Source organism: Neoarius graeffei, chromosome 27 (genome assembly GCF_027579695.1).
Source record: "Neoarius graeffei isolate fNeoGra1 chromosome 27, fNeoGra1.pri, whole genome shotgun sequence".
Classification (NCBI taxonomy): Eukaryota; Metazoa; Chordata; class Actinopteri; order Siluriformes; family Ariidae; genus Neoarius; species Neoarius graeffei.
The window spans coordinates 14610154-14753984 of NC_083595.1; the positions used below are offsets into that span (position 1 = coordinate 14610154).

General features: G+C 41.1%; 1 protein-coding gene across 1 annotated transcript; it reads left to right on the forward strand.

Moving 5' to 3' along the window:
- Positions 1-26408: 26408 nt before the first annotated feature.
- ptpn4b (protein tyrosine phosphatase non-receptor type 4b) lies at positions 26409-99701 on the forward strand. Its single transcript, XM_060911943.1, has 27 exons — positions 26409-26805; positions 38267-38421; positions 44221-44328; positions 48240-48282; positions 49429-49507; positions 49604-49648; positions 52509-52561; positions 55379-55499; positions 55799-55886; positions 57726-57814; positions 58965-59028; positions 63184-63356; positions 67882-67950; positions 77454-77588; positions 78794-78946; positions 86381-86540; positions 86683-86763; positions 86856-86912; positions 87013-87169; positions 88143-88315; positions 89513-89603; positions 89707-89768; positions 89924-90070; positions 92326-92454; positions 92687-92835; positions 96398-96533; positions 99000-99701. Exons 2-27 carry the CDS (start codon positions 38284-38286, stop codon positions 99102-99104), a joined length of 2805 nt encoding a protein of 934 aa, XP_060767926.1. The 5' UTR covers positions 26409-26805; positions 38267-38283; the 3' UTR covers positions 99105-99701.
- The last annotated feature ends 44130 nt before the right edge of the window (positions 99702-143831 follow it).

A 143831-nucleotide genomic window follows, 5' to 3' on the forward strand; every position in this document is an offset into this window, starting at 1 on the left:
TCGCATTTTAAATGTCAAATGCGACCCATATATGTATTTATTTATATCATATTATCCATGATATCGTTGATATCCAGTATCAGTCTTGCACTGGAGAGCCAAGATAAAGATCAATAAAAAAAATTAATATTTACTGTGTGTTGAACAAGAGACTTTGTCACAGAGCAGCTGAACAGTAATCCAGATGTGCATTTTGAGTCAGATCCCTACATGACAATGGCTAGGAACCACCTCCAGCCCCGAGATGATATGAGGAAGAAAAAAAAAAAAAAAAACATGAGGAACCAGACTCAAAAGGAAACCCACCCTGTCCTGGGTGACACCAGATAGTAGGATTATGAATCCTTACATTGTACAGTTTTGTTTTGTTTTGTTTTGTTTAAAGCCACTTTACTAAGAAGGATGTTCTGCATTGTGAATAAAAATCCTGAGATGAGCACATGACAGTTTCTATGAATACAGCTGCAGTCCTTGGTTACAAATCCACAGTATCGAGATGAGATTATTCACTGAAGCAATGGTGAGACTTGGGTGTACCCTGTTCTTGGGAAATGCAAATGTTTAGGAACCATCCACAGCAGAATAGTGAATCTGTGCATATACTGTAAATGGTACACATTTGACTTGATGTTTGTTCCTCAAATGCCCAAGTTCAAATGTATTTAGAGGCTGAAAGATTGTCCCAATCCCAGACGTGAACCACTGATGGATTTTTGAGCACAGTCCTTAACCCTCAGCTTCTTGGCTGTGGTTTGGATTAGACTGGATTCTGTTACATTTGTAGTTTGCTTTGGATAAAACCACATGCCAAATGAATAAGGCCAAGGAGTTCTGAACATACAATTAACTCTCAGAAATAAAGGTATCAAACTGTACTTTTGGATCCCTGGAGCTGGGTCCAATGGTACCCTCAAGAGCACATCTTTTATACCTTTAGTATGTATCTTTTACTTGGGAAGGTGCATGTGATGTACATTTAATTAACTTTTAAAATACATTGGTCCTTAAAGTCCAAAAATTATTTTCAATGAATATTATATTCTTTTTTTTTCTTGGTGAAAGATACTGTACATACTAAAGGTCCAAAACATGTGCCTTAGATGGTACCGTGGCAGCAACAAGAGAAAATGATACTTAGGTGCCTTTATTTCTAAGATATTTCTTACTCTGTTTCTAATAATGGCATTTAAATAGTTAGGTCTTGTCAATAATTTCCCTGGAAGCATAATTTCCAAATGATTTCCGAACCAGTGTAATTTAAGCCTGATGCTGTCTTATAAACTTATTGTCAGTTCATCATGTTCCTTAATCTTTTTTTTTTTTTTTTTGTAAATGGAATTTACTGGAATCACCGTCTGTTTTAATGACCTGCTTTGAAATATCACTGAACAACTAAAGAACATGTCCCCTTCTCAGGTTGCCTAGTAACAAGCAGATTTCTCCCAGAATCCTCTTACAGCCCTGCATGGGCTGTAGCCTAAACAGCCCCTCCTCTCTCTGTATAAGTGCACTACATGGGGTTATGCAATAATGGCTATGTGTACACTATGTGTAGTGCACTGTGTCCAATGGAGCTATTTGGGATACAGCCAAAGAAATGGCGTAAACTGATTATATCATGGAGGCCTATTGTGCTCTGGTACTCTGCTTTTGGTAAAAATGGACATAGAATATCTCAGTTGAGACAGATTAAAGTAATTAGTTATTTTCTTAATCAACAAATTAAAATATGCGGTCTCAAGGTACTGCGTTTATAAACACTGTAGCCAGCAGATGGTGGTGTTGCTGCTAAAATGAACTACGGGGCTGTTATATTATTTAATTTATTCTTTATTATTCAGTATTTGACTATCATGATTTTTTGTGCTAATATTCCTCAAACAAACAAAGGAATAAATAAATAAATAAATAAATAGTCAAGTAGTAGCTAATAGTTGCAATGTTGCATGTTGTCCTCATGGCCACATGGGTTCCCTCTGGGTTCTCAGGCTTCCTTCTAATGCCAATAAACGTGTGAGTTTATAATGCTCTGCAATGATGTGGCGTCCCATTGAGAGTGTATTCCCACCTTGGGAGAAAGTCAACCACAACAAAAAAATACAGTCTGCTCCAAAAGTATTGGAACGGCAAGGTCAATTCCTTTGTTTTTTTGTACACTGAAGACATTTGGGTTTCAGATCAAAAGATGAATATGAGACAAAAGTTCAGAATTCCAGCTTTTATTTCATGGTATTTACATCTAGATGTGTTAAACAACTCAGGACAGAGCACCTTTTCTTTGAACCCACCCACTTTTCAAGTGAGCAAAAGTATTGGAACATGTGACTGATGGGTGTTTCTAGTTGCTCAGGTGTTGCCTTTTAGATTGATTGCTGAAACTTTAAATAGTTCTTGTTTTTGGCTTTGGGTTTCACCTGTGAAAACTGTATTTGCTGCTAAGCAAACATGAAGACCAGAGAGCTGTCAATGGGAGAAAAGCAAACCATTTTGAAGCTGAGAGAAGAGGGAAAATCGATCAGAGCTATTGTACAAACATTGGGCATAGCTAGTACAACAATTTGGAATGTACTGAAAAAGAAAGAAACTACTGGTGTACTGAGCAACAAACATCGAACAGATCGGCCAAGGGTAACAACAGCAGTTGATGACAGAAACATTGTGAGAGCTGTGAAGAAACACCCAAAGACAACAGTCAGTGACATCACTGCCAAACTCCACAGGGCAGGGGTGAAGGTATCACAATCCACTGTTCGAAGAAGACTTCGAGAGAAGAAATATAGAGGCTATACCACAAGATGCAAACCACTCATCAGCAAAAAGAATCAGAAGGCTAGATTGGATTTTGCAAAGAAGTACAGAGATCAGCCACAAAAGTTTTGGGACAAAGTTTTATGGACTGATGAGACCAAGATTAAACTCTACCAAAGTGATGGAAAGGCCAAAGTATGGAGAAAGAAAGGATCTGCTTATGATCCAAAACATACAAGCTCATCTGTGAAGCATGGTGGAGGTAATGTCATGGCTTGGGCTTGTATGGCTGCTTCTGGAACGGGCTCACTAGTCTTTATTGATGATGTAACTCATGATGGTAGCAGCAGAATGAATTCTGAAGTCTACAAAACCATTTTGTCTGGCAATTTACAGAAAAATGCATCCAAACTAATTGGGAGAAGCTTCATCATGCAACAAGACAATGACCCAAAACACACTGCCAACACAACAAAGGACTTCATCAGGGGGAAAAAGTGGAAGGTCTTGGACTGGCCAAGTCAATCACCGTACCTTAACCCAACAGAGCATGCATTTTTCCTCCTGAAGAGGGGACTGAAGGGAGAAACCCCCAGAAACAAACAACAACTGAAAGAGGCTGCAGTAAAGGCCTGGAACAGCATTTCAAATGAAGAATGCAACAGCCTGGTGAAGTCAATGGGTCGCAGGCTCAATGCAGTTATTGCAAGTAAGGGTTATGCCACCAAATATTAAGTTATTCACTTTAAGTTAATTTAATAATGTCTGTTCCAATACTTTTGCTCACTTGAAAGTGGGTGGGTTCAAAGAAAAGGTGCTCTGTCCTGAGTTGTTTAACACATCTAGATGTAAATACCATGAAATAAAAGCTGGAATTCTGAACTTTTGTCTCGTTCATCTTTTGATCTGAAACCCAAATGTCTTCAGTGTACAAAAAAAAACAAAGGAATTGACCTTGCCGTTCCAATACTTTTGGAGGGGACTGTATAATATAGTTCAATTAAAGATTTCCTCAATTGCTTAGCTGTTTCCTGGCCCATTAGTGCTATTCTTAAATCTTTAAACGCAGTTCCCACAACAATGAAAGCATTTCTCATCACATGCAAAAGAACTGAAAACACTTCAAACATCAGCTTGCCAACATGTGTCACAAGCATACAAAATCACTAGATGTCTCTCATCAGACGAATAGTACCATTTGATTATTACTCAATCAGGTATTTCTCGCAATACTGGACAGACAATGCATATCTTCTGACAATAGAAACATCAATACAGTACTGTACAAAAGTCTTACTGTAGGCACATGTAAAGAAATGCTGTAGACCAAAAATGGCTTTAAAATAATGAAATGAAATGTTTCAATATTTAAAAAACCACTATAAACAGCAGTAAGCTATAATAAACGCGACAAAGTCACTATTTGGTGTGAGACGACACTTTGCTTTAAAATGAAAGTAATCTCAGGTACAATGAGTGCAATTTTATAAGGAAATGAGCTGTAGGTTTTACTGAGCATCTTGCAGAACCAGCCACAGTTCTTCTAGACACTTTGACTGTCACACTTGCTTCTTAATGTTGCACCAAAACCCAGTAGCCTTCATTACATTATCTTTTTTAACCTGAAAAGTGGTCTCTTATGGAATATGCTGCTCAGATACAAATTTTTTTTTTTTTACTCATCTCTCATCTCATTATCTCTAGCCGCTTTATCCTGTTCTACAGGGTCGCAGGCAAGCTGGAGCCTATCCCAGCTGACTACGGGTGAAAGGCCGGGTACACCCTGGACAAGTCTCCAGGTCATCACAGGGCTGACACATAGACACAGACAACCATTCACACCTATGGTCAATTTAGAGTCACCAATTAACCTAACCTGCATGTCTTTGGACTGTGGGGGAAACTGGAGCACCTGGAGGAAACCCACGCAGACATGGGGAGAACATGCAAATTCCACACAGAAAGGCCCTCACTGGCCACAGGGCTCGAACCCTGACCTTCTTGCTGTGAGGTGACAGCGCTAACCACTACACCACCATGCCGCCCCAACATAGAAGTCATAAAATAAAAAAATCTATAACAAAGTTTGAATGAAAAAAAAATAGGATGCCTCAGACTTTTGCACAGTACTGTATGTCTTGCACAATATAGAGAAGAAAAAGGGGGCCTATTCCAGGATTCCAAAAAGTGCTAAATAAAAGGAGAAAAAAACTCATGCTTGATTTCAGTAATGAAACAAAACTGACACATTGTCAGAAAACAAAAATCTCTCTGCATACACTGATAGTCTGTAACAAATTAATGTGATAATTCCAGTCAATAGGATTAGAATGAAAATCCAGAAGGCAGGAAATGGAAAGAGCAGAATTGTTCTTTTCATGGGTAACGTTGTGCAGTCGATGCATTTCGGCAAATGAAAAATTAAATTAGTGTCCCACTTTCCAGCTGAGGACAAGGCGGGTACATTTAGCTCTAGCAGTCACTGAGAAGATAAATAAGCACATAAATCAATTGCCATAAACTGCATAAAAAACATAGATCGTTATTCATTTCCTGTTCATTCTCCATGACTTTTCCTCCCATTCACAGCCTGCACTCAACCACACCCTGCTGCTGCACATACCCCATTGCCCAACTCAGACTGGGGAGCCGTCTTTGTGAGAGAGGAAACCCACAAGAGCCACCTGCGACCCTGTGGGCAAGTGTGCTATCTCTACGTAATGCATGTTCACTACATTGGGCTTGGTGCCACCCCTTCATTTCAATACTATTTTTTTCAAGTTCAAATGGGTTGGATGAAACAAGACTGTGTTTGGCCAACAGATATGCTATAGGCTGTAGCAGCACTTTGATATTTTTAACACAACATACAATCACTACACAACATTGAAGTGATGTGTTAAGTTTAATACAGAGCTTTCATACTGTAAAATATGAAAAGATTTGGATTGGGAGTCCAGCTCACTGCTTCTGCTGTTTGGATGTTGAGTTGTGAAATGGCGATATTTCCAAGTCCCTATCCATGCAGAACAAAAAGTTCATGGGGTAGAGTTGGACCTGCTTCAGCGCTCCTCAAACCTGGGCAGAGATGAGCCAAAAGTCCAGGGAGTGGAGTATGTTTCAGACTGGATAATCACGTTTAATGTGGTGTTTCCTTTTATCCACCATTGTATGAGTTACAGGTTAGGGTTAGAGATTAAGGTTGGATTTTCAAAAGGAGCTGAATCTGATTTTGGTTCTACACTGAGGATTATCTTGATATTTCCACAGGTTTCAGTTGTGTAATTTGCAGATCATTATCATGCTGTTTTCTTTAAATCATTAAAAGTGAAGTTACCTGATAAATTGGGCCAAGGATGCTCATCTAACTCCACTGTCTGCTGACTAAGCACTTGTCACATAAAATGTAGACTTTTTTTATTTTGATTAGGTATCAAAACTTATTGTATGTAACATTTGCACATACAGCATTTTAACTGGCAGACAGTCTTCTGAGAGTTGGCCTCGTGGTTAACATGTCCGTCTTTCGACCAGGAGATTGTGAGTTCTACTTGCGATTGGGTCATACCAAAGACCATCATAAAAATGGTACCTACTGCCATTTGGTGAGGTATGCTGCAATACAGATGTGAGTAGGGAGTCAAACTCTTGCGGTTACCAGAGGACGAGCCCCCCACTGTAACCCTAGCTATGTAATAAGCAAGAAGCCAAGGGCTATGGAAACAGATATCTGTCCAGTGTGCCTTCAGGATCTGGTTAATACTTAGATGGGAGATTGCCTGGGAATACCAGGTGTTGGTGACTTTGACTTCTGAGGTTAAAAGTTCTGAGGTTATTAACCCTTTGATGCAAAACATATGCACACCCCTTCTAATGCACAACATGGGTCAAAAATGACCCGCATTCATTTTCCAGGTTATTTCATGCTGACTGAGTTTTTCTTTGCTCTATCTTTTGAAATCAATTTATTTTATGATTGAATATTCCAAGTATTCTTTAAATATCTTGTTTTTAATTACCACAAATCATTAATTTAATTTTTTCTTTCCTACTTTATTAACAAAAATACTTTTCATATTACTACACATGGGTCATCCAAGTGTGATTTAAAATTAAATGTCTTAATACTATAATAATAATTTGTTTCAAGTAATTACTTTAGCAGTGAATGGGGCCAGTTATTTATTTATTAACTATGTAGTTAGCTAAGCCAACTACAATAAAATTAGCTAACTAAAGTAGAATATGTCAACAGCTAGGTAGCTAATAGTAATTACTTGTAACTTTCTGACAAGTAATCTACTCACTCTCAAGGTAACCTAAACATAATCAATTTTTTTCTAAGGTAATGTTAGAACAATTGAAAAACATTACTTACATGTATTAGATTGGCAAAGGGCGCTGTGCTGAGCTGTGAAATGTCTGACACAAGCACAATTCACAGTTCCCACCAAACGCTGGAGTAAATGCATGCGGGTCGTTTCTGACCCATGTGTGTAAACTTGATGTAGAATTACAAAAGCTGTGCTTGTTCATAACTTAAGAAAGGAAAAATAAAAATGATGATTTGTGCTAAACAAAAACAAGATATTTACTGCATATTTGGAAAAGTAAATGACAAAATGAATTTATTTCAAAAGTATATCATAGAAACACTCAGCCATACATGAAATAACCTGGAAAATGAATGCAGGTCGTTTTTGACCCATGTTGTGCATTAGAAGGGTAGTGATACAAAAAGGGTTTTTATTCAAAAAGTAAGAAAGGAAAAAATAAAATAAGGATGTATGATGATCAAAAACAAGTTAATTGAGGAACACCTTGAATACTGAATGATGGAATTAATTTATTGCTGAGATATAGAAGATAAAAACTCAGCCGGGTCACTTTTGACCCATGTTTTGCATCAAAGGGTTAAGTATTAAAAAGTAAATATTTAAACTGATGAAACAAAGTTAATTTCAGATTTTTATGTGGCTTATCTAAATCTGTATCTAAATATCTGTAAGTTTGCAATATGACAGAGATTACAACATGAAAGAGAACTCGACTTGCTGCCATGCCAATTATCTACGCTACTGGCATCAATGCTAGTCTAACCTAGCATAAGCATAGAAAACAGGCTAACTTACTTAAATATATCCAGGTAATGGCAGCAAATTCGTTAAACCTACCTCAACATGTTCAAATTACATGGAGTTCATCATGGAGGCAAAGAAAAAGGAGATGCATTATCTTCTACAAATCTTTCATCGTAAAGTCCCATACTGGCGTCTGGTGGATTAATGCCAGTGTGTCTGGTCTGCTTGCTTCATTTTGCTGACCTGGAAGTAAGCTGGAAGTAAGCCGCTCTCAGTGAAGCTAGTCATTGGTTAGCCCACTGTGGCAGCGGGGGCATGACCAAGCGGCAGTTTGTGAATGGAGGGCAGGGTCAGGAAAGGTAAGTGGCCAAGTCATTATACCTGCTGTCAATTAGTGTGTGGGTGTGTGTGTGCATTTTGTTTGTTGCAGGGACGGAGCATAAAAGGAGGGGGAGAGCAGAGAAGAGCTGTCTCCCGACCACAACGCATGTGTGACTGATAGTGTGACTGAGTAAGGCTGAAAAGCTAAAATAAGTACAATAAAGAGGTTGTGTGTGACCATCAACTCTCGCCTGCCATGGTTCTGTGCTCCACCCACATCAGGAACTACTACAGTGGTGCCGAAACCTGGGACGCACAGAAGGCAACCACCCCATGGAGTCCTCCCCATTCAAAGAGCTCATCTTTGCCCTTGCTACCGCCCAGCAGAACCAGCATCAAGTGCTGATCGCCCTCTGAAAGGAACAGGAGCAACGCTTTGAAGCCTTGATGCTGGCCCAGCAGGAAGATCGCCAGGCGTTCCAGCATCTGCTCACATCAGCAGGAGTATCAACCATCACCGCAGCCGGCACCCTCACAAAGATGGGCCTGCAGGACGATCCGGAAGCATTCCTCGCCCTCTTCAAACAGGAAGCCGAGGCATGGGGGTGGCCGGTGGAGCAGTGCCCGTCACGCCTCCTCCCACTCCTGACTGGCAAGGCGCAGCTCGCAGTGCAGCAGCTCCCTGCTGACAGCCAACTGGGGTATGCTGACCTGAAGAAAGCCATCCTGCAGCGGGTTGGCCGCTCCCTGGAACAACATTGCCAGCGCTTCCGGACACTGGCATTGGAGGAGGTCAGCTGGCCGTTTGCATTTGGCCAGCAGCTCCAGGATGCCTGCCGGTGGTGGCTGAGGGCAGAAGATCATGACGCCAACAAGATCATTGATCTGGTGGCACTGGAACAGTTCATCTCTCGACTCCCGGAAGGAATGGCGGAATGGGTCCAGTGTCATCGCCCGGCATCGCTGGACTGAGCCACCGAGCTGGCGGAGGACCATCTGGAGGCAGCTCCGATGGCAGGCAGACGAGGCATCTCCCCTCGCTTCTCTTCTCTCTCCTCTCCCCCGTCTCCCTTTCCCCTCCCCACCCTGTTCCCCTACCACGGAGACGGCTGCCGGCTCCCCCCCAGCTGGTCCGTTGCACCCGTGGTGTCCTCCCATCTTCCTCTTCCGTCTCTGTGTTGTCTCCTCCTCAGGTGAGTGACTCCCATAACGCCGGTGCAGAGGGAAGGCCTGGGCCGGTGTGCTGGCCCGGCGGGGAGTCAGAGCATCTCCAGAGTCGGAGTTTCGCAAGGGAGGTCGGAGTTGTGATCCGGATCCCCGATGCACCAGAAACAGCCCCTGATTGGGCCGGGACGTATCGCATATCAGTAAGTGTTCAAGGGGATACATATCATGTGTTGGTGGATTCTGGCTGTAACCAGACCTCAATTCACTAACGCCTGGTGCAAGGTGAGGCATTGGAGAGATCACAAACAGTGAAGGTGTTATGTGTGCACGGGGATGTTCACCATTACCTTCTAGTGTCTGTCTGTATTCTATTCTGGGGCCAAACGCATAGAATTAAGGTGGCGGTTAACCCTCATCTCACCCACTCGTTAATTTTGGGAACTGATTGGCCAGGGTTTAAAGAATTGATGGAACACATAATGTGAGATGGGTCCTGCATAAATACGTCACGGGAAGCTCCTGGTGTAGTATTGACTGGGGAAGCTGTCGCAGAGCCATCTACCATCAGCACCGTGTCAGAGCAATACGAGGAGTGAGGAGCACCACGCCCCTCCTCCCTCTCTCGGGGATTCCCTTGGGGATTTCCTGTTAGAGCAGTCATGAAACGAGACTCTGCGGCATGCGTTTGACCAAGTCAGAGTAATTGATGGTCAAACTCTACAGCCGAGCGTGACACCAGCCTTCCCTTATTTCGCTATTATTAAGGATAGGTTGTACTGAGTGACACAGGACACTCAAATGGGAGAACAGTTAACTCAATTATTAATCCCAAAGAGCCGCAGGGTACTTGTATTCCATGCGGCTCACTTTAATCCCATGGCTGGACACTTGGGGCAGGACAAAACTCTAGCCCGAATAATGGCCCGGTTCTATTGGCCAGGGATTCACGGGGACATCCGTCAGTGGTGTGCGGCTTGCCGTGAATGCCAATTAGTAAATCCCGTAGCCACTCCAAAAGTGCCTTTGCACCCTCTTCCTCTAATCGAGACCCCATTTGAGCGAATTGGGATGGATCTCGTCGGGCCATTAGATCGGTCAGCACGGGGATATCGCTTTATTTTAGTTCTGGTGGACTATGCAATGCGATATCCGGAAGCAGTGCCTCGCCGCAATATCTCAGCACGCAGTATTGCGGAAGTGCTCTTCCGCTTTATCTCCCGGGTCGGGATTCCGAAAGAAATCCTGACAGACCAAGGCACTTCGTTTATGTCACGCACACTGCGTGAACTGTATGGGTTACTGGGGATTAAGTCTATCTGCACCAGTGTCTATCACCCACAAACGGATGGCTTAGTAGAGCGATTTAACCAAACACTCAAGAACATAATCCGGAAATTTGTAACTGACGATGCACATAACTGGGATAAGTGGCTTGAGCCCCTCTTATTCGCAGTATGAGAGGTCCCGCAAGTCTCCATGGGGTTTTCTCCATTTTAATTATTATATGGGTGTAAGCCGCGTGGCATTCTGGATATGCTACATGAAAATTGGGAGGAGGGACCTTCGCCGAGATAAAAATGAAATCCAGTATGTTCTTGACCTGCGTGCAAAACTCCACACCTTCACGCACTTAACCCAGGAGAATTTGCGGCAGGCACAAGAACGTCAGAGCCAGCTGTATGACAGAGGCATGCACCTTAGAGAGTTCACGCTGGGAGATAAAGTGCTCGTATTATTGCCCGCGTCGAGTTCTAAATTAATCACCAAGTAGCAAGTGCCCTTCGAGGTCACATGGTGAATCGGGGATGTTGACTATGAAGTGAGGCGAACAGATGGGGTGGAGCATTGCAAGTTTATCACCTCAACCTTTTAAAATGCTGGAATGAGGGGGGCCCCGTGGCGTTGGCGTTGGTAGTCCCAGAGAAGGCTGATCTGGGGCCAGAGGTAAAAAGGATGACATCTCAAACCACACTGGTCCCTTGTGGAGACCACATCTCACCGACCCAACTCACGGAGGTAGCCAAGTTGCAAAAGGAATTTTCCGACGTGTTCTCGCCCCTTCCCGGTCGTACCCACCCCATAGAACGCCACATTGAAATGCCCCCGGGGGTGGTAGTGTGTAGCCGCCCTTACCGCTTGCCTGAACACAAGAAAAAGGTGGTTCAGGATGAACTCAAGGCCATGCTTGAAATGGGCATAATTGAGGAGTCCCACAGTGACTGGAGCAGCCCAGTGGTCCTGGTTCCCAAGACTGACAGGTCGGTCCGGTTCTGTGCGGACTATAGAAAAGTCAATGCAGTGTCTAAATTCGATGCATACCCAATGCCTCGCATTGATGAGTTGCTTGATCGGTTAGGTGCTGCTCGCTTTTATTCGACACTGGATCTAACAAAGGGATATTGGCAGATCCCCTTGACTCCTCTATCCTGAGAGAAAACGGCCTTTTCCACACTGTTTGGATTACACCAATTTGTGACACTCCCTTTTGGGTTATTTGGGGCGCCCGCTATGTTCCAGCGGCTTATGGACAGGGTCCTCCACCCTCACGCTGCCTACGCGGCCACATATCTAGACAATATAATAATCTACAGCCATGACTGGCTGCGGCACTTGGAACACCTGAGGGCCATTCTAAAGTTGCTGAGGCATGCTGGCCTTACAGCTAACCCAAAAAAGTATGCAATTGGGCAGGTGGAAGTACGGTATCTGGGGTTCCACTTGGGTCATGGGCAAGTGCGTCCCCAAATTAACAAGACTGCAGCGATTGTGGCCTGCCCGAGGCCCAAGACCAAAAAAGAGGTGAGACGGTTCCTGGGGCTGGCTGGCTATTATCATAGGTTTATACCTAATTATTCGGACATCACCAGCCCACTAACCGATCTCACTAAAAAGGGGGCTCCAGATCCGGTCCAGTGGATGGAGCAGTGCCAACAGGCTTTCTCTGTGGTAAAAGCTGCACTGTGTGCGGGGGCACTTTTGCACTCCCCTGACTTCTCTCTCCCTTTTATTTTGCAGACTGACACATTGGACAGAGGACTGGGGGCCGTTTTGTCCCAGAGGGTGGAGGGTGAGGAGCGCCCTGTGCTGTACATCAGCCAGAAACTCTCAATGCCTGAAAGCAGGTACAGCACCATCGAAAAAGAGTGTCTTGCCATCAAGCGGGTAGTCCTCGCCCTCTGATACTACCTGCTGGGGCGCCCATTCACTCTCTGTTCGGACCACGCACCCCTCCAGTGGCTCCACCACATGAAGAATGCCAATGTGTGGATCACCCATTGGTATCTCGCCCTCCAGCCATTTAAGTTCGAGGTGGTCCACAGGCCGGGGGTGTAGGTGGTGGTGGTGGACTTCGTGTCCCGTCGGGGGGGAAGCCAGGTTCAGGCCGGACGGCTCCCCAGCCTGAGTCGGGCGGTGGGGGTATGTGGCAGCGGGGGCGTGGCCAAGCGACAGTTTGTGAATGGAGGGCGGGGTTGGGGAAGGTAAGCGGCCAAGTCATTACACCTGCTGTCAATTAGTGTGTGTGTGTGTGTGTGTGTTTTGTTTTGTTTGTTGCAGGGATGGAGCATAAAAGGAGGGGGAGAGCAGAGAAGAGCTGGCTCCCAACCACAACGCATGTGTGCGTGTAGTGTGTGACAGTGTGAGTGATAGAGTGAGTGAAAGTGTGACTGAGTAAGGCTGAAAGCTAAAATAAGTACAATAAAGAGGTTGTGTGTGACCATCAACTCTCGCCTGCTGTGCTTCTGTGCTCCACCCACATCAGGAACTACTACACCCACTTAAGGAGCACTTCTGTGCAAGGTAGAAAGCGCTGCTCTGGTAATTTGCCCCTGTGACAGCACACTGCTCCCAAATTTGGTGAGGGAGGTGTCCATGGTAACCACATCTCTCTGATAGGGCACTGCTCTCAAGTACCCTTTTATGAGAAAGACCTCACATCTTCAGGGCCCATGAGAATCTTCTTGATCAGACCAGGAGTTCAGCTGCAGGCTGATGGCCTATTCCTGACAGCCCCTCTTTCTGGTAGGCCCGCCATGAGACCATTGCCATGGCTGCTTGCTGTGAACAATGTCTAATAACTTTAGCCTGTGAAAAAGTCCTTGTATGATGAGGTCTTGAGCACTGAGAGGATTGGACATCAACCAGAGAAATGGATCATGTACTCCTGTTACAAGGTCATCAGGATCCACTGGCCTGGTGTAGTCACTACCCAGTAGTGAATGTTTTTTGGCCCAGAGGCATCACACCAACTGTCCTGCTCTTCATTGTCATGATCCATGGAATTCTTTCAAGGTGGATGGGCACCATTTGGAACCTGAATTCAATCCATGGTGGGCCAGAAGGGCATTGTTTTCAGGGCTCTCAAGTCTCAGGCATTGAGTGTGACAGTCACGCTTTTCGGTCTTTTGTCACGCACTCCCGCCACACATTGTATTTCTCACGCTGAATTATATTCATTATTTTTATATTATATTTACATTATTTTATTTATATTATATTTATATTATATTTATATTATAAATTATAATATAAATTTCTCTGGCGCGCCGCTATCGCTATGGAAACGGCAGGAAGCAAGCACGTCCCCCATGAGTCGAGCCTGCCACTTACCAGCCAATCAAAAAAAGGGAAGGGGCTACACAATAATCAATCAGAAGCACTATTGTATCTGGGTTGATAACACAACAATCAATGCAAAAAGCATTGTTATCCCGGGAATTGTTCACGTGATTCTGCTACAACCATCTTCTGAAAGTTTTGTTCAGTGGACACCATGAGGATGAGCTCCAAGCATCACAGAGACCAGAGTAAGTCATATCCTGTTTTAATGTTACAACAAATTCACAACTTGTTTGACACAAGAAATGACAACTTGCCTGCTGTTAGAGAATGTTGCCCAGATAATTAGCATGGACCTGCGTGTGGGTGCGATGCGAGTGCAGGGGTAGAGCAGCCAGGAATAGATGCAGTTTAGGGATGATATCGAGATGCATCAGTTTTAATATGTCTGTGCTTCGATAAAATCTGATACATGTAATAGTTAGATGTTGTCTGCCTTTATTTGGAAATTTGAAACACACAATTATTTAATATCTTGGACCACTCCTCGCGTGTTACCTTCTGGTACAGCGCAGATGCTGATCAGTAGCCAGTGGATGGGGGGGGGGGGGGTTTACAGGTTTTACAAGAGGTGAGCCAAGTATTGTCTCATCTCATCTCATCATCTCTAGCCGCTTTATCCTTCTACAGGGAGACAGGCAAGCTGGAGCCTATCCCAGCTGACTACGGGCGAAAGGCGGGGTACACCCTGGACAAGTCGCCAGGTCATCACAGGGCTGACACATAGACACACTCACATTCACACCTACGGTCAATTTAGAGTCACCAGTTAACCTAACCTGCATGTCTTTGGACTGTGGGGGAAACCAGAGCACCCGGAGGAAACCCATGCGGACACGGGGAGAACATGCAAACTCCACACAGAAAGGCCCTTGCCGGCCACGGGGCTCGAACCCGGACCTTCTTGCTGTGAGGCGACAGCGCTAACCACTACACCACCGTGCCGCCCGCCAAGTATTGTAACTTTTTAAATGATCCCCTGGCAAACAGGTCCACTTATTCACAGGCAATAACAGACGCTGGTCAGTAATAATAAGGCGACTCACTTTAGATTTTTCGGATCACGGATCCGCCGACGGCAGTTAAATACTACTGCTAGAAAAATAAAAAGTCTGTGTGTATTTTTATTTTTATTTTAACCGCTGAAACGTACAAAAAGAAATGTAAAAAAAAAGTCACATTTTTCTTGTAACAGCATTGTATCCCTGGTACTAGGTCAAATTTCTTTAAGTAAAAAGTATTAGAATCGCAAATACAAACGACAATGTGTGTTGTATATATCCACTTCAGCCGAGTCCGAAAACGAAACTATTTACGACATTGAGTATTCACTTGAATGTTTTTATGGTATTTACAACCGCTTTACAACAGTGTCAACCTCATGCTGACCATGGCTGACGCTGACAGCATGGATTCCAAGCTATCGCCTCAACTGTACGTAAGCATAAAGTGTGATAAAGAAAAGTCTTTTCACTGTCTCACTAACCAAAATGTGGGCGATTTCGTCTCTCAAGCGTTGAAAGTAAACAATGAAAAGATCAAAACGATCTTTGGTTCTCAGAAAGAAGGTGGTGATGTAACGAGCGTGATGCCGAATATGCCTGCCATAACGTTAGTTCGCGATTTTGGCTGCAAGTATCTGACTGTGGAATTAGAAGAGGAATTAGAAGAGGATGGTGCCGCAGAGAGTCCTATCGAATCAAGTAGCACGAACGTATCAGCCTTCGATGTGCTCATGAGAGCTCAACAGTCATATGACCACATACCTTCAGAGAAGTAAGTACTGGAATGCTAGTCCGTGTTATAAACTTATACACAAGAACACACACACACACATACACACACACACAGATATATATGTATATATATATGTGTGTGTGTGTGTGTGTGTGTGTGTGTGTGTGTGTGTAAAGTGTGTCTCTTGAATTTAAATTATTTTATCATCTTAATCCGATATTGAAATTTTGCCATGCAAAAAAAAAATTGGCCAAGGACACTTATTTTTATTTTTATTTCGACCGACATCATCAAAAATATGTTGAAAAAATCCGTGAACCTAAAGATAAAAAAATGGGTGGCCTAACAGTGACACTAACGTGTGTTTTAAAGCATTAAAGCCCCAGGACCCAACATCCTTTGACACTGAGGAGTTTTGGGGAAGAATGTCCTCAAAAAAGAACAAAGTAAGACATTTTTTGCATACAACATGACTTGCTCATTATTAACATAAAAGGAAAACATTTAAGTAATAGAGGCCCTTGGTTCCTTTTTCAAAGGTGACTGGCTTGAACCAATTTGGGAGGCTATCAAAGATCAGAACCTTGGTTTTGGTGCTTCCTCATTCAAATGCTGATGCCGAGAAGGTATTTTCAATGGTCAGTCTGAACAAAACCTCAACCCGAAACAGCTTGTCTCTGGACGGGACATTGGCCTCTATCATGACCCTGAAAATGGCTGGACTTGAGCCGAACTGTTTTAAGTGGGAGCCACCAACACAAATGATGAAGGACTCCAAAAAGGCAACACTTACAATAAACACCACCAGTCATAATCTCTCTCTCTCTCTCTCTCTCTCTCTCTCACACACACACACACACACACACACACACACATACACTTATTCAATACACGGAAATTGAATAAAGACTTTGTATTTGGTTGAATTGTCAGTGGCATGTGCTATCCTTTCTTCTGCAAGTCTGAGCAGTTATTAATAACAACACCACTAATAATTGTATTATTAATGAAAGACCCCCATTCCTGTGACCCGTCCAACTGGCCCCAAAGGGGGGGGGGGGGGGGGGGGGGGAGATGTCACTCTTGCCTGCATTCAAAACTTGAGAGCCCTGGTTTTCATTGTTCCTCAGAATCAGGGTGTAGGTCTGCTAGTTGTGCTCAATGACTTAGCATTGGCCTAGCTTGTATTCAGAATAGGGAGCATGGAGATTCGCACATGCCCCAGCCATGTTAACACTAATGCCGCTTTTCCACTACAAACGCGGCTGAGCCGTGCCGTGCCGAGTCAAGCTGAGTCGAGCTGAGTGGGGCTGTTGGAGTTGCATTTCGACTACAACCGCGCTGAACCGTGCTGGCTGGAAGTGGGTGGACACATTGGGTGGAGTTAGCGAAAGTGGGTGGACGTCACGTGATGTCGTTAAGCAGCGCAAACAGTGATATCAGTGACAGTGGCGGAACAAGTCAGAGCCGGGCCGGGGGCGGGGCAAATGACCGGGCCCTTTATTAAAGCTTATCATAACATCATTTTAGGCTACAAAATGTCTGCAACTGCGGTGTTTACCAATTTCAACACTACCGGGTGCAACTATGTTATTTAGTACATCAAGTCCTTCAAACGAACATGTAACTCAGAAACAAAAAACATTAGGATACTGTACATGGCTCATAATAAAACATCAATAGCCTATACTGCGCGCATTATTTGAAGGGCATACGAATGAGCGCTCAGAGGTTGCAACGGTGACAGGAAGAGTCAGAAATAAAAGGAGGGCGGTGCAAACCTCACTGAATGCACTGTGTTTACCAATTTCAACACTACGGGGTGCAACTATGTTATTTTGTACATTAAGTCCTTCAAACGAACATGTAACTCAGAAACAAAAAACATTAGGCGACATACTGTACATGGGTCATAATAAAACATCAATAGCCTACTGCGCGCATTATTTGAAGGGCATACGACGAGCCTTGCGCTCCGCGAACTCGTCCACGATGCTCTATGTCACTGATTCAGTGAGCTTTTAAGCGGTAGTCTCACGACCCGAATAGTAAACAATAAACATGGAGGACATGGAGTCGTTAGTGTTGCTGGTCTTGGTGCTGTGGCTTGTTGTCACCGACAACGCGGACAGATACTGGCAAGAGCGTATAGATGAGGCGAGGCGCATAAGGCTTCAGAAATTCTCGTAATTCGTAATTCTTCTCCTTCCGGGTTTGCGGTGTTTACAGATCCCAGCGCGCTCGCGGGGCGTGTGTGGGCATGTGAGGATACGCCTCCTCACCAATCAGTGCACAGGGGAGTGTCTGCTCACGCCCCCAACCTCACTCGGCACGGCTTGGCTCGCTTCAGCCCCACTCCAAAACGGTGCGAGTTTTAGGGGCTAAGCAGGGCTGAAACGAGCTGAGTCGTGCTGGTTTTTGGTAGTCGAAACGCGAGCCGTGTCAGGCTGAAGTGAGCTGAAGCGAGCTGAAGTGAGCTGAAAAAGGGTAGTGGAAAAGGGCCATAATAGCTCCAATAGCATGGGCCAGTGTGAGCTGCTTGCAAGACAGCAACAAAGACAGCGTAACTGTTGCAGAAACAGTGGACTGTAAGCTGACCATTTAAGCTAGTAGAAGCATCTAGCTAGTAGTAGTTATCAGTTACCAGCCAATGCTCCAACAGAGAAAGGAATGGGAAAAGAGGCAGATGAGAAACTGAAGAGAGAAAAATGGAGTTTATGATATCTTTGGAAGACTGCAAAACTGTAGCTTTAACTGAAGTCACAAGCTGCACAGAATATTTCCAAACTCTACAATCATTATAGCACTGGCAAGTAGAGAAAAGGAAAAGAGGCAATAATATGATGGGTAGTTCCTCCCAAAAAAATATCACATCACTATCAATTTATGACTCGGTCGGAAGGCCTCAGCATGGTCCATCACACACAAAAATATGTCCAAGTGTTCAACACTGCTCCAGTTTAGGAGAGGTGCAAAAAGAACCTTAGTTAAAGTTCTAGGCTTTTGCATAGGGCCAAACAAAATAATATATGTGTTTCCTGGGTTTTCAAAATAGGGTAGGTAGGTAGGGAAAAAAAATTGTTTATCCCAAAAGTTTATGACAAATTTTCTAGGGTAGGTAGGAAAAAGTGAGAAGTTTCCTTTGAAAACTTTTTTTGCAAAATATTCCTTAAATGTTTGCAACTGATCCCAGAATGTCAGAACTGTGTGATTTGTTGTAGGAAACAATGTTGTAGTTACTCTATAGTTCTTCATTTGGAAATATTTTTAATTGTTGTGAATATCTTTTGCATTGCAATAGGCTGATTTGACAAGCAAACATTTCTGTCCACTGTGTCGCTTTTTGTTCCGAGGCGAACCTCCATTTTATAGGCACCCGGAAGAATCGATGAAATATACTGCGCATGTGCAAGCAGTCATTTACATCCAACCCTTCAAGGCATGAACACAAGGGTGGCCAGTTTTTCTACTTAAAAATCTAAGATAATCATCATTGTAACACTAGCAAGAATACGCAGCATTGTTCAGCTATGTATTCAATTGCATCTAACGGTGACCCCTGTCTAGAAATTTGGCTTTGCTGCGACCTTCGGTGTCCGAGTTATAAACGTTTAAAGGTGGGCTGGAGCCATGGATCAAATCAAAACTTAAGTTGCTGAGCAGCGCTTGCACGGTGGCGAATGACTGGCCGAGGCACCGTCCTACCAGGCCGTGCCCATGCTGGTTTGAAAGGGCTGGGGTAGAGGGAGGTTGTCAATTTACTCATGACGGGCCTCATGTCTTTCAGCAAATACCGAGTAGTTTATATGACATGCCCTAGCAGTTCTTGTTTGACTCACCAGGTGGCTGCCAAGCAGGTAGGGTCGGGCGCGAGAAATAGTTTGTTTATCGTGGTCATAAACAGTTGAAGGATCGCAGTGTTTTTTCAGGGTCGGTCGGGTAACCGGAAACACATATTATTTTGTTTGGCCTAGGCATAATTAAAATCAGTAATATATTTTCAGGGATTCCTTTATTTGACATTGTTTCTATTAGACTTTTTTTTGGCCTTTAAACACACAATGCAGTTTAACATACTTGTACATACATACCTCTAGATGCGCATTTTCTGAGGTTTCAGTGGACACCTGAAACCTCAGAAAATGCACCATGTTTCTGACATGACTAGCTGGAAAGTTGCAAAGCTACAAGATACTTTATTTCACCATCACCAGTTTTAACGAGGATCAAGGGATTAAAGCAGTAATGAGCATGATGTTAACAGGTCAGATTAACCATGTCATGATGATGTCACGAGTAACAAATCTGGAAGTTGTGGACTGGATCAGAGGGCTGGACGTCTGGAAAACTCAAAATGGAGACAACACAGCATTTAGAAAACAGACACAACATAACATGCTAATAAATCTACAGTATTATTTTCCGATTATTACAATTTTGAACTGATTACAAACTTACAACCAGATCACATGTAAATAAAACACCAAGATTTCATGTGTGGTCATGATATCAAATGCATTTTAAGTCTAAAAATAACCTGATTAGGTTAGGAATAAAACACAACATGGCTGCACAAATTGCTGTGGTGCAAGAGGAATAACACACTTTGTGATTAGATTAGATTAGATTAGATTAGATTAGATTAGATTAGATTAGATTAGATTAGATTAGATTAGATTAGATTAGATTAGATTAGATTAGATTAGATTAGATTAGATTAGATTAGACTTTATTGATCCCTTTGGGAGGGTTCCCTCAGGGAAATTAAGATTCCAGCAGCATCATTACAGATAAACAGAGAAAAGAAATAGAGGAAAACTTCTAGATAAATTAAAATAAATTAAGTATTTACATATACAAATATAAAAAGAATAAGATATGGGGAAGAGAGGAAGGGGAGGGGGAAAGAGGGAAAAAAAGAAGGGGGGCGGCGGCGGGAGAGATATTGCACATTATATTGCACATTGTCCGGTATTGCTTATTGTTAGGCTAGGCTACTGCTCCTTCCCGTCCTCTGTCCTCCTGTTACCCCTCCTCCCCCCCAGAGAGGAGTTGTACAGTCTGATGGCATGAGGGACAAAGGAGTTTTTGAGTCTGTTTGTCCTGCACTTGGGAAGGAGCATTCTGTCACTGAACAGGCTCCTCTGGTTGCTGATGATGGTGTGCAGAGGGTGACTGGCATCATCCATGACGTTCAACAGTTTGTCCATAGACCTCTTCTCTGCCACCGTCACCAGAGAGTCCAGCTTCATGCCGACCACAGAGCCGGCCCGCCTGATCAGTTTGTCCAGCCTGGATGTGTCGTTCTTGGATGTGCTACCCCCCCAGCACACCACAATGTAAAACAGGACACTGGCGACCACAGACTGATAGAACATCCACAGGAGTTTCCTGCAGATGTTAAAGGACTGCAGCCTCCTCTATATAGTATAATATAGCCTGCTCTGTCCCTTCCTGTATAAGTGTTTGGTGTTGCAAGTCCAGTCCAGCTTGCTGTCCAGCCACAGCCCGAGGTACTTGTAGGAATCCACAGCCTCCATCTCGACTCCCTCGATCAGAACTGGTCGTGACCTTAGTCTGGACCTCCCAAAGTCAATGACCAGCTCTTTGGTCTTCAAGGTGTTGAGCTGCAGATGGTTCCTGTTGCACCACACAGCATCCTCACCAGGCTCCTATACTCCTCCTCTCTGTCGTCACTGATACACCCAACAATGGCTGTGTCATCGGCAAACTTCTGAATGTGACAGAGCTCCGAGTTGTAGCAGAAGTCCGCGGTGTACAGGGTGAAGAGAAGAGGGCCCAGCACCATGCCCTGGGGTGCTCCGGTGCTGCTAATCACAGCGTCAGACGTGATGTCCTTCAGCCTGACATACTGCGGGCTGTCAGTGAGGTAGCTGGAGATCCAGGTGACCAGGCAGGGGTCCACTCACATCCTGTTCAGTTTGTCCTGAAGCAAAAGGGGCTGGATGGTGCTGAAGGCACTCGAGAAGTCCAAGAAGAGGATCCTCACTGTGCCATTTCCCTTATCCAGATGCGAGTGGGCTCGGTGTAGCAGGTAGAGGATGGCATCTTCCACACCGACACCTGCCCGGTACACAAACTGCAGACAGTCCTGGGCATGTTGTGCCTGGGGTCTGAGGAGGCTGAAAAAGAGCTGCTCCAACGTCTTCATCAGATGTGCAGTGAGTGCCACCGGTCGGAAGTCGTTCAGCTTGCTGGGCCGATTCTTTTTGGGAACTGGAACGATACATGATGTCTTCCAGAGGGTTGGCACTCTCCCCAGCTGCAGGCTGAGGTTGAAGATGCATAGGAGTGGTTCACCCAGTTCAGCAGTGCAGGTCTTCAGTAGTTGAGGACACACCTTGTCTGGGCCTGCTGCTTTCCTGGGGTGAAGCTTCCTCAGTTGACCTCTGACCTGGTCTGCAGTAATGCATGTGCTGTTTTAGGAAAATAACCCATCCAAGGGTGGTGTTATGCTGTTACCATCTACAGTTAGGTCCATATATATTTGGACACTGACACAAATTTTGTTTTTTTACCTGTTTACTGAAACCTATTCAAGTTATAGTTATATAATGGATATGGACATAAAGTCCAGACTTTCAGCTTTCATTTGAGGGTATCCACATTAAAATTGGATGAAGGGTTTAGGAGTTTCAGCTCCTTAACATGTGCCACCCCGTTTTTAAAGGGACCAAAAGTAATTGGACAATTGACTCAAAGGCTATTTCATGGGCAGGTGTGGGCAATTCCTTCGTTATGTCATTCTCAATTAAGCAGATAAAAGGCCTGGAGTTGATTTGAGGTGTGGTGCTTGCATTTGGAAGATTTTGCTGTGAAGAAAACATGCGGTCAAAGGAGCTCTCCATGCAGGTGAAACAAGCCATCCTTAAGCTGCAAAAACAGAAAAAACCCATCTGAGAAATTGCTACAATATTAGGAGTGGCAAAATCTACAGTTTGGTACATCCTGAGAAAGAAAGAAAGCACTGGTGAACTCATCAATCCAAAAAGACCTGGACGTCCACAGAAGACAACAGTGGTGGATGATCGCAGAATAATTTCCATGGTGAAGAGAAACCCCTTCACAACAGCCAACCAAGTGAACAACACTCTCCAGGAGGTAGGTGTATCAATATCCAAATCTACCATAAAGAGAAGACTGTATGAAAGTAAATACAGAGGGTTCACTGCACGGTGCAAGCCACTCATAAGCCTCAAGAATAAAAAGGCTAGATTGGACTTTGCTAAAAAAGCCAGCACAGTTCTGGAAGAACATTCTTTGGACAGATGAAACCAAGATCAACCTCTACCAGAATGATGGCAAGAAAAAAGTATGGCGAAGGCGTGGTACAGCTCATGATCCAAAGCATACCACATCATCTGTAAAACACAGTGGAGGCAGTGTGATGGCTTGGGCATGCATGGCTGCCAGTGGCACTGGGTCATTAGTGTTTATTGATGATGTGACACAGGACAGAAGCAGCCGGATGAATTCTGAGGTATTCAGAGACATACAGTGTGCTCAAATCCAGCCAAATGCAGCCAAACTGATTGGTCGGCGTTTCATAATACAGATGGACAATGGCCCAAAACATAAAGCCAAAGCAACCCAGGAGTTTATTAAAGCAAAGAAGTGGAATATTCTTGAATGGCCATGTCAGTCACCTGATCTCAACCCAATTGAGCATGCATTTCACTTGTTAAAGACTAAACTTCAGACAGAAAGGCCCACAAACAGACAGCAACTGAAAACCGCTGCAGTAAAGGCCTGGCAGAGCATTAAAAAGGAGGAAACACAGCGTCTGGTGATGTCCATGAGTTCAAGACTTCAGGCAGTCCTTGCCAACAAAGGGTTTTCAACCAAGTATTAGAAATGAACATTTTATTTACAATTATTTAATTTGTCCAATTACTTTTGAGCCCCTGAAATGAAGGGATTGTGTTTAAAAAAATGCTTTAGTTCCTCACATTTTTTTGCAATCATTTTGTTCAACCCACTGAATTAAAGGTGAAAGTCTGAACTTCAACTGCATCTAAATTGTTTTGTTCAAAATTCATTGTGGTAATGTACAGAACCAAAATTAGAAAAATGTTGTCTCTGTCCAAATATTTATGGACCTACTGTATATGTTTGAGAAAGACAGAGACTAGGTACAAGCCCTCATACTACTGTAGTACACAGTATTTCAACATGGTTATTAGGGAAATCACCTGTGACCCTGTAGAACAGGACAAGCGGCTACAGATAATGGATGGATGGACATTAGGGAAATCTGTGGTGTACCTTAAAGGTGCACTATGTAGGATTTAGGGGGATCTACTAGCACAAAGGGGAAGTCATGGCCTAATGGTTAGAGAAACAGCTTTGGGACCAAAAGGTTGCTGGTTTGATTCCCCAGACTAGCAGGATTGACTTGGGTGCCCTTGAGCAAGGCACCTAACCCCCAACCGCTCCGGCAAGAGTGGTGGCGTACCTTGTGTCTGATTAGCCAAAGAAAAACTGATGATGTGATCATCAGTTCGGGCATTGAACCCGACCAACTGAACTAGCAAAATGGAATATAGTATTCATAATTAGGTGTTAATTAGTATATAATCACCTGTAACTATGAATAGGTTTGTTTTTGTAAGCTTAGAATGAACCCTTCATAGGGAGCGGGTCTTCTTCCACTGAGCCTGCCATGTTGCCCCACCATGTTTCTACAGTAGCCCAGAAGGGACAAACCAAACACTGGCTCTAGGGAATACATTTCGCATTCCATTTTTTTTTACAAGTGGCAACTTGAATTTAGTGCCAGAAGGAGGAGGAAGAATAAGAAGAATATCTCATCTCATTATCTCTAGCCGCTTTACCCTGTTCTACAGGGTCACAGGCAAGCTGGAGCCTATCCCAGCTGACTACGGGCGAAAGGCGGGGTACACCCTGGACAAGTCGCCAGGTCATCACAGGGCTGACACATAGACACAGACAATCATTCACACTCACACCTATGGTCAATTTAGAGTCACCAGTTAACCTAACCTGCATGTCTTTGGACGGTGGGGGAAACCGGAGCACCTGGAGGAAACCCACGGGAACATGGGGAGAACATGCAAACTCCACACAGAAAGACCCTCGCCAGCCACGGGGCTCGAACCCGGACCTTCTTGCTGTGAGGTGACAGTGCTAACCACTACACCACCGTGCCGACCCAGAAGAAGAATATGATGATGATAATGATGATGATGATGATGAAAGAAGAGTAAATGTCAGTGAGGTTATTTTCCTTTATATTCTTGCTTGTGTAATTGTTTTAGTGGTTCCAGTTAAATAATATTCTCCTCCCATTTTTAAGTAAAGTTTTATTCCTGCACATGTACTGTAAGTCTACACATAAAGCCCAGGCAAATCACCCACCAACCACATACACTGCAACCCTAAAATAACGAACTCCTTGGGGGACATCCAAATAGTTTGTTTTATATGAAAGTTCATAGTAAAAGAGTGTGTTATAGCGGGATTGCAGTGTACCAGGATTTTAGTTTTCCAAAGAAAACCGTAAAAGGTTCAAAAGTGTTCATGACACTAGCATTGATTGATTTATTAAGTTTTATATCACATCAGAAACACACCTCAAATGATTGAAATGTTAATTAGCCTAACATCAGTTAAGATAAACAAAAATGTGGCCGTCCATGCGCTGGTATGGCTCTGCAGATGTTATTACACCTGATGGTTATAATACACGGCACGGTGGTGTAGTAGTTAGCATTATCGCCTCACAGCAAGAAGGTCCTGCGTTTGAGCCCAGTGGTCGACGAGGGCCTTTCTGTGTGGAGTTTGCATATTGTCCCCATGTCTGCATGAGTTTGCTCCGGTTTCCCCCACAGTCCAAAGACATGCAGGTTAGGCTAATTGGTGACTCTAAATTGACCGTAGGTGTGAATGTGAATGTGAATGGTTGTTTGTCTCTGTGTGTCAGCCCTGCGATGATCTGGCGACTCGTCCAGGGTGTACCCCGCCTTTCACCCATCATCAGCTGGGATAGGCTCCAGCTTGCCTGCGACCCTGTAGAACAGGATAAGTGGTGACAGATAATGGATGGATGGATGGATGGATGGATGGATGGAAAGTGGGTGATGCAGAGATGGGTATTTGGTTGGTTGCAATCTACAAACTCACCACTAGATGCCACTAAATCCCACATAGTGTACCTTTAAAACAATGAGCCTCTTTAGAGTGTGCGTTATCAAGTGTGTGAGTGAGTGCCCGCGCTTAAAACCCCCTTAGTCGTGATAAAATCAGTGTAACACACGCCCTTCAGAGGCATATCTCTTTTGTAAAACTTCCACAAGAACTACACAAGTGCTCAAAACACAAGTGATAAATAATGCACAATTCTTCCACCACACAATGTAGTCCGTTAACAGAACGCTTTGGTTGCTAAGAAACAACGAGCATGAACACAGGAACCTCTTCACTGTAACGCATTTGGTGACTGTGATGCGGTTACAGGTACGCGCGAATCGAATGCTGCTCAGCCAATCAGATTTTAGAATGGAAACTCATATATATATATATATATATATATATATATATATATATATATATATGGTTGAATACCTGTGTCATGTGTCTTATAACAATAATAAAAATATTATTATTATTTAATAAGTAATTTATTTATTTTGACTGTGTAGAAGCCCCGCCCCCGCTTCAAGCCCCGCCTGCTCCGCTGTCAACGTGTGGGGGCGCGCGCGCGCGGGGCGTTTGCGCCATGTTAGCGGTGCTGCAGCTCAGCTGCTGATACAGCCATGCATGCGTCCGTACGCCGGCCAGAGGGTGCGGGTGAGAAAGTGCACATGAGCATAACGGGGCAAGGAGTGACAAACATGTCGGCGTGAATTCCTGTAAAGAAGAGAAGAGAAGAGACGCAGGAGGGATTATTTCTGTCTTTCGCTGTGCGCACGCGCGCGCTCGTGCGTGCGTGCGCGAAGGCTGCTGGCCCTCTTTTAGGAGAGCAAATGGGGCTTTTTCAGTTTTGCAGCGGATGAACGGCGCCTCGTCCTTCTCTCTGCTCCCGGCTTCTTTCTTTCATTACAGCTACATCATCATCATCATCATCTGGACTCTCTCGGACCTGTATATGACGGTGAGCGCTGCTTTGCATGAATCAGATTCTCGGGTTGTTCTGAATGAATGCAGTTTTTCAGTCATGTTGCATGAATCAGGCTCTCGGATTGCACTGCACAACCGGTGCAGCTTCATTTCTTCCACAGTCATTCGGCTGCAAGATGCACCTGCAAAATATCTCTCTCTCTCTCTCTCTCTCTCTCAGCCTACTTTCTTGTCTTTCTGCATGATGCATGCCACATTACATCATCTGAAATGATTCTTACCCCAGTCCTGTCTTACTGGCCAACAGCATATTTACCCAGTCTGTATGGACATTATGTAACACTGTACCTTCTTGCATGCCAACACATCCAACAGGACATATGTAAATATCCCCAAGGTGGAAATATCCTTATATGGGCTCCTAGAGATCATTAGTGTCCAGTTGGACTTGGATGAACACTGTAGGTGGATTATTGGACCTGCACGCCTCTTTCAGCTGAATGGATGACATCACCTCGCTCAGCTCCTCTGTCTAGGTGCGCACTCTTCTGCAGCACCTGCCCTGTTCATCTTCTCATTTGGGAAGACTAGAGTCCAAAGCGGAGATGTAAACATGTATATTAATTAATATGTTTGTCTGCGTTTGAGCAAACTGATGTTTCAGCTGAAAGATTGTACCGTTATTTGGCTCTCGGTTGCTGTAGGGCAGGCAGGAAGTAAGCAGTGTTGCTTTGAGCTACCTATTGTTAAAAAGGTAGGTGTGTGTGTATGCGCGCAGAGACCTGCTTTGATGGAAAAGTCCATGATGGGTATCCACTATTCTGGATAAAGGGATCGTTGATGACACAAATGTTCCAGATGGAATGAGTGTGACTGTGACCATCATATGTTTTTTTGTTTGTTTGGTTTTCAAATCTTGGGTGTGTCCTTTCTCTGTTCCATTCAGAGAAAACCTAGTAACGGGAATAAGGAGGGGTTAGAGGACTCCTGGTACAGTCATTTGGAGTGTGTACCCATCCTGGGTCCCTAAGGATTGCAGGATCTGTGTGTGGCTTCTTATGGCACCATGGGGATTTTTTTACACACACACACACGGAGTGAGCTTATAATCTAACAGTGGCTTGATTACTACCTGTCACAAATTAGCATTAGACACACAGGGTTGTGTTACGATTTTAATCTGTCCTCAGTCATCGCTGTGCATCATGTTCTTTATGAATCAATATCAGCACTGGCTCAGGTGAGGGACGTTTCCAAACATGTCAACTCGAACACTTGAAATCGTTGGAAAGTTCATGGTCCATTAAAGACCCAGAATTTGCAAATGCAGCTTATATAATAAGTCTTTGAAATCCATTTTATATTCCAATACTTATGGCTCGAGAGAAACTAACATCTTGTCCAAGTTCCAGTAGGGCAGAAATCCAAGATGGCAGCATATCAATAGTCAGAGATTTGACAGCATTTGCTTTGAAATTGTTTTGGGGGGTTTTAAGCAAATTAAAAGCAGAAATATAAAAGTATAAATATGTATTCATGCTGTCCTGGTTTCCTTTTATCCTCTTATACAAGCAGTCATTAAATGAATGTGGTATTAGCAAGCTTTCATTAGGCATGTCACAATAATGACATGTTTACAATAATTGCCTCACCTTTTTGTCATGGGTTTCAGCATTTCAGTACAAAACTCCATGTTTACTTGTATCTATTATTGCAGTCATTCTGTTTGTTCTGTTCATATGGTGTGTATAGCTAATTTCTCAATCTTTTTTCAATAAGCATGTCTTTTGGATGGAAGAGCAGGCTGATTAGCGAGCTTCATAACCAATGCTACTTTCAATGGTTTCAATGCTACTTCTTTCTGGCCTTTATATTTCCTTGTAATACTTCTTTACACCTTTTAATGTAGAGACAATGATTTTCCACTTTGTAATTCAGGGTCTTTCGGTTTCAGTTTTACTAAATTCCATTTCAGTGCTGGTTTCAGGTTTTTCTGTATGACACACAAATTTTAAGGACTTAGGACTGCTTTAAAACACTGTATGTGTGGTAGATATAAAACAAAGAAATATACTTGTAAATTACATTTTGATTTATGTTTATAAAGTTTAATACATGCTGAATTCATAAAATAAAAAAATACAATAAAATAACCCTGTTTACAGTGTTTCACAATAAACGGTTTCACCTTACCGGTCTTCTGTAGAGGAATATCTGTGACTGTACACATTTTTACAAAATCGAGCACAAATTGTTCCTGTAGGCCTTTCGATTCAGTTCCCCAAACATACGATGTTTTAAGTGTCACCTGTCTTGGTCCATAACGGGCATCCGTACCACTGCTAGTGCTAGGCCTTGTCTTGAACTTAGATTCTTTGGATCGTTTGTGTTTCTGACTTAGAACACTAATAGTATAAGTTTAAGTAGTCATTACTTAGTAGTGCAATTGTTTTTCTGTCCTGTTTATTCACACTTGCATGTTTAGAGTAGCAAAGAGAATCTGACTCGGAGAGGCTCAAGTGGTCTTTTATCGTGTCAAAGCTCACATAATCTATTGAATGTTGACAATATTTGCAAAATAAAATACCGTTGTCTTCATATAGTTCATTGGGAAATTGACTCACTCTTGATAATGCATTTACCCGTACTGTCATTACAGGTGCTGATTGTTTCACACGTTTAAATGCTGGTCCAGTCGCCATTTTTGTTCACTTCAGCACAGCAACATAAATACCAGTCTCTGTATGAGAGCAGCGAAGCTATTGGCTAGGACACCCAGCTCACATACCAAACAGCCAATAAGCACACGATTTTTGCACACTATGGGCGAGCCTCAGAAATCCCCCAACAAAGTCAAAGGTGAAGTCTGACACCGTAATGGCTTATTTGATACAAAATATTTAGTTTTAATTTGTGCAAATAAACTTTTTGGACATTCTCTTTAAAATACTGGATTCCCTGTTTTCCAGCCGTTTACCACGATCGTGGAAAACCGTTGTCTCTACTTTAATGACTGATGGGATAAAAGGAAACCACAGATAGGAGTATTGAAAGGGGTAGAGATGGTATTGAATGTGCAGTGGGGGTATTGAAGGAGGTAGAGATGGTGTTGAATGTGAAGTGGGGGCATTGAAGGGGGTAGTGATGTGCTGAATGTGTAGTGGGGGCATTGAAGGGAGTAGAGATGGTATTGAATGTGCAGTAGGGGTATTGAAAGAGGTAGAGATGGTGTTGAATGTGCAGTAGGGGTATTGAAGGAGGTAGAGATGGTGTTGAATGTGCAGTGGGGGTATTGAAGGGGGTAGAGATGGTGTTGAATGTGCAGTGGGGGTATTGAAGGGAGTAGAGATGGTATTTAATGTGCAGTGGGGGTATTGAAGGGAGTAGAGATGGTATTGAATGTGCAGTAGGGGTATTGAAGGGGTAGAGATGGTGTTGAATGTGCAGTGGGGGTATTGAAGGGAGTAGATATGGTATTGAATGTGCAGTGGGGGTATTGAAGGAAGTAGAGATGGTATTGAATGTGCAGTGGGGGTATTGAATAGGGCTGGGTATCACCAGATACCTCACGATACGATAATATGGCGATATTTTGCCCACGATAACGATAATATCACGGTACAGCGATTCTGCGATAATCGATATATTGCAAGAAATTTCAACCACATCACGATCTGTGTCACTGAAGAAAATCAGAATTTATTGACCACTGTAAAATTACATTTCACATACATAACTACACACTCTTGCCAGACATATATTTGTCTCTATTCCACTGCTGGCAAAACCAAGAGTTGCTTCACTACAATATACAGAAAATTCCCATTTCTGCGCTAGTATTATCAACTTTTCTGTAAGCATGGACACATCAGTGCTGCTTAACAAGCAGAATCAAATTGTTTTATGAAAACTTAAAACTTGCACTGCAGACTGCACATGCATTTCAGTGCTAACACTAATATCAATTTGTTCTTTGTAAACTTGAGAACATACCTGAGAACATTTAACTTGTGCTTATTTTGCAGGAACAACACACTGTCTGAAACACATTGAAAAGTGCAGTGGGCATCTTAATTTAATTGGAGCGAAACAGGTTTTGCAAAGTGCATTCTCTTTGTCCGGCTCACTGGTTTTTTTTTTTTTTTTCTCCTTTCCTTTGGAATCCAAAGTGCCTCCAAACATCTGCCTTAAAGTTCGGCGGCGTCTCTAGGTTTATGTTAACAGCCATGCTTGCCTGTTTTTTTTTCCTCACTGCAACCGCCGGGGAAAAAAGAGAAGACGAAGAGTGCCTTGCAGTGAGGTAGCGGCACAGCGAAACCTCGCGGAGCGGAGGTGCGGAAGTCGTACTGGATTTACAACCCGTCTGAAACATGATTTTATTATTTGAAAAAATATCTATATTCAAATTTTGAGTATCGATATTGAATCGGAAGACAAAGTATCGCGATATATCGCCGTATCGATATTTTTGCACACCCCTAGTATTGAAGGGGGTAGAGCTGGTATTGAATGTGTAGTGGGGGTATTGAAGGGGGTAGAGATGGTGTTGAATGTGCAGAGGGGTATTGAAGGGAGTAGAGATGGTATTGAATGTGCAGTAGGGGTATTGAAGGAGGTAGAGATGATGTTGAATGCGTAGTGGGGGGTATTGGAGGGAGTAGAGATGGTATTGAATGTGCAGTGGGGGTATTGAAGGAGGTAGAGACGTTGAATGTGTAGTGGGGGGTATTGGAGGGGGTAGAGATGGTATTGAATTTGTAGTGGGGGTATTGAAGGGGGTAGAGATGGTATTGAACGTGTAATGGGGTATTGAAGGAGGTAGAGATGGTATTGAATTTGTAGTGGGGGTACTGAAGGGGGTAGAGACGGTATTGAATTTATAGTGGGGGTATTGGAGGGGGTAGAAATGGTATTGAATGTGCAGTGGGGTAGTTTCAACCAATATGAAAGAAAAACACAGCCTTCTTAACCTGATAAATGCCTCCTATAGTCTGTACTACTCCCAAACACGGCATGCTTAGATTTAAAAAAAAAAAAAAAGAAAGAAAGAAATGCTGCGTGACATCCTAATCTGTTATTCCCCAGTCCGAACTGCCATTTTCGACCTCGGCACATTCGACAAATGAAGTGGGAAAATTGACGCTGCTGAGTTCACAGGAAGTCATGTATATTTTCTTTCTCAAACAGTGAACTGTACACTGTTTTTTAGATTTATCAAAATAATGTCTGTATGTTGATTAATCTAAAGTTAATACTTGTGTGTGTACAGTATAACTCAGTTAAAGGTAGTAAGTTTCAGTTTGTAAACGGGGAAGGGATTTGGATTTTAGAAGAATACCCTACAAAAGACATGGTCCTCAATTACTCTGTGGAGAAAGAAGGGTTCAAAAAGCTTTTTTTTATTTTTTTTTAAATGTCTATTTCTTTTAAATGTTCTTTATAGAACTATTTGCTGTAGATGGTGTTGTTACTATTTTTGCACTTCTACATTTTGCAAAGTCCATTCTAATAAATGAAAAACTTGGAAAACTGTGCAGTTTATTTATACTCGTAACTGAGAATACCCCCCCCCACACACACACACACACAAAATAATAAAAAATAAATAAATAAAATTCACCCAGCCCTAGTGATGGTATTTAGTGGTAGTGAGGGTGTTGCAGGGGTAGTGAAAGTTATTTGAAGTGTCCATGTTAATAATATTGTGGATGACTTTGTAGTTTTGATTTGAACCATTGCTTCCATGGCATAACCTTGGAAATGAGACCACCTCCAGTATCACTCCAATACTTCAAAATGGTGCCATGTCAGTGCTGGGCAGCAATGTCATTAACCAAAATTGCAGCCCAACTAGTGGGTTTTTTTTTTTTTTGGTCTAATTTCGAGGATGAAATACCATGAGATAAAGCACGAGTCTTGGTAGAGCCATTGTTGGGATCTGTGACTCGAGATAACTGACCTTCCTTGTGTCCTGGAACCATTCTCCGAGTGCGTTTAATGAAAAACTAATGCTGACTTGTTGGTGCTGTGTTCACAGCTTTGAAAGAGTCTCAGGTAAGTTATTTGCGACCAGGTTGAGAACAAGCTGCTGACCCTGGCTGACCTTTACTCACTGTATGCGTGCTGAGAATGCATCAGATCTACATTCCCAGAAGGAGACGTGTGCGCAAAACTAACTTCTTGCTTTTTCTTGATGATTCTTGGAAGGTTTCTTGAAGCTTTCCTGAGAGAGGGGTTTCATAAGGTGTTTTTTTTTTTCTCCTTCAAAGGATTATACTTGTAATCCTCTTTAAACTGTAAACACTGAGGTTCTGTCAAAAACGTTTAAGCTTTAAACATTTTCCCAGAAGAACAAGACAAAGATCCCATTCGGGTTTTAGATTCTGCCTTCACCAGACACAGACCTAAATAGACACTTCCTTTTTTTTTCTGGTTATAGGTACATTTTAACATTGTTGAACGGCTACGAAACGTTAATTCCTATGGTCAGTTATCTTCTAAGTTCTAACAGCTATAAACAGTTCTTAAGGTTCCTGACGCAGAAAAATTCCAGGTTCTTGGCCAATATTTTCTCAAATTTCTCTCATCTCTGGTAATGAAATGGACACTGACTGACAATGTCTCCCATCACTGCTATAGACCCTTCTTTTCTGGGTTACAACTTAGTCCTGAGGATTGCTGTGCATACAAATGAGGGCTTCTGAGATTGTAGAATGCTTGGAGATGGAGTAACTGGGCTTCAGTGTCTCAATTAATCTTTTAAATGCCTCGCATTTCATTACGATAATGTGCATCACTATGGGTTGTGTAATTTTATCTGTAAAGTCTTGCTTTCTTTTGTCTGTGATTGACTTCACAGACTCGATCACACTGTGTTGGTTTTAAAGCTGATGGTTAGCATTTCTGAAGATGTTCCCATAATATAATGGTTGTTGTTAAACCCAAATGGCTTTTTGTTTTGATGCAGAAATGTTGATCGCATTTGGAAACTCTTCACTTGCCCTGCATGAGAGGATTAGTTAAGTGATCATGCCTCCATTCTTCATAAGTCACATAATTAGTTGATTAAGATCAGCCTGTGTGCAATAAAAGTGTCACATGATGTCTGTATAAATCAACCTGTTCTGGAAGGACCCTGACTCTGCAACACTACTAAGCAAGCAACATGAAAACCAAGGAGCCTCCAAACATGTCAGAGACAAAGTTGTGAAGAAGTATAGATCAGGGTTGGGTTATTTAAAAAATATCCCAAACTTTGAATATCCCATGGAGCACCATTAAATCCATTATAGCAAAAAGGAAAGAATATGGCAGCACTGCAAATCTGACGAGGCCGCCCACCAAAACTCAGACCGTGCAAGGAGGGCATTAATCAGAGATGCAAGAAAGACACCAAATAATAACACTGAAGGAGCTGCAAAGATCCACAGCGGAGATGGGAGTATCTGTCCAGAGGACCACTTTAAGCCGTACACTCCACAGAGTGGGGCTTTATGGAAGAGTGACCAGAAAAAAGCAATTGCTTAAGAAAACGCGTTTGGAGTTTACCCAACAGCATGTGGCAGACTCCCCAAACACATGGAAGAAGATTCTCTGGTCAGATGAGACTAAAATTGATCTTTTTTGCCCATCATGGGAAATGCCATGTGTGGTGCAAACCCAACACTCTGAGAACACCATTCCTGCAGTGAAGCATGGTGGTGGCAGCGTCATGCTGTGGGGATATTTTTCATCTGCAGGGACAGGAAAGCTGGTCAGGACTGAAGGAATGATGCATGGCATTTCTGGAGGAAAACCTCTTTGAGTCAGCCAGAGGTTTGAGACTGGGATGAAGGTTCACATTCCAGCAGGACAATGACCCTAAATATACTGCTGAAGCTACACTGGAGTGGTTTAAAGGAAAACATTTAAATGTTTTAGAATGGCCTAATCAAAGTCCAGACCTCAGTCTAATTGAGAACCTGTGGCATAACTTGAAGATTGCTGTACACCAACACAACCCATCTAACTTGGAGTTGGAGCAGTTTTGCCTTGAGGAATGGGTAAAAATGCCAGTTGCTAGATGTGCTAAGCTAATAGAGACATACCCCAAGAGACTGGCAGCTGTAATTGCAGCAAAAGGTGGTTCTACAAAGTATTGACTTTTTTTGGGGGGGTGAATACCTATGCACACTCCAGATTTCTGGGTTGTTGTTTTTTTTCATCTTAATTATTGTTTGTCACAATAAAATAACAAGTTTCACCTTTAAAGTTGTAGGCATGCTGTGTAAATCAAATGGTGCTAAAACCCCCAAAATCCATTTTAATTCCATCTTGTAATGCAACAAAACAGGACAAACACCAAGGGGGATGAATACTTTTGTAAGACACTATAGATCAATTATAATTTATCGTTTTAAGTGTAGTTTTAATGTTGGTGACTCATAAAATAATACACCCAGATATAATGTTCTTTAAATTGGCTTTAGATCCATATCAGCCCTGGTCAGGATAAAGCAATTATTACACATGAATTAATAAAGCAAATGTATTATGTTTAGAACGGGTGGCTGGTCGTAAAAACGGTGCCCTAAAAATTTTAACAAATACAGATAGTGATAGCCTTTTGCTGCTTTTCTACATCGCTAATGTTAATAGAAAATAAACAGTCCAGTGGATAACCTTACTATAGCACAAATGGCTCACTGTTTTATGGAAATGTGCATACCCACATATGATTCAGTGTTGAAAATAATGAAAATGAGTGTTTTCAGAGAACCCGAGCGTTTCTGTGCACTGTGAGAATGTGTAGGATTGCACTCCAGCATGATGTCACGGCAAAAGCTCATCTCGGTTTCGCCCTACGGTGATAGTCTCAGCCTTGTCAAAATGAATAGCAGAAATACAGTATGCAGCCTGTATACATGTCTTACCTCCAAATGCTCTCTAGAACAACGAGGGAACACTGTTACAGTCAATCAACAATGAGGCTGAGATGAAAGCAGAGCACCCAGACATTGATTATTTCTCTCCACAAGTCCCCAAGTGTTGGATTCATCTTATATTACGACAATATGCCAAAATTTTCAATTTTTAAATTATTAAAGGTGACCTATTGTACCCCTTTTCCACAAGTTGACACAGTTCCCTGAGGTCTTTAATGAAATGTCCGTGATATGCTTTGGTCAAAATACCGCAAGGATAAATCACCACAGTTCCCTTCTCACGCTGTCTAAACAGCCTTGTTCAAAATGGCAGATTTAAGGAACGGCCTGTTCCTTTAAATGATAACGCTCACCCCACCCCCTTTCCCGCCAACCAGGATAATTCTAATGGGCTCCGCTTGTGACATAGAAAGAGGAGCCAAATCTAAATGGCACGTGTTTTCTGAAATGGGCAGCTCAAAAGACACTGACCGGGTTGTCATATTTCAGAATTTCTGGGCTGGTAGGCTCTCCAGATACCCAAATGTATGTGCACAAGCACTGCAAGTGAGTTTTCCATAATATGTTCCCTTTAAAGAATGACACATTATACTACTTAAACATTTATAGGTATGTGTAATGTCATGAAATATCCACTAAACAAGTTGGTTCCTGTTATCACTTGCATTATTTTTAGCCTCTCTTTTTCTTCTCTTGAAGTTAGACCTGAAAGCACAATGTCCTCTGTCTTACAGTCTTAACCCTCTGGGGTCGAGAGCTTCGCTGGTGAAGCTTGGCAGGTTTAGAATGAGTAGGTCATATATTTAGATAAATGTCTTCGAGTTTTTTGTCATACAAGCATGATAAACATATTGACAGAAACGTTATACTTTACACTTTCCTATGTGCTCACTGCCAAATAATATTATAGTTTTTAAATGACCTACATTTGAGATGAAACATAAAACTTGTCACCTTCCTCAGTTACACCGGACTCGGTGCACTGAGAACCCACTTCCGCATTCATAAAAGACTGTTCCTGTGGTAATGGCATGATGATCACTTTCACTCTTTTGCCAAGATTTACATTCTCTTAAATAGTACTTTCATAAACTACCATTATTTGTTTTTTTTTTTTGTTTACAGTATTTACATTTCAGGTAAATACAGGAAAAGTTCCTTTCATTTGTAACTTAATTTCACTTATTTTTAACTGCTGTTTATTGCACTTTTTAACATAATCAAAATGATTCCTAACATTTTGTGACGTAACATTTGCATTATGTATATTTCGTAAAATCAAAACTTTGTTAAATGTATCTATTATTTTCAGTTGTATATATTTCATAATATTAATCTTCAGAGTTGCTGAATCTCATTTGTTATCTTTGTTGTATATAGTAAAGATGTATTCTGTGTAATAGGACTTGATTGCAGCAATTTGTAGTTTGTTTTTTTTGTCTTAAGTACACTAGAAAATATAATTTAAGGTTTCTGCTTTTATTGCAGGAATCTGTAGAAGATTTTATTGATAATTAGAGTGATTTGTAAAGTTCTGGTTAATGAATAAGAAATTTAATTCTTTCAGAAAAACACTCCCAAACTTCCCAATCCTGGCTAAGCCCCGATTTCAAGACGCATTGAATAGAGTCAAATACCAGAATAAATACCAGATAAATGAAGCTGTTGTGTGAAAAAAGCATTACCTTACCCATTGTGACTTGACCTGATGGGATTAAGAGTTGGCAGCGGGAGGGGTTTTCACTCTTCTCATTGAATGGAATGGAATTTTTTACTCTTCTCATTGAATACCCCTTCCACTGCCAACCCTTTATCCTCAAACAATAGGACATAATTTTTTTTGATGGCCAGTTAATTGTCCAAATCAATGTAGCAGATTTAAGTTTTTGTGCTTGATACATTCCTAAGACTGAACAGAATCACCTTAAGTGACCAAAACGGTTCGTCACAATGGGGAAGGTCATGTTTTTTCACACATTCCAACACAGTTCTAAAACTGCTTTTTTTAACAGCATCTTCATTTGTTATTTTTTTTTAAAGTACAATCATGACATACATACTACATAGATATTATTGTAGCTGAACTTGTGCTTAATACAAAAAAGTCATATTAATTTGAAAATACTGCTTAGATTTGTTGAAATTGACGACAAAATCCGAGTATGCCAAAATCATTAGAGTTTCCTGTGGTGGAAATCTGACTGTTGCAAAGGGCTGAGACTGGAGACTACTTCCATAAATTGTAAATAAAGGTCTTCTTACTGAAAACCTCACCATATCAATTATTAGAAATAAAAAAAAAACACTTTTTTTTTTCTTTGTTTTTTAATCTGTTGCTTATTAGGCTTAGATTGTGTAAACCTCTACATGTGAATGCGCTGTTACTATGGAAACAATGATGTATTAAAAGGAGTGCATTAATGCAAACCTGAGTTCTGCACTATTGTCAGAGGTGATGTTCTGGAAAATGAATCAACACCTTCTGACCAATTAGATTAGAGAATTCAACAGCATTGTGGCGTAAACACTACTATTAACTAGCCTATTTTCTTTTTTGTACGTCTTTCACAGACGGTGTGGGGACAGTAATGACCGCACGCTTCCGGTTGCCTGCTGGCCGAAGCTCCGATGTGGGAGAGTCTGAAGTGGCACGAGGCAGACCAAGCTCACAGGTGGTGTGTAACGTTTTGCTGCTGGACAACACGGTGCAAGAATTCAGAGCTAATGTAAGTTTAAAAAAACACACACACAGCAATATGAACTTTTTCTACCATGTAGACCCCTCCGAAATATTGGAATGGCAAGACCCTTTGTTTTTGTGATACACTGAAGACATTTGGGTTTGAGCTCAGAAGATGAATGAGATGAGGGATCAGAATATCAGCTTTCATTTCCTTATATTTACATCTAGATGTGGTGAACAATGTAGAACATGGGCCCTGTGGTGGCAGACCACTCAATTCTGAGGTGAACAGACAGTTTTAAAGTAAATTACAGTGAATATTTGGCTCTGTATCACTTGCTTGCAATGACTGCATCAAGCCAGATACACACTGCCATCACCAAACTGTTGCATTCTTCTTTTGTGATGCTTTTCCAGGCTTCCAGGCCACAGCTTCTTTTAGTAGTTGTTTGTTTTTTGTTTTGGGGGGGGGGGTCTCCTTTCAGTCTCCTCTTTAGGAGTTGAATTGGGTTAAAGTGTGGGGATTGACTTGGCCCATCTAAAACCTTCCACTTTTTTAAAGTCCTTTGCTGTGTTGGCAGTGCATTTTGGGTCATTGTCTTTCTGCATTATGAACTTCCTCCCAATAAGACTGGATTAGTGAGCCAGTTCCAGAAGCAACCATGCAAGCCCAAGCCATGACACGATCTCCACTGTGATTGGCCAGTGAGCTTGTATGTTTTGAACCATGAGTGGGTCCTTTCTTTTGCCACAGTTTGGCCTTTCCATCAGGTTAACCTTGGTTTCAGAGCTTGTGGATTATCTCTGTATTTCTTTGTGTTTTCCAATCTGGTCTTTGGAGTCTTCTTTCCAATGATGCATTGAATCTGGTCTTCTGTCCTCTCAAAGGCTTTTTTGAACAGTGGATTGTGATGCCTTCAGCCATGCTCTGTGGAGGTTGTTGGTGCTGTCACTGACTGACTATTGTTTTGTTTTGGGATTTTCTTCACAGCTCTGACAGTGTTTCTGGCATCAACTGTTGTTTTCCTTGGCTGACCTGTTCGATGTCTGGTTGTTAGTGCACCAGTGTTTTTTCTTTTTCAGGACATTCCAAGTTGTTGTATTGACAATGCCCAATGCGTGTGCAGTGGCTCTGATTGACTTGACTTTCCTTCTTTTCTCAGCTTCACAATGGCTTGCTTTTCTCCCATAGACATCTCTCTGGTCTACATGTTGGCCTATTCTATTTAACAACAAATGCAGCCTTCACAGGAAACAGGGCTCAAACCAAGAGTAGACATTCAGAGCTGTTAATTGTTTCAACAATCAATCTAACCTGGGTGACAAGAAATATGTCCGTCATGTTCCAATATTTTTGAACACCTGAAAAAATGTGCAGGCTCAAACTAAAGTTGCCATTTTCCATGTTTAACACATCTAGCTGTAAATATAAGGGAATGAAAGCTGAAATTCTGATGTCTCGTTTCATATTTCTTTTGATCTGAAGCCCAAATGTCTTCAGTGTATAGCTTGCTGTTCCAGTACTTTCAGAGGGAACTGTGCAAGGACAGACAAATAGAAATGCACTGGCTAGCCCATAAATCAAGTGAAGATAAAATGTGTTGCCCAGCCTCATGTTTTGTTTGCCTGAAAATTGAATAGGCTGAAAGAAGACATAGCGAAGATAATGTAATAACGTATGGCAAGATAGTTAGCTAGTTACAGAGGTCTCAAACGTAACCAGTCAGCGGTGGCAAATCACCGTCTGTAGTAGGATGGACGTCGTCTGTTTTCACTGAGTAACACAAATTTTTGTTTACGTATCTATACAAGGGGTGGCACGGTGGTGTAGTGGTTAGCGCTGTCGCCTCACAGCGAGAAGGTCCGGGTTCGAGCCCCGTGGCCGGCGAGGGCCTTTCTGTGCGGAGTTTGCATGTTCTCTCCGTGTCCGCGTGGGTTTCCTCCGGGTGCTCCGGTTTCCCCCACAATCCAAAGACATGCAGGTTAGGTTAACTGGTGACTCTAAATTGACCGTAGGTGTGAATGTGAGTGTGAATGGTTGTCTGTGTCTATGTGTCAGCCCTGTGATGACCTGGCGACTTGTCCAGGGTGTACCCTGCCTTTCGCCCGTAGTCAGCTGGGATAGGCTCCAGCTTGCCTGCGACCCTGTAGAACAGGATAAAGCGGCTAGAGATAATGAGATGAGATGAGATATCTATACAAAACTGAGCAGCGTGCGATGTGAAACTAAGTTTTATTCAACTATATAATGGCCAAATACTAACACGTCTGTAGGAAATGGAGGCAGCCATTATGCTGCCGTGTGCTGTAACCAAGATGTAATCTGACTGGCTGATGAGGTGTTGACAATGTTTCGTGTGCTGTGACTGAGCCGTGCTACCACATGGCTAGAAATGGCAACTAAGAAGTGGAGCGGCACGTTAGATGTCTGGTTTTCATAAAGTCCTTGACCACATGGGTAACTCTGTAATTTTAGCCATCACTATGATTACTGAGAGAAATACGTATGTGTACGGGTCCAGGTATAAATGCTGGTCGGATTAATATTAAATTATAAATATCAATCACTATCCCATTATTGTATATGGCCTCTTTTGGGTCAAACCCGCCCACTCGGCATGCTTGGTGCATTGACATTGTTTACATTTTGACTTGCGATGGAATGCAGTGTATCCTTGTAGGGGAGTCGCATATCGAGACTTGACATCTGTCATGCAGTTAATGTTAACAGTAATTGTTAAAATTATAAATATGAGTTTATACTTATTTTTGTACGGTTGCTGTTGCAAGAACTGTCACTCATTGTCAGATGAATATAGATTCACTTATTGTAACTTTTATATAGTGCAGTGCCAAATGAAAATACTGTGATGATAAATTAATTCTTTTTTTTTTTTTCAAAATATCTGAAAAATCTTTTGAACTCTGAATTTCCTTAATATAAAGGGGATATCACATGCTTTTTATTGATGTATATTTTACACACACACACACACACACACACACACACACACACACACACACACACACACACACACAGTCAAGCTGGAAGGTCTGCACACCCCTTTCACCTTCTCCACGTTTTATTACATTATAGACTTATTCTGCAATAGATTGAGTTAAATTTTTGTCACAAAATTCTACACAAAATAGCCCATAATGACAAAGTGAAAATAGGTTTTTAGACATTTGTGCTAATTTATTAAAAATCAAAATGTAAAATATCATATGTACACAAGTGTGCACACCCTTTGATATGACACCCAAAAAGTGAGCTGAGGTGCATTTTGTTTCCACTGATACTGCTTGAGATGTTTCTCCAACTTAATTGGAGTCCACCTGTGGTAAATTCAATTGATTGGACATGATTGGGGATTGCCAACACCTGCTTATATAAGGTCCCACAGTTGATGGCGCATGTCAGAGCAAACTCCAAGCCATAGGGTCAAAGGAATTATCTACAGACCTCAGAAACAGGATTGTGTCAAGGCATAGATCTGGAGAAGGGTACAGAAAAATTGCTACAGCTTTCAGGTCCCAAAGAGCACAGTGGCCACTATCATTCGTAAATGGAAAAAGTTTGGAACCACCAAGAATCTTCCTAGACCTGGCCGCCCAGCCAAACTGAGCGATCGGGGAAGACGGGCCTTGGCCACTGAGGTGAGCAGGAACCCGAGGGTCACTCTGACAGAGCTCCAGTGTATCCTTGTGGAGATGGGAGAACCTTTCAGAAGATCAAACATCCAGGCAGCACTCCACAAATCAGGCCTTTATGGTAGAGTGGCCAGATGGAAGCCACTCCTTAGTAAAAGGCACATGACAGCCCGCTTGGAGTTTGCCAAAAGGTACCTAGAGGACTCTCAAACCATGAGAAACAAGATTCTCTGGTCTGATGAAACCAAAATTGAGCTTTTTGGCCTGAATACCAACTGTCACGTCTGGAGGAAACCAGGCACCGCTCATCACCTGGCTAATGCCATCCCTACGGTGAAGCATGGCGGTGGCAGCATCATGATGTCGAGATGTTTTTTAGCAGCGGGAATGGGGCAACTAGTCATGATCGAGGGAAAGATGAATGCAGCTATGTAAGTACACCGAGATCCTTGAAAAAAACCTGCTCCAGAGTGCTCTGGACCTCAGACTGGGGTGAAGGTTTACCTTCCAACATGACAACGACCCAAAGCACACAGCCAAGAGAACAAAGGAGTGGCTTCGGTGAAAGTCTGTCCTTGAGTGGCCCAGCCAGAGCCCAGACCTGAATCCAATTGAACATCTGTGGAAGGAGCTGAAAATGGCTGTGTACTGATGCTCCCCATCCAACCTGACAGATCTTGCAAGGATATGCCAAGAGGAATGTCCAGAAACAAGTGTGCCAAGCTTGTAGCTTCTTTACCAAGACGCCTCAAAGCTGGAGTTTGCTGCCAAAGGTGCATCAACCAAGTATTAGGCTAAGGGTGTGTACAGATATTTGAAACTTGGTATACTTGTTAACAAGGTGATGTAGACGTGCTTTTTGATACTAAGAAATGTGAGAAATTTTTTTTAATTTTTAGCTCACCTGGACCAAAGGTCCGGTGGGCTTATACCATGGGCTGCTGAAGTCCGTGTAAAGAGGTAGGGTTGGTTTCCTGCAGCAGAACTTGAAAAATGTGATGACTAATATCTTAAGTTGGTATATAGGGCGGGGGATATAGAGGACTCTGTCTTCTTGTTTGAATTCATCTGAAGTGAATAGACTCGTGCAAAAGGTAACAAAGTGGTTCCTTTCAAAGAAAAGAAGGATAAAGGGGAAGATGGAACATGTAAAAACCTGAATTAAGTTCAGTACCTGATATCACTACACACTGTTCTAGAAGCTTTAGGATTTGATCAATACTAAGATTGTTCAGAAATTGAGTAATGAATCAAAGAAATTTGATGATACAAAACTTGTATATTTTTGATGTTTACAAAATCAGGTTCTTGTAATGGTTACTTGATTTTGTACACATCAAAAATATATAATTTTTTAAAATATATTTTCCATTTTTCTCGCCTATTGTTTCACAGTGAAGGGCTTCAGCCTTTTTAACTGTACCTGCCTATTCTCTGCATCGTATCCTTTTATTCCCCAAAACTTTGAGACCACTGTGCGTTAATACAGACTACAGAGAGAAACTAATTAAAAATACTAAATTCTTAAACACAGTCATGATAAATTTGATCAGACTAAACTGAGGGTTTTTTTTTTTTTTTTTTTTAAATCTGAAATAGCATTTATAACCTGATTTATAACTTGTATATTGTAATACATGTCATGTGTTGTCAAAATGTCTTTGGGCATTGTGAATTTTTATTTATTTATTTATTCATGTCATCTTGCCCACCCCTGCTATGATGTGGTCATATCAAATAATCTTGCTCAGGTCAGCTAAAGGAAACGAGACGATTATGCAGCGATTGAGAAACGTGTTTTAGTGATCTCACCACTGATGCCTTACATGCCAGTGTTGAAATGATCCCTTTTGAGTTGTTATTTAATATGACTCATTCCATCATCATTATGGCTACACACATTGAGCAGACTTATTTTTTTTAAACACCCTGTTAAATTGCGTCCTAGTAGCAAATGGAGAAGGATCCCTAACCCTGCACCCCCCCCCCCCCCCCCCCCCCCCCCATCCCCCAGTTGTGGTCGACGAGCCAAAGTACAGACATTAACATACATTTGCATAAATTAATGTAGATTAGTATGCATTGTAGTGTTTTTGTATCTCGCCACTCATCTCAGAGTTTTGCGTCATTAGAGCTTAAACTCTCAGCAGCTACAAGTGACTAAAAATGATGCTTTTTCTCTTTGTAGAAGCAGGAACAGGGTCAGGTCTTACTGGATGCAGTCTTTAAACATTTGGAACTGACAGAGCAAGACTATTTTGGACTTCAGATCACTGATGACTCCTCGGACAGCCAGGCAAGCTGTATAAAATGCGCGCGCGCACACACACACACACACACACACACACACACGGACATGATGTTCTCAGTGAAGCTTCCCCAAGGTTCTTCTCTCTAACTAAACACGCACAGAAGCATGGATAAATGGATTGGCAAAGGGATAAACGGACCCACATGAATATTTCATACCTTCCCCTGGTAAAATTTGAGTGGATGGATGTACAGATGTGCATACACACAAACACGCAAACCTCAGGCAGTTGCTGTGGTGGACACGCTGCCGTTCCTAAGTGCCAGTTTGGTAAAATTCTGTGTACTTTTTAACACCAAGCTAATAATAATAATGAATTATCACTTGGATCCTGTCCCACATGGCACACTTGCAGTGTCAGCCTTTGTTTATGCATACTATAGGTTTGGACTTTGAGTGGGTGCACGTCTTCCCATGAGAAAATAAAAGCTGCTTTCTCACTCAGTAAGCATACAATGAAAAGCGGATTAATTGATAAATGAAAGAATGGGTGGATGAAGGAATAGGAGGGATAGATGAGTTGATGGATGGAGAGATGCACTAGCACACACATACCCTTTTTCCACCAAATCAGTTCCAGGGCTGGTTCGGGGCCAGTGCTGGTGCTGGTTCACAACTTGTTCAACTTGCGAGCCAGCTGAGAACCAGTTTGCTTTTCCATAGCTCACGGTGCTAAGGGAAGCCATGTCAGTTACGTCGCTATATACGTCAGTTACGTCGCTGTATATGTCAGTTATGTCGCTATGTTTGCATAAACCTTGGCGCGAATATCGAAGCAAAAACAACATGGAAGAAGCAGCAGCAACAACAACAATAATAATAATAATGGATGACTTCACGTTTGTACAGCTGCTGCTTCTTGTCGCTTAAAAATGGCGATCTTATTATTGTTGTTGGTCTTAACAACTCCGCCCCCCTGCTGACGTAAACGGTTCTTTCCTCTGGCCCAGCAGAGAGTTGATGTTATCCTGGAACCGGTTTTTCTGGCCCCAGAGCCAGTTCTTTGTCAGTGGAAACAGAAAACCCGGTTCCAAACTAAGCACTGGCCCCGAACCAGCCCTGGAACTGCTTTGGTGGAAAAGGGGCAAGACAGGGATAATTTGTAATCATTGTTCATTTGAAGAATTCCTTCCCAGCGTAAAATGCACGCAAACTAGGTGTGTAACGATGTCGTGGGATGATAAATCACGATACAAATGTATAATTATTTGAATTGATGAAATAGAAAATGAATTGTGATTATTATCAGGCTGCATAATCTTAGTTTTTCCTAGATTTAATTGTCTTTGTTAGATAGCAGAAGGTGTCTATATTGTATGTTCGTAACGTATAATAGCGGGAATGCACGACTTCACTGTAGGTGGAAGTAACACAGTTCTAATGCAGCAAAAACTCACAAAACAACAGATGTACAGTGCCTTGCAAAAGTATTCCCCCCCTTGGCTTTTTATCTATTTTGTTACATTACAACCTGTTTTGTTTGTTTTGTTTTATTTATTTTTAATCTGAATTTTATGTAATGGATCTGCACAAAATAGTTCAAGTTGAAGTGAAATGAGAAAAAAAACCTGAAAATTGGCGTGTGCATATATTCACCCCCTTTGCTATGAAGCCCCTAAAAAGTTCTGGTGCAACCAATTACCTTCAGAAGTCACGTAATTGGTGAAATAAATCCACCTAAGTGTCACATGAGATATAGATAGATAGATAGATAGATAGATAGATAGATAGATAGATAGATAGATAGATAGATAGATAGATAGATTGATTGATTGATTGATTGATTGATTATACCTTTTCTGAAAGGCCCCAGAGGCTGCAACACCACTAAGCAAGAGGCACCATTAACCAAACAACACCATGAAGACTAAGAAGCTCTCCAAACAAGTCAGGGACAAAGTTGTTGAGAAATACAAGTCAGGGTTGGGTTATAAAAAATATCCAAATATTTGATGATCCCCCTGGAGCACCATCAGATCAATCATCATCAAATGGAAAGAACATGGTACCACAACAAACCTGCCAAGAAAGGGCTGCCCACCACAATTCATGGACCGGGTTGGGTTATAAAAAATATCCAAATATTTGATGATCCCCTGGAGCACCATCAGATCAATCATCATCAAATGGAAAGAATATGGTACCACAACAAACCTGCCAAGAAAGGGCTGCCCACCACAATTCATGGACCAGGCAAGGAGGGCATTAATCAGAGAGGCAGCACAGAGACCAAAGGTAACCCTGAAGGAGCTGCAGAGTTCCACAGCAGAGACTGAAGTATCTGTCCATAGGACCACAATAAGCCGTACACTCCGTAGAGCTGGGCTTTATGGAAGAGTGGCCAGAAAAAGTCATTGCTTAAGAAAACACATTTGGAGTTTGCCCAACAGCATGTGGCAGACTCCCCAAACACATGGAAGAAGATTCTCTGGTTAAATGAGACTAAAATTGAACTTTTTGGCCATCATAAGAAATGCCATGTGTGGTGCAAACCCCACATCCTGAGGACACCATTCCTATAGTGAAGCATGGTGGTGGCAGCATCATGCTGTGGGGATATTTTTCATCTGCAGTGACAGGAAAGCTGGTCAGGACTGAAGGAAAGATGGATAGCACTAAATACGGGCAATTCTGGAGGAAAACCTGTTTGAGTCAGCCAGAGGTTTAAGACTGGGATGAAGGTTCACATTCTGGCAGGACAATGACCCTAAACATACTGCTAAAGCTACACTGGAGTGGTTTAAAGGGAAACATTTAAATGTCTTGAAATAGCCTAGTCAAAGCCCAGACCTCAATCCAATTCAGAATCTGTGGTCAGACTTGAAGATTGCTGTTCACCAGCGGAACCCATCTAACTTGAAGGCACTGGAGCAGTTTTGCCTTGAGGAATGGGAAAAAATCCCAGTGGCTAGATGTGGCAAGCTCATAGAGACTTGTCCAAAGCGACTTGCAGCTATAATTGCCGCAAAAGGTGGCTCTACAAAGTACTGATATTTGGGGGGGGGTGAATGGTTCTGCACATTGAAGTTTTCTGTTATTTTGTCCTATTTGTTGTTTGCTTCACAATAAAAAAATAATAAATAAATAAAATAAATCACATCTTCAAAGTTGTAGGCATGTTCTGTAAAGGAAATTATGCAAACCCCCAAATAATCAATTTTAATTCCAGGTTGTGAGGCAACAAAACCCGAAAAATGCCAAGGGGGGGAATACTTTTGCAAGGCACTGTAAAATGGGAAAGAGCTGTTGTGTGATTGACTGTACACATAGATTTAACAAGAAATCAGAGCTCTGTTTTTACAGACTGCTGAAAGATAAAAAGAGAGGCAAATAAAGGAAGTACAAATATTTTTATAAAAGTTTATTAAGAAGAGGCCTATTTGTTAACCTTTTATTAACAATGAAAAAGGAGTATTTTAGTTATTCTTAGAGCTAAATTTAAAATTCTAAGACAATTCGATGAATAAACTTTTTAGAATTAACTACATAATCCCAAATAGGTTACACATGTAAACGTGTTCTTGGTGCCTGTTCTTATTACAAAATAAGTATTAGAGACATGGATGGATTAAAGGACAGAGAGACACACACACACACACACACACACACACACACACACACACACACACACAGACCTGAGCGGTTGAGTCTCGGGTCACGTCACACTCCAGTGGTTTGTAATTGATACAACAGCATTAACAGCACAGCGGAAGCGAAAGAACACCAGATGCATAATTCATAGATTCTTATGAATGTTATTTCAAAGTGCTGAATGTTTTACTTTGTATTTCACACACTGCTTGACTGAAGAAAACATTAATTTAAGCTGTTATGGGATCTCAAAAGTGCCCACTGAAATTGACAACACTATCGTTCCTTTGTTGTATTATTTATAGAGGTGGCTGGATCCGAGCAAACCAATAAGGAAGCAGTTGAAAAGTAGGTGAAATAAGTTATTTTAATTCTTAAAATCCTTTACAGTGGATATAAAAAGTCACACATACCTGCAGGTTTTTGTGACATATAAAAGATTAAATCAGGATAAATCGTGTCGGATCTTTTACCACCTTAAACGTGAGCAACCAACAGTGTTCAGGTAAAAAACAAACATTTTAAGGAAAAGAAAATGAAAAAACAGACCATAACCATCCTTTTATAATGCGTCATGTGACAGAATTAACCTATCCCTTTCAAATGTAATTATCTGAAGCCTGTTATCAATTAAATTATTCTGATCAACCCTAAATAAAGATCAGCCGTTACTCCAGGGTTTTCTGAACATCATCTTGGTTTCATCAGACTGCTGAAGTTCTCAAAGAGCTTGCAGAGCATGTACAGGATCTCATTGCCAAAAGGTATCAAAAAATCATTTCCAAAACATTAGATGTGCCACGAAACAGCAAGAACAGGGTGTCTCTCCAAAATAAATGAAAGGACAAGACGAAAACTTATCAGCGGGCATGCCAAGAGACTGCCAAGCACTGGTCACTCCCTGCCTGTGACAACATGCTCTTGTATTCTTCACATGTCTTGGCAGGCTATGGGGTAGGGTGGCTAGGCAGAATGTCCTTTCCAAAAAAAAAAATCTCCTAAATCACCCAAAATCATGTGGCAAGATGGGTTCAGAAACAAGTCAGCTTATCACTCAAAGAACATCATACTCCTGGTGAAGCATGGTAATGGTAGCATCATGCTATATAGCTGCTTCTATTCAACTGGGACTGGGACACTAGTCGAGATAGAGGGAATTCTGGACCTCTCTGAAATATTTCACCTCCCAGCACGATAACAACCCAAAGTACAAATCCAATATCCACAATTTAATGGATCTGGAACATTTTTGCAAGGAAGAGTAGAACGGTCAAGAACAGCCAAGTCGTGATTGATAGAGTTGGTAAAATCTTACCCAAAAAGGTGCTTTTCCAAAGTAGTAGTTAATGAGTGTGCCCACTTATTCGACCAGGTTATTGTAAGTCCCCTACCCTCCAGTTTTAACAGTGACATGTAGACTTTTTATATCCACTGTATGTTTTTAAGTTGTATGTTTCCCCAGAGTAAATGTCTGACCACTGTTTGTTTTTTCAGGGGTCACTCCAAATAATCTGAGTTTTAGGGTGAAGTTTTTTGTAAGTGATCCAAGCAAACTTCAAGAAGAGTACACAAGGTGCCACTTTTAATTAAAAACCTGTCAAGTAAAAACTCTGTGTTAAACAGCATGGTAAGCATGCTTTAAAACGTACGTATCTTCACTTATTTTCAGGTACCTGTACTTTTTGCAGTTGAAGCAGGACATCCAGAGTGGGAAGTAAGTACAATTGTGCACGAGCTACAACTTAATAGCATGTGGACACAGACAGACTGATGCAAGTAATAGTATAGTGTCACGTAAAAATATACCACCATGGCCACTTGTCCATTGTAGTAGCCAGTTATCCAATCAGGTGGATTAAAAGCTTTAGGTTCACGTTGGACATCAGAATGGAAGGAAAAATGTGATCTCAGTGGATCTGACAATGGCATGGATCCTGGTGCCGGAAAGACCGGTTGGAGTATTTTGGAAATTGCTGATCTCGTGGGATTTTCACACATGACGGTCTCTAGAGCATCTCAAAAAACATCCAGTGAATAGCAGTTCTGTGGCCGGAAACGTCTTGCTGCTGATAAAGGTCAGAGGAGCATGGCTAGACTGGATTGAGCTGACAGGAGGGCTATGGTAACTCAAATAAGCACTCTGTACAGCCATAGTGAGCAGAAAAGCATCTCGGGCTGGGATCACACTGAACAGCGGTGGTACTGGCTGAAGCAGCAGATTTTCTATTGTTTGCTGTGGATCCAGCGGAACGGTGAACGCTGCTAGCGATAAGCTAGTGACCTCAGAGCAGAGCATTGGTTCAACACAATGCTCATCAATGTCAGTTTTGTGCATCCTAGGAATGTCATAAGTTTCTTATAGGGACGGGACCTCTGAAATTAGTATTTTATCCTCCGCTGGCCCAAAGGGGGATTATGTCGTAGTGATATCCGTCCGTCCCGGGAAGGGTACTCACCTTGTGAAATCAACTCCTCTCACAATTTTTGGAGGAATTTCATGAAACTTGGCAGGATTCTTTGTTATATGTCATTAATATGCATATTGTAATTTCATTAAATTTGTCCACGTTTTACCAGAGTTACAGCCCTTGATTACACAATTATACTTTGACAATTTCATCAGTGTGTGTTTTCCTTCTGAAATCAGCTCCTCTCACGATTTTTGAAGGAATTTCACGAAACTTGGTAAAAGGCATTGTTATATGTCGGTAATACACACATTGTAATTTTGTTCAATTCAGTCACATTTTACCAGAGTTGTGGCCCTTGCTTAACAACCTTGTACTTTCACAGTTTCATGACAGTGTGCTTGCCTTCTGACATCAACTCCTCTCACAATTTTTGGACGAATTTCTCGAAGCTTGGCAAAAGGCCTTATGTGACAGTAATACGCATATTGCGATTTAATTTCGTTTGTGAAAATTTTCCCAGAGTTTTGACCCTTGATTAAATAATTTGTACTTTGACAATTTCATGAGGGTGAATGTTCTTCTGAAATCAACTTCCTCTCACAATTTGTGGAGGAATTTCACGAAACTTGACAAAAGGCTTTGTTATATGACAGTTATATGCATATTGAAATTTCGTTTAATTTGGGCAAATTTTCCAGAGTTATGCCCTTGATTATTAACAACCTTGTACTTTGGCAATTTCATCAAGGTGTGCTTGCTTTCTGAAATCAATTTCCCTCACAATTTTTATCCCCCACTGGCGAAAAGGCCCAAAGGGGGATTATGTCATGGCGATATCCATCCATCCCAGGAAGGGTACTCTCCTTCTGAAATCAGCTCCTCCTCTCACAATTTTTGGAGGAATTTTATGAAATTTGACGGGATTCTTTGTTATATGTCGGTAATCCGCATAGTGCAATTTCGTTCAATTCAATCGCATTTTACCAGAGTTATGGCAGAGTTGCCAGCGGGGGATATTGTGCTCTCCGAGTACTCTTGTCGTGAATGCAGTATCTCATGGACCCAAACTGAATGAGCTTTTCTGTCTGTTAGTCAGTTCTTTATGGTATTGTATTGTATTACATTCTGCCACCGCTGCCTCGTCCTCCAAAGTGTGATCCCTGGTTAAAGCTTGAAGTGCACGAGCTACAACAGCAGAACAACACATGTAGTTCAGTTTCTGAGGATGTGAAGCTACAATGTGCACAACTTCACCAGACAGTTGAAGTTTGGAAATGCATTACCTGGTCTTTTTCACATCATCTTTCAATAATTCATTGATTTCATTTATTCCTTTTGCTGCAACCTTGGAATAAAAGTTTGTGTACTTGCATCTGGATTCACAGAGTTCCTAATAATGAAAGCTGGGGCTTTATTTGATCAGAAATCAATAAAATCCTCATTTTTGCATGAAAACATCTCATATAATGACTTTAGCAGTAATTTTAGTACAGAATATGGCATAGAAAGCAAGAATAATCCCATATTCAGTACTGTGCAAAAGTCTAAGGCAAGGCAAGTGAAGATATGCTGAAGACCAAATATGGCTTAAAAATAATGAAATTAAATGTTTCAACGTAAAAAAAAAATACTATAAACAGTAATCAGTAAGCCATAATAAATGAAACAAAGTCAACGTTTGGTGTGAGACGAGCCTTTGCTTTAAAAAAAATAGTAATCTCAGGTACAGTGAGTGCAGTTTTATAAGGAAATGAGCTATAGGTTTTACCGAGCATCTTACAGAACCAACCACCGTTCTTCTGGACACTTTGACTGTCACACTCGCTTCTTAATTTTGCACCAAAACCCAGTAGCCTTCATTGTTTTCTTTTTTTAGTCTGAAAAGTGCTCTCTTATGGAATATGCTGCTCCGATACATTTATTTTTGTGCTGGAAAACGAACGTTTGGAACTCTAAAATGTTTTTGTACCGACTCGATAATGTAGACGTCATAAAATAGAAATCTATAACAAAATTTGTATGAAAAAAAGGGTGCCGAAGACTTTTGCACAAGACTGTAGCGGAGACTGACTGACTAAAGGAAAAGTTTTAAGAGACAAATTTAGTTTGTATTTGTTGTAAATTGGGAATGTGATGTAACGCGTGTTGTCTTGATCCTTTAAGGTTGCCGTGTCCCCAGAATGCAGCAGCAGTTTTGGCCTCTTATGCTGTTCAGGGTGAGTATTTCTGTTATCCGAGGAGTTTTAACACTTATTTAGAATGAATTAAACTAAAATTCATTAGTACCCTTTTTTTTTTTTTTTTTGCTTCAGCCATAAACTATGCCCTTAGGAAAAGGTGCAATAAGTACTGTGTATTTGCTCTTTTCGTAATGAACTCAGGACACTGTGGATGTGTTTTAAGTGTTAAATGTTTTAAACAAGTGAAATAATGAATGAATGATTTCAGATTCTTGTGAATGAATGAATGAATGTAAATTTGCTAAATAGATTTGAGGTTTTGTGACATACCGTAAAATACCAAATAATAGCCGAGTTCCAATTAACCGCCGAGTTCCCTTTAACGGCCGGGTGTACGCGTGTGTTGTGACAAATAAAGGCCGGTTCCGAATACTCGCCGGGGTCTAAAAAAAAAAAAGCGTCCGAACGTTCTATCTAGAATCTTGAGGCCCAGCACTTTTCTGGTTTTCTGGTGTTTAAACGATTTTGCACTGCATAGTTTTCTACCGAAACAATATGAATGAATGAATGAATGAATGAATGAATGAATGAAATTATTTCTATAATACTGTTTACAACATTTTGTTACGTGATAATAAACATGCCATTTCAATGTTATAATCTTGGTCTACCGTAATATTTCTTGAGGAATGCAACTCCGTAACTTTTGACAGATGTCTTAGCCACCCCTTTGGGTATACCCAACGAAAGCCAGCGTGTGTGGTGACATTGAGGACTGCGGGTTTCCAAGGTTGGACTGCTGCTTCTGTTAAACGACCTAAATTGCCGAATGCATGCGTCAAAGCACACACTGAGTTTTATTAAAGACCTTATACCTTTTCACTTGCCCTTACCCATTCGGATCTGGAAGACGCTTTACAAAAAAGGTGAGAGCGTTCTAACATGCATTTCAGTCTGCTCGCGGCCAATCTAATCCAAGGGGCCTTTTCAACAAGTAATCTGTCATGCAAGTTGGGCAGAAGCACGCGTCAGGCAGGCAACATGTAGGCCTACAAGTCAGTAACCTATTCAACTAACTTTCATCCGAACTTTAAGTTTTCTACGGGGTCGAGCCACCGTACCAACTCACTCGGGGAATAGGCTCATATCGGCCAAATAGGGAGACGTCTTGGAGAGAAACGTGATGCAAGATGACAGTATGTAGCCACTGCAGGTCACTTATTTTTCAGCATAAGAAAAAACCCTTTGGTTTGACACTTCGCACCCTAATTATGTTGCTTCAACGTCGCGCCCTCCATGCAATTTCAGATTGACAGACATCGCGAAGCGCAAAGGGTGGAGGCTGCATGGGTGAGGGTGATAGCAAGTGACCATAACTTTGCAGAGTAATTAAATCACAGTGCTGCGCACAGACAATGGTGTGGTTTCTTGATTATTTTGTAAAGCATGCGCTTAACTAGTCATTAACAGGAAAAGGTGTGTGATTTATCCTTTATCCACCCCGACTGTGCCATGCGAAGATGCATTCTGCGTCTTCAAAATTCCCCGAAGTCGGCACCGTGCTATCTGTAATCTAACTCTAAACAAACTGTAAGTTATACTGGTTAAAAGTAGGCCTATCTGAGAATGATTTTTTTCCCTGTTTTGAGGTAGATTTTGGGGAAGGTATTTGTGAAGAAGGAATTAATCGCCTGTTCCAAATAGCCGCCTAGTCTCTAATATGCGCCGGGTCTCTTACGTGATTGAGACAAATAATCGCCCGGGCTATTATTTGGTATTTTACGGTATCTAAATGTATGCACCATTCATTAATTGAAAGTTTATTGGCATAAATGGATGTAATTAAACTCTTCGACAATAAGAATATCAGTAATTATCTGCCAGGAATTAATGGTTAAAGGTAGACTGCCTTTCAAATTTTTCAAGTGTAGGTCATAAAAATAATTTTCCCCGACACCCAATTATTTTCGTTCAGTGGACGGAAAGCTACTGAATTCGAATCACAGGTTTCCAATTTTACTCATTTTTTAAAAATGGAACAGTTAATGAATTTAGAGCCACGTGGCCCTAAATTCTCCACTATTTTCTTACTTCGCCATGACCCAATTCAAGATACTACATCATGCATCACGTGGTGGGCTTTCCCTGTTCGTGCAAGGCGTTGTGGGATAGAAATTTGAAACAGGAAAGAAAAATGGAGGACGTGAGTGTGCGAATGAAACGTGCAAGACTGACTACAGTAACGGAATGTGAGAAGAAAAGACGTTATGTTGCGAAGGAAAGGAAACGCAGGACCAAACTAATAAATATCGATGGTCAGCGAGCACCTCTGTGTGATCAGCTGTTCGTTTAGCGACAGAATGATGTAACTGTCAGTGCACGGTCAAAGGTAAGCGTGCACATGTGCACACGGACTTCCTCTATCTGCTTGACTGCGCGAAGCAAGCGATTTCATGCACATTATTTGCTCAGGAATCCCTTCAAATTAAATAACTTCCCAGCCATGGAATGGCCTGATATTTTGTGAGATATTACAGAAATAAACATCTATCACAATGACCAAATTTCAGAGCGAGCTAAATTTCACCGATTTTATGAAATCAAAAGGCCGTCTTGCTTTTAATGCCATGTTTTAGAAAAGTTGATTGTTATGAATGACAACTCGGATATTGGTTGGAGCTACGAATCTTAACATCTGGCTTTGGCTTTTAGCCCAGCGTTACACTTTTATGTGACCGTGAGCAAATTGGAAGACTCACAGTTTGAGACTTGAAGAGGGCAAAGGAGCCATTGTGCTCTCCGGCTTTTTCACACACGCACACACTCGGTCACAATGTGCGCTCTGTGTTGCAGCCGAGTTGGGGGACTACAGCCAATCAGAGCAATCATCAGACTACCTTTCCGAGTACAGCTTCATCCCAAATCCGCCTGAGGATTTCGAGAAGGAGGTTGCCAAATTGCACCAGCAGCACACGTAAGCAGAGAGAAACAGTCTGTACGACTACAGCTGTCTGGAAATCCTCTGTATATACAGTAATTATGTAAAAGACAACGTGATTGGACTAAGTGGGGGAAAGAAAGGAAGCAGCTGAGTATACACACACACACACACACACACACAGACACACACACACTAGCTAGCTAGCTAGAACAAGGCAGCTCATTGTTCCAAACTTTGAGATTGAGTCTCCTTACAGACTGCTGTTGCACAAATGATCTCTCTCTCTCTCTCTCTCTCTCTCTCTCTCGCTTTCTTTTTTTTTCCCCCCTCAGTGGACTCACTCCTGCTCAGTCAGAGTTTAACTACTTGAATTCTGCCAGTTCTTTAGAGCTGTATGGAGTGGAACTGCACTATGCTCGAGTGAGTAACTCTCCCTTCCTGCCTGCTTTCCCCTCTACTTTTTATTATACCCCCCCGGGGGGGGGTTTATACTGGTTTGCCTCTGTCTGTCCATATTTCCGTCCGTCCAAAACACCCTTTTTCTCAGCAACCACAAATCCTAGCCACTTGGTACCAAACTTCAGCTTGGGGTTCTATACCGTGTATACCATTTTCAGGTCTGTCGCACATCGACTTCCTGTTTATCGACTGAATGTATTTATGAAACATATAGGGTGGATTTTGACACTATTTCAAGAAGCAAAATGCTATTTCAAAATGACAGTTTACCAGGATGCTATTTGAAATACCTGGGGAGAGACACTGCTCTTTACTTGCTTGTTTCAGGGTTCATTATTTGTTGAAGTCAACATTCATAATAAGTGTCCTGTTCCTTCGATTGCTTCCATTCTGATATAAGCGAGAGCGGGGGGGGATACGTAAGTGAGCAGTAGCTCACAGTTGATCTTGTTTTCATCCTTTTACCGAGGCCTGTTTTTCTTTCTGGACTGAAGGCTGTCTTCACATCTCATCAAAAAATAAATAATAATAATAAGTCATCAGAATTGTACAGCACAGCATGGAAATAAGGTGCAAAGTTCTGAGAACTGCATTGGTTCACTTTGAGAACTGCATGGGAATTTCTTAACGATTCGCACTGAATATTAACTCCTTTCGTAATCTTCACTACATCATTATTTAAAGAAAAATGATTCAAAGGGTAGTACGCTAGTGATTTTACATCTAATGAGATAAACACGGTCCTTACTAGTGCCCCTGGTCCTCTTGAAAATGGTGCCGTGGCGTTCACAAAACAGCAAATGGATGAATCTAGTGCTTCCCACTTTTTTTGAACCTGTGCACACACAAGTGACATGGCATTCATATGATCCGCACTTTGGAAAGGAATTCTTAGAACTGGGTCCCAAGCGTGAACGCATCCCGATGAAATAGAGTTTTCGAACGAATCCCAAATGGCTTCTTATTCCCCATATACACCGATCAGCCATAACATTATGATCACTGACAGGTGAAGTGAGTAACAGAGTTAATGCTGACACCTCTCTGTTTTAGCCAGCATTAACTTTTTCAGCAGTTTGTGCTACAGTAGCTCTTCTGTGGGATTGGACCAGATGGTCTAGCCTTCGTGCCCCATGCGAATCGATGAGCCTTCGACACCCATGTTGCCGGTTCACCGGTTGTCCTTCCTTGGAGCACTTTTGGTAGATGCTAACCACTGCATACCGGGAACACCCCACAAGATGTGCCGTTTTGGAGATGCTCAGACCTAGTCGTCTCGCCATCACAATTTGTCAAAGTCGTTCAGGTCCTTATGCTTGCCCATTTTTTCCTACTTCCAGAACTGACTGTTCTCTTGCTGCTTAATATATCCCACCCCTTGACAGGTGCCATTGTAATGAGTTAATGGCTGATCAGTGCATATTCAATACATAGGGTGTAACAGAAAATAAACTGTAAGGCTTTTTAAGGCAGGCCAAAGGAAATCATCGAAATCGAATCAGTTTGCTAACTTTGAGTAGTATTTTTTTTGAGCAAACACCCCAAGTTAAAGACATCATCCATCCTTCCATCCGTTATCTATACCACTTGTCATCCAATCCCAGCTGACTTCAGGCGAGAGGCAGGGGACACCCCGGGCAGGTTGCTAATCTATCACAGGGCAAGAAATGCATGCTTTATTTAAAATATATATAAAATAATTTAAAAAATAATAATTTGTGAGATATTTAGTAAAAATTCCAAATAGCGATGATGGAACCAGGCTGTCTTTCGTGACACAAACCACTTTATATATGACAGGACCAGAGCAACACTGAGGTCTACGTTGGAGTGATGGCTGCTGGGATCTGCGTTTATAAAAACAGGGTACGGGTCAACCACTTCCCATGGTGAGTACCTCTCCAATTTAGCACAACACTGACAAATGATACATATTACTTATACATTATAAATCTAGTCATGTACACAAGCACATACACTCACTGACCACTTTATTAGGAACACCCATCCGCCTGCTGTTTTATGCAGTTCTCTAATCAGTCAATCCCTTAACAGCAGCACAGTGCATCAGATCATGCAGATACAAATCAAGAGCTTCAGTTCATGTTCACTTCAAACATCAGAATGGGGAAACTTGTGAACTCAGTGTGACTTTCGCTGTAGCATGGGTTTGCTTTGAGCCAGATGGACTGGTTTGAGTATTTCAGAAACTGCTGATCTCCCGGGGTTTTCACACACAACCGTTTCTAGAGCTTACACAGAATGGTGCGAAAACCGAAAAACATTGAGTGAGTGAGTGAGTGAGTGACAGTTCTGTGGGTGGAAACAAACACCTTACTGATGAGAGGTCGGAGGAAAATGGTCAGATTGGTTCGAGCTGCCAGGAAGGTTATAGTAACTCTTTACAACCGTGGTGAGCAGAAAAGCATCTCAGCATGCAACAGCAAAAGACCACGTTAGGTTCCGCTCCTGCAGCCAAGAACGGGAATCTTAGACTCAAGAACAAGTTCCTATTAAAGTGGCCAGTGAGTGTATACTGACTAGTGGTTGATGGTGCTAAGGGCTAATGTATATTTCGTTATATCATTTTACCATAGTATGTACTCATGGTTGTGAATTGTGTGTGTGTGTGTGTGTGTACGATGGAGACTGAATGTAGATTCCAATCAGTCATTTTGCATAACAGTTTGTATGTATTAAAGATATGATACCACTATGTGTGCATGGCAGCTTGGGAAAACGTTTCATTGTGCAATTGTGACATTTCTTACTGCTCCAGTTCTGACTATAAACTACAGACTGAAATGTCGCTCTTTTGCCTGGAGCTCAACCACATGTAAAGTTGTTGCTTTGAAATATTTCATTCCAAATCTACAGAAAAGCAACTGCTATTTATTGGTTTCATTTGCATTGAGCTTAATATAAAATGTTAAGTATTAAAATATAATAAATGTCTATCTTCTTTTAGAGACCGTGGTCTGTGTAGAGGTAATTATTTTTGTTCTGTTTCCTGTTTCCTCTCTCATTCTCATTTCTCAGGGTGAAAATTGTCAAAATATCTTTCAAATCAAGACAGTTCTTTATCCAACTCCGAAAAGAATCGGTAAGTAGTTTTCCCACGTGGAATGGAATATAAACTGTTCGTTTGTTACCTCGCCCGCAACGGAGTAAGTGTGGTGAAGTATTGTAATCACTGTGGTTTGTTTATTTGTTTGTTTGTTTGTGTGTCTGTTAACAATCTAGCGTCTAGACAGTTGCACTGATTGACTTCAGATTTTCAGGGTAGGTGGGTAATGGTCTGTAGATTACCTGATTAAATTTTGGGGTAATCGGGTCAAGGCCACCGGAAAGGTCAACCTTTCGGTCAAAATTACATATTTTCCATTATAACTCAAAAACGGTTGCAAATAGACAGATGTTACTATTATGAGCATATAGGAACTCCCATATAGCCTTTCATCTGGCACCATGATCTTTGACTTTGAGTGACCTTGAAAGGTCAAACTCAAGGTCATGGATTTTCAGAGGGCTGTAACTTGAAAACGGTTGATGGTAGACAGATATTTACCACTATCAACTTATAGGAAGTGCCATATGGGCTTTCACTTAGCGCCATGATCTTTGACCTTGTGTGACCTTGAAAGGTCAAACTGAAGGTCTTGGGTTTTCAAAGGGCTATAACTTTAAAATGGTTCATGATAGCCAGATGTTTACCGTTATCAACATATAAGAAGTTCCATATGGACTTTCAGTTGCCGCCATGACCTTTGACCTTAAATGACTTTGAAATGTCAAACTCAAGGTCATGGATTTTCATAGGACTATAACCTGACGGCTGATGATTGAGAAATATCACCATTATCAACATATAGGTATAAAGTAAGTGCTGCCGGGCGAGGTTTGTTTTGCCTGGCAACACTTGTTTTATACAGGTTCCACACATCCTACTTAATAATGCCAGACTTTTATGTTTATGACCAAGATAATTTATAATTCGTAGCGACCTTTGCATATATGAATCATAAAATCAGAATCATGTTTATTGGCCAAGTATGTTCTCTCACAAGGAATTTGGTTCTGGCAGTTGGTGTCTCTCTAGTGATACATGTATGTGTAATATAAGAAAAATGTATATATGTATATGTAATGTACAATTATGGACAATATAGACATTACACAATGTAACAATATGCAATCTACAGTAACTATTATAACTGATATACAATATACATAATCTACAATACCTATGTTATACACAATGTCTGAAATATCTGTATTATACACTATATTATGCATAAAATATCTATAATATCAATCATATAAAAAAAATCTATAAGTAACCGTTATTCCACGAAATCGAGTCGTATGACCTTTTAGCTGAGTCAGCTATCAGCCATGTACGACAAGATTGAGTGGAATAACTGTTTTATTCTCTCCACATTCACTGGCTTTTGAGAAAGAGCACACATTTATTTTTTGTAAATTCGATAAATAAAAACTTGATAAAAAAAATGTCTGACAAAATCGTTTCCACTTAGAATGCAAACAAACCGGCGAAATGACAGTAGCAATTTGTGAAAAATGCTATAATAATTATTGAAAAATTTTAAAAAAGATACGTTCTTACCATCAAATACTTTCATTTTGTATTTTGTTGCATTTTTTTTGGGGGGGGAGGGGTTGTTTTCGAGTAGAGTTTTTATTTCATCCTCGGTCCGCCATTTTGTTTTTCTCTACTCACGATATATGAGCTGATAGCCTAGTAGTAGAGTAGCCAATCAGAGCGCGATTGCTCATATCCAGTGACTGTGGATAAAATAATATACCGTATACATTATAAATATGTATGCTATTGACAATATAAAGAGTACCCACTGTATACAGACAATATGCAGGATATTTACAGACAAGACACAAAATACTAAAAATATACACAGCAGTCAGAGTGCAGTGAGGTCATGCAAACAGGAGTATACAGGAAGTAAAAGTGGTATAATGGCAAGGATGGTTCAGGTCAGATATTTATGATATTGACAGTACAGGGAAAGAAGCTGCTCTTATGTCTGATGGTTCTGGTTCGCAGTGCTCTATAGTGCCTGCTGGAGGGGAGGAGTCGGAAAAGGTTCTGACAAGGGTGTGAGGAGTCCTTAATGATTTTCTCTGCCCGCTTCCTGGTTTCTGAAATGTACAAATCCTGGAGGCAGGGCAGGGGGGCACCGATGATCCTTTCTGCTGACCTTACTGTTCGCTGCAGTCTGTTCCTGTCCTGTTTTGTGGCTGCACCGAACCAGACTGTGATGGATGTGCACATGGCGGAATCAAGAGGATTATAGATTTACACACTCGGGAATGCCTTTTGGCGCCATTTCTGAACAACTGAAGATTCCAAGATCATCAGTTCATACAATTGTACACAAGTACAAGTTATTTGGATATGTAGCCACTTTGCCAAGCCAATTTGCTGGAAGAAGACCCAAATTGTCTCCTTCAGCTGAGAGGAAATTGGTTCAAGCAGGTCAGGAACCGACAAGGCACAGGCCTGCCATGAACTGGAAGCTGCTGGAACACAAGTGTCACTGTCTACAGTCAAGCGAGTTTTACATCATCATGGACTGAGAGGCTGCTGTTCAACACAAAGAAGCCCCTGCTCTAAAATCACCACCTTCAAGCTCAACTAAAGTTTGCAGCTGCCCACATGGACAAAGAAAAAGCCTTCTGTAAGAAAGTTTTATGATCAGACGAGACTTGAAGATTGAGTTGTTTGTACCTCTGGTCATTGTGGCCAGAGGAACACTGTACCAACTGTTAAGCATCAGCATGGTGGTGGTAGCATCAGGCTCTGGGGCTGTTTTGCTGCCAGTGGATTGCACAAGGTGGATAGAATAATGAAGGAGGACTACCTGAGAATTCTTTAGCATAGTCCATAGTCTCAAACCATCACTTGAACACAACTGAGTGTTCCAACAGCACAGTGACCCCAAACACACATCAAAGCTGGTTGTGGGCTGGATGAAGTCCTGACCTCGATGCTGTCAAAAATATTTGGACTGCGCTTTAAAAGTTGGGCCTGTGCTAGGAACAATACGAATCTAATTTAATCAAACTCTACCAGTTCTGCCACTAGTCGGGCTGTCAAGGTGAGAAATTGTTCATTTTGTGATCGAAGCATGAAATTTGGCACACTAGCTCAAGTTGATGTATATAGTAATTCTAGATATGGGGGCATTTCAAATTCGGCTTCTAAACCCTGGAATATGCATGTGCAAAATCGACCCAACGTGAAAACGAGGCTAAACGAATTTTCTTTTATTTTCAAGGTATTTTTATCAGATTGCTTACAAAAAATGACACATTGATTGATTTGAATGTCTACCTCACAAATAGAGAATTTCTTGTTCTCAAAGGTATCACATGATTAGTCACATGACATAGGGATTACAGTATTAAGTAAATCAAAAGGCTGCCAGAAGAGCATTTTTGCAGTTCAAAGTTTTAGCTGTTAATATGGATTCATATGATCATGTGATATCAAAATATTGGAAAAAAAAAAAAACTCTCGCCATTACTGATTACAATCCCTGCCACAGAAGCTTAAAGAAAATTCGTTGAGCCTTGTTTTCACGTTGGGTCGATTTTGCACATGCGTATTCCAGGGTTTAGAAGCCGAATTTGAAAATCCCCCATATAGTGTGCCAAATTCCATGCTTCTATCACAAAACGAACAATTCCATGTTTTTTGTTTTTTTGTTTGCTCAACAGCCAGACTACAAGAAAGTTGGCCAAATATCTAACCGGAATTCTGCCAGAAGCTAGCTTGTTGGTTAAGGTGAAACTTGCCAAGGCACATTTAGCCAAATATTAGGTGTGGTGTATATAAATTTCGACACGTACAATACTGGTCCTTCAGGTTCAGTTATGTTGTGTAACTTGTGTTTAATGGTATTCTGTATTCACGTAAAAGATGCATCACTAACATGGAAGTCGAAGCTCGAGGAGCTGATTCTTTTGAGTAGGGTGTACAGATTGAACAAAAGTCAGCTCAGAATTTTATCACAAAATAAATATTTCGCACCACAGATGATCACATGGATTACAAATATTTATATACAAGTTGTTCAGAATGAATTCTGTTCCCCCCCCCCCCCCCCCTTTTTTTTGTCTCCTCAGCATCAGTTCACCCAAGATTATCATTTTATCCATCCAGCTGAGTTTGGAATGTATTAATCCCTGCGTTTCTCTATTTTTTTCACTTCCTCAGAGTAAGGGCAGGGAGTCTCTGCTGGCCTTTAGCATGGCAAACTACAGAGCGTGTAAGAACGTGTGGAAGGCCTGTGTGGAGCACCACACGTTTTTCCGACTGGAGCAGCCTTTACCACCCCAAAAGAACTTCTTCACACACTACTTCACTCTCGGCTCCAAGTTCCGTTACTGGTAAGAGATGAACTTTTCTAATTTCATCATCACAGTACTGTATATAGAAGATTAGTGAATACACAAAGACAGAATGAGATGAAATCATGTCAAACTTCATGATTCTTAAGAAAATGCCCCTGTTCACCATTGTTTGAAACAACCAGAGCTTTAATAAACCTGTCTTGAAGAGGACACGAGAGAGTTTTGCCCCGATGCTCCTCTTTTTTTGGTTAGAAAGGCAAAAATGTCTTGATCTCCATCGTTGGAAATTTGCAGAAGATGGTAGAATTAAGGAATCATGAAATCTCAGAATCTTCAATTAGACACCGCTTTTGCTGTTGACAAGCTACTTGAAAGGCATGCCAGAAGACTACAGAAAGGAATGTAGTCTTTTCTTCGAACCACAAACATGCATGCATGAATGGATGGAAACTGCAGAATAAGCAGATGGTGTTTGCAAGCCACGACTTGAACTTTGACTAGAACCAGGTTCTGTGAATAGATAAGACAAAATGATTGTGCAGAAATCCCTAATCCCTCCAGTTAAATAAGGTGGAGGATTTGTGATATTGCAGGGATCTTTTACCCCAAAGGCCTTGAGACCTAACCTTGTTAGGATACATGGCATCGTGAACTCCATCCCTGTGTCCGAAATCACTCCCTACTCACTATATAGGGCACTATATAGTGAGGTCGCCATTTTGTAGTGCCGTCCGAATGTATAGTGAGAATTGTTACATCCTATATAGTGCACTCGAAGTATCCCACAATGCATTACAAAAAGTAGTGTACAACTGATGGTCACTAACCAAGCAATATATCCCATCATGTATTGCGGTCGTGCTGAAAGACATCAAATCAAAAGCCTCAAATTTGATTTAATAAAAGGCAGCGGCAAAGAAGAAAGTATTCAGCCTTGATTTAAAAGACCTGAAAGATGCAGGTACTTTGTATTTACAGGTAGTCGTCGACTTACGACCTATGCGACTTACGACCGATCGACTTTACGACCGTCTGGTTATGACTGGCAAGTGTTTCCCAGCTGAGCTAGCTGTACGACAGTTTCCGTCCCAGCTCCCAGCAGCGCCTCTCGCCGCGTACAACAGTTTCCGCCCCAGCTCCAGGCACATACACAGTCTCTCTCGCGCTCCCTCGCGCACTCAGTCATACAGTTTCCGCCCCAGCTTCTGGTTTATGAAACGAGCAAATGCTTCCGCCAGCCTGAGCACTGCAACAGCTGATGATGACGTAGACGACCCACAGCCAAGCACCAGTGATGCCAGCGGTCACTAAATTTTGTATTTTGCTATGTTTTACATTTGTATTTTGGTATGTTTCAAACTAAAATGTTTTCTATTTTTCACACCTGTATTTCGTATTTTTTGTTTTGCGCATATTAAACGAATTGTACTGTACGCAGTGTAGTATGCAGTGTTTGACTTAAATAATGAGCCAAGGTAATGAAATAAGAAAATGTTGATAAAATAAGACTTTAAGATGATTACAATATCATTACACATCACGATATACTTGCGTTCATTTAACATAGGCCGACTCACGACCAGATCAGTTTACGACCAGTCAGTCGTAACCAAACGCAGTCGTAAGTCGACGCCTACCTGTATTAACGTGGGAAATACGCTTAGTATAATATGGATTTATCACAAAAATACATGCATGTATTTATTATTTTGAAAACCCACCAGCCGACTGATCTGGCACGTTTTAATTGTGCGACAGTAATGACATAAATAATTTTATGTCGTAAAATTTCATTTCATCACAGAGTTCACTATATAGTCCTCTATATAGTAATTCCCTATATAGCGAGTAGGGAGTAGTGAACAAGTGAGTGATTTCGGACACAAGGCGTGAAATACCAGGAGAAAATCTCTTTGCCTTTGCTAGGAATTTGCAGCTGGGTCATGGGGCATGGCAAGGTAATGATCCAAATCCATATAAAGTGGTTTATTGACAACAGAATAAAGCTTTTGACATGCCCATCTCCGTCTCCTGACCCTAAACCACGAGAGTCCGCAAGACAGGACCTAGGACCCCAGAAGATGTCCTGTATTGAGACGTGGTCTCAGATTTAATCACTCTTTATTCTCCAGTGTCATCAATTTATTAAAAGATAAGACTCAGTGCTGTTACTTTAGTGCAGGGGAGGTTATACAAAGTACTAAAAATGCTGCATTGCCAGTATTACAATAGTCATATACTTTTGTTAAAAATTGTATTTGATTAGATGAAAAATATGGTCAGATTAAGCCAATTAACCAAAAACTCATTTTAATTTTTTTTTTTTTAATTTTTTTATTTAGACCCACTGGGGTGCCAATAATTCTGGAGCTGACGGTGTTTTTGTTCCCACAGCCTTGGAAAAATCCTTAGTTGAGTTTGAGTCAGTGGTGAATCAGTTCACATTAAGATTGTTTTGAAGTTTTTTGCATTCTTGTCACGCAATACGGACAGACCAATGGGGGAAATGGTGTATGACCAGTTCATTCCAGTCCGTCAGATCTGTTCCGTACATGGACCATCTGCACAGTTTGAGGGTTTTTCCCCTCCTTTAACACGCCTTTTCATCAGTTCAAGCAGGTGGGCTGGACGTTTACGACGCCCATAAACTCTGACTTCATCAAACATTCCAAACTTCACTACAAATTCAGTTTAATGCTATCTAAAGCTCAGGTATTGTTGGAAGTGTTATTCCTTTTTATGGTATGCGACAAAGGTATTGATAAATGATAATGAAATTGCATTGAATAATGATTATACACACACACACACACCTCTTAATCAGCTGTCAGTTATCACTCTCTGTATAACAACCACTTTATTTAATTATACGCTGTATAATCACACTATATAATCACCCATTAGTCATACAATGATACGGTATATCATGTGATGAGTAATTGCGATAAAATTTATGACCATTTTTCATTTCATCAATTTGAATAAATTGCGATTATTACCTCGCCCGGGACGGAGTCCACCAGGGGGTAAGGTATTGTTTTCAGTGGATTTTTTTTGTTAGCAACATTATGGCGGGAAAATGGCTGGATCAATCTTCATGAAACTTTCCAGATAGATGGGCATTGTTCTCAAATAGAACCTCCAACATTTTGAGGGTCATCCGGTCAAGGTCACTAAAAAGGTCAAAATCGTTTTTGGTGCAAATGGTGTCCCTATGTCCCAAATCACTCCCTAATCACTACATAGTGGACTATATAGTCAGGTTGCCATTTTGTACTGCTGTCTGAATGTATTACACCCTATATAGTGCACTCAAACTACCTCACAATGCGTCACGAAAAGTAGTGCCGCGACAAAGAAGAAAAAAAAACAGCCGTGGGAAAGAAGTTTTATCGTTTAATCAATAAGCTCACTATACAGTCCTCTATATAGTAATTTCCTACATAGTGAGTAGGGTGTAGTGAACGAGTGAGTGATTTAGGACACACCGTTTGTAACCAATCAGCATTTATCCTGATCAAGTTTCTTGATAAACTTCGGAACTAATTGGAACTAGAAACAAAATAAGAGAAACCTCGTTATAACTTTGTAGTATTGGAAGATAATCAACAGATAAAAAGAGAAACAAAATTCACCTCGTGGTTCGCCAAGGCTACTGATTCGATATCAAGTAAGTGGTGTTTATTTTAAGAAAATTTACCTTTTGATTATCACAGCTTTTGTTTGGTCCTTCTGAAAAGTCAAATAAGTTTAAGTGGGTTTTGTTTTTTGTTGTTTTTTTTTTTTTTTGGTTTTTTTAGCTTTTTAGCAGATATTTAGAGTCTTTACACTACACTTATGAAACGAAATGTTTTCATTAGTATTAGTGACCTTGAAAGAACAGAGACCACACTTGTGAGATTCAGTTATAACACCTAAAATAAGTGCTACTGGGCAAGGTTTGTTTTGCCTGGCAACACGTTGTTGTTGTTGTTGTTGTTGTTGTTGTTGTTTTTTGTTGTTATTATTATTATTATTATTCTGCGTAATCTTAGTTTTCCCTAGCTGTAATTGCACTGATTAGACAGTAGAGGATATAACCTACAATAGCGGAAATGCACTTGACTTCACCGTAGGCAGAAGTAACGCAGCTCTAATGCCACAGAAACACACAAAGAACAGATCTAAAATGGGAAAGAGCTGATGTGCAATTGTATGAATAGATTTAACAAGAAATCGGAGCTCTCTTCTTATAGACTGCCGAAAGCTAAAGAAAAGAGAAGCAAATGAGGTAGTACAGATGTTCATAGGTTTATTAAGAAAAAAACGATTTATTATTAACTTTTTCATTTTTAATAAAAGGAATATTTTAGGTCTTAAGCTATTATTTTACTCCAACCTTTACAAATTTGGGTAAATAATTATTGTTGGTTATTAAGGAAACAATTTTTTTTTTTTAATTTAACGAAAGGAACATTTTAAGTTGATTTTAAAAATTAGGAAAATAAATGTTGCCGATTTCATATCGGAATTGTGTGAATGTTACTCATGGATGTCAGAAATGTTTTTCTTTTTCCCGTAGCGGAAGAACGGAGGCTCAGTCTGTCCAATATGGAAAAGAGCAAGGAGTCAAGGACCGAGTGTTTGCCAGGTAATGCACTAAATATGCTCATATCCAGGAATGTGGATAGAATAATTTCCAATATCTTCACTTGTGAGGAAATCAATTAATTGTTTTGATAAATTTGGGTACTTTATTTGTGAATGTCTATATATAATGAAAAGAAAATCACATGTTGGCTTAAAGATATGAAGTTTATCTTCTTGTGTTGAAAAACTTGCATTTTTCATACAAAATACATCGCGGATCTGAGCGACATATTTAAATAACATTGGCTGGCTTTGAGTGGTCTATCAGATATATTCCATTCAGCTAGCATGATACTGAACGAGTCAAAGACAAGTAGCTGAATGGAATATATCTGATAGACCATGAAAAAAAGATTATTATTATTATTATTATTATTATTATTATTATTATTATTATTATTATATGTACACACACTCTCTTCATATCAGCATTCTCAAAGGCCAGCGCTAACTTACCCACGACTTGGTGCTGTTAGTGCGGCAGTGCAGTCACCTTCCCACTGGTGTAGTGTTGGCACAGTCAAGCCAAATATTATTATTATTATTATTTTCCTTGTGTAATTTACTTAATTACTTTTAAAATCGACATAAACAGCTACACACACGAGCAACCTGGCAGCCAAAATTCTCTCAAAATCTTCTGCTTTTAACAAAGCAAACCTCGTGGCCATGTTTGTTTACAAACTGTCAGTCACTCGCTTGCACAGAAGTTTTACATCTCCGACGTGTGTCTCTTCCAGTTTTTCGATGTCCATTGATATGTTTTTCTCTTGTAAATATGAGTGAAGAATATATAATGAAGTTTTGGTAGCCTTTTGGGTGTTCAGCGAGTCTTCAGCTTCAGTTTTCAGTTTATTTATTTAGTGCTTAATCCTAGCACTGGATTAGCCTCGTCTTCTCTCTCCCCCGGCCGACAAAGAAATGATTGTGCGCGTGCACAGCAGAAAAGTTTTGTCATTGGATATGCGCATGAGCTCTGATGTGTGACGTCGTGTTGTCTTGACAACGTGCAATAAATGGATAATTTTCCATCTGTTGAACTCAACAGATGGATAATTTTCCAACTCATAATGAATGAATAATTTTTATTTAAACACAACAAGTTGATCAGCAGAGCTGGTGAGGTTATGCATGTACAGATACAAATAATTACAAATACAAACGACTGTACACAGTCTTAAAAAAAATCTGTTTATGTTAATTATCTTCACATTAAGTTAATTAATAGTATGCATAACTATTGTCTTTGTATTTAGTTACAGCTACAATAGGATCACATTTTATTCTACTAATGTCAAATTTACCTCATAAATTTTTCTCTTATAGGATAAATCCTATGCAAGTGTAAGCGTGTGAGGATCTAATCCCATTGAGTGGTTTCTATATCCACTTCTTTTGAGTGTACTTCTTGGTTTTAATAACTTGTTTGTTTGCTGTACACAAACATGGCAATAAGTTCTTGTGTTAATGGACCAGACTCCGCTTTTGGATCATTAATCCCTTTTGGCTGAGAATGTCCTGCATGCATGGTTTTATGTTGGCTTCTGGCACATCCATACAGTTTTAAATACAATATCTACAATTAAAAACAGTTTATTTTTATTGCATTTATTTAATTCCTGGGCTTCCATCTGTAACAGGGAGTGATGTTGCATCCCATTAATACAATTTACAGTAGATTATTAGAGTCTAATAGAATAAATGAGCCAAAACAATTGGGGATCTTTTTTTTAATGAGCCCCAACTCGTTACAAGTATGAATAAATGGGCCTCAAAGCAGAAAAGGTTGAGAACCCCTGCTATAGCCTAAACCTCAAGTTATAAATGCGTGTTATTCACCAGATATAATGTGCTTTTGAAATTTAACGACAGCAAAGTAATTGTAGTCGATGTAGCAGGAAGTAGATTCAGGGTGAAATATTATAAGTGACCGGGTCCAAAAGCTGCTTATGGAATGCAGATGATATGAGAGAATATTCACATGGACATCAATAGCAAACACTTGTTTTTCACTTGTATGAGATGATGGACAATCCATGTAAATTGATACAAAAAACACCGTGTAATTATTATTGATCCTTTTTTATTTTTTTATTTTTTTAACCATGTTTCAGTGTAAGGTAGGAGGTACAGCTTGTGACCAACATGCAACATCAGATATTGTGACATTTCATTTTATTGAATTCAACTATCGTGTAACACACTTTGTGGACATTTCTCGATGTTAAATGTAACTGGAATTGGATGAAAAGTCTGACTTGGCCTATAATTCTTTAATAAATGAAAGATTGTACTCATTGCCAAGTTGCTGGGGTGTAAGAGGAATAAAACACGACAGTTATAGGAAAGCAAGTAATGATCTTTGGTGTGATAATAGTAACTCCACTGCGCACACACTTTCCAAATCACATTACCCATTGCCCCCATCATTGATTTGATTTATTTTTCGATCACGGCATGTCTCAAAGTGTCTTAATCCTTACAGTGGTGCTTGAAAGTTTGTGAACCCTTTAGAATTTTCTATATTTCTGCATAAATATGACCTAAAACAACATCAGATTTTCACACAAGTTCTAAAAGTAGATAAAGAGAACCCAGTTAAACAAATGAGACAAAAATATTATACTTGGTCATTTATTTATTGAGGAAAATGATCCAATGTTACATATCTGTGAGTGGCAAAAGCATGTGAACCTTTGCTTTCAGTATCTGGTGTGACCCCCTTGTGCAGCAATAACTGCAACTAAATGTTTCCGGTAACTGTTGATCAGTGCTGCACACCGGCTTGGAGGAATTTTAACCCATTCCTCCGTACAGAACAGCTTCAACTCTGGGATGTTGGTGGGTTTCCTCACATGAGCTGCTCCCTTCAGGTCGTTCCACATTTCGATTGGATGAAGGTCAGGACTTTGACTTGGCCATTCCAAAACATTAACTTTATTCTTCTTTAACCATTCTTTGGTAGAACGACTTGCGTGCTTAGGGTCGTTGTCTTGCTGTGCATGACCCGCCTTCTCTTGAGATTCAGTTCATGGACAGATGTCCTGACATTTTCCTTTAGAATTCACTGGTATAATTCAGAATTCATTGCTCCATCAATGATGGCAAGCCGTCCTGGCCCAGATGCAGCAAAACAGGCCCAAACCATGATACTACCACCACCATGTTTCACAGATGGGATAAGGTTCTTATGCTGGAATGCAGTGTTTTCCTTTCTCCAAACATAACGCTTCTCATTTAAACCAAAAAGGTATATTTTGGTCTCATCCATCCACAAAACATTTTTTCAATAGCCTTCTGGCTTGTCCACATGATCTTTAGCAAACTACGGACAAGCAGCAATGTTCTTTTTGGAGAGCAGTGGCTTTCTCCTTGCAACCCTGCCATGCAAACCATTGTTGTTCAGTGTTCTCCTGATGGTAGACTCATGAACATTAACATTAGCCAATGTGAGAGAGACCTTCAGTTGCTTAGAAGTTACCCTGGGGTCCTTGTGACCTCGCCGACGATTACACGCCTTGCTCTTGGAGTGATCTTTGTTGGTCGACCGCTCCTGGGAAGGGTAACAATGGTCTTGAATTTCCTCCATTTGTATACAGGTTGTCTGACTGTGGATTGGTGGAGTCCAAACTCTTTAGAGATGATTTTGTAACCTTTTCCAGCCTGATGAGCATCAACAGCACTTTTTTGGGGCTTCACAGTGGTGTAGTGGTTAGCACGGTCACCTCACAGCAAGAAGGTTCCGGGTTTGAACCCAGCGGCCGGCGAGGGCCTTTCTGTGTGGCGTTTGCATGTTCTCTCCATGTCTGCATGGGTGTTTCCCCCACAATCCAAAGACATGCAGTTTGGTTGACGTGGGGTGGCCTTGGGCTGAGATGCCCTTGAGCAAGGTACCTGACCCCTGACTGCTCCCCAGGCGCTCTGGTGTGGCTGCCCACTGCTCTGTGTGTGTGCGTGTGTTCACTGCTTCAGATGGGTTAAATGCAGAGGATGAATTTCACTGTGCTTGAAGTGTGCATGTGACGAATAAAGGTTTCTTCTTTTCTGAGGTCCTCAGAAATCTCCTTTGTTCGTGCCATGATACACTTCCACAAACGCGCGTTGTGAAGCTCAGACTTTGATAGATCCCTGTTCTTTAAATAAAACAGGGTGCCCACTCACACCTGATTGCCATCCCATTGGTTGAAATCATCTGACTCAAATTTCACCTTCAAATTAACTGCTAATCCTAGAGGTTCACATACTTTTGCCACTCACAGATATGTAATATTGGATCATTTTCCTCAATAAATAAATGACCAAGTGTAATATTTTTGTCTCATTTGTTTAACTGGGTTCTCTTTATCTACTTTTTGGACTTGTGTGAAAATCTGATGATGTTTTAGGTCATATTTTTGCAGAAATGTAGAAAATTCTAAAGGGTTCACAAACTTTCAAGCACCACTGTATGTGTATCATGTAGCACTTTAAATTGTACCACTGAGTGCTCTGTGTAAAGAAAAAAAAATACTTACATTCCACCCACGTGCCCTTGTCTGTCTGAGAAGCTGTGACCTCTCAATTTCAAGCATCCTACTTGGAGTTTATAAAGTATTATTACAGCATTGTAACCAAATTAGTAATAATTATGATATTTGTTGCTACAGACGTAAATAATCTTATCCAATCTGTCAATCCAGAGCTGACCATAAATGAGACTACATTCTCTAACATCATGATAAATGCATTATAAACACTGGAAGGCACCCAGTGAGAAATGGTAGTGTTTTCCTTAATAAGTATAGCACTTTTACAATGAGTGTGAGTGGGGTTTGGAAAGTGTGTGTATGTGTTTTACGGTCAATCAGTTATTCAACAGGCACAAAAAATGGATCAAATGGGTGAGATGTGTCTCGAGTCCTCAACTTGTTTTCCGTGTGCGCGTGTGTGGTTAAATATTCTGAGAAAGATACAGCTAAGTAACACAGGAAGCTTCCACAGGGTGTGTGTGTGTGTGTGTGAGAGAGAGAGAGAGAGAGAGAGAGAGTGAGTGTTTAGCAAGAAGACACTCCTTGGTTTTAAAAAACAGTTGTTTACTGTATCATAGTAAATGATGTTGGGACTCAAGATGAGGCTAAGGCTTTCCCGCTGTGCTTCTAGCAGGTACATTTTCAGTTTGTTTGTTTATTCTTCTCGTTCTTACTCTTGTCTGGTTTCCTTTTTGTGCTTTGTAGTTGTATTATTACTCAGTCAGCATTTCATCATCGTTTTTATTTTTGTCTCCGAGAGATTTCAGAGTGTCTTCTGAAAAACGAAGCGAAAATCAGGCTGCTTGAACGACGACGAAAAATAAAAATGGCTAAGGGAAATGCCCTTTTGCAAACAGTGTCAAAGTTGAGTGCAAAAGTTTGCACCCCCTGTGGTCTCTGGATTTGGAGATGTTAATGTTGCTGTAGCCTCTCATTCTGAAATCGAACATTAACTATCATAACACAAGAAGTCTGATTTGACACACACACACTAATTTATTTATATATATATATATATATATATATATATATATATATATATATCTCAACAGATATGGCAAAATACGATGCATCCAAAAGCTATGAATGTGATAACCACAGGTTCTAGTCAATGGTAGGTTTACATGAGAATTTCTAGAGAATATTTGCCGCATTCAGAAGGGTATATGAAAACTTTGTGTATGTGGGGGGGGGGTTAGGGTTTATATCCATTATCTTAATACACACTATATAATTATAGTACAAGTATGGTTTAGTAAACATAGTAAAATTTGTACACACCTTCTTTGAAACCAATGGTTTTAATTTATTTTTATTAATTAAGACACTTCATGTCTTGAAATAATGATGGATGTCATTTCTTTTGACTTAGCTGAGCTGCTCTTGACATAATATGGATTACTATAGTTGTCGAACAGGGCTATTTAACTGTATTGTTATTTGCTATTTACTGTTTGTTTGATTTCAAACACATTAAGAAGGCAAGAAACTCATCCACTAATTAACTTTTGACAAGGCACACCTGTTAATTACAAAGCATTCTACGTGTAGGTGACTGTCTCATGAAGCTGGTTAAGAGAATACCAATAGTGTGCAAAGCATCATTTAAGGTAAATGCCGGATACTTTGAGAAATCTAAAATATGAAACGTATCTTGTTTTTAACACTTTTTTTTTTTTTTGTTCACCACATAATTCCATATATGTTATTTCATAGTTCTGAAGTCTTCAGTATTGTTCTACAATGTCAAAAATAGTCCAAATACAGAAAAACTGATCTTTGACTGAGTGTAGGGGTGTACAAACTTTTGACTAGTACTTTATAACAAACATGAGAATTACTGTATATGGTGGCACTTTCTGTAAAGCCCATATTTATAAATTAACTGCGTTTTATATAAACTCAATCTTGTTAATGATGTTTGGTAATTAATTCCTTAAGTGTCAGTATTCATTATAATGTGTGTTGGACTGCACAGTGAATCATTATAAAGCAACTGTAATACATTATAAACATTTAATCACGGAGTGTTTGAAGTAAAGTGAAGGATATCTGAATTTGTTCATTATTATAATAACAAGACTATGAACTTTTGTTTTTGTATATGATCTGGAAACTCATTATTCCTACAAACACATAAATGAAGTTCTGAAAACTTGAAACACTTTGCTCTAAAATATCCAAAAAATGACTGTCTCACACAATCATTTTTAGAAGCACTTGGTGATGACATTTGAGACATTTTTATCCCCCGCTGGCCAAAACATCCATCCTGGGAAGGGTGCTCACCTTCTGAAATCCACTTCTCTCACAATTTTTGGAGAAATTTCACTAAACTTGGCAGGATTCTTTGTTATATGTCGGTACTACGGATATTATAATTTCATTAAATTCGGTCACATTTTACCAGAGTTACAGCCCCTGATTAACAAAATTATAATTTGACAATTTCATGAGAGTGTTTTCCTTCTGAAATCAACTCCTCTCACAAATGTTGGAGGAATTTCACCAAACTTGGCAAAAGGCATTGTTTTATGTTGGTAGTATGCATATTGTAATTTCGTTAAATTCAGTCGCATTTGACCAGAGTTATGTCCCTTGATTAACAATCTTGTATTTTCACAATTTCATGAAGGTGTGCTTGCCTTCTGACATCAACTACTCTCTCAATTTTTGGATGAATTTCTCAAAGCTTGGCAAACGGCCTTGTTATATGACGATAATACGCATATTGCGATTTAATTTCTTTTGTGAAAATTTTACCAGGGTTTTTACCCTTGATGAAATAACTTGTATTTTGACAATTTCATGAGCGTGTACGTTCTTCTGAAATCAACTCCGTTCACAATTTGTGGAGGAATTTCACCAAACTTGGTAGAAGGCTTTGTTATATGACAGTTATATGCATATTGAAATTTCGTTTAATTTGGGCAAATTTTACCAGAGTTATGCCCTTGATTATTAACAAACTTGGACTTTGGCAATTTCATCAAGGTGTGCTTGCTTTCTGAAATCGAATTCACTCACAATTTTTACAATCCCCCGCTGGCCGAAAGGCCCGAACAGGGATTATGTCGTGGCGATGTCTGTCCCAAGAAGGGTACTCACCTTCTGAAATCAACTCCTCTCACAATTTTCAGAGGAATTTCACAAAACTTGACAAGATTCTTTGTTAATTTCCTTCAGTTCAGTAACATTTCACCAGAGTTATGGCGTAGTTGCCAGCAGGGGATATTGTACTCTCAGAGCACTCTTGTTATAATTGTTAATAAATATTGCAGTTGATTTTTAATTATTCCCAGGCCATTATTAGTTATAAAGGTTGTGCAGTGCAGCAGAGCACATGGCATAATGCGAATTAGGGACACAACAAAGTCATCAAGGAAATATTTATAGCACATCATTATTAGAGCTTGTAAAAATACTTACAATTATAGCGTATCCTTTATATAGAATTATAAGCATGATTTACGAATATGAGCTTTTTTTATTGTATGTACATATATTTATCATGGCAAACATTGTAGATTATTAGGTCTACAATGAAAATTAATTTTTGAAGAGCATTTTAAACATGGGGGCGGCACGGTGGTGTAGTGGTTAGCGCTGTCGCCTCACAGCAAGAAGATCCTGGGTTCGAGCCCCAGGGCCGGCGAGGGCCTTTCTGTGCGGAGTTTGCATGTTCTCCCCGTGTCCGCGTGGGTTTCTTCCGGGTGCTCCGGTTTCCCCCACAGTCCAAAGACATGCAGGTTAGGTTAACTGGTGACTCTAAATTGAGCGTAGGTGTGAATGTGAGTGTGAATGGTTGTCTGTGTCTATGTGTCAGCCCTGTGATGACCTGGCGACTTCTCCAGGGTGTACCCCGCCTTTCGCCCGTAGTCAGCTGGGATAGGCTCCAGCTTGCCTGCGACCCTGTAGAAGGATAAAGCGGCTAGAGATAATGAGATGAGATGAGATTTTAAACATGATACAAGCATGCCTAATACTAGATTTTGTTTTAGCAACATCACATGAGCAAGTGTTATAATCCCAGCTGTGCCGATATTCAGTATAACCGCTTGATTGTGAGTGCGATATTGCTTTTATACAACAGTTCTATAAACAAGAAATTAATATCCAGTAAGTGACATTTCGGACACAATATGGCCAAATGTTCGGTTTATTTTTGCTCCACTAGTGGAAATGGATCCAGTGAAGCCTTTGTTTCATAGGACCTTGGCTACGTGGCTAACTAGCTCACGTTGATTTGTACATTTGCGTTAAAGGTGCTTCCAGTAAAATTGGCATCCTTCTACTTTCATCTGATGAGCTTTTCATACTTTAAGCCAAAAGTTATTTTCTTGAAAAGTATCATTTGTCACGTATGCTGATGATGTCGCGACCTCTACTGTAGTAACCGTTTTGAACTAGGAAGTGGAATTTTATATTTTATATTGCGATACACATGTTGAAAATTCCCAGTGCGGTTATAGGAAATGTGAGCACTCTTGGACCGCCGCTCGACCAATTGGAGTAATGGATTAAATACTATACAATTAACTGTGTACACTGCAGTTCATCTTTCCTCATGCCACTGGCATCCATGTTTAAAAAGATTTAGTTATTTAATGATGTTGAACTGTAAGCTTACTGTTAAAGTATTTTCACTGGAGACTCCTTCCAACAAAAGGTCAATTACAGAAAAAACTATCGTGTAAATATTTACAGGCTTTTTTTTCCCCCTATCTGCTGTTGTTATATTGTCTGGAACGTCCACTATACAAGTCCCTATGTACGTGTGTCGTTGTCGTCCCCCCCCCCCCCCCCCCCCAAACAAAAACAAAAAACAACACCTTCCAACCAATCAGAATAAGAGCGTTCAATAGCATGGAGTTTATAAATCCAATAAAAAATGCAGCCCTCCATCTTAACCTCAGAGCTGGCCCAAAGCTACAAACAACTAGACTCAGGTTCCAGTGTTGTTGAAATGTGTTTTGTTGGTGACCTTTGACCTCAGGTCACCCAGCAAGCCATTGGTCAGGAGGCTGGTGAGTGGGACAGACTGGGAGACAGTGAGCAGGAACTCTCTCTCAGACGAACGACTGGAGACCCAGAGCCTGCCCAATCGCTCACGCCCGGGCTCGCCCAATCAGTGAGTTCACCTGTACATTTTATATATGCTTTAATTATGTACTTATTGAGGGTTTTTTTTTTTTTTTTTGCTTGTATACAAAAAATACCTTGCAGGAAGGGATTGAATTTAAGTATCTAAAACAAGAAGTAATCTGTTCAGGTAAACTGATCATATGATTTGCCCAGCTCTGAGCACAGATAGCTGTCACATGTGGTACACTCCAAAATACATGTTCACTTGTATAGCAAAACCCAGACCACTGTTTTGAAACAGAACCGTTTTCTAGTGTGCATCTGGGTTTGAATGTGGCTTTCATACGCGACCAAATGAATAAAGTCTAGCTGTGAATAAACTTGGATCCAAAAAATGCAAGAAGTAGTAGTAGTAATAATAATAGTAGTAGTAATAGTAGTAATTAATCTTCAATCACCACTTCTTTTCTGGTCTGGAGCCTATCCTAGGTGCAAGCTAAGAGAATTCTCCAATCTCAGGGTCCCATGCACTATTCACACCTCGGGGCAATTTTAGGTCACCAGTCCTCCAACCTACATATTTTTGATAGTGGGAGGAGCAATGACAAGGACAGTGACACCCACTGTACCACCATCATCTATAATTATAATAATGATGATGATGTATGTGTAGTAAAGTCTTTCGTTCTGAAAAGTTTCCAAAATATCTTTTACATTTAAAAAAAAAAAATCCCCACACAGTAAAACAATCAATCATCATAATGAATTGACCTTAATCAAGCTCCAGGTAATAATGTCCCGGTATTAACTAAAAACTCAATAGGTTTATCACAGGAATGTAAATTTTAATGAGAGGAACTATAAATAATCCAGCCTGAACGATTTACATCCAGCACCAACTGAGACGTGATTGTTCGTGATTTAACAGTAAAGCTGCCTCCACTGAATGAAGTGCCTGAGATGGGTTAGACTGTTTTGGAAGATCAGTAACGTGTCTGAGCGAAACCATTTCGAGCTTTGTTTATCTCACTAGCTAAACTTTGTAGTCAGAATGAAACATCTGCGTGTAAAGGCATTCTGTCATTGCTGGCCTTTTAATCTGTTCTTATGCAAATTTCTAATTTGTGCATAAGAAAACTTCAACAGGGGGCCCAAGGATTTGCATTTCCTTTTCTCAGCATTTCAGAAATAATAAGCTGCCTACACACACACACACACTTGAGCACTGTGATTGTTGTCTGTCCTCTGCAGTTCCATATTCGCTGCAGATGGCACCCGGGTCCGGCCGTCCTCCATCGGGCACCTGGTGGACCATGTGATCGATGACTCTGTGTGCCAAGTTTTCACCAACCATAAATCGGCATCGTCAACGCAGGCGAACAGCATCAGCCTGGACTCAACCCCGTAAGTGTGTTTGTTTATTTATGACATGCTTCTGATTTTACTTTTGTATTAAATTGCAAACAAAACCTTTGTTTCACCTTGTGACCACAAGGACAGGTCATACAAATCTTTTTGCAAAGCTTTTACAGGTAACCCTGTGGGGTTGGTGTGGTTTGTATTTTTTTTTTTTTTTTTGGTTGGTTGGTTGGTTGGTTGGTTTTTGGTTTTTTTTGTGAAAATTTTATATTCAATATTCAAGGTTTGAAATGTAACTGCAAAACTACAACTTGCCTATTTTTTGAACTTTTCACCATTTTGAAAGACAACCTCCTGATCACCAAAGTTAAAGATATTTCATTAGCTGATATAAATATACAGGAACCACTGAAAGTATTGGAACGGTAGGGCCAATTATTATATTGTTTTTCCTGTATACTGAAGACATTTGAGTATGAGACAAGAGATCAGAATTTCAACTTTCATTTACTGATATTTACATCTAGATGTGTTTAAAAAGAAAAACAAAACTTAGAATATGGCACCTTTGCTGGCAGACCACCCAGTGGTTTTGTTAAGCAAAACTATCGGAACAGATATAGTTTTAAAGTAATTTAGGGTAAATAACGTAATATTTGTAAGCATGGGATATACAACCAATAACCGTATCATGCTGGCGACCCACTGATATGACCAAACTGTTGCATTCTTCTTTTATGATGCTTTTCCAGGCTTGTAGCATAACTTCTTTCAGTTGTTTGTTTTGACTTCCTGTTAACCGACTGAATGTATTTACGAAACATATAGCATGGGTTTGCAAAATTTTCATAAAATTTTTTTCTCAGCAACTACAAATCACTACTGCTTGATTTATAATAAGTGTCCTATTCCTTCGATTGCTTACGTTCTGATATAAGCGAGAGCGGGGGGATATGTAAGTGAGCAGGAGCTCACAGTTGATCTTGTTCAAACTTGAACCTTACCTTGGTGTGGAGGAACATTGTTGTTCTTGTACATGTTTGTCCTGCACATGATTCGTTAAGATGGGAGGTGCTTGATGCTTGCACTCTGACCCGTGAACGCTTTCCTCCATTTTGATGTCCTTTGCATTCACACCCTGTCAATTAAATTATATTTTGAATGTATCCCTTAAATGCATATTGTAGACCCTTCTATCTGTTTCTCTCAGATTGTTTTAGATGTATGATTCCAGAAATTTCTTTTGGAATATCTCTCACTGATATCATGGCAAACACCATAGATTGGCATGCCTTGTGTGAAAGCTTGATGGGCTTAGCAACAGTAACCAAGGGGGGGTGGGACTTAGCGAAAGGTCAGTTGGGTTAAGGTCTGGTGATTGACATGACCATTCTAAAACCTTCCACTTTTTTCCCCCTGGTGAAGTCCTTTGTTCTTGGTAGTGTGTTTTGAGCCATTGCATGATGAAGTTCCTCCCAATTAAATTGGATGCATTTCTCTGTAAACTGGCAGACCGACTTCTGAGTTCATTCTGCTGCTCCCATCATGAGTTGCATTATCAATAAAGATTAGTGAGCCCAGCCATGCAAGCTAAAGCAATGACACTACCTCCACCATTCTTGACCAACAAGTTTGTATGTTTTGGATCATGAAAGAAAGATCCTTTCTTTCTCCACACTTTGGCCTTTCCATCACTTTGGTAGAGATTAATCTTGGTTCCAGAACTTATGTGGCTCATCTCTCTATTTCTTTGTGAATTCCAGTCCGGCTCTCTGAATCTTCCAGCTGATGAGTGATTTGATTTATTGTGGTATCGCATCTATATTTCTGCTCTCAGTCTTCTTCAAATGGTGGATTGATGCCTTCACCCCTGCCCTTGTGGAGGTTGTTGGTGATGCCACTGATTCTTGTTTGGGTTTTTTCTTCAGAGCTCTCTCAAAGTTTGTCATCAACTGCTTTTGATTGCCTTGGCCTGCCTGTTCAGTGTCTGGTTGTTGGTACACCAGTGGTTTCTTTCTATTTCAGGACATTCCAAAGTGTTGTATTGGCTATTCCTAATGCTTTTGCAATGGCTCTGATTGACTTGACGTTCCTTCTTTTCTCAGTTTCAAAATGGCTTACTTTTCTCCCATAGACAGCTCTCTTGGCTTCATGTTGGTTTAACATTTTTAACATTTAAATGCAGTCTTCACAGCTGAAAGAAATCAAACATTCAGAGCCATTAATTGTATAATCAGTCAATCTAACTGGGCACAATATGCTGCAGTATTTTTGATCACTTGATTTCATAAGGGGAGTCTTTTTTTTTTCCCTCCTTTCATACAGCAACCAAACTTAAAAAAAAAAAAAGCCTGCTTCTTATTGGTTGCTGTGAACTAGTTCTTTCCTCTTTCACGTCAGATAAACAATTACGCCGGCCTGTATGAGCATGATTACTCACAAATGACGGCAATGATGGATCGTGACAATAAATACTTGAATTAACCTTTATTTAATATACACTATATTGCCAGAAGTTTGAGGACACCCCTCCTGATTATGGAGTTAATGTGTTTTAACCAGACCCACATTGCTAACGGGTGCCAAAAATCGAGCACACAGCCATGCAGTTTCCGTAAACAAACATTAGTAGAATGGGTCATAAAGTGGAAAATATGTCAGTGATCTCAAGGATCTCAGTATGACCTTTGCAACAATCAGTACTGTGAAAAGGAATCATCTCTTGAGCAGTGGAAACGTTCTCTAGAGTGATGAATCACACTTCACTGTCTAGCTGTCTGATGGACGAGTTGGGAGGGATGAGCACCATATTCCTTCAGTCTGTGTTTTGATGAGCGTGGTGGCGAGGGTGGTGTTTAACACTCCAAAATCCCCCATCAGTGTTAAATGGGGTTGAGATCTGGCAACTCTGAAGGCCATGGTATAAGATTTGCATCACTTTTGTCCTCCCATCAAACCATTCCATAACAGCTGGTGTCCCACAGAGACTGGGATGGAATCGTTTCATTGTAGAATGAAGTTATCAGTCAGAAGAACATTTATTATGATGATTATAATAATTTAGAATATTTTGCAGTAACACTTTCTACTAGGATTGCAAAGCGCCCCCTATGTCATAACAAACACACCAGGGTTTTCTTTGTTGTAACCATTATTAATGTATTAAAAGTATAATGGGATCAAGGTCATGACCACAAATATATTGGTGACTAAGGGTGTGTGTGTGTGTGCGTGAGTGTGCGCGTAGGATAGAGAAACGCTAATCAAGTTCAGATTTGAGTCATCACAGTTTCCAGTGCTCAGAGATACAGTTGGCATTTGGTACGTGTTCTTATTTTAGCATTACACACTCACTGGAAACTTTCTCTGGTTGGAGCTGTGGTTTTCTATCGCTGTGCTAGATGTCACATGGGTGGTTAGGCCAGGACTTTCAAGCTCCCCCCCCCCCCCCTTTTAAATATACGAACAGTGTAATGCAATGTATGTTAGTTATATGTATGGTTTTAAATATATTGAAGAAATATATAAAAATAATGAAATTATAGATTTGTGGGCTGAAGCACTCACTGACTTAAACACTGTTTTGTTTTTGTTTTTGTTTTTTTTACTTTGACACGTTCTTAGTTATAAAGGTCCGATGTAGCCAGATTTATCAGGTATATTGGTTGGATAATCAGTATATAACATGATGCTGACTGGAACGCAGACTCAGGCAAAAAAAAAAAGAACGTCTATTAAATAATTCTAAAGTTATGACCATGACACTACTGCAGTTGGGACTGTTCTGTTGTAGGGGCTTCACTGTAAATATGAGGTTGATGTGAGCAATCTGTTTGCATACGCACGCACACACTCACTGAACGACCAATGAGCAGCACAATTTGTTTCCTAATGTTTTAAAGTGTTTTGAAGTCAGTAATGCTGTACTAATGGCATGTTAGTTCTAAAAAGCAACTACAACAAACAGACTAGTTATTTTTGGCTGCACTTGCTCTTAACCAGGCTTTTCGTTTAAACCAAGGGTTTGTTTTACGGTTTGTACTTTATTTGAACAACGTCTGCTTAGTCCGTTTCCTTCAAGTTTCAAGGCACTTTGCAAATTAGATGATTGAGTAAATAATTCACTTTGTTCATGTTCATTACACTCACTGTTGCATTCATGCGCGCTGCCTTGAACACTGCTAATGTGTTGCTGTACATGTGTCAGCAATGCAAGCTTTAATAAATAACCAGAAATGGACCAGACCAAGGATATTTGTACAGTGTATAACCATTGGCAATAAGGTTTTTTGTAAATCTATTCGTATATGAAACTGCATAGCTAAAGATTCTTTTGTTGTTGCCGTTGTAGCCCATCCGCTTCAAGGTTCAGCATGTTGTTCTGAGATGCTTTTCTGCTCACCATGGATGGAAAGAGTGGTTGAGTTTCTGTAGCATTTCCCTGTCAGTCCATGTGCATATATACTCTGTGTGTGTGTGTGTGTGTGTGTGTGTGTGTGTGTGTGTGTGTGTGTGTGTCAGGCTTGTAGTACTCAAGTCCGACTCGTGCCCTAATTTTAAGGACTCGTGACTTGACTTGGACTTGAGCACTGGTGACTTGGACTCGGACTCGTGCATTAACTGCATTCGGACTTGTAAATTGCAGACAAGGACTCGGATTTTTTTTTTTTATTTGGCATAAGATATTTATATCTCCATTTTTTTTCCTACTAATTCTGTGCAAAAGAATGCACATTCACCTGTTCATACGTCATGTTCAGGAACAAACTAATGTTAATGGCGCTAAAATGCCTGGAGAGAACTCCCCTAGGATTGTCCGCTTTGCTTATGCAGACTTCTCGTGCAGTGGGAAAAAATGCACTGCTATGTGTTGGAACATATGTAGAAGAACTATCGAGGAGACGACGGGGACAACCTCGAACTTCAATCGTCATTTGGCAAGACTCCACCCAGAGAAGGGAGTGACATGCTATGTTCATTGCTCTGTTGATAGCGAGGCTTGCTTGCTGAGCAATGAACTAGCTAGTGTTAAACGTCTCTCAGGTTATTTGCCCTGTTGATGGTGGGCGGGGCTTGCTGAGTGATGAACAAGCTTTTTATCTGTAGCCTATTAACTAAAATGGGACATTCGAGCAGTAACGTTAGTTCAACACAGGAGCAGAGATGGTTTGACATAAAGACTTGAGACTGGACTCGGACTCGAAGTTTAATGACTCGACTACAACACTGATCTGCGCGTATATATGCTGATGGAGAAATGCTACAGAAACTCATATGCATGTTTCACATCGTTGTCCTTCTGGAAGAGTCAGTGACGACCCAGTTTTAGTTTTCTGGCAGATGCAGCCAGATTTTGATTTAAAATGTCCTGGTATTTCACTGAGGACCCTAACAAGGGTTCCAGGGCCTTTGGAAGAAAAACAGCCTCAAATCATCACAGAACTTCCATTATATTTTACAGTATGGGCATCTGAGACCATTCCTCTTTACACAATCTCTCCTGATCATCCAAGGTCCTCAGCCCTCTTTTGTGCTCTCTCCTCTTCAGCTTCACCCCACAGGTTTTCAATAGGGTTCAGATCAGGGGACTGAGGTGGCCAGGGCAGAAGCTTGATTCTGTGATCAGCGAACCATTTTTGTCTTGATTTGGACCTATGCTTCAGATCATTGTCTTGCTGGAAGCTCCAGTGACGACCTGGCTGAAGCAGCCAGATTTTGATTTAAAATGTCTTGGTATTTTCTGGAGTCCAAGATGCCATGTACCCTAACAAGGGTTCCAGGGCCTTTGGAGGAAAAACAGTCCCAAAACATCACAGAACTTCCACCATATTTTACAGTAGGGATTGGGTTCTTTTCGTTATAGCCATCCTTCTTTTTACACCAAACCCACCTTGAGCATTTATTGCCAGAAATCTCCATTTTTGTTACATCAGACCAGTGGTTCCAGTTGTAGTAGCGTTTCGCAAACTTCAGGTGCTAATGTTTGTGGCTAACTGACAGAAAAAAATTTTTTTGTTTGTTTGGTTTTTTTTTTCCCCTTTCCCTAGCAGACCTTCCAAATAATCTGTTGGTATGGAGGTGGCATCTGGTGGTTTCGGAGACTTGGAAACCCTAAGATTTTACTTTTTCTTGTAATTCACCAACAGTGATCATTGGGGATGAACCTGGATCCTCCTCCAGGAGAGTTTGTAACAGTTCCAGTTGGTGTCAATTTTTTAAATTATTGCCTTAAGAGTAGAAATGGACATTTTCAGGCTGTTTGTTTTATCACCATTCCCTGACTTATGAAGGTCAACACACTTCCCCCTCGTTTGATTTGTGTGTTCTCTTCTCTCTTCCATGTTGATGGATGACTCAGGGAATTTGGCCTCTGTGTCACCTCATATTTGTTCCCCAGTTAATCAGGAAGTCATGGAATAGAGCTTGAAAGTTCCTACATGCTCCAATCAACTCAAAAATACTGTACAATTTAAATCAGAAACATGCTTCAGTTACATTGCGTTCATTAGAATTTTCAGGGGTGCCAGCAATAGTGGCACGTTTTTGTGGAAAGTAATTTTCTTGATGAGGGGTTTGGTGGTCCCCCCCCCCCCCCCAAATAAATTTATTCCAATTAACGGTTGTATTTTTCTAATTTTTTCAGTGTGAAATGAAGCGACTTCACCAAAGGGTGATTTTTTTTTTTCTAACCCTTTTTACTAATCTTCACAAGGGGGGGCAGTAATTGTGGAGGGAACTGTGTGTGTATATACACTTGGTAGTGGTCCCCCCCCCCCCCCCCCCAAATAAATTTATTCCAATTAACGGTTGTATTTTTCTAATTTTTTCAGTGTGAAATGAAGCGACTTCACCAAAGGGTGATTTTTTTTTTTTCTAACCCTTTTTACTAATCTTCACAAGGGGGGGCAGTAATTGTGGAGGGAACTGTGTGTGTATATACACTTGGTAGTGTCAGCTACTACTGAGCAGGACTGCTTTCATGCTTATAATCGGAGCATTCATAATGAGCGTGTGTGAGTCAGAAGACCGAGGCCAGCACTGGTTACGTTACTTGCTACAGACTTGGGAGCTAATTCTCTCTTCGTGTTCTGCTACTGTTCAGATTCAGCCTTTCCTTCCACCGAAGCATTGTTGGAAGAGCCTGATAGAGAGACCTGACCTTGTGGCATCTTATTTTCTGATGCTTTGTGGTGATTTTTGTAGTGAATGCAGCAGAAAATAGATGTCGTGCTGTTGGCTGTGTGCATATGCAGTGTGTTCTAGAACTGAATATAGAATATATTCCCCCAAATAAAACCCTGCTGACGGCGACATCAGCAGCCCTCTGAGGCAATCATAAATAATAAAAACTGATAGCCTTGCACATGTGACCTGATTGTTGGAAAACCGTCCATGTTGGTTGTGATTATTGCTTCCAGGAGATTGCCGTGCTCTCTTTGCATTACCAGACGATTTCATTTCCATTGTGCGACCTTGCAGATCTCCAGACAGTGCGATAGACAGCCAGCCTCCTGCTCTGCCACCAAAACAGTCCAGGAAGAACCTGATCACTCACATCAGCCAATCTCGATCTGAGCTGGAGCTTGATGACCACGCCTCCGAACTCTATGACGTGCCTGTAGCTTCAGATAAGAGCATGGTGAGGTGTTTTTTGCTTGTATTATAACTGGTAAAAAATCATTTACGCACTCAGCTGACGTTAATTAACAATATCCCACAAGAAGGCGTGCTTTGTGTACATCATTGTGCATGCCTGAGGTTTTATTCTCCTCCCTGTGCAGAATGGTGCAGTTCCACATGACAACCTCGTTCTGATCAAAATGAAACCAGATGAAAACGGGCGTTTCGGATTCAATGTCAAGGTACAGCCGCATTAAAGTGATTTTGCTTTTTGGAAAAATAATAAAGGATCAGTTCTCGTCAAAACATCACGATTTGTGTCCCCCATCCACAGGGCGGCGCTGATCAGAGAATGCCGATCATTGTGTCTCGCGTCGCTCCTGGAACTGCGGTAGGCTCAAAGGCTTTCTTTTTCATTCCAATTACGTCATCACTGAGGTCTTGTGGATTGCATCCTCATTTGTGTCAATGTGACTCCAACCTCATGCCAGGCTGACCTGTGCGTACCGCGTCTGAACGAGGGCGACCAGGTGGTGCTGATAAATGGGCGGGACATCTCCGACTACACGCACGATGACGTGGTCATGCTAATCAAGGCCAGCTGTGAAAACCAATCAGGAGAGCTTATTCTGCTCGTAAGACCCAATGGTGAGGAAAGGTTTTTTACCTTTATTACACTCTGTTCATACAACGGCAAACAGAACTCTTGATTCTGATGGGTCAGAAGGTGTTGATTTATAGATTTATTTTTAGAAATCTATAAAGTCGTTCCAGCTGTAACACAGAGAGAGATATAAAGCGAGGCTGGTGAGGAAACAATTCTTTATAGCTGCTGTAATATAAGCGATGACACGAATAAACATGTTTAAATATAACAATAAACGATAAAATATATATACAACCTGTCGCTATTTATTTAATAATCAGAAGAATCATTACCAAATTACTGCTATAAGAGGAATTAAACATGTGCTGTTGTAGGAAAATAATCATCTTTCAGGTGGTAACAGTGACTTAGTTTCAAGTCAGGCTTCGTCACACCGTCATTGATTAATTATTCACTAGATGCACACTCGGGCACAGTGAAATTCATCCTCTGCATTTAACCCACCTGAAGCAGTGAACACACACATCTCCAGAGGAATGGGCTGCTATACAGCACCCGGGGAGCAGTTGGGGGTTCAGTACCTTGCTCAAGGGCATTTCAGCCCAAGACCGCCCCATGTTAACCTAACCGCATATCTTTGGACTGTGGGGGAAACCAGAGCACCCGGAGGAAACCCATGCAGACATGGGGAGAACATGCAAACTCCACACAGAAAGGCCCTCGTCGGCCACTGGGCTCGAACCCAGAACCTTCTTGCTATGAGGCGACAGTGCTAACCACTATACCACTGTGCCGCCCAAAAATCGTACCTGGATGATACAACATGAATACGATGTACCATTTAAAACCATTGCTACACTGTCACTAGGTTACCCCATGCTCATTATTGACTTTTTCCAGTATACAATATTAAATTTTCTCTCAATATACTAATACATTGTCTGTCATCTTGAAGTTCTGGTTATTCCTGATGTTTCCTAAAGTTAAACTCTTCAACTTGTTGAACACTTGCAGCAATCTATGATGTGGATGAGGAGGAGGAGAAGCTTGATCTGGAGCCAGAGTTCCAGTACATTCCAGAAAGCTGTGGTTTGGATCGGTCGCACTCAGAACCAGATGGATGGAAATCATCCTTCCAGATGCTGAAAGAAGGACTGAGCACCGGCTCTGCGCTCGCACAATTTGATGTGAGTCATGGAATACACACGTTAACACACACTAACGCTCGTTTTGTCCTCAGTTTGTCGTATGTTTAGTATCACTAATGCATTTTCGCTAATATTAAAAGAAGTGCCTTCATAAAAGTATAAACAAACAAGTGTATCGCTGGCGTTTGCAAATATAATAGACAAAAATATTTAATCAATCCAGAAATGTTACTCACATTTAAGTTACATATTTACAGTGTCAGTGAAACCGTGTTCAACATCCTGCATGTTATCATTTTTGTTTAACACACTAAGGCTGTTTTAAAATATTTCATCTCAAGACTAAATGAAAGTTTTATGACATTTACATGACGTTGCTTTTGGTATCTTTGCTTACTTTTTAACTACGGGAGGAACCAATACCTTAGTAATATGCTTCTGAGTATCACTTCCTGTTATCACACATGCTATGCTGTTTCCTGTTTCATGACTTTGCTTTTTCTCTAGTAGTTTTGTCACGTTCCAGCCTCTAAAACTGATAATGCATTTTGTATATCGGTTTAAGAGCTTGGTAAATGTGTGTTGGCGAAAACCCAAAGCTGTCCTTAATTGTACACCGAGGCTGGGTTGCATTAGTTGGCAGTGACATGACACTTTGCTCTCCCATTAATCAGCTTAATTGAGCTCAGTCATACAGTAGTTTCTAAGATGAGCCCTAATGAGGAAGCGCGCTTCTAAAGAGCTGGTCTGTCATGATTCTGAAATGTTGCATGTTGGTTATTTATCCTTGACATAATTACACAGTTGAAACAATTGCTCTTTTTCATATTTTAGATAAATTTAGGGTTTTTATCCCCCGCTGGCCGAAAGGCCCGAAGGGGGATTATGTTGTGGTGATGTCCGTCCCAGGAAGGGTACTCACCTTCTGAAATCAACTCCTCTCACAATTTTTGGAGGAATTTCACAAAAAAACTTGACAGGATTCTTTGTTATATGTCGGTAATACGCATATTGCAATTTCATTCAATTCAGTCGCGTTTTACCAGAGTTATAGCATAGTTGCCAGTGGGAGATATTATGCTCTCAGAGCACTCTTGTCTGCTTTGAGTGAAGAATTTGAAGCAATTTTGACACTTCAGATGTGGTTTAAACTGTAGTTTTAAGCCTTACATTTTGAAATTTTGTATTTTGATTATCTCCTGTCTCATTATTTCAAATATCTTGTATGTTATCCAGCAACTGTATCGCAAACGACCTGGAATGTCCATGTCCTCTGCCAGGTTACCACAGAACCTCTCAAAAAATCGCTACCGGGACATTTCACCATGTGAGTAACTACAAGTGTGTGTGTGTGCGCTCAAATTCCTGTATTTCTGCAGTTGAAATGACTCGAACCATTTTGACCCGTATGAGCATTGTGTTTTCTGCAGATGACGCAACTCGAGTTGTGCTGAAGTCAGCTGAGGACTACATCAATGCAAACTACATCAATGTGAGAACCTACAAATATAAATGAATGTGCTTTTGCAAAAAAAAACAAAACAGAAATCTTCAACACTTTTATAAAATGGGCAGTTTGAAATTGCCTAGAAAATAGACCAGGATTTGTTTCCTTCATTAATAATATTTGTGTGTTTGTGTCCTAAGATGGAGATACCAGGGGGAGGCGGCATAAGGCGATACATTGCGTGCCAGGGCCCACTACCTGGCACTTGTTGCGATTTCTGGCAGATGGTATGGGAGCAGAGCGCCACCCTGGTGGTCATGCTTACCACGCAGGTGGAACGGGGCAGGGTATGAGCAGCATTTACTTTCCACACTCAGAAATGGATGCATACCACGTGTGTACAAGTAACTGATTATACGATGCATCACAATATTGCTCAGGCTAGATTCTTAGTTGTGCCAGCTAAAGGGGTTTTTATTTATATCTGTTAGTCCATTTGAAGAATTGTATTCAAAATGAGAAAAGGTGGTGGAAAGCAGCAACATAAAGCTCATTTATTCAGTGGTCAGAAATATGATGTACATTTGTACAGAAGTTTTATATAAATCTAGATTTCTATATAAATATAAATGTATTTAGGAAAAATCGATTCTGTTGTTCAACTGATAGTAAACCTATATAATCCAAGTTAACTACCTTGTGCGGTTTGCGTACATTATGTTCTAACTAACCATTAAACTCCTTCCACATTCTTGAGGAAAGGAAAACTCTACACTAAATGTCTCATAACCCAATAGAGGTCCGTGTTAACTTAAGTCTTGTCAAAATTAAGTTTTAACCTTATTCACTTACTGAAAATTCTAGTCACATTTTAGTCAGTGGAACTCAATTTTAATTTTAGTCTCATTTTAGTCAATGTTTTAGTCATAATTTTCTCAGTTTCATCATACTTGTAAAATGTGGCCTTAAGAGGGGCTGTTGCAGGCCTCAACATTAACTTTTGACACCTTTTGCTCTGCAGAGCAAATGGCCTCAAATTTTTGCCCCCCTTGAATTTCCTTTTGCCCTAAAATTTTGCGGTATTTCGGCAAGTTTTCAAGTACACGGTTCAAGGCAATACTAATGTGTTTTTTAGGGGTATAATTGAGTTATTTAGACAAAAGTACATTTGGAAGAGGTTCATCTTGGGGTGGCTTGAAGTTTGATTTCGTATAATTGAATATTGACGCCTGCTTTGACATCTCAACACTGGGGGCAGGATTATGATGATGATGACAAATAATTTCCATCCATCAATGCACCCATTCCCTCAATCCTCCCTCCCTCCATTACCCCCCACTATCACCAATTATCTTCACTTCACATGCATGATGGGCCAATGTCAAATGATAAATGGGGTAAGATATATTTATCTCTGAGATAATTCACTATGTAAATGACATATTTACTGTAGAGGATGTGGTTTACTATTTGAGACACAAAAGCATGTCTTTCCACTCATTGAATGTACTTACCATCAGCTTTTTTTTACGTATATGTGGACGTCCTGAAGTCAACCCGGGAAAATGTAGAGTGCAACAGCGACCACTTGTAGTGATGAAAAGCACAAATGCGCACACGCACCAATCAGAATCGCCGTTACAATTCGGGAAGAAAAAAACAAAATGGTGATCACGGGAGGCGAGGATGCTGGTTGATGCGTCTTGTTGGGGTGTTTTTTGTAATGTGCTCACTTGAAACTCATTTTTGTGGTTAAAGAATCCAACCATGGGTGTGCCCAAACGGGTCTAACTCACTAAAATATTTCTGCTCAAGCGTCTTTGTCGGGCAAATCGGGCATTCGGGCAATACCTGGCGTTGAGGCTTGTATTACAGGAGGGGTTAGTCACAACTCTGTTAGTCTTGCACTAGTTGTCGAGTGAAGACAGTATTTTGTACACTGTGATTGTGATGAACAAGTGGCATGTCTGTGTCCTGACTCATATACCGGTTAGAATCCAGGAGCATTGCGAAAGCCATGCGAGCGAGCCTAGTGAGCCAGATTCCCCCACTTCCCAACTATGATCAGGAACACAAAACAGGGACCGTAACATATTGTACCTTTTTGCTGAAGGATATTTCTCCTGGCTGTAAACATTCCCTTGAGAAGTAAGCTAGGTTGTCTGCCTGAACAGAGCAAGCGATTTCATCTCGTCTTTTTTTTTTTGGTCAAAAAATTGTCAAATATATATATTTTTTAATTTACGTTTACAATTTGGTCAAGAATTTAAGCGTTCAGTGAATACTTATCAAAATTTTCATTGACAAAGTTAACACTGATGGGGTGAAATCATTACAGTTTGCAAAATTATTAACAAATGCAATCACAACATTTGTTTTATAAGTATTCATCCCCCAGTGAACCAACCAGAAATTAAATAATTATTTGAATGGAGTGTCATGTGATCACAACACCACAATAATAAGATTTATTTTTTTTTTAATTGCTAATTTTAAAGTTTAGCAATTTGGACATTTTATGTCAAAATATTTATGTAAAATGGCTTCAAAATGCTGAATTTTATTGACTCATGAGGTGTCCCTTTTTTTTTTTCTTCTTCAGGTGAAATGTCACCAGTACTGGCCGAATGTCTCTGCCACGGGCACTTACGGAAACTTCCAGGTATCCTGTGTGTCTGAGGATGGGAAATCGGCCTATCTGCTCCGAGCCCTGACCCTCACGCACCTGGAGGTAAGGCACCAATAAATGGACGTTTTAAATGGTTATACTGTTTATTAATACACTACAATAGTTAGTATGGAAATGATTTTTAGGGGTGTAGGCTTATCATACTATAAATTGTTTAATGCCAGTCCACCTGTAATGCATACACATTGAACTCTACCAAAATCCATGGATGGAATAATGGGTGTGGTGTTATCATGTGACCAATTCTGTATATGCCTATTGTATGTGTGTGTAGGCGAAAGAAGAGAGGCATATTTGTCAGATGCAGTACATGGCTTGGCCCGATCACGGCGTTCCAGATGATTCCACTGATTTCCTGAACTTTGTTAACTTGGTGCGCAGTAAACGAGGAGACTCGCAGGACCCTGTGGTTGTGCACTGCAGGTCAGGGCTACAGAACAACCATCACATATTACATACCAAGTTCCTCTGACATGTACAGTAATGTTGACTTATTGTGAAAGCATAATGAGTTTCACTTATTTATATACTGTATTGGTCCTAATAGACGCGCAATGCGCGAACGCAAGACCATTTGCATGCGCGTCTATTATGTACCAAACGCCTAGGTTCCGAACGAATATCGGTCGATGTGCATGTTTTCGTTTCCGAAACGTTATGATCAGCTCGAAGCGGTTTTGACAGTTTCCAAATTTTAGCACCACCCAATAGGAAGCAACGACCGCGCATGCACATGAAGAAGATCCATGGCTGCCAAGTTTGAGTTGGATTTGTGTGTGCGAAGTTTTCATATTTACCAACACGTGCGGAAACCAGAAATAGGTGAAACATTGCAGTGTTGAATAGAAGAAAATCCATTTGATAAAAACGCTGTCGCTGTTGTTCGCCAGGATAAAACTGTAGGCCACGTCCCCAAAGAACACTTGAAAGTGTGCCGGTATTTCATTGCCCAGGGTGGGGTGATTACAGTTGCCGTCATTGGTAAACGGCAGAATACAGGTGTCGGACTTGAAATTCCCACGCGATATACATTTACTGGTGTGCCTGGAGATGTTATTAAACTGACAAAATTGTTGAGGCAAATGATTCAGTCTGACAATCTACACTGTTATTGACTATTTCTGGTTCGAGTGCAGCGAGTCTAGGCTATGCCATGCCGAACAAGCGAGGCAGTTACTGTGCTAGCTTCAAATTACAGGTGGTGGAATATGTTTTGAAAGGGCATTCCAAGAATAAGGCAGCACATCAGTTTGGAATACATCGTCGCAGGGTGCAAGAATGGTGCATTGCTGAGAAAAAATTAGACTATCATGACAATGTTCTGACAGGTCAAGAAGAAATTGTTCTATCAGAGGATGATGTCGATGTAAACTCATCGGAGTCGGAAGGCGATGACAATTATTTCAGTCCTGATAGTCCTTGTCATTAATTATGTCTTATGTGACATGAAAGTCCTTCGTTAGTTTGTGAATGGACTATCTACATGTACCCGTAGATAAGTTTGATAGTGTTTGAAGTGTTTGGTTGCTTGGTACATGTAGTTCCTGTACGGTAGTAAATAATTGATGTTTCCACATTAAAAATGTTGTAGTTTGAAATACTTCAACTAGTCTTGCATGCATATGTCAGTTGATATTTTGTTGCGGGTAGAGAATACTGTGTTCTTATTTTGTGATAATATTGAGTTCATCCAAAGTGCCATTTTAATATTTTACATTATTGTCCAGAGTGCCATTTGATATTCTGTATTGTGCTACGCTAGTCTTCATATGTGGGTGTTATCCAAAGTGTCAATAGATATTTTGTTTCGGGGTACACCACAGGCTTATTATGTTTACATTCGTTTTCATTTGAAGTGCCATTTTATGTTTTGTTACAAGTTGATGTATTGCTACTAGTGTAATATTTTAATACATGCACATGTGTTCGAGTTTGTTAATGAACGAAAATGTGAGCATAAAAAATAGTTTTTTTTTTTTCCACGGAATTGTTCACAAAGAATTGATAAAGTGTAGTCTACGGGGAAAATCTCTGGGGGAAATTACAAAATCGCATGGGAATTTTTTCGTAAATAGGGGGGCGCTCTTCTATTCGGGCGTGCTCTTCTATTAGGACCAATACGGTATTACACCCAAACCCTGACATTGTAACATGAGCAAACAGTAATCACGTTAAATATCTGGACTACCACTAGGTTATGCTAGTGTTCCAGTATTGTCCCTAGACCGTCTACATGGTCTGTGGCTTCAGAGCAATTGTTTTTTGTGGGGTTTTTTTCATTGCCTCACACAGCGTATTGTAAATGTTCATTGTGGTAAATAACAGCAAAAAAGAATCGTGTAAAGGGAGGTCCAGAAAAGCCCGTACTGTCGAAGATGGAGGTTATTAAAAAAGTATAAAGAGGCGAGAAGTAATATTTTGTCTTAACAACAAAAGGAGAAAGTTTCTCCTTTATATAAATGTGCTATAAACAGATTTCCAAATTATCTGGGTTTGAGTTTGTTAGATATGTAATGGGATTTTGTGCAACAATAAATCATGATGCAAATTTGAATGTTTGAGTTGATGAAATAAAAAAATGAATAATGTACAACAGCAGGAATGCACTTGACTTCACTGTATGCAGAAGTAATGCAGCTCTAATGCTGCAAAAACCCACAAAAACAGATCTAAAATGGTAAAGAGCTGTAGTGTAATTGTACAAATGGATTTAACAAGAAATCAGAGCTCTCTTTTAACAGACTGCTGAAAGATAAAGAAAAGAGAAGGAGGTAGTACAGATGTTCATAAACATTAAGAAAAGGCCCATTTGTTATTAACTTTTCATGTTTAATAAAAGGAATATTTTATTTAATAGGCTATTATATTTTACTCCTACTGCGAGTTGGCCTTGAGATCAGGAGATCTCAAGTTCTACTCATGGTCGGGTCATACCAAATATTATCATAAAAATGGTACCTACTGCCATCTGGCAAGGCATGCTGCAATACAGATGCAAGTAGGGAGTCAAACTCTCGCGGTTACCAGAGGACTAGCCCCCCACTGTAACCCTAGCTATGTAATAGGTGAGAGGCCGAGGGCTACAGAAACTGAGATCGGTGCCGTTCTTTGCGCCATATGGTGCAGAAAGAACTTTTAGACTTTTTTTTGGGGGGGGGGGGGGGTAGGTACGAGGGTAAGTCAGAAAGTTCTAAGACAAATTGGAAAAAAAAATCTTTATTTATGAAAATAACAACACTATTTCTCTACATATCCTCCATTTAAGTCTAAACACTTCTGCAAGCGGTGTTTCCATCAGAGAATTCCTTCTTTGTAGAATTCTGGGGGATGCCTTTCACACCTTTTGAAATTATAACATCGGTCTTAGAACTTTTTTGACTTACCCTCTTACTTTACTCCAACCTTTACAAATGTGGGTAAATAATTATTGTTGGTTACTAAGAAAATTAAACATTTTTTATTAACAAAATGAATAAGTTAATAAAGAATAAATGTTGCTTTGTTTTGGTAATAAAATTTCATTCATTCATTCAAAAATAGCTTTGGGAAAATTGTATCATGAACCCAGTACCCAGTGAATTGAATCAAATCATGAACTGGGTGAATCATGACATGCCTAGTTTATTTATATCCAGAATAGTATCTAGAATAACGGGATATCTGGGTCTGAGGTGTAACCCAAATATTCTGATATCCAGGATACCAAACTCTGTGCGTGTGTATGTGTATATATATTATGTATGTGTGTGTGTGTATGTGTGTATATATATATATATATATATATATATATATATATATATATATATATATATATACACACACACACACACTTTGAGTATATTTTCTGAAATAAATCACATCATTATGATTTAATGGCTTTTTTTTTTTTAACTAGTTCTATGATGTTAGTAAATGATAATCAGATGCTCATTGTGAGCTCAGTCAGCTTCACTGATCCATTGCCTTTCCCCCCACCCCCTGACAGCGCTGGGATTGGCCGCACAGGGGTTCTGATCACCATGGAGACAGCAATGTGTCTGATCGAGCGGAGTCAAGACGTATATCCGTTGGACATCGTCCGAACCATGAGAGACCAGCGAGCCATGATGATTCAAACTGCAGTGAGTAGTGAACTTTTTTTAAATTTTATTTTATTTTATTTCAAATCTGTTCAAGGAGATCCAGGAGGCGGAGTTTAATCTTTAGAACCAGCAGGCATGTTTCCTCTCATTAAGCTCCTGTGACCTAATTCGTGTATATATTAGTTTATGCCACCACATTGTTCTTGATTCTGATTGGTCAAAAAATGCCGATTTATTTTCTATATCATCAACACTGACAGTAGTTCTGACTGGAAGACATCACAGGTTTACATCACTGAACTCATTCTAATCTCAGTCTTTAGTAACAGCTAATTCACAGAGATGTGTATGATGGTGGTGTGATGTAACAAAGAAAACGTTAATTGTTGATATGGTGACGCTTTATCTTTGGTAAGGAGGACCTTGGAAACATAAATTGGATTTATTTATTTATTATTATTATTATTATTATTAATTATTTTATTCTTTTAAAAATCCTTATCAAGAGAAAAAAAGCAAGCTGGTGAGGAAACGACTGTTTATAACACGAATGTTTTCACAGACGCTCCACAACGTTAAATACAAATATGAACAGATAAAAAGCACACGTTGTACCTTAATTAATTAAAATGGTAATTATCAAATAACCGAAATAAAACACTTCGGAACTGCTTTTATAGGAACTAAGGGATGGTAAAAGTAACTCTGCTCTATGTCAGGCCACATTACGCTAGCCCATTGCTGCTGATGTTTCTAGAACAGCACACCCCCAAGTGTTTTATTCTGGACTTATTAATATAGTATAGTATTATATGATTATTTTTTCATGAAAAAAAAGTTCCTGTTATGACAATACATCCATGTTAAGAACCACATCCACGCACACTGCCCTCCATGATTATAATCACCCCTTGTAAAGATCAGTAAAAAGGGTGGGTGGGTGGGGATTCCACCTTTTGGTGAAGTTGCTTCATCTCTCACTGAAAAAATTAGAATAATCCAACCTTTTATTTGAAATAAATTTATTCAAAAGAAAACAGATCCCTCATCAAGAAAAATTTATTTTCAACAAAAACACACATGCTTCTATTATTGGTACCCCTGCATTTAATACTTTGTACAACCTCCATTTGTCAGTAAGTCAGCCCTGAGTCGTCTTCTATAACATTTTATAAGGTTGGTGATACAGAGCAGGGCATCTGAGATCATTCCTCTTTACACAATCGCTCCAGATCATCCAGGGTCCTCAGCCCTGTTGTGTGCTCTCCTCTTTAGCTCATCCCACAGGGTTTCAATAGGGTTCAGGTCAGAGGACTGAGATGTTCATGGCAGAAGCTTGAGTCTGTGATCAGCGAACCATTTTTCCGTTGATTTGGACATGTGCTTCAGATCATTGTCCTGCTGGAAGATCCAGTGACGACCTGGCTGAAGCAGCCAGATTTTGATTTAAAATGTCCTGGTATTTCATGGAGTCCAAAATGCCATTTACCCTAACAAGGTTTCCAGGGTATTTGGAGGAAAAACAGCCCCAAAACATCACAGGACTTCCACCATATTTTACAGTAGGGATCAGGTTCTTTTCGTTATAGACATCCTTCTTTTTACGCCAAACCCACCTTGAGTGTTTATTGCCAAAAAGTTCCATTTTTGTTCATTAAGAGCAGAGAACACGGTTCCAGTCAAAATTGTAGCAGCATTTCGCAAACTTCAGGTGCTTACGTTTGTGATTAACTGACCAAAAAGGCTTTTTTTCTGGCAAACCTTCCAAATAATCTGTTGGCATGGAGGTGGAGTCTGATGGTGGTTTTGGAGACTTGGAAACCCCAAGATTTTACTTGTAATTCCCCAACAGTGGTGATTGTTGGGATTTTTTTTCTGCCTCTCTTACCCTCCTCCTCACTGTACATGGGGGCAAAATAAACCTGGATCCTCTTCCAGGCAAATTTGTAACAGTTCCAGTTGGTGTCCACTTTTTTTTTTTTTTTATTATTGCCCTATTTGTTTTATATCCATTCCCTGACTTATGAAGGTCAACACACTTCCCCCTCATTTGGTTTGTGTTCTCTTCTCTTTTCCATGTTGATGGATGACTCGGGGAATTTGGCCTCTGTGTCACCTCATATGTGTACCCCAGTTAATCAGGAAGTCATGGATTCCAGCTTGAAAGTTCCTACACACTCCAGTTGACTCAAAAAATGTGCAAATTAAATGGGAAACAAGCTTCAGTTACTTTGTGTTCACTATAATTTCCAGGGGTGCCAATAATAGTAGCACATGGGTTTTTGCTGAAAATAATTATTTATTGACGAGGGATTTGTTTTTCTCTGAATAAATTTTAATTAAAAGTTGGATTTTTCTCATTTTTTGTGTACACACACACAAATTGAATACAGTCTCGAATAATAATTCAAATGACCACACAATTGATGTGTCTGACTTTGAGATTTGGCCCACACTTTTTCGTTCCATCTCCTGAGTTTCCCTCCATTTTACTACCTTTTACAGAGTCAGTATCGGTTTGTATGTGAAGCCATTCTGAGAGTGCATAATGAAGGGATCGTGAAGCCGCTGGATCTGCCGGAGCCAACTGCGTGCGCAACAGAGGAATAAAAAGCTGCCCTGTCCTGCATTCCTTTGCGACTGCAACTGTCCCTCTATCTCCTCCTGGTGGATGGCTGCATACATGACCCCTGCAAATTGGAACACAGGCGACAAAGCACTATTTGCACTTTAGAACAAATGACCACTTGAGGGGATTTACTAGAAAGACAAATGCATCAGGGTGTTGTGTAATCATTAACTTTTTAACAGTGATAAACATTCAGGGTGGAGGCAAAGTTGAATGGAACTAAAGACAATGGAAAATGACTTCTTGTAGTGCCATACACTGAAATGAGCCAATGTCCAACCTGGAACAAACTATTGGATCACTTTTTCCTCTGTTAAATGCTATTTATGATTTTAATGTGTTAAAGAGGTCCATGTCCTCCCCATTATTCACCATTTCATTTCATGGTACATGAATTTATGTCTTTTCTAAACCCCTGGTATTCTGCGCTGTGAAATTCAAATTTTCTGCTTCTGTCTGATGTTATGACAATGACATGTACATTTTCCATTTAGGTCTCGAATCTCTGTTCAGTTCATATACACCGATCAGCCACAACATTATGGCCACTCATAGGTGAAGTGAATAACATTGATTATGTTGTTACAATGGCACCTGTAAAAGGATGGGATATATTGGGCAGCAAGAGAACAGTCAGTTCTTGAAGTTGATGTGTTGGAAGCAGGAAAAATGGGCAAGTGTAAGGATCTGAGTGACTCTGATAAGGGCCAGATTGTGATGGCAAGACAACTGGGTCTAAGCCACTCCAAAATGGCACATTTTGTGGGGTGTTCCCGGTATGCAGTAGTTAGTACCTACCAAAAGTGGTCCAAGGAAGGACAGCCAGTGAACCGGCAACAGGGTCATGGGTGGCCAAGGCTCATTGATTCGTATGGCCCAGTTTGTGCTACAGGAGCTCTTCTGTGGGATTGGACCATATGGGTTGGCCTTCATGCCCCATGCAAACCAGTGAACCTTGGCCACCCATGACCCTGTCACCGGTTGTCCTTCCTTGGACCACTTTTGGTAAGTACTCACCACTGCATACTGGGAACACCCCACAAGATGTGTCATTTTGGAGATGTTCAGACCCAGTCATCTCGTCTTCACAATTTGGCCCTTGTCAAAGTCACTCAGATCCTTACACTTGCCCATTTTTCCTGCTTCCAACATATCAACTTCAAGAACTGACTGTTCTCTTGCTGCCTAATATATCCCACCCCTTGACAGGTGCCACTGTAATGAAATAATGTTATTCACTCCACCTGTCAGTAGTCATAATGTTATGGCTGATTGGTGTAAAGGTTTAGGCCAGCAGCTAAGGGTTTAACTACTGTATACAGTGTGTGAAACAATGTGAAAATGTCCCTTGCTAGCAAAACTTTGCTGTAACATTTATCTCTAACACACCAGATCAGGCTCACTGCTTTGGCATGAAATTTTAATTTTTAAAGAATATAGGTCAAAAAATGATGTCATTTAAATCTATAATATATTTTACCCCATGTGAATTTTGTTACCTACTGCATGTCAACAGAAATATTTTGAGGCTCTTGTGTGCTTGTACTACATTTCAACATGCAATTAATTTTTTTAGCAGACTACTAATGTCTCCCGTTAGAACTTCTCAGTGGATAGCTAAGGTAAATGCTGTAGGCCCCATGTCTGCACCTGGCTGACTCATGTAAAGGTGCTATAGGCCCAGCCCCTGAATCGTCTTAGAGTGGGGTAAAGATGTTGTGGGTCCCAGCCCTCGACCAAGCAAACTAAAGGTTCTTGAGCAGCCCTATATCAGCATCAGGTAACTACTACAGTCTGAGCCCCTATCCCAGACTAACCAAGGTACTAAAGGCCCAGACCCTATTCATGGCTAAGGAACCAATGCTTCAACCCTGTCCCTGTACTGGATACCTAAGGTAAAGTTGCTATAGAACAAACCCCTATAACTGGCTAAGGAAATGATGCTATAGGCCCTGGCCTTGTCCCAGACTACCTAAGGTAAAGGTGCTATAGGCCAGACCTTAATAACTGGCTAAGGAAAAGATGCTATAATCCCTGACCCTGCCTTGGTGTCCCAAAGGCAAAGGTGCTTTAGGCCAGCCCCTATAACTGAATAAGACATGATGCTATAGACCCCAGCCTTGTACTGAGGCACCAAAGATAAAAGTGCTGTATGCACTGCCACAATACCTGACTAACAGGATCTTCCTCAAGGGTCCAACAGTGGCAGCTTGGTTTTGCTGAGGCTTGAACCCCTGACCTTCAACAGCATCTTCATCTCCATTGGTAATGGACAGTACCAATAGTGCCTTTTGAGTCACATGCAAGGCTTATAGTACCTTTTACTTTCTTCACCTTGTGCAAGGAAAGAACCTTTAATATCATTGCCTTAGTTGTTATTACCTTTGTGAAAGTAAAGGTCCTATAGACTTGTATCCCTGTGCCTGGCAATTGAGCTAAAGGTCTCATCCCTGAATCTGACAAACTAAAGGTTCTATAGATACTGTTCCAGTGCTAGCATCAGCTAAAGATGGCAAAGAAAGGTACTACTGGCACTGTCTCTTGCCAGTGGAAAGTTAGTTGCTGTTGGTACCTTAAGGTAAAGGAGCTATAAGGCTTGCTCCTTGAACTGGAAAATTTGGTATAAAAATTTCCAGAGACCTGATGTCATTGGTGAGGGTGCCCAAAACCCTGCCCCTTTACATGGCCAAGGTAAAAGTGATATATAGGCCCAGCCCTTGTTTACCTGAGTAAAGTAAATGTTCTGTGTTTACCATTGCCCCTTGTTCACTCATTATTACTCATCCACTGTGAATATACTCAAATCTGCTAAACCCCAAATTGTGGAATACACACTGAATTCTTATTTGTTGTTCATTTCCCTTGCCCCTAAAGAAACTGGAAAAATGATGTGACCAACTACTGTTTTTATGTCTTGCTCTTACCCCATCTGTCCCATTTTAACAATTGCATTCCACAATGTATAAGGGATTTGGCTTCCAGGACCAACACGTTTTCGTCCTAATGAATGTCCATCAAGCAGACATGCGAGCTTCCGTGCGTGTTGTGATGACTCTTAAGCTATAGATTTGCTATTAATATTGTGTTGGGACAATGGTATTTTTGTATTTTAAAGGTGAGAAAAAAAGACAACACTTTGCAGCTGACTTTGTAGCCTGTCAAGCTACTTTATTCTTACTGTAGTTATGGGCAAGGGGAGTCATGTTGAAATTATATTTATGTCGAAAATTTGTTAAATATAGACACCTGTAGGAACATCTCTTAACTACATAGTGTCAAATGTTAAATATTTGTAAATATGTTGTTATATATTAAAAGTGTTCTGAAAAAGATTTTTGGGGTTTTTTGTCTTTTTTTTAAGACTGTCCTGCCAAAAAAATAACAGATTGTCAAAATGTACCATTTCTTATATAATGATCAACAACAATATAATAAACACACCAAGAGCCAGGACCTTGGGTCATGAGCCTCATTTACCCAAAATTGATTTACGTTCCTTCCCCGTGCAGTGAGGTGCAAAGCTGAAAGTTAATGTTCATCAAGGTTGTCATCAGAAAAGTATTGTGTTCTCAAGGCAGACACTTCCAATGTCACACTTGTGCAAAAAATTCAGGAATTTGCTCAGATATACAGTACATACAAGACATGGAACTACATCCCAAAGTCCATCATACTAATGCAGGGGTAATACCACAAGTCTGTCTTCAGTCTGAAAACAAGAGCAGATGTTTGGCAAACTAACACTTGAAGGAATGCCTTAAACCGGTGTTTCTCAACCACTAGGCCTGGGCTGCAAAGTACCATCTGGTGGGCCGCGAATTTATTTAAAAAAAATAAATTTTGTCCAAGTTGAAGCAAATTTTTACTTGTAGCAGGGTACAATTGCTGGGTTGCATCCGACGTCACGTCCGCCTCATTAAGCTACGGTCATATTACTGCTCATGATACTTTGCGATGGGTTATCGATGAAAATGACTCCTTTTAAATGAGGCATTTTGGTGGTGATGCTCGGCGATATACACGTGAGCTAAAAGTTGTGGTCGCGCAGCAGGTGGACACTTGACAGTCACTCCTCTGCACACTTGAGTCTGGCTCAGCTCAAGCGGCCATGTGCGCTCACAGGGACCCAGTCGTTATGGGAAACACCCGATACTGATTTGAGCACAGATACAGACACCGTTTTCATGGAGGCTTTGCGAAGTATCATCACTGTTGCTTTTGTTTCTCGCCATGTTGATTACTCTGGTTAAATCCTCTGTTTTATGATTCTGCTTTGCTTTCGTTTGTATTTTGTTTTTGGAAATATGATACCTGCTAATAAACATTCTTTCTGCACTTAGATCCATCTACCAGCGTCTATCCTGTAGTGTCCTGATCAGCCACATATAAAAAGTTGTACGCCTCCATGCTCTTCCAGGTTTTCATCTGTTTGTCCATGTAGAACGATGTCTGCAGCACCAGGTAGTTTGAGATGTCGGGGAACTCAACTGATGGATAATTTTCCAACTCCTAGGAAAAATCCATTGTCAACGTGTAAGGATCAATCCCATTGAGTGGTTTCTATATCTACTTCTTTTGAGTGTACTTCTTGGTTTTAATAACTTGCTTGTTTGCTGAACACAAACATAGCAATAAGTTCTTGTGTTATAGGGTAGTCACACTAGAGGCGGAATGAGCCAGAATGCTGTCAGAATGAAAATTCTTCGTATATGCCGGGATATTCGAAGTGCATTCTAAAAATTCTGACTTCATTCCAAACATTCGGGCCCATTCTTGTGGCCGGCCTGAATGTTTTGCTCATGCTTAAAACATTCGAGGTTCATTCTAAGAGGAGAAATATCGAACGGCATTCAAAGTGTAGTCTAACTGTCCATTCTGACTGCATTCTAAATATTCTTACAGCATTCGAAACATTTTGATTGCGATTGAGGGGAAAAATCGAAATGGCAAGCCACTTCAAATCCTGCCAGAATGTCCCGAATGTGCCTCAAAGCCGTCAGAATGAAAATTCTTCATATATTCCGGGATATTCGAAGTACATTCTAAGTATTCGAGCTGCATTCTCTTTGAATTCTTAGATGTTCGAAACACATTCGGTGGCTATTCTGGGAACGTTCTGACTGCATTTGAGGTGAATTCGTACAGCAATCGAGGCACCTTCTGACCAGACTTCGGGTGGTATTCGGGCAGCAATCGAACCACACTTGTACGGCATTCAAAGTGCATTCTTAATATTCTTACTGCATTCTAACAGTATTCTAGGTATTCCTACTGTGTTCCAACTACATTTGAATTGCATTCGAAAGCTAATACACCCGGAATGTGCAAGAATCATTCGAGGCGGGTTCAAAGCGCATTCTAAGTATTCAAACGGTATTCTTACAAAGCTATAAGAATGTTGGTCAGTTTGAAATTCCCGCCCGCATGTGGCACGAATTTTGAAAATGTTTTCATTCGGGCTGGTTCTGCTTGATTCCTGCTAATTCTGAATAAGTGTGACGGGGGCCTTAATCAACCAGACTCCACTTTTGGATCATTAATCCCTTTTGACTGAGGATGCTCTGCATGCATGGTTTTATGTTGGCTTCTGGCACATCCGTACAGTTTTAAATACAATACCTACAATTAAAAACAGTTTGGGGTTTTTTTGCATTTATTTAATTCCTGGGCTCCCATCTGGAACAGGGAGTGATGTTGCATCTCATTAATACACTTTACAATAGATTATTAGGTTCTAATAGAATAGATGAGCTAAAATAATTGGGGATCTTTTTAATGGGTCCCAACTCGTTACAAGTATGAATAGGTGGGCCTTAAAAGTAGAAAAGGTTGAGAACCCCTGCCTTAAACCAAACAAGCATCAGCATGTCCTATCGGGTGTGTCACATTTTTTAAGCTACATTATACACAATGACTTGGGACACTGTTACCATCAACTTGGGCGGATACAACATGACGACCTGTTAACTGTTATTTGTCAGTGGTGTGCATTATTCCATGATTGTTACACTGGTAAATCCATCCATGTGGGCGCTCCATCCACCCATTGTCTATTCCGCTTATCCATCAGGGTTGTTGGGGAAGCTGGAGCCCATCCCAGCTGACCTCAGGTTAGAGGAGGGCCACCAATCTATCATAGCCCTAATGCAGAGACAACCAACCATTCAAACTCGAGTTCACATTCACACCTATAGAAGCCAATTGATTTAATCCACATGTCTTTGGAGTGTGGGAGGAAACCAGAGCATCTGGAAGAAACCCACACAGGCACGAGGAAAACATGGAAAGTCCGCACAGAAAGTGCCATTGGCCGTGAGGTTCAAACCCAGTAACTTTCTTTGATTTATGAGACGACTGCACCACTGTGCCCCTTAATCAAGATGCTAGTCTGTTCGGCACCAGGGTACCATATAATGGAATATGCAATGCGGTATCCAGAAGTGGGTTCTATGTAAACAGTCTCTACAAAGAGATAGTTGAAGCGGTGTTTATCACCTCTTAAGTTTAGATCCCAAAGATAATTTAATGTCAAGTTGGTAGAACATTTTTTAAAAAGTTGGTTTGTATGATGATGTGTAACGGTTGGCAATACATTAATTGGAGTTAGTTATTTGGAGGTGTCCCAGGCAGAAGCCATGGGATGTGTTGGACATGATTAAGGAACACCTGGAAACAGTCCAACCCCCAGTAAAAAGAATATTCAGTACATCCTACACCTGAGAGCAAAACACTAGATATTTGCTGCAGGTCTAGGAAGAGCAACAGCTGCTCAACCATCGAGAAGTTTTACTGGGAGATAAGGTCCTCTTGATCCACAGCTCAATTTACAACCCCAGATCAGGAAAAAACAAAAAGTAGAGACCGTATTTTGAAATTGAAAGTAAAACTGAAAACACTGATTTCTTTACATATCTTTGACCTGTATTGGACTCAAAACAATAAAACAGCACATTATTTGATGTTTTACCTCATGAATTTTTTTAAACAAATTAAGCACTTAAATCAATTTTGATTCTTGCAACACATTTAAAAAAAAAAAAGTTTATACGGTAAAGCATTTACCACTTTATAATGTCGCCATTCCTTCTCACAACACTTAAGATGTTTAGGGCTTAAAGAATTCCAAGTAATGAAGTGTTTCAGGTGTTATTTTGTCCCATTCTTCCTGCAAACAGGTCTTAAGGTGTGCAACAGTACATTGTCATTGTCATATTTTTTTGTTTCAAAATTTGCCACACTTTCTCTATTGGGGACAGGTGCCCTGTTCTTCCTCAGTCATGCCTTTGTAATGTGTGCAGAATGTGGTTTTGCATTGTCTTGTTGAAATCTCCCCAGGAAAGATGTCTTGAAAGCAGCATGTTACTCCAAAATCTAAATGTACTTTTCAGCATTAATGCTGCCATCACAGGAGTGTAAGTTACTTTTGACAAGGGCACTGACGCAACCCCATACCATGACACACCTTGGCTTTTGGACGTGTTGCTGGTAACAGTCTGGATGGTCCTTTTCATCTGGTCCAGAGCATGCAGTATCCATTTCTTACAAAAAAGACCTGGAATACTGATTCATCTGACCACAATACACATTTTCACTGTGTGATGGTCCATCCCAGATGCCTCCAAGCCCAGAGAAGTTGATAGCGCTTCTGGACACAGTTAACATAAGGCTTCCTTTTTGCCCAGTAAAGTTTTAACTGGCACTTGTGGATGTAACTCTGGATTGTACCTTGACAAAGGTTTGCCAAAGTAATCCTGAGCCCATGTGGTTATATCAGCTATAGATGAATGATGGTTCTTGATGCAGCGCTGTCTGAGGGATCAGAGATCACAGGTGTTCAGCTTAGGCTTGCGCCCTTTATTCACTGAAATTGCTCCAGATTCCTTGAATCATTTAATAATATTACACACCAACAGGGCGATATATTCAAATCCCTTCATATCTATCTTTGAGGAACATTATTTATAACCATTTCAATAATTTTCTCATACATTTGTTGACAAACTGGAGATCCTCGGCCCAAAGGCTAAGCCTTTCCTGGACACTGATTTTTGTACAAAATCGTATCATTATTTAAATGGTTGTGCCTCATTACTAGCCCTAAATTGCCACCATCCCAACATTTTTTGGAATGTGTTGCAGGCCTGAATTGCAAGAATGGATGTTTACAATTGAAATGAAGTTGCCCAGACAAAACATGAAATATCTTGGGGTCATACTGTCTGCAATGAAATACAAGTCAAGGTAAATTTAGAAACAAATTTTTAATTTGTATTTTCCATACCGGGCGGCACGGTGGTGTAGTGGTTAGCGCTGTCGCCTCACAGCAAGAAGGTCCGGGTTCGAGCCCCGTGGCCGGCGAGGGCCTTTCTGTGTGGAGTTTGCATGTTCTCCCCGTGTCCGCGTGGGTTTCCACCGGGTGCTCCGGTTTCCCCCACAGTCCAAAGACATGCAGGTTAGGTTAACTGGTGACTCTAAATTGACCGTAGGTGTGAGTGTGAATGGTTGTCTGTGTCTATGTGTCAGCCCTGTGATGACCTGGCGACTTGTCCAGGGTGTACCCCGCCTTTCGCCCGTAGTCAGCTGGGATAGGCTCCAGCTTGCCTGCGACCCTGTAGAACAGGATAAAGCGGCTAGAGATAATGAGATGAGATTTTCCATACCTTCCCAACTTTTTCTGATTTGGGGTGGTATTTGCCAAGTGGCAAGGGCCCTTCGGGGGGGTCAATCAAACGTATGGAAAGAGACAAACAAGGTCCTACATCAAATTTTGTTTTCAGAAAACAAAAACGCAGGTATTCAATGACCAATCCCTTGTGTAGGAGCAAACATTGCTTAGTGTGGATGGCCAGACCATTGAGAATTTGAGAGAATTTAGGTATCTTGGGCAGGTTGTAAGCAATACGGAAGATGGGTGTTTCACCGTGTGGCTAGTGCAACAGCAAAGTTTAATGAGTTGAGAATTGTGTTAACAGACTTTAGGGTGTCCATGGCCACTAGAAGAAAGATCGTGGAAGCATGCATTCATTCGCGATTTATCTATGGCACGCAAGCATGGCTTCCAAGTGAGCGTCAAATGGCCAAGCTTGTGGCTTGCTGGGCACAATGTCTGCACAGTATGGTGAAGGGTGGGTGGTGCCAGAAGGTTTCCGACAAGAGGGATGAAGCATTTCACTTCGTTTATTCCAATGAAGACATCTTAAAAATAGCAAAGACTGTGGCTATCAGATATATCACTGTGCAGTATCGTAAATGGATTCCTCACAGGTGTAGAGAAGAAAATGTAAGACTCATGAAAAAGGTCTTGTTTGCATTGTCAATAAGAAAATTCTACAGAGACCCCTGGCTAAAGATCGGCAACCTGTTGGGGATCACGACCAAACAGGCAAAGAGGGCCACGCAGTCCAAACTTGGGCTCATTAACACATGTTTTGGCCTGCCTCTGGGGTGACTATTGTCACTTAAGGAGAACTACACTGTACTGTATCAATTCAATCCAATCTGCCCGATCATGTTTACGGTTTGTACCACTATGGCAGGGGTCGGCAACCCACGGCTCCAGAGCCGCATGCGGCTCTTTAGCACTCCCCTAGTGGCTCTCTGGAGCTTTTTCAAAAATTTGTGAAAATAGAAAAAGAATGATTTTTTTGTTGTTGGTGGTGTTGTTTTAATATGGTATTTTAGAGAGGAACATGACAGTAGAATTCTTATGCTGTAAAAATGTATGTAATGTAGGTGTATAATGTATTTAAAATACCGAATTTCAGAATGGCGCCAAATAGCAGAATTGCGTCATAGCCTGCGACACTGTGCTACACTGTTGTCAGAGATGCACTGTTGTGTGTGATGGGCAATGGATTCTAAAGGCAAAAAAAGAAAGATAGCTGATGAGAACAGGGGATTTAAAGAAGAATGGACAGACGCGTTTGCTTTCATTGCCAATGCTGAAGGATTGCCTGCGTGTTTGATTTGCAACGAGAAGTTGTCAAATAACAAGAAGAGCAATTTGGAGCGACATTTCCAGCTTAAGCATGCTAAATTTGCTGCCGATCACCCAGTTGGAACGATGAGAAAAGGAGCCATTGCGATGCTTGTGGAGAAATTTGAAGGTCGAAAAAACAGTTTCAAGAAGTGGATTACATCTCCAAACTCTACCACCGCTGCAAGTTTTGTTGCGGCCCGGGAGATAATAAGGCGCGGAAAACCATTCACTGATGGTGAGTACATGAAGGAGTCATTGGTTAAAATATCAGAGCACCTATTTTCGGACTTCAAAAACAAAACCGAGATCATCCAGAAAATTAAAGACATGCCTCTCTCCGCAAAGACGGTGAAGGACAGGGCCAATAAAATAGCAAACAACATCACCGATCAGCAAATCAAGGACATCAATTCCGCTCCAGCGTACTCAATTGCCTGTGATGAGTCGTGTGACGTGACCGATATCGAGCAGACAGCTGTGTTATGCAGGTACGTGAATTCTGATGGGCCGCAAGAGGAAATGATAGGATTGATGCCACTGAAAGGCCAAACACGGGGTGAGGACATCTGCGAGGCTGTGCTGCAGTGTTTAAATAATAACGGAATAAACACTAACCACCTGATTTCAGTGGCTACAGACGGCGCACCTAGTATGAGAGGGTCGCAAAGGGGGTTTGTGACTTTACTACAAAAAGCATTGGATCGGCATCTGCTCGTATTCCATTGCATCTTGCACTGTTGCCCAGATAAGGGTGAAAGAGAAGCGTTGCATTGTTATTGAGGTTTGAAGATGACATTTCATTTGCGGTCTGAAAGGCCTATTACGCACATCCCATTGTGTTTTTTTTCTCGCGACCTCACAATAAAAAGAGGTGACACCAAAAATCTGTATTTGCATGTCTTGTATTTCTATAATCAGTGCAACAAAACATAACGCATTGATACTGTAATGGAAGTTAAACTTCAAGCACCAAATATCGTGCGCCAGCGTAGTCACGTGATGCATCATTCTCTCCAGGATGCGCTGCAGGGAAAATAAACATTTAACCATGAATGTTCATTTTGTATTTGCAGCCTACTTAGTCCTTTCAATAGTATGCTTATATAACTAATGTACTGACAGTCTATGTTGCCTTCATATTAAGGTCATATAAGGCTTTTATTTTTGCGGCTCCAGACAGGTACGGTTTTTGCTTTTTTGGGGCCAAAATGGCTCTTTGAACATTTTGGGTTGCCGACCCCTGCACTATGGTGACTGTGTGTGTGTGTGTGTGTGTGTGTCAGCGCTAATACAGATAAGCTTTGATTTATAGGTCAGAAAGCTTCCTTAGTTGACATTACATGGAAAAGTTGACCTGTTGAGCATGTACATTACATCACTGACATTTATGAGTCTTTGTCATATGCAAGCTTTTAGTTGCCTTTGTAATTTGTTTCCTTGTCTCCATAAGGGTCGTGACCCATTTATTCTCGAACGTCTCTGTGAGCCACAAGGTGATTTCCCCCTTGTTATATTACATTACAGGCATTTAGCAGATGCTTTTATCCAGACTGATGGACAACACTCCTCACATATAACGTCTAGCATCTGAGATATTTAAAGCAATTACACGCTAACTCACTTTGCCAAGTACACCCTTTAGAGATACTGGTGTGGTCATCTTCAGATCTCCTAGGACCTAGGTTAATTTTTGTCTTTCACACTGAACAAAAACATGCCCTGTGTCCAAAATCACTCCCTACTCACTAAATAGGGCACTATATAGTGAGGTCGCCATTTTGTAGTGCTGTCCAAATGTATTGTGAGAATTATCACACCCTATATTGTGTACTCAAAGTATCCCACAATGCATCACGAAAAGTAGTGTACAACCAATGGTCACTAGCCAAGCAATATATCCCATCATGCATTGCGGTCACACTGAAAACAATCAAATCAAAAGCCTCAAATTTGATTTAACAAAAGGCAGCGGCAAAGAAGAAAGTATTCAGCCTTGATTTAAAAGAACTGAAAGACGCAGGTACTTAGTATTTATTAATGTGGGAAATACGGTCAGTATAATATGTATGTATTATTTTTGAAAACCCACCAGCCGACTGATCTGGCACGTTTTAATTGTGCGACAGTAATGACGTAAATAACGGCATGACGGAGTAGTGTCCGAAAGCATTTTTTTCATTTTATCAATGAGCTCACTATACAGTCCTCTATATAGTAATTCCCTATATAGTGAGTAGAGAGTAGTGAACGAGTGAGTGATTTTGGACACAGGGAAAGGCCCCAGAACATTCCCATGAGTCTGTTGTGTGTGAGGGTATCCAACTGCAAACCTCTCACAGTCATATATATATATATATATATATATATATATATATATATATATATCTTGTATCTACACTCAAAGATCATATTAGTCATACATATACTGCATATACTATGAAACTAAATACTCCACAAGTACAAATACCCCTGTATGTAAATACTCTCACTCAGAACCATAAATACCACTCACACCTGAAATCCCCACAACCTCAAATAGTCACCCATAATAATTATAAATATTGCTGACATTTAAATGCAACACAGCCAGGAATTGATGCAAATACAAATACTTGTCTTTCCAGAAATATTCCGCATTGCTAATAAACACAAACAAGAATCCACTTCCAGCCAATTTGCAAAAATTACTGAACACAAAGGAGTTGTGCTTAGTAGAATAAAATAATTAACTTTTATATACAAAAATTAAACTTTAAATATATTACATCTTGTATGATAAGGTGGATGAGTAAGTAAAGAGTGGAATCTTACTGTTGTATGCTGAGACAGTTTGTGAATCTTTTAAACTGGCTGGCATTTCTTCCTGCTGTGAGGAGAGATACGGTAATTTTCAGGACAAACGCATTTGTAGCCACCTCTGTGGTTCAGGCATATGTGAGAACATCCCCCATTCTTCAGTGCACATTCATTTATATCTGAAAAAAGGCACAGGACAGATAAAATAATCAGATATTCATTCAGCTCCTTTAGCCATTCTGGAAATTTAGCTATTTGTTGGTGCATTTAACTCCATTCAGTTAATGAACTAACCCTTGCATTGGTATCCATTTGGATGTCGTGTGTATCCACGTGGACAGATGCAGCGATGTGTGCCTGGCAGGTTAACACACTTCCATTCACACTTGTGCTGCTGGTAATGTTGCATTTGCTCCATCTCCTCACACTCATTAACATCTGAAAGGGATGTGTACATTCATTAGAACACACCAGAGATTAGCTCGATCAGTGCAATATTCCAATCCAATATGCACTTAAAACTGCATACATACATATTCATTTATAACAGAATGAATTTTTGAACAGCCCAACTACTACAATGATATTTGTGCCACTAGAATTTGAATTTTATAAACTTAAATCATGATTTTTCTCCCCAATTTGCTCACCTGCCCATTCCCACCCACCAGACATACACCATCTACCAACTCTGGTTAGGGCGAAGGCTCGCATGTTTCTCCCAAGTCGTCAACCAGAACTTCTCGAACTGCTGCTGAGGTGTCCCATAACATACTCGAAGGAAAGTGCTGTCGGCCCTTTTACACATTCATATGCTCAAAGATGCCTATGATTGGCTAGCGTTGCTGTGATTAGGTGCTTTTGGACCAAACTATCCACTGGGGAGCACCCCAAACAACTCCATACTCAACTCTACCTTCAAGGGCTTTTATCTGTTTGTATTCACACCACCAGTAGGAATGCTGAAGTGATATGAGCTGGCCAACAGTCGGTATCGCAACATCACTTCTGCGTGATGTACAACAGCAGCAATCAACCAACATACACTAACATCTGGACCAATCACTGTACTCATGTCACTCATGGTTCCTCTTGCACTGGGAGAGTACCTACCCTGAATTAGGAGCTAAAAAAGTCCCTCAAAACAGCATTATAAGAACTATGATCACCCTCAGTTTCTACAGTGTGGACATACAAAAAAGGGGAAAGTTCCTCCAACACTTCTAAGAGCTATGAAAGTTCCTCCGGTCCTAAAGCACCTATTGACAATGGAGATGGAGTACGTCGTCCTTCCCACCCAGAGAACACGCCTAGTTTGGCTCCTGATCATGGATGGCTTTGGCATCTTTGGGATTCAAGCTTTTGATCTCCTAACAATAGAATATACTTTTTGTTGCAATGGTACAAGTCTCTTTTGGTTTAAAGAGAGTTTAAAATGTTAGCAGGAAAAGTCGTTGCCTTATAGCTAATGGGTTCTGCCCTTAGCTCGGGTTACTTCCTGTGCACAGTTTATCATCATGACCCTGACCAGTATAAAGTGCTTACTCAAGATGAACAAGTGTTGCCAGGCAAAACAAACCTCGCCTGGCAGCACTTATTTTATACATATATGTTGATAATGGTAATATTTCTCAATCATCAGCTGTCAGGTTATAGTCCTATGAAAACCCATGACCTTGAGTTTGACATTTCAAAATCATTCAAGGTCAAAGATCATGGTGCCAAATGAAAGCCCATATGGCACTTCCTACAAGTTGATAAGGGTAAATATCTGTCTACCATCAATCGTTTTCAAGTTACAGCCCTCTGAAAATCCGTGACCTTGAGTTTGACCTTTCAGGGTCACTCAAGGTCAAAGATCATGGTGCCAAATGAAAGGCCATATTGGAGTTCCTATATGCTCATAATAGTAAACATTTGTCTATCGGCAACCGTTTTTGAGTTATAATGAAAAATGTTATTTTGACTGAAAGGTTGACCTTTCCAGTGACCTTGACCTTCACACACACAAACAAACAAGCAACAACAAACTGCACTGATTCCAATACCTCGCCCCACTTACTCTGTCGTGGGTGAGGTAATGACCAAAAATTCATATCTACAGTTGCAGTCAGAAATTTACATACACAGACGGGAATGTCATGCTAATATTGGGCTTTCAATTAGTTTTTGTGGGGGCGGCACGGTGGTGTAGTGGTTAGCGCTGTCGCCTCACAGCAAGAAGGTCCTGGGTTCGAGCCCCGGGCCCGGTGAGGGCCCTTCTGTGTGGAGTTTGCATGTTCTCCCCGTGTCCGCGTGGGTTTCCTCCGGGTGCTCCGGTTTCCCCCACAGTCCAAAGACATGCAGGTTAGGTTAACTGGTGACTCTAAATTGACGGTAGGTGTGAATGGTTGTCTGTGTCTATGTGTCAGCCCTGTGATGACCTGGCGACTTGTCCAGGGTGTACCCCGCCTTTCGCCCGTAGTCAGCTGGGATAGGCTCCAGCTTGCCTGCGACCCTGTAGAAGGATAAAGCGGCTAGAGATAATGAGATGAGATGAGATTAGTTTTTGTGCTGAAGAGTTCTGAAGTAGTCCTCGTTCTTCATTTTAACTTCCACTTTGTGCAATCCACCATTTCCACTGGCAGTAAAACAGCCCTAGAGCATGATGCTACCACCACCATGCTTTTCAGTTGGCAGAGTGTTCCTTTGTACCTCCAGTCATTGTGGCCAAACAACTCAATCTCTGCCTCATCTGACCATAAAACTTTCCTCCAGAAGGCTTTTTCTTTGTCCGTGTGGGCAGGTACAAACTTTAGTTTAGCTTGAAGGTGGTGATTTTAGAGCAGGAGCTTCTTTCTTAGATGGCAGCCTCTTAGTCCATGGCGATGTAAAACTCACTGTTCCAGCAGCTTCCAGTTCATGGCAGGCCTGTGCTTTGGTAGTTCCTGGGTTGTTACAGATCATCTAAACTAATTTCCTCTCAGCTGAGGGTGACAGATTGGATCATCTTCCACCAAAGTGTCTTGGCAAAGTAGCTACACCTCCAAATAACTTGTACTTGTGTACAATTGTTTGAACTGATGATCTTGGAATCTGCAGTTGTTTAGAAATGGCTCCAAGAGACATTCCTGAGTGTGTAAATCTATGATCCTCTTTCTCAGACCTGCACTGAGCTCCTTGGAATTTCCCATTGTACTGTATGTTGGTCAATCCAATGACCAATTTATTTTTGTATTGATTTTTTTTACAATACAATTTGCTTTAAAACAGGTTCATGGACATCATTGCAATAAATCCTGTCGCTTGTAAACTACTGCTGCACTTACCAACACAACGTAGCGCAGCTGAATTTCCTACTAGCGGATCGGAAAGTTTTCTACGGTATCCTGGTGGACATTTTGAGATGCAGGTCATCCCGTCCCCAGCTAGCCGATATCCATTTGAACAGACACAGTGGAAAGAACCTGGGGTATTCACACACGTGTTTGCACATGGTCCAAGACCCGAATTCTCGATACACTCATCTATATCTGCACAATCAGGGCACAAACATGCATCACTCAGGAAAATATTGAATCTCATCCTGTAATATCACATATTTAAATTTGATTATACTTGAACTATTTGCCTAATTTCAAGATGTGCTGAAAAAAAAAACAAGGTACACACATTCACAACACTCATTACGACTGACCTTCACAATATCCGTCTGTGATGTTCATGATATACCCCTCAGGACAGAGACAGTGGAAACTACCTGGTGTGTTAACACAGCCAAACACACAGCGAGCCATGCCAGCAGGCAGCGCACACTCATTCACATCTGGAAGAGAGAAATGTGTCAGCAGATCCACCTGATGAAAGCATGGCTTTTCTGTTTAGCCAAACTTCTAAACTATCACTGTGTAATGTTCTTACATTGCATTGTCCCTCAGGGTGAATGTGCATTTCTTAGAAATATGAGCATAACGCACATTTAAAATAAGTCACATGAATGGCAGCTGATATGCTCGGGTCTTTGAGCTTCAGCCTTGTGCCATGAATATTTCCAGGAAGGAAACAACTGTTCAAGAATCTCTTTTGTGTTTTGTTAACCCTCTGGGGTCTGAGGGTATTTTCTGGCACTCTAATGATTTTGGAATGCTCTGATTTTGTTGTCGATTTCAACAAATCTAAACAGTATTTTCAAAGTAATATGACTTTTTTTGTATTCAGCACAAGTTCAGCTACAATAATATCCATGTAGTATGTATGTCATGATTGTACTTTAAAAAAATAACAGATAAATGAAGATGTTGTAAAAAGCAGCTTTAGAACCATGTTGGAATGTATGAAAAAAAACATGACCTTCCCCATTGTGATGAACTGTTTTGGTCACTTGAGGTAATTCTGTTCAGTCTTAGGAATGGATCAAGCACAAAAACTTAAACCTACTTCATTGATTTGGACAATTAACTGGCCATCAAAAAAAAATGATGTCCTTTTGTTTTGGGATAAAGGGTTGGCAGTGGGAGGGGTATTCAATGAGAAGAGTAAAAAATGCCATTCCATTCAATGAGAAGAGTGAAAACCCCTCCCACTGCCAACTCTTAATCTCATCAGGTCAAGTCACAATGGGTAATGTTTTTCACACATTCCAACACAGTTTTAAAACTGAGTTTTACAACAGCTTCATTTATCTGGTATTTGACTCTATTCAGCGTGTCTTGAAATTAACTCTTGTACTGTTTTACTCAGTTCAGAGCCACAACCAACTCTGTTACACAATTACTCTGTCATTTTGTTCCCACTCCAATTCCAAATTTTACTCTCAAAACTCAAAGCAGAGCAAAATTAACTATTTTTGAGGAACCTACTTTTAATTCTGTAAAAAATTGCTCAGTCATTTTTCCTGTGTATGCACTACAGCGCACACATATCAACCGATCTGCTCATAATAAACAGAGGAAATATTTACACTTACTTGAATTGATCTTTGGCTGGATCGAGTCAAAGTAAAAAAAAAAAAAGGCACCGCTCATCATCAGTGTCGCAGTTCTCAAGATTGAATTGAATCGCTGTCCTGAATCATGAATTGATTTGCTGTCCTGAAATTGAACCGCTGTCCTGAATCATGAAATGAATCATGAATTGAATCGCTGTCCTGAATCATCCGAAGCACATAAAATCCACGTGTCATCTCGCAACTAGTTTTACCTCCAAATAGCCTAATCTATGCCCAACAGATTTTATCCTGTTTACGGTGGGTGTTCCCACTGCAAAAGAGAAACCAATCAAAACCGAAAGAGTGAAAGTGATTAACACGCCGTTACCATGTGAATAGTCTTTTATGAATGCGTAAGTGCGCGCTCAGTGCTCCGACTCCGGTGTGACTGAGGAAGGTGACGAGTTTTATGTTTCAACTAATTTAGGTCATTTAAAAACTATAATATTATTTGGCAGTGGGCACATAGGAAAGTGTAAAGTATAAAGTTTCTGTCAATATATTTATCATGCTTGTATGATGAAAAACTCGCAAATATATTTATCTAAATACATGACCTACTCATTCTAAACCTGGTGAGCTTCGCTGGTGAAGCTCTCGACCCTAAAGGGTTAAATACTTGTATGGGCTCAACTGTTACACCACAAATCTTGAAATCTATTATGCTAGCTAGCTAACCCTGTCTAGTGCTGTTTGCTGATTGGAGCACTTGATAGTGTGACCCCACTCTCCCCTACAGCTGCTCTTTTGCTGAATGTAAGCACAGTGACTGTGCTTGATCTGTATATAACAATACTGTACTGTATAATGCTCTTTTGCTACACATGTTGCTTGACAATTAAGACTAATTCTGTGTTATTTGATTTTGTTGTCTCACCCTAACCATAAATTAATGGAACTATACATGTTGGAAAACACCAGTAGGACGGAGCATCTTGAAGTCTGTCTAAATCTTTAAAAATCCCTAAACATCTTGTCTGAATTGTATGTGAAAAAAAAAAACCACACTCCAGACAGGATGATGAGTTGAGAGAGTCCTGGAACGAAGAACTCACCGGTACAGGACATCCTGTCGGATGAAAGTTGGAAACCAAGGCTGCAGCTGCACCTGTATGAGCCAAAGGTGTTTTCACAGACCTGCTGGCACTCGTGCAGACCCTCCACACACTCGTCCAGATCTACAAACCACACACACACAGTTTTATAAATGCAGAAACACACAGCATGTCTGGAGCAGAATAAAGCTGGGACGTTGACATGGCCACATACATTATAAAAAATAATTATATCATATGGCAGCGGTGGAATAAAGACACCTGGGTAAGTCGTGCTGCATATCTCTGCAATATGCTCATCTGAACCTGCTCAGGAAAAATAATAAATTATCAATAATCTAGTCTTCTAACTAAGCAGTGTCTGATTAAGATGATGTGCTTTGTGCAAAAAAGTGCCCTTTAAAGAGATGACACTATTCATTCATTAATTAATAAAGTCATTTATATATTTAATATTGGCCACAACTGGAATTCTATAATTTGTTGAGTGCATTTACAGCCTAAAACCAGAAAGTGACCCTGAACTTCATATTGCAAGTTCAAGTTCAGAATCATCAGTAATTGAGGGATTTCACGTGATGTCACATCTCCCATGGTAACGCGCGTTGGCCATGTTTACAGTATGGCTTAACTCAGTAGAGCAACTGCGTTTCGATGCAAAGATAGGTTTTTTTTTTCCTGTGTTTGGACGCACAAATCATGATAAAAAGTTAGTTATTTTATAGCTTCTCAACTATTATTTATCATCAAGGAGACCGTACCCGTGAAATTTTAAAGAAAAGGCAAGAGTAGTGGTTTACCAACTTAAATCGTAAAAACTGGATTCCGACGAAGAAAAGCAGAGTCTGTTCTGACTATTTTTCTCAGGTCTCTGATATATTTTACTCTGAATACTTGTTTTGTTGAAGTAAATTTTAGCTTGGATGTTGAAATTTAAACCCTGAAAAATGAGCTACATATAAACACAGCATCGAATTTTCATTCCTTGTCGCTCCTAAGTTAGCCTTAAGTTCAAATATAAAACCATAAAACCATCAGACCTTTGCTGCACTGATAGTCCAGACTGGGCTCTCGCACTTAAACTTAGTCATGACAAGAAAAGAGTAGCCAAGTCAACTTCTGTTGAGTGCTACGAAAAAGCAAAGAAATGAAGATCAGTACAAGAAAACACGACAAAAAAAAAGAGCAAAAAGGAAATAGCCTTTCATCAGAAAATTGCAAAGAGCCGGAGCTAGAGAGACCAATGGTTAATGAAGATGAGAGCAATCGAAAATAATATCTCCTCTGACGTAAACGATCGTCTTTCCTTTGCCTTGAACGTTCTTCATACGTATTTCTTTAACCCATCCAGAAATGAAGTGGTTGTAGGCCTCAAGCCCTTAATATGTTTGGAATTCTTCCGTGGTGTAGGAGCTTGTTTGAAGAACAAGATATGATGTTATATCAAGGAACGTAATGGCTGGATAATCTTCAATTTCTTCGCTCCATTCCTTCTTTGGGACCTCATAAGGGTCAATATCATCTATTTCACATATTTCTTCGAAATATCAAGCTTTTGATCGAGAATCTAACTTTTCTTTCGGGACACTGATAACACTCGCGTCTGACCTTTCAACTGTTTTGTTTAACTTGCCCACAAACATGGTGGCCAAAGCAGTTGCCATGGGAAACGTGCATAAGGTGAAATCCCTCTATTGACACACACCTCCACCCAGCATGTGGAACACTTGCGGAACATCTGAATATGCATGCGTAATAACTGAACACTGCTGTATAAATAAATATGTTAATCATGATCCATCATTTACAAGCATATGTCAATCTGATGCTCTTAATAAGTGAAAAACAAGCTGCTCTAATGTACTGCTCTGCACTTTTACTGCTCTGCCAAGCCATATGGAAAACCAGAGAGGAATTTTTATTTATTTATTTATTTATTTATTTATTTTTGAAGTTGGATTCTGGTATGGATGTACTGCTTGTTATAAATGACTGATATTACTGTACAGTATATATGTACTTTAGTAGAACGATAACAGAAACTCAGTGTCATTAATTTCTTAGAAATTGTTATTACAGATGAGAGAAATGTCCGATCTTTGCCCAGTTTTAGAGCAATGTTGATGAACAAAGGATTTAACTAGCATTTCATGATTTATTTATTAATCCAGCAAATTATGTCCCCCAGTGTCCCATACCTTCTCAAAGGAACCAGACTCAGGACCTTTCCTCTTCTCATGTGTAACGATGATAATTATCATCATATTGGTTCAGGTTTGAAACTGAGAAACACTGAAATAAGCTCAACATAAGGGTTAAAGGAGAACTGAAGGCAAATTTTTTATTATCAAAATTCTGTTTCTCTCATTTTATGAAATATACAAATGCATTTTTGATCACTATTTTGTCACTGCTATAGCAAGTTATGAGTGTTTGAAATATGCTGTGTAATATAATCAGTCCATATGTCAAAGCAATGGGCGTAAACGAGATTCATCGAGACCTGTGCGAGACATCGTAGGACGGAAGTAAAACATACAGCAGAAATCAAAGTGACCAACATCTGCCAACATTGTCAAAAGATGTGCATGCCCTCTTTCGAATGCTGATGTAATCAAGCCGGAAGTTTTGTTTGTTTTGATAGCAATCAGGAAAGTTTGAAAAAAGTAGGCAGTAATCGTCATTTAAACTTGTTTTTGTGCAATATTTCGTTTGGAAAACAGTTTTCAAAATGGCGGCACTGACACCTGGCTGACTTCACGTCAAGTCTCGTGAAGATCGCGCGGATAAGTGACGCCTGCCATGGACCAAACGAACTAAATTCAACATGGCTAAAAACCGAATAGGCCAATAAGTATCATATTTAATTGCAATTAGTTGCCAATACAAGTCACGACATAAGGTTACTAAAACGTCATTGAATAACGCATTAATTAAGAAATAAAGCAAGTTTAAAAATGGCTTCAGTTCTCCTTTCAGCGTATGGTAAAAATAGTTAAGAACGACTGCAGTAAAGAATGTCCAATACCTGCTGTGGCTCGCCCTCATTACAACAACACATTGCTGTGGGACAAGAATTCACAGCCTTGGGGAAACTCTCACAGGTGACAGAACATGAATTTCAAAGGCATTTAGCACTAAATCCAGATGTTTCAACTGACAGATACATATACATCAAGATACATGAAAGCAAAAGTTAAGTTAGTGCCAGAACCCTGACACCTGAGAACCTAATGAAAAAAATGAAGACGGCAAAAAAATGATGCAAAGCCTTTATGTGTTTACTTTCCGCTGTTGTGTATGGTCTTACATGCATAACCTAAAGATCTGTACTTCCTAAAAAAGAAAAAAGTCCATGACCAAGTCTCATTCTTGCTTCAGTGGATAATATCACCTTAATACTGTAGATTTGTAGCTGAGAATAGCTATAGCAATCATAAAAACTCTCTCAGGACTCTTACTCACATTGTACATCTTTTGTTGTTTTGTATAAATCATGATTTTCTAGTGTTTTTTCCATAATCTTATCATGATCCTGGACTTTCCCACCACATAGCTGGTAAGTTATTGCTTCGCATCTATAGGATAAAGTGCATTCTGGAATAAAATGTATTCAAGTATGTATCTCTGACCTCGACATGTCCTTTGGTCCCCCAGCAGCAGGAAACCAGGCTCACAGTGACACTCAGCATGATTGTGTGCATTCACTTGGCACACTTGAGAGCAACCACCATTGTTCAGAGAGCATGGAGTAAACCCTTCAAATACAGATATACATGGTTAATGCCAGTAACATCTAGAATACACCTGCTCCAAAATATAGGCTTTTGGGTTAGGTTTCTTTTACAATCTCAATTCCATAAATTTGGGACACTCTGTAAAACAAATAAAAAACAGAATGTGAAGATTTGCAAATCTTGGAAATCCTATATTTCATTGAAAATAGTATAAAGGCAACATATCAAATGTTGAAAATAAGAAATTTTATTGTTTCTTTGAAAAATATATGCTTATTTTGAATTTGATGTCAGCAACATGTTTCAGAAAAGTTGGGACAGGGGCAAGAAAAAACAGTTTTATGAAGCTTAAAGTTGTATATTGCTAAAAAAAATAATTTGGTTAATTGGCAACAGGTCAATAACATGATTGGGTATAAAAAAAAGCATCCCAGAGAGGCGGAGTCTCTCAGAAGTAAAGATGGGGAGGGGTTCACCGCTCTGTAAAAGACTGCATGGGTAAACAGTGCAACAATTTAAGAATAACGTTCCTCAATGTAAAATTGCAAAGAATTTGGGGATCACATCATCTATGGTACATAATATCATTAAAAGATTCAGAGAATCTGAAGAAATCTCTGTATGCAAGAGACAAGGCTGAAAACTGACATTGGATGCCTGTGATCTTCAGACCTTCAGGTGACACTGCATTAAAAGCAGACACGTGTCTGTCGTGGAAATCACTGTATGGGCTCAGGAACACTTCAGAAAACCATCGTCTGTGAAAACAGTTCATTATCGCATCCACAAATGCAAGTTAAAACCAGATATAAACAATATCCAGAAACACCACCACCTTCTCTGGACCCAAGCTCTTTTATCGTACGATGGACTGAGGCAAAGTGGAAAACTGTCCCGAGGTCCAATAAATCTCATCTCATCTCATTATCTCTAGCCACTTTATCCTGTTCTACAAGGTCGCAGGCAAGCTGGAGCCTATCCCAGCTGACTACGGGCGAAAGGCGGGGTACACCCTGGACAAGTCGCCAGGTCATCACAGGGCTGGCACATAGACACAGACAACCATTCACACTCACACCTACGGTCAATTTAGAGTGACCAGTTAACCTAACCTGCATGTCTTTGGACTGTGGGGGAAACCGGAGCACCTGGAGGAAACCCACGCGGACACGGGGAGAACATGCAAACTCCACACAGAAAGGCCCTCGCCGGCCACGGGGCTCGAACCCGGACCTTCTTGCTGTGAGTCGACAGCGCTAACCACTACACCACCGTGCCGCCGTCTGACAAATCAAAAGTAGAAATTCTTTTTAGAAATCATGGACACCATGCCCTCCAGGCTAAAGAGGAGAGGGACCATCCAGCTTGTTATCAGTACACAGTTCAAAAGTCAGCATCTGTGATGGTTATGAGGGTGCATTAGTGCACATGACATGGGTGGCTTGTACATCTAGGAAGGCATCATTGATATTGATATATACACGTTTCAGAGCAATGTGCTGTCATCTAGACAAAATCTTTTACAGGGAAGGCCTTCCTTCTTTCAGTAAGACAATGCCAAACTGCTTTCTGCAAATAACACTGCATGGCTAAGAGAGTCCGGGTGCTAAACTGGCCTGCCTGCAGTCCAGACCTGTCTCCCATTTAAAACATTTGGCACATTATGAAGCACAAAATACGACAAAGGAGACCCCAAACTGTTGAGCAACTGAAATTGTATATCAGGCAAAAATGGAACAACATTCCTCTTTCAAAACTACAGCAATTGGTCTCCTCAGTTCCCAAATATTTACAGAGTGTTATTAAAAGTAGAGGTGATGCAACACAGTGGTAAACATGCCCCGTTCCAGTTTTTTTTTAAATGTGTTGCTGATAAATTCAAAATGAGCATATATTTTTCAAAAAACAATAAACTTTCTGTTTCAATATTTGATATGTTGTCTTTGTACTATTTTCAATGAAATATAAGATTCCCAAGATCTGCAAATCATCATATTCTGTTTTTTATTTACGTTTTACACAGTGTCTCACATTTATGGAATTGGGGTTGTAACTAAATACTCATCAGTCATGGAGAAAAAAAAAATCTCTCAGTGTCCTCATAGTTAAACTCAAATGATAGAGTGGATGTCCTCTGCTTCCTGAAATGATTTATTTCCGCAAAGCATACTTTGCTCAATGTCCAGGCTAATTTATTTACCTTATGAGGGTCTGCATCTCAAAAACGGAATCAGTTCATTTTTTCCCCTTGCTACAACAGCATACTGAGAGCCAACTATAGCAGATGTATGTATACATGTACAGTATCTGTAGCTCAGAGAACATGTTTGATAGTCTGCAGTCCTTTTAGTTCAAATAACACAAAGCAATAAGCAGATGTACACAAGACCTGCTTCAGAAGAATGATAATGAGCTAAACAGAGCACTAATAGCCCAGGGTATTCACAACCTAATCCCAGGTTGGTCTGGTGTACAGTCCGGAGTCACAGTGAATTTAGCAGGTTAGAGAGATTCTGAATAGCTTTAACATGTTTACTGAATAAAATCAAGGTTAAGACAGATGCAGGTACTGTGTCTATGTATTTGTCTGTATTAAGGTTTGCACAGACTCATCGAATACAGTAATAGAGTTACTGCTGTGAGAACGTCAACCAGTCAGGACGGTAAAAAAACAGTGAGGCGGATGGTAAAGAAAGCAGTTACCATTGTGTATAATGTTAGTCTGAAAATATAACACTGCACATCATGTACCACTTTGCCGGGAATCGTCTTTTTATTTTATTTTACTTTAATCAGTTTGACATCACTTTGTATGAAGTGTAGAATTGTATTCCATTTGAACCTGCTTCTGATTTAATTCCTCCTGCAGGGTTTTTTTTTTGCCTTTAAATAAATAAAACTGTATATAAAAAGCCATGCACTGTGGCATAGTAAATTCTGTCCATGCAAACAAGTGTGTTCAGTGCAATAGGTTGCACACTCATTTACATTAAACTCCTGGGTCATGATTATTCTGGAAAAATCTCCCAGACACTGCTGTAGATACAGCATTCTCTATCCAAGGAAGGCCACTTTTTGAGCTATAAAGAAGGTTTTACTGATAGACATGAGCTTCTGTGCTGTGCGCTCTCAATTTCAGAATTACAATGCTCAGCTGAGCCAGGTCATCCATATGCATGCATTTTAAGGAATGGTACATCCTTAAATTATGTAATATGATACACCGATGTACAATCCCAATTGCAAAAAGTTAGGACGCTGTGTAAACTGGAAATACAAACAGAATGCAATAATTTGCAAATCTTGAAAACCCTGTATTTCATTACAATAGTACAAAGACAACATATTAAATGTTGAAACTGAGAAATTTTATTGTTTTTTGAAAAATATATGCTTATTTTGAATTTGATGTTAGCAACACATTTCAAAAAAGTTGGAACAGGGGCATGTTTACTACTGTGTTGCATCACCTCTACTTTTAACAACACTCTGTAAACGTTTGGGAACTGAGGAGACCAATTGCCATACTTTTGAAAGAAAAATGTTGTCCCATTCTTGCCTGATATACAATTTCAGTTGCTCAACAGTTCAGGGTCTCCTTTGTTGTATTTTATGCTTCATAATGCGCCAAATGTTTTAAATGGGAGACACGTCTAAACTGCAGGCAGGCCAGTTTAGCACCTGGACTCTTTTACTACGGAGCCATGCAGTTTTAATATTTGCAGAAAGCAGTTTGGCATTGTCTTGCTGAAGGAAGGAAGGTCTTCCTGTAAAAGATTGTGTCTACATGACAGCATATTGCTCTGAAACGTGTATATATCATTCAGCATTAATGATGCCTTCCCAGATGTACAAGCTACCCATGTCATGTGCACTAATGCATCCTCATACCATCACAGATGCTGACTTTTGAACTGTGCACTGATAACAAGCCGGATGGTCCCTCTCCTCTTTAGCCTGAAGGACGTGGTGTCCATGATTTCTGAAAAGAATTTCTACCTTTGATTCATCAAATCTCAAGATAATTTTCCATTTAGCCTCAGTGCATCATAAAAGAGCTCGGGCCCAGAGAAGGTTGGGGTGTTTTTGGATGGTTTTAACTTGTATTTGTGGATGCAGTAATGAACCGTTTTCACAGACAATGGTTTTCTGAAGTGTTCCTGAGCCCATACAGTGATTTCCACAACAGACACGTGTCTGCTTTTAATGCAGTGTCACCTGAGGTCCTGAAGATCACAGGCATCCAATGTCAGTTTTCAGCCTTGTCTCTTGCATACAGAGATTTCTTCAGATTCTCTGAATCTTTTAATGATATTATGTACCATAGATGATGTGATCCCCAAATTCTTTGCAATTTTATATTGAGGAACGTTATTCTTAAATCGTTGCACTGTTTGCCCACGCAGTCTTTCACAGAGCGGTGAACCCTTCCCCATCTTTACTTCTGAGAGACTCCGCCTCTCTGGGACGCTCTTTGTATACCCAATCATGTTCCTGACCTGTTGCCGATTAACCAAATTAAGGGTTTTTTTTTAGCATTACAGTTTTTCAGTCTTTTGTTGCCCCTGTCCCAACTTTTCTGAAACGTGTTGCTGACATTAAATTCAAAATGAGCATATATTTTTCAAAAAACAAAATTTCTCAGCTTCAACATTTGATATGTTGCCTTTGTACTATTTTCAATGAAATCTAGAGTTTCCACGATTTGCAAATTTTCACATTCTGTTTTTTTATTTATGTTTTACAGTGTCCCAACTTTTTGGAATCGGGGTTGTATTGTTCTACACACTTATTGCACTATTTTTTGAATCACTGATCAACTAGTAAAAAGTAGTAATCATGTGCAGGAGAAAAGTGAGTGTGAAAAGAGAGGAAAAAATGACCACTACTATTTAAACTGTAGATTTAAATAAGGCACTCTTGTAAAGCGGCACTGGGTATGTGAAAGGTGATTTTTAAAGGAGAAAATTAACCAAACTGGACAAGTCATTGTAGTAAGGCAGAATGCATACTGGTTTTAAGGAAGTGCATTGTTATAGGAAAATAATCAGCAAGTCCTTAGATTAAGACACTAGTCTCAGAGTGTCATGTGAGTACCTCGCTCATTTGCACTATTCCACACTACCTCACCTTAACAGCTATTAGTTTATTGTTTATACTGCTTATTTCATGTTTACCTGTTATACCTCAAGTGCCCTTGACTGTTTATTTTATGTCCTTTTGCTCCAATTTATATATATATATATATATATATATATACACATACAGTGGTGCTTGAAAGTTTGTGAACCCTTTAGAATTTTCTATATTTCTGCATAAATACGACCTAAAACATCATCAGATTTTCACACAAGTCTTAAAAGTAGATAAAGAGAACCCAGTTAAACAAATGAGACAAAAATATTATACTTGGTCATTTATTTATTGAGGAAAATGATCCAATATTACGTATCTGTGAGTGGCAAAAGTATGTGAACCTTTGCTTTCAGTATCTGGTGTGACCCCCTTGTGCGGTAATAACTGCAACTAAACGTTTCCGGTAACTGTTGATCAGTCCTGCACACCGGCTTGGAGGAATTTTAGCCCATTCCTCCTTACAGAACAACTTCAACTCTGGGATGTTGGTGGGTTTCCTCACATGAACTGCTCGCTTCAGGTCCTTCCACAACATTTCAATTGGATTAAGGTCAGGACTTTGACTTGGCCGTTCCAAAACATTAACTTTATTCTTCTTTAACTATTCTTTGGTAGAACAACTTGTGTGCTTAGGGTCGTTGTCTTGCTGCATGACCCACCTTCTCTTGAGATTCAGTTCATGGACAGATGTCCTGACATTTTCTTTTAGAATTTGCTGGTATAATTCAGAATTAATTGTTCCATCAATGATGGCAAGTCGTCCTGGCCCAGATGCAGCAAAACAGGCCCAAACCATGATACTATCATCACCATGTTTCACAGATGGGATAAGGTTCTTATGCTGGAATGCAGTGTTTTCCTTTCTCCAAACATAACGCTTCTCATTGAAACCAAAAATTCTATTTTGATCTCATCCGTCCACAGAACATTTTTCCAATAGTCTTCTGGCTTGTCCATGTGATCTTTAGCAAACTGCAGACGAGCAGCAATGTTCTTTCTGGAGAGCAGTGGTTTTCTCCTTGCAACCCTGCCATGCACACCATTGTTGTTCAGTGTTCTCCTGATGGTGGACTCATGAACATTAACATTAGCCAATGTGAGAGAGGCCTTCAGTTGCTTAGAAGTTACCTGGGTTCCTTTGTGACCTCACTGACTATTACATGACTTGCTCTTGGAGTGATCTTTGTTGGTCAACCACTCCTGGGGAGGGTAACAATGGTCTTGAATTTCCTCCATTTGTACACAATCTGTCTGAGTGTGGATTGGTGGAGTCCAAACTCTTTAGAGATGGTTTTGTAACCTTTTCCAGCCTGATAAGCATCAACAACGCTTTTTCTGAGGTCCTTAGAAATCTCCTTTGTTCTTGCCATGATACACTTCCACAAACATGTGTTGTGAAGATCAGACTTTGATAGATCCCTGTTCTTTAAATAAAACAGGGTGCCAACTCACACCTGATTGTCATCCCATTGATTGAAAACACCTGACTCAAATTTCACCTTCAAAACAACTGCTAATCCTAGAGGTTCACATACTTTTGCCACTCACAGTTATGTAATATTGGATCATTTTCCTCAATAAATAAATGACCATGTATAATATTTTTGTCTCATTTGTTTAACTGGGTTCTCTTTATCTACTTTTAGGACTTGTGTGAAAATCTGATGATGTTCTAGGTCATATTTATGCAGAAATATAGAAAATTCTAAAGGGTTCACAAACTTTCATATTGCATTGCCTGTTTGCACCGTGGGTCAGAGAGGACTGAAATTTCATCTGTGCTGTATGTCAAGCATGTATAGCATATTTGACAATAAAGTTGACTTGACTTGAGTACCTGTAAATTTGCTGTTACTTTGCAAGTGCTCATGTATGAGTGGAAATATTTAAAGCCAATGATGCTGTTAGAGCTGCTATTAAAGAAAATTCATGAAGAGGAATTCCCACAATACCATAATGTAATACACAACTGTAACATGCATGACAAGAATATGCTTTCTCTTCAAGTCCATGACAGACTTTTTAGCTTGTGTCTTTACCAAAGTAAGTTCCGTAAAAGCAGTGGCTTACCGATACACATGGGTGTGATGCCACTCCACTGCCCGCCCTGTAGACAGTAGCTGTACACATCCCCATTGGCTAGCGTATAACCAGCATAGCAGGCGTATTGTATGTAATGCTTATATTGGAATGGGGCAGGGTTGGGTATTGTATGGAAATAGAATGTTCCATGAACAGGTAAGGGAGGGTAAGGACACAGAGGCCTTCGTTTCCTGGAATGAAATACTGGGAAACCTAAAGTTGCTGAAGTAATAACAGTGACATTGTGTTTTGCTGTAGAGTCCAGTGTTTGGTTCAGCACACTTTGCTTTGCTGTTGCATTTTCCTGATCATGATTACTGATCATTGGTTTTCTGCTTTTAAGAGTCAAAAGACTAGAGCTAGCAGGCCCAGTTTTGCCTGATCTAGAAATAGCATGTAATTCTCCATCTATCTGACCAACTGAAAGTCTACGAGATTCTACAAGTTCCTTATCTACCATTGTGCTACTCTTTGCCAGATGTTTTGGGTGAATATTTCCAGTAGTAACAACTGGAGTCAAGTGTATGGCAGGGATATGTGCTGTTGGCATTTCTGTCCTGGGCAGAAAATCTTCATCATGGATCCCAGAAGGAATGAATGGTGTGGAACTAGCCATAAAAGATTTTAGAAAAGATTTTGAGGTAAGTGGCTTGTTTTTAGATACTGAGAGGCCAAGAGAGCCGGTTGTAGAGACAGCAGTGCTCACTTCCTCTGTTACTTGTAAAGACTGAGAAATTTCTTCATCAGTAGAAGTTTCATTTAGGATCCTAAAGTTATGAGATAATTCACTATTCTTAAGGATTTCTGGGGACACTGTAGGCACATCTCGAGAGGCACTATTCTGAAGACTGTTTGCTTGTGTTTTCGCTGCACTTGAATTGACAGTTGCAAGAATCATGTCCAAATTAGATTCCCTTGATACACCAAGGACTTGCAAAGGTGTGATTGGAATTTCATGAAGCATATGTGCTGCTGAAGTCAGGTAGTTTTCTCTCTTATCTTCTCCTTTGGGTGTAGAAGAAAGCATCTGTGCTAGGAATCGGGATGACACTTGTTGCTGTTCTTGCTGATCATTTATAGTTGAAGTGACCAAGATGGTTAACTGTGTGGGTTTTGATAAAGTAGCAGGAAGCAGAGTGGTGGCTGAGACTGGTGGAGAGTTCATGGTTGTTGGTAGTAATGGTTGGTTGAGTGGATCTGCAAATGTAGTCAGTTCCCTCAAGTTATTCAGTTTAGTAATTGAGTCTTTAAGTCCTACAGCCTCTACTCTAGCTCGTGTAGTGATTTGATCAGGCCATGGTCTTTTTGGAGGGATTGGATGGGAATCTTCAGACAAATCTCCAGTCAGCTGGGGTGTGGGATGAGGAGCCCCAAGCAAAAAGGATTTTAGAAAGGTTTCTTTGGCAGCTGTGATAGCAAAGGCTCTGAAATGGTTTTTCAGATTGGTCATGTCTCGGTTTAACTCCATACCAGGTTTGTCCAATGATGTTTGCTTCTGCTGGAACAAGTTCATAATGTCTAACTCTGAAAACAGAAATTATGGTGTTAATTGAAAAATTACTTGAAAGTTGCTGTGACTTTATTGGGAGGCATACTGTGTTGCCTTGTTGTATTTCTTAATAGTACTATTAACATCAAGAATCATCACCCAGAGTTAATGCATCCATCTAATAATGCCTGGGAAGAATCTATGAGACAATTCATTGTTTAGTGGGTAATCAGCGTATTAGAAATACAGACAGGTAATAGACATGTCATGTACCTGGTTTAATTACTTGCATTGCCTTGACTATATAGTGGTGCTTGAAAGTTTGTGAACCCTTTAGAATTTTCTATATTTCTGTATAAATATGACCTAAAACAACATCAGATTTTCACACAAGTCCTAAAAGTACGGTAGATAAAGAGAACCCAGTTAAACAAATGAGACAAAAATATTATACTTGGTCATTTATTTATTGAGGAAAATAATCTAATATTACATATCTGTGAGTGGCAAAAGTATGTAAACCTCTAGGATTAGCAGTTCATTTGAAGGTGAAATTAGAGTCAGGTGTTTTCAATCAGGGATGAGACCAAAATAGAACTTTTTGGTTTAAATGAGAAGAGTTATGTTTGGAGAAATTAAACACTGCATTCCAGCATCACCTTATCCCATCTGTGAAACATGGTGGTGGTAATATCATGGTTTGGGCCTGTTTTGCTGCATCTGGGCCAGGACGGCTTGCCATCGTTGCTGGAACAATGAATTCTGAATTATACCAGCGGATTCTAAAGCAAAATGTCAGGACATCTGTCCATGAACTGAATCTCAAGAGAAGGTGGGTCATGCAGCAAGACAACGACCCTAAGCACACAAGTCATTCTACCAAAGAATGGTTAAAGAAGAATAAAGTTAATGTTTTGGAATGGCCAAGTCAAAGTCCTGACCTTAATCCAATGGAAATGTTGTGGAAGGACCTGAAGCGAGCAGTTCATGTGAGGAAACCCACCAACATCCCAGAGTTGAAGCTGTTCTGTAAGGAGGAATGGGCTAAAATTCCTCCAAGCCAGTGTGTAGGACTGATCAACAGTTACCGGAAATGTTTAGTTGCAGTTATTGCTGCACAAGGGGATCACACCAGATACTGAAGGCAAATGTTCACATACTTTTGCCACTCACAGATATGTAATAATGGATCATTTTCCTCAATAAATAAATGACCAAGTATAATATTTTTGTCTCATTTGTTTAACTGGGTTCTCTTTATCTACTTTTAGGACTTGTGTGAAAATCTGATGATGTTTTAGGTCATATTTATGCAGAAAAATAGAAAATTCTAAAGGGTTCACAAACTTTCAAGCACCACTGTATGTAGTCTCATCAAGATGACTCACCTTTACACACAGGAGTGCTGCCATTCCAGCTCTTGCCTTTGCAGTACAGCAATGGTGAGCCAAAGAGCCTGAACCCAGTGTTGCAGGTGAATTGAACTAGCGAACCATCAGGCGACATCAGTGTGGTGCCATGCAGGAGCTTGCTGGGAGTAGGGCATCCTGGAGCTAGGGTGTGCAGGCACAAGACAAAACAAGTCTAAATAGTCTAAAGACTAACAAATTAAATAGACACATTGTAGAAAGATCCTGATATGGGTGGAGCACAGAAGCACGGCAGGCGGTTGTTTGCGACTTAATTATTTTCTTTATTGCTGCTTTTCAGCACACAACTCAGACTCTCTCTCACAGACATACACACACAGGCTACTAGCAAGCCCTCAGCGCCGACCTCCCCCTTCTCACTCTCTTTTTATAGGGCGCGGTCACTGGAGGAGACACACAAACACACATTAATTGACAACAGGTGTAGTGACACGACCACTCACCTTCCCTGACTCTGCCTTCCATTCACAGACTGATGCTTGGCCACGCCTCTGCTGCTACATACCCTCACCGCCTGACTCAGGCCGGGGAGCTGTCTGGCCTGAAGCTGACTCCCCCCCTTGACGAGACAGGAAGTCTGCCACCACCATCTGTGGCCCCGGCCTATGGACCACCTCGAATTTAAATGGCTGTAGTGCAAGATACCAATGGGTGATCCACGCATTGGCATCCTTCATGCAGTGGAGCCACTGGAAGGGCACGTGGTCTGAACAGAGGATGAAAAGGCGTTCCAGCAGGTAGTACTGGAGGGCGAGGACCGCCCACTTGATGGCTAGGCACTCTTTCTCTATTGTGCTGTACCTGCCTTCCCGCATCGACAGCTTCCGGCTAATGTACAGCACAGGACGCTCCTCCCCCTCCACCTTCTGGGACAGAATGGCCCCCAGCCCTCTGTCTGACACATCTGTCTGTAAAATAAAGGGGAGAGAAAAGTCAGGGGAGTGTTACAGTGGCCCCCGACACAGTGCAGCCTTTACCCTAGAGAAAGCCTGTGGGCATTGCTTCGTCCACTGGACCGGATCTGGTGCTCCCTTTTTAGTGAGATCCGTCAGGGGGCTGGTGACGTCCGAATAATTAGGTATGAACCTATGATAGTAGCCAGCCAGCCCCAGGAACTGTCTCACCCCCTTTTTGGTCTTGGGCCTCGGGCAGGCCGCAATCGCTGTGGTCTTATTAACTTGGGGACGCACCTACCCATGGCCTAAGTGGAAACCCAGATACCATACTTCCAACTGCCCAATCGCACATTTCTTTGGGTTAGCTGTGAGACCTGGCCACCTCAGCAACTTTAGGACGGCCCTAAGGTGTTTGAGGTGCCGCGGCCAGTCATTGCTGTAGATGTTAATATTATCGAGATACGTGGCTGCATAGGTGGTGTGGGGGTGGAGGACCCTGTCCATAAGCCGCTGGAATGTAGCGGGCGCCCCAAACAGCCTAAAAGGAAGTGTGACGAACTGGTGTAAGCCAAATGGTGTGGAAAAGGCCGTTTTCTCTCGGGACAGAGGAGTCAAGGGGATCTGCCAATATCCCTTCATTAAATCCAGTGTCAAATAAAAATGAGCAGTGCCTAATCGATCGAGCAACTCATCAATGTGAGGCATTGGGTACGCATCAAATTTAGACACTGCGTTGACTTTCCTATAGTCCACACAGAACCGGACCGATCCATCGGTCTTGGGGACCAGGACCACTGGGCTGCTCCAGTCACTGTGGGACTCCTCGATTATGCCCATTTCGAACATGGCTTCAAGTTCATCCTGGACCACCTTTTTTTTGTGTTCGGGTAGGCGGTAAGAGCGGCTGCGCACTACCACCCATAGGGGTGTCTCAATGTGGTGTTCTATGAGGTGAGTGCGGCCGGGCAGGGGTGAAAACATGTCAGAAAATTCTTTCTGCAACTGGGCTACCTCCGTGAGCTGGGTCGGGGAGGTCTGGTTACAGCCAGAATCCACCAAAGCCTGGTACATATCCCCTTGGACACTTACCGGTATACGATACGCTCCGGCCCGATCGAGGCGGTTTCTGGCGCATCGGGGACCTGGACCACCGCGCCCACCTCCATCATGGAGCACTGATGTTGGAGATGTCTTGGCTTCCCACAGCGCCACCACACGGGCCCAGACTCTCCCTCTGCACTGGTGTTACGGGCATGACTGTTCCAAAGTTCAGGCTTATTGGATCAATATTTTCAAATCAATATCTGAAATACTTCAAATCCAATTGGAACCAGACCTACTAATTATCATTTTAGGAGTATCTGATGATACTATGAAGTTGACCAATGCTCAGCAATGTTTCCTTTCCTACAGTCTTATTACTGCAAGGAGGTTGCTTCTCATGCACTGGAAAGAGAAGGAGGCCCCTCCTGGAAAGTTGTGGCTCAGTGATCTTATGAACACACTCCACCTAGAAAGAATATGATACACTCTTATGGACAAACTCCCCTACTTTGATAAGGTGTGGTCACCTCTAATTAAGTATCTGCCAAATTAAAATCATGGTTCACTTAATGCCAACAAGCTTGACGGACAAATGAGGTGGGGTCTGGGGAGAGTCGGGAATAGAACTCTGAGACTAAGTTAATGGAGAGCCTTTTTTTTTTTTAATTGTTGTTCATGTTTTTTGTTTTCTTTTGTTCTATTGTGTTTTGGTTCTATGGGTATTTTGTGTATGTGTACAGGTGTTCATGTGGAAAAAAAGAAAAAAGAGCAACAAATGATGAAACATGTGCATGTGAAAGATACGTGACATACTGTATGTATATACTGTATATATGTATACATTGCTCAAATAAAACACATTTGAAACACTGGTGTTATGGGCATCAGTCACCTGGGGGGGAGGAGACACAGACAAGAAAGGGAAAAACGGGAGGACACCACGGGTGCGCCGGGCCGACTGAGGGGGAGCCGGCCCCCGCCTCCGTGGTGGGGGAATGGGGCGAGGACGGGAAGCAGAGGGAGAGAGAGAAGAGAGAGGAAAAGAGGAGACACACCTTCCTGCCGTCGGAACTGCCGCCATGTGGTCCTCTGCCAGCTCGATAGCTTGGTCCAGCGACGCCGGGCGATGACACTGGACTCACACCGTGGTTCCTTCTGGAAGTCGTGCGACGAATTGCTCCAGTGTCACCAGGTCGATCACTCCCTCAGCGTCACAGTCATCTGACCTCAGCCACCGCCGGCAGGTGTCCTGGAGTTGTTGCCCGAACGCGAATGGCCGACCTCCTCCAAACGCAGCGAGCTGAAGCGCTGCCGTTGTTGCTCCGGGAAGCGGCCAACACCCTGGAGGATGGCTTGTCGGAGGTCCACGTACACGAGCTGGCTGTTGGCGGGGAGCTGCAGCGTGGCCAGTTGCGCCTCGCCTGTTAGCAGGGGGAGGAGGCATGCCGCGCGTTGGTCGACCGGCCAAACTCACGCCTCCGCTGCTTGCACAAAGAGCACAAGGAAGGCTTCCAGATTGTCGTGTGGGCCCATCTTCGTTAGGGTGAGGTGGGGAGGGTCCACTCTGGTGGTGGTCATGGGCCCCTCTGACGCGAGCAGGTGCTGGAACGCCTGACGGTCTTCCTGTTGGGCCAGCACCAAGGCTTCGAACCGTTGGTTCTTGCTCCTTCCGGAGGGCAACCAGTACTTGGTACTGGTTCTGCTGGGCTGTGGCGAGGGCATTAATCAAGTCCTTGAACACCGAGGACTCCGTGGGGCTGTTCCCTTCTGCACTCTCCCAGGTTTCAGAACCACTGTAGAAAGACCCTGATGTGGGTGGAGCACAGAAGCATGGCAGGCGGTTGTTTGCGACTTAATTATTTTCTTTATTGCTGCTTTTCAGCACACAACTCAGACTCTCTCTCACAGACACAGACATACACACACAGGCTACTAGCAAGCCCTCGGCGCTGGCCTCCCCTTCTCACTCTCCTTTTATAGGGTGCGGTCACTGGAGGAGACACGCAAACACACGTTAATTGACAACAGGTGCAGGATCCTGACACTTAGGCTCCTAGCAGAGATGAGATGGGAGTACAGGAAGCCTCTCTGCGCTGCCTATGTGGATTTAAAGCAAGCATTTGACTCCGTGGACAGGAAAGCTCTGTGGAAGATTCTCAAGTTCCTGGGAGTCCCTGCAAAGCTGCTGGACTTGCTGTCCCTCCTCTACTCCAACACAGTCTCCTGCGTAAGAGTGAATGGGATGCTGTTGGACACCTTCCTCATAAACAGCGGCATCCAGCAGGGATGCGTTTTGGCACCAACCATCTTCAACACCGCCATCGACCATGTGATGGGAAGCACTGTGGCTCAGAGTGCCTGTGGAGCTAGCTTTGGCAATGTGACCATCTCTGATCTGGACTATGTGGACGTTGTGGCCATCCTTGCCGAATTAGTTCAGACCCTCCACCTCGCCCTCAAGGTCATGGACAAGGCAACCAAACCACTGGGACTGATGATCAGCTGGAACAAAACAAAGATCCAAAGCTTAAGCAACTTCAAACCATCCCCAGCTACACCAGTAATCAGCACCCAGGAGGTGGAAGTGGTGGAGAAGTTCAGCTACCTTGGCAGCATCCTGACCACCGACTGCAAAAGCACAGCAGACATCAGGATCCGCATTGGCCAGGCTACTGCAGCCATGGCAGCCCTTTCCACCATCTGGACCAACAGTCGTCTCTCTCTCCACATTAAGATCAGACTGTACAACAGCCTGGTACTGTCGATCCTGTTGTACGGCGCAGAAGCCTGGACCCTGACAGCCACTCAAGAACGGCTCCTGGATGCCTTTGACAGCAAGTGTCTGCATAGGATACTGAGGCTCCAGTGGTACAACTTCACCTTGAATGCCACAGTACGCCAGCTGACCAACCAGCCACCAGTCTCCAGACTAATCCGATCAGCCCAACTCCGTCTCTTCGGCCACATCGCCAGAACAACACCACCTCTTGAGCTGGCCAACCTGATCAGGGAACCCGCCCCACCCCACTGGTCCCGCCCCAGAGGGAGACCCCGGACCAGGTGGCTTGACCAGCTTAAGGCAGACCTGAGAGAGGCTGGACTTAACCTCCGCACAGCCTGGCTCGCTGCCGAGAACAGAACGAACTGGAGGGTCATCTGCCGAGGCGCCACACTCTCACGAGCCAGCGAGGATGAGTGAGTGAGTGAGTGAGTGAGCAGTGACATGACCACTCACCTTCCCTGACTCCGCCCTTTATTCACAGACTGACGCTCGGCCATGACCCCACCGCCACACACATACACGTCAGTGACATAGGTAGAGCATCCAGCAGTGAAGACCACTCCAAAGCACACCACATCACAACAACAAGTGATCCCGTAGAGAATCCCATAGGGATTGTGGCTTATGTTGTAAATGATCTACTGCTTGCATAAACATAAAACAGTAGGTCATTTACCACTTTAGCCACAATTACAGAAATATATCCACAATCTGATGCAAGCAGTAGATCATTTACCACTTTTGCCAACACTGATTCAACACTATGATGCTTCTAGAAACCAGTCTGAAAAACATCCTTCTTTTTATATATTTATCAAGCAACACATTTTTTGAACAAAACAGATATGGAAGGATGTGAAACCTGTGGCATAGGTTGCCCTGGACCACTGTTTTCAAAGCACGACTCATATTTGATGTTTCCATCAGAAGCCAGGACAGAACCCCACAGACAAAACATACTATATCCCTGACAAACTAACACACCTTAAATACTTTCTACCACTTTACAAACAATCGTACACAAAAGCCCGTATGTATAGATGGGGCAGAGGTGGCTGCTATAAATGGGCTCACATTTCAGAGATAAAAACTTGTGATATAATGCATTGCTCATCCATAATTGTTTCAATTTCAATGATGGATATTAGATTTTAGCCTCTCATTTAATATCACAATCAACCATCACTAGGCTGAGTCATCACTGACTGGATTGAACTGGACAACAAGAAAAAGTTTAGTAGATACACATTTCTGTACATACAACACTGCACTCAACCTAAAATTTATACTGTACTACAATTTCCACTGGAATCTCAAACAAAAGCATAAACTCATACAGTATGTTTACATTTGCATATACTTAAAATATTTTCTGCATATATAATCTTGTTTGTAGTCATTCAGACTGTAATGACTGACCGATGCACAGTGGTGGATGTCTAGCCCACTGGCCAGACACACAGCTGCTGGTGCGGTGGCCATGCATCCTGAAGCCGGGGTTACAGCTGAAAGTGACATACAGTCCACCATAACGAAAAAATGTGCGGCCATTTTCAAGGTGCCTGAGGCCTCTGCAATCGCTGGGAGCAACACCTGAAAAGACACAAGATAAGTATCAGATACTGAGATAAGTGAATAAACTGCACCATAAACACAGAGCAACACGCAGATGTCATCACACAGAACCTGCTGTAAAATAAACAGCTGATTAGCCATGAGTCATAAACAACTTCTGCAACACCCAATTTAATGCAAATGCCAAATGTCGAGATGAGATGAGATGAACGTGAGTGGTTAAAAGTTCTCTGGGTCATTGCAGGTATTCCCAAGAGAAGTATTTCGCTAAGAGTGAGGTGAGCTAGCAAAACATTCTCTGAAAGCATCATGACAAAACTTAGCTTCATCAATCCTGAGTGTTTAGTGTGTTGTTTTATTAAGCAGGTTATGTGTAAAACGTTTTTGGGAGGTTGCCTTCCATGGCCAGGGCCTCAGCAAAGCAGCACTCTAACGTGGATATCTACAGTTGATCTCTTAGAGATTTCTGTTTGCTGTTAAGGTAACACTCAAGTCCTCACCTCTGACTACATGCGCTATAAACAGATGTCTTACAGTAAGGAGAAAGACATCTTCTCTGCAGAAATATAGAACATTCTAAAGGGTTCACAAACTTTCAAGCACCACTGTAGGTTACAAAACAAATATACACAACATACACAAAAAGCTAAAAATAACCAAATCAATGAACAAATACTGGAATTAGAAAAGGAACCCATTTCCAAAGCAATTTCAGTGCACTTGATGCCAAAATAAAGTGACCATGCAAACCAAGAAAGGTGTCTATGAAGGGTATTCAACCCTCAAAGACATGTAAAAGATCTCCAATCTCACCGATTTACTACGCATTGAAAAAATACCATGCACAGTTTAGTGGTGTCTTTTGGCCCATATCCCATCAAAACCCTCATACCTGTAGCCAAGGCCCAGTTCATAAAAAGCAGCGCATGCAAGAGTGTAGCTCCAAGAGCCCCCGTGGATATCCAGTGTGGCTTTTCAGTATTCATAGCTTTCAGATAAACAGGAGGAATGTTGTCTAGTTTGCAGGGATGGAACTCCAGCATAGGGGAAGATATGAGACAGAGTGCCATATCAGTTTCAGACATCATAGACACACCTCTTGCTCCAGAAAGAAAACAGTGCAGGATGTTAGTTCATAAAATGACTCTCATTTAAAAATGGTAGAATGGTCATAGGTGGTTTTCGCAAAAAGAAAAAAAAAGTACCACTATTCACTTTGACATTCATAATACTCCTCTTGCTTTTAACATCTTATTTAATAAAATGCATCTAATGTCTCATAGCGAAGCTGATTTTCATTGACTAAACAATACATAAAAATAAAAAATAAAAAAACACTTGGACAGGTAAAGTGCTGCCACAGAAGACTAAAAAAACATAGCCTCACTCACAACTTGCTGTACGTGCTGCTACAGGCGGTCTACGGTAAAAAAAAAAATTGGCAAAACTGTGCTTGAGACTTGTGCGAGCGCCATAGAAGGTCGTAGACTGCCCGTGGGGACTTTTGGTCCTGCACATTCAAATTCTACGGGTCTTATAACAAATCAAGAACGCATACACTACGTACGGGACCCGCACTCCTTTTGTATGCCTGAACCAAGTCAGCAGCACAGCTAGTAGGGGCTTTTTGCAATGACAGTAAGACGCATGAGTGACGCACGATCACTGTATGAGTGACGTGCCTCAGAAGTACTATACAAGTAATCCACACTTGCTATTTGTGCGGCCCACAAGACAGAAGTACTTTCTGCCCCTACTTTCTTACTGCCCTAGTATCACTTTCTACCCCTAATGTGTGGCATGCATGCAGCGCACGCGACCCGCACACAGTGCACGCGACCTGCACGTGACACGAGGGCCAAGACTCTGGGTGTATATATTGGAGAGGAACCAAGGAACTGATCATGTAGTGTGTAGCATTTGTTGAAGAGAAGAAGACCACCTCATTTGCTGTTTTTATTTGAGTATATGTTTAATTTACCATGCAAACGTCAAATAATAAAACATGAGTATAAGGGAATAACGCATTTTATTACATTGTAAAAAAATCCCAACTAAATAGCCCAACAGTTTGGGCACTGAAACACACTTTGACTCTGAGCTGCTGTCCTGCTCCTGCTGAGTGGTGGGACAGGGTGTCAGGATGTCCTTGTCCTCATCACTGAGCATGGCACAATGGCCTGACAGCGATGATGGGATTGCAGTGTCCTCACTTCTGGGTGTCCTTAGCTGAAACATACATGAAAAGCAGCATATTTAATATTAATTACATAAGCAGATAGATACTGAAATGAATGTTTAAAGCCTGTGTATTTACCTGTGAAAATCCCTCTGGCAGGGTGCTGTGCCGTCTGCCGGCTTGAAGGCACACTTCTCCCTGTCCGTGCAGGGCTCGCCGGTGCTGCTACCTAGTCTGGCTAACGCGACAAAGCTCTACGAGCTATTGGTCTGGCCAAGATATTAAGCCCAACTGTTTCCCAGAGCCTGTGGTTGACCCGCCTCCCTGAAATGCCTCAGTTTGCTACTGGTCGAAGCCAGAAAAGGCTGTGACGAAGCTTAAACCAATCACATCACTCTTTCCTCTGACGTATGCGACGCGACGGGGCTAACTGGTAGATTAAACTCTTACCGAAGCCGGTCGGGAACAAGGCGAAAACGTCCTTCCTTTCAATAAATACCTCCAGGGCTTTGCTCCGTTTTCAATGAGAACTTCCCGTCGAATGCTTTCAATACAGCATCTATGCGTAATAGATGCGGAAGCGTGAATGAAGCGCTTCCGGCATAGATTCTGTAAACAATCTATGGCTTCCCGTCGCAGTTCTACTACGTCAGTGCCTTGAACACGCCTCTACCCAGGGCCGTTGGAGATGCTCAAAGTTGATTGGTTCCTGATTTTTCAGGAGCTTGGAAGAGCTGTAGATAGCTTGCCTGGCCAGACTAAGCTCGCAACAGGCCCTCGTGTTGCATCACGTTTAGGATGGGCGGGCCCAGACTAGCTGCTACCATCATCATCAAATTCTTCCTCCTCCTCCCCCTCTGCTGTTTCAGGCTGGGTTACTTCACTTTTGCTTGCTTCTTCTTGGGTCCCATTTTCTAAACTTTAAACTGAAAATTTTAAAAATTTTCCCACAAAATATCCAATGTTCTTCAGTCAAAAGACAGATGCAGAATGCTGCAGACACACTGGTTTTATACCCACTCCTGGCTTGCGTCACACACAAGTTATGAGTGATTGTAACGTGCTAATCACATGCTTCACACATGCTTCATAAGTGCAGCCCGTACTCCTAGGGCAGGAAACTGGTAAAATGCAAGTCACACACACTCCACACTCACTAAACACACACTGATCACGTGCGTCAGATATACACTTTCCACGGGCTAACGGCGCAATTTTTCCCATGCCTCGAGGAAGTCAAGTGTGCAACCTGTACTTGACAAGTACTTTGCCCGTACTCCTCCCCTAAACTTTCCCCTGGGTTCACTGTGACCCTGTGGCATGGCTGCAAGCTACCAAACCCAGCGACCCGTGCATGTCCAAAACACTTACGGCGGGTTGTGAGTGAGGCTTTATTACCAGGCAAACTTGGCCTACAGTTAGGACTGGGGTTTTATTACCTCGCCTGGGACGGGGAGGTAATAAAAGTGGGGTTTCTTTGTTAGCAATGTTACGGGAAAACGGCTGGACCAATCTTCATGAAACTTTCAGGACAGATGGGCATTGGTCTCAAATAGAACCACCAACATTTTGAGGGTAATTTTTTCACCATATCTTTCTTCATATTCATCATATTTATTTCAAACCAATTCCAAAATGTTCATCTTTCAATTCTGCTTCCACTGATATGCTACATGATGGGGTATTTCTCAGTTTTCTTAGCGGTTGGGGGTCAAATGTCAGGGGGTCAAAGTCATTGCTAAAATTTGCATATTTTTCATTATAACTCGAAAACGGTTAGAGAAAGAGAGATGTTTATCATCATCAACATATAGGAAGTCATATATGGGCTTTCATTTGGCACTATGACCTTTGACCTCCTTTGTTTGTTTGTGTGTCTGTCTGTTAACAATCTAGCGTCTAGCCGGTTGCACCGATTGACCTTAAATTTTCAGGGTAGGTAGGCAATGGTCCGTAGATTACCTGATTAAATTTTTGGGGTAATCGGATCAAGGTCATGGTCACTGAAAAGGTCAACCTATCGGTCAAAATAACATTTTCCATTAGAACTCAAAAACGGTTGCTGATAGACAAATGTTTACTATTATGAGCATATAGGAACTCCCATATGGCCTTTCATTTGGCACCATGATCTTTGACCTAGAGTGACCTTGAAAAGTCAAACTCAAGGACGGATTTTCAGAGGGCTGTAACTTGAAAATGGTTGATGGTAGACAGATGTTTACCATTATCAACTTATAGGAAGTGCCATATGGGCTTCCATTTGGCACCATGACCTTTGACACCAAAATAACATTTTCTTCATATTTTATAGTTTCTCATATTTTCTTGGTTGGCTCTCTCAACTTGTCTGTTAGACTGAGGGTGGTAACTGGAAGTGAGACTGACAGATACCCCAAGTTTTTCCATGAAGGCCCTCCAGAAGCGTGAGATGACCGGAGAGCCTCTGTCACTTACAATGTCTTCAGGGAGACCATAGTATCGAAAGATGTGTTGAAATAATAGTTCTGCTGTTTGGGCTGTGGTGGGAATGTCAGGTAAGGGTATCAGCTTGAGGGCTTTGGAGACGTGATCAATGGTTACGATAATTGTTGTGTGATTTTGTGAGGGAGGAAGGTCCGTGATGAAGTCTATGGCTATGTGGGACCATGGTCTTTGAGGCACCGGGAGGGGACAGAGCTTACTGGCAGGTGGAGTTCTGGCCACTTTAGCTTGTGCGCAACTCGAATATGATGTGATGAACTGGTTGATCTCAGTGAGCACATTTTCCCTCCAATATTTGTTTAGAGGCATCTGATTGGTGCAATGGCTGCCCGGGTGTCCTGTGACAGGAGATGTGTGTGCCCACGTGATGAGTCTGCTTCTGAGTTGCTTGGGTACATATAGTAGACTAGGTGGAAGATTCTCGGGGAGTTGTTGAGGTAGAGAGTCTCTGATTTCTCTAAGTCCCAAGTAATGGACTGGAGGAAGCATTGAGAAGGGAGAATGGAATGGGCAGTGGAGTCCTGATGAGGGGGAGCAAAGATTCGTAAGAGAGCATCAGCCTGAGTATTCTTGGAGCCAGGGTGGAAAGAAATAGTGAAATTAAATCTAGTGAAGAAGAGGGCCCATCTGGCTTGACGGGGGTTTAACCGCTTAGCCTTTCGGAGATATTCTAAGTTCTTACAGTGAACTAAGTTCTTGAGTTTGAAATGTTAAACTCAAGGTCATGGATTTTCGTAAGACTATAACCTGACAGTTGATAATTGAGAAATATTACCATTATCAACATATAGGTATAAAATAAGTGCTGCCGGGCGAGGTTTGTTTTGCCTGGCAACACTTGTTTTAGTTATGGTTTGATGGAGAACAGCATGGATTCTCAAAGGACTCTTTTGACGGTCTAACCAGAACCAGAAATCTCTCTACTACTCACAAATGTTTGTAAGTAGATGTAAGTAGGAGCTATTAGCACTATGTTACGCAGGGATAAACATGACTGCAGGGGAAATAAACAACCATGTGCCCCTTCGAGACTTCTTAAATGGTGCCCATCTTCTCTGTTGTGGAATGTGAATTGCTC

Excerpts from the sequence above, each read along its gene's own strand:
- ptpn4b (XM_060911943.1), top strand. The coding sequence starts at position 38,284 with ATGACCGCACGCTTCCGGTTGCCTGCTGGCCGAAGCTCCGATGTGGGA. Across the intron at positions 63,357-67,881 it reads GGCTCCAAGTTCCGTTACTG|CGGAAGAACGGAGGCTCAGT; the intron begins GTAAGAGATGAA and ends TTTTTCCCGTAG. Across the intron at positions 92,455-92,686 it reads TGACCCTCACGCACCTGGAG|GCGAAAGAAGAGAGGCATAT; the intron begins GTAAGGCACCAA and ends ATGTGTGTGTAG.